Source organism: Elaeis guineensis, chromosome 2 (genome assembly GCF_000442705.2).
Source record: "Elaeis guineensis isolate ETL-2024a chromosome 2, EG11, whole genome shotgun sequence".
Lineage (NCBI taxonomy): Eukaryota > Viridiplantae > Streptophyta > Magnoliopsida > Arecales > Arecaceae > Elaeis > Elaeis guineensis.
This window is the reverse complement of record NC_025994.2, coordinates 44,209,726-44,353,904: the sequence shown is the minus strand read 5'-3', so window position 1 is coordinate 44,353,904 and position 144,179 is coordinate 44,209,726. Positions and strand designations below refer to the sequence as shown.

The 144,179-nt window shown below is 39.3% G+C and overlaps 3 protein-coding genes across 9 annotated transcripts; 2 read left to right on the top strand and 1 right to left on the bottom strand.

Annotated features, from left to right (window-relative positions):
- Positions 1 to 37,715: 37,715 nt before the first annotated feature.
- On the top strand, positions 37,716 to 62,267 carry LOC105034995 (glutamyl-tRNA(Gln) amidotransferase subunit C, chloroplastic/mitochondrial). The gene is made up of 5 exons (XM_010910368.4): positions 37,716 to 37,998; positions 38,150 to 38,190; positions 59,190 to 59,245; positions 61,777 to 61,831; positions 61,948 to 62,267. The coding sequence occupies exons 1-5, from the start codon at positions 37,786 to 37,788 to the stop codon at positions 62,021 to 62,023; spliced, it is 441 nt and encodes a 146-aa protein (XP_010908670.3). The 5' UTR covers positions 37,716 to 37,785; the 3' UTR covers positions 62,024 to 62,267.
- Positions 42,976 to 59,182, top strand: LOC140855616 (uncharacterized). Its single transcript, XM_073251753.1, has 2 exons — positions 42,976 to 44,025; positions 44,133 to 59,182. The coding sequence occupies exon 2, from the start codon at positions 47,594 to 47,596 to the stop codon at positions 48,587 to 48,589; it is 996 nt and encodes a 331-aa protein (XP_073107854.1). The 5' UTR covers positions 42,976 to 44,025; positions 44,133 to 47,593; the 3' UTR covers positions 48,590 to 59,182.
- Positions 62,268 to 63,435: 1,168 nt separating the features above from the next.
- LOC105034994 (ubiquitin C-terminal hydrolase 12-like) lies at positions 63,436 to 129,566 on the bottom strand. 7 transcript variants are annotated; one of them, XM_073251749.1, is made up of 33 exons: positions 129,304 to 129,566; positions 128,930 to 128,990; positions 128,592 to 128,739; positions 128,317 to 128,474; positions 127,221 to 127,486; positions 126,931 to 127,149; positions 126,740 to 126,848; positions 126,529 to 126,644; positions 118,911 to 119,009; positions 88,453 to 88,562; positions 82,633 to 82,707; positions 79,789 to 79,867; positions 79,530 to 79,676; positions 79,372 to 79,452; positions 79,150 to 79,269; positions 77,521 to 77,643; positions 75,920 to 75,997; positions 75,680 to 75,768; positions 75,472 to 75,580; positions 75,305 to 75,373; positions 75,106 to 75,216; positions 69,182 to 69,237; positions 68,892 to 69,069; positions 68,691 to 68,795; positions 68,533 to 68,604; positions 68,260 to 68,325; positions 67,672 to 67,737; positions 67,352 to 67,438; positions 66,730 to 66,849; positions 65,148 to 65,222; positions 64,973 to 65,059; positions 64,377 to 64,750; positions 63,436 to 64,289 (listed from the first exon to the last, which is right to left on the bottom strand). In XM_073251749.1, exons 1-32 carry the CDS (start codon positions 129,331 to 129,333, stop codon positions 64,709 to 64,711), a joined length of 3,351 nt encoding a protein of 1,116 aa, XP_073107850.1. In that variant the 5' UTR covers positions 129,334 to 129,566; the 3' UTR covers positions 63,436 to 64,289; positions 64,377 to 64,708. The 7 variants fall into 7 exon arrangements, with proteins under 7 accessions (XP_073107850.1, XP_073107847.1, XP_073107849.1 ...); XM_073251746.1 differs by having other exon boundaries at positions 128,930 to 128,993; positions 129,304 to 129,489; XM_073251748.1 differs by having other exon boundaries at positions 68,691 to 68,792; positions 128,930 to 128,993; positions 129,304 to 129,489.
- Positions 129,567 to 144,179: the final 14,613 nt, after the last annotated feature.

Genomic DNA, 144,179 nt, shown 5'->3' with positions numbered 1-144,179 from the left:
CCGGACTCCTACGGGAGCCGGGCTCCGCCCCCGACATCAGCTGCTGAACAGCTCCGCCCGGACTCCTACGAAAGCCGGGCTCCGCCTCCGACATCAGCTGCAGAACAACTTCGCCCGGACTCTGACGGGAGCTAGGCTCCGCCCCCGACATCAACTGCAGAACAGCTCCACCCAGACTCCTACGGGAGCCGGGCTCCGCCTCCGACATCGACTGCAGCACAGCTCCGCCCGGACTCCTACGGGAGCCAGGCTCCGCTCTCAGTATCAACTGCTGGTAAGCTCCATCCGGACTCCTACGGGAGCCGGACTTCACCTCTAACTTTGATTGCAGAGGACTCCGCCCGGACTCCTACGGGAGCCGGGTTCCGCCCGTAACTTCAGCTACAGAGCAGCTCCGCCCGGACTCCTACGGGAGCCGGGCTCCGCCCCCGACATCAGCTGCAGAACAGCTCCGCCCAGACTCCTACGGGAGCCGGGCTCCACCCCCGACATCAACTGCAGAACAGCTCCGCTCGGACTCCTACGGGAGCCGGGCTCCGCCTCCGACATCGACTGCAGCACAGCTCCGTCCGGACTCCTACGGGAGCCGGGCTCCGCCTCCGACATCAGCTGCAGAACAGCTCCGCCCGGACTCCTACGGGAGCCGGGCTCCGCCCCCGACATCAACTGCAGAACAGCTCCGCCCGGACTCCTATGGGAGTCGGGCTCCGCCTCCGACATCGACTGCAGCACAGCTCCGCCCGGACTCCTACGGGAGCCAGGCTCCGCTCTCAGTATCAACTACTGGTAAGCTCCGTCCGGACTCCTACGGGAGCTGGACTTCACCTCTAACTTTGACTGCTGGTAAGCTCCATCCGGACTCCTACGGGAGCCGGACTTCACCTCTAACTTTGATTGCAGAGGACTCCGCCCGGACTCCTACGAGAGTCGGGTTCCGCTCGCAACTTCAGCTACAGAGCAGCTCCGCCCGGACTCCTACGGGGGCCGGGCTCCGCCTCCGACATCAGCTGCAGCACAGCTCCGCCCGAGCTCCTACGGGAGCCGGGCTCCACCTCCGACATCCCCTGCAGCACGGCTCCGCCCGAGCTCCCACGGAGGTCAGACTCCGCCCGCGACCCCAGCCGCCAGGAGGACCTCTCCCGGACCTCTACAGAGGCCGGGCTCCGACCGTCGCCGAGCTTCAATCAACAGATCCGCACCCCCTGGCAGGCCACTGAAACGGCCACGACCCTGCTCCACTTCCTGTGACGGATTCCGCGCAGCTCCATCATTCCCTGACAAGCCACAGTAACCGTCGCCGCCCTGCCCCACTTCCTGTGGCAGATTTCGCACAGCTCCACTACCCCCTGGCAGGCCACGATAATAGCCACGAACCTGCTCCACCTCCTGCGACGGATACCGGGCGATTCTCCCATCCGCTGGCAAGTCACGACAGCGAGCGCTGCTCCACTCCCTGCAACTGATTCCACGTGGCGAGCTGCGGTGATGGCCACGATTCCGCTCCACTACCTCTCGCAATAAATTCCCCTGACCACGGGCGGCCCACTACCAGACGGTTATTGGTGTCACCATCAATCCGTTGCCCCCTTCGCCTATAAAAGGGGGACTCAGATACGTTATTCTCTAAGCTCATTTCTTATCTCAAAACTCTGCTAAATTCTCTGTTCGAGCACTCCATTCTTGTTGAGGCAGAGAACTGACTTGAGCATCGGAGGGTCTTGCCGGAGCAACCCCACCTCCGGTTTAGACTTCCCTTGCAGGTCCCGACGGCGACCGCGGCTTCCCCGACTCCAGCTTCTCTGGCGCAAGCAGATTTTTGCACCAATAGGATTGGTGCTAGAGGAAGGGGTGTGTCTTCGCAGCACCCTTGTTCTTAAAGGAGTGTTCAACGGAGCCGCCTCCGACCGTTTCTCCGTCACCCACTCCTAATCTTTCCCCACGAGATCGACACTCGATGCCTCCGCATAAGGCATCCACCCGGCGGTCCACGGCCTCCGCGGCCAGATCTCAGGCTCTGGCCTCCCCTCCCGTTTCTCAGCCTCCTCCTCCTCCCCCTCCGGCGGCGGCGGTCGGCGCGGAGCAGTTTGACCTGCTGGCGCAGCAGGTCAAAGGCCTCGTCGAAGCCGTACAAGCAATGCAGCAGTAGCAACCGCAGGCGTCGGCGCATCCGGAGGGGGTGTCTCCGGAATGCCAGAACCCGATGGTGGGGCGGGCCACCTGGGCCAGCCGCCCCGTCCTTCCCGGGAAGGCGAATCCGAGGGTAGAGAGCCCTCAATCAGATCACGACTCCACCCCTGGAAGATCCCTACCCCCATTCTGCCAAAGGACCCTCGAGACTCGAAGTCGAGAGGATTTCCTGGACCGGAGGCTCCAGGAGATGAACCGGCGGATCGAAGAACTCCGCCACGCGCCTCCCGCTTATGGTGAGGATATTTGCACTGACCCTCCCTTCTCCCAAATGATTATGCAGGAACCGATCCCGCCAAACTTCAAGCTTCCCCAGTTCGAAAGCTACGACGGGACGTCGGACCCGGTTGATCATCTGGAGGCCTTCCGAACGATGATGCTGCTTCACGGCACTCCTGACGCCATCTTGTACCGAGCTTTCCCGTCTACTTTGAAGGGAGCAGCGAGGAACTGGTACTCGACTCTGAAGCCGGGTACCATATTTTCCTTCGATCAAATGAGCCACCAATTCGTGGCCCATTTTGTCAGCAGTCGGCATCCCCGGAAGGGTTCGGAGTCCCTCATCAACATCAAGCAGAGGGAAGGGGAGTCCATACGGGCCTACGTCAACCGCTTCAACATCGCGGCGTTGGAGGTCCGGAACTTGAACCAGTCAGTTGCCATGGCCGCCCTGAAAGGTGGCCTTCAGAAGAATGATCTTTTGTACTCCCTGGAGAAGAAGTACCCCAGGGATTTTGCTGATTTACTGGCTCGGGCTGAAGGATACGCCCGAGCGGAAGAAGCCTTCAAAATGAAGGACGAAGAGACAGCAAGGGAGCGTCAGGCGGGAGATTCTAGTAAGCCCGCAGTTGAGAAGAGGCCAAAGGAAGCCCGGCCTCGCTCTCGATCCCCTCCTGGACATAAGCGCGCCCATACTCCACCCCGGGCACGCAGGCAAAGAAGCCCGGACAGCAGGTTTCGGCGGGGTTCCCCACCAGGGAAATTCCGCAACTACGCCCCCCTCAACGCCTCAAAGGCCCAGGTACTGATGGAGGTCAGGGAGCAGCTCCCTAGGCCGGAGAGGATGCGCACACACCCCGGAAAGCGCAACCCCAACAAGTTCTGCCTCTACCACCGCGACCACGGCCACGACACGGAGGAATGCATCCAGCTCCAGGACGAGATCGAGGAGCTCATTCGGCGAGGTCGACTCGACAGATTCATCCACCGCAGGCCTGAGGGTAGAGGAGACCGGCCAAGAGCCCTCCCACCGCCTGAACCACAGAAAAGGGAGGAGCAACCAGGGGACCAACCTCCCATCAGGACCATCGACTCCATCACCGGAGGGCCTCAAGGAGGAGCGGGAAAACTGTAAATGTATCACTTACTATTTCGCCTTGAATCTACTTTTCTTTCTGCCTAACGTGCCCCTCCCACCTAGCGTGGATGTATTATGACTGGATCTTATCCCTCCAAAAATGCAGCCATGCCAGGAACAGGAGGAGAACCTCGTCCTGGCATGAGCAAAGTCAAAGGCCCGGTTCTTTTAGATCGGATGGGGGGAGAGGCCTTACAACGCCCTAATGTGCCCCCACAGCCTTGTTAGGGACAGGAGGAAAATCTCACCCTAATTTGAGCAAAGTCAAAGGCCCGGGTCTTTTAGACCGGATGGGGAGGAGGCCTTACAACGCCCTAATGTGCCCCCACAGCCCTGTTAGGGACAGGAAAAAAACCTCGCCCTAACTTGAGCAAAGTCAAAGGCCCGGTTCTTTTAGACCGGATGAGGGGAGAGGCCTTGCAACGCCCTAATGTGCCCCCACAGCCATGTCAGGAACAGGAGGAGAACCTCGTCCTGACATGAGCAAAGTTGAAGGCCCGGTTCTTTTAGACCGGAGGGGGAGAGGCCTTACAGCGTCCTAACGCGCCCCCACAAGCCAGGCTGGTAACGGGAGGAGAACCTCACGCCGGCTCGAGCAAAATGGAAGGTCCGGACTCCTACGGGAGCCGGGTTCTGCCGCCAAGGAAGACTTCACCCGGACTCCTACGGGAGCCGGGTTCCGCCGCCAAGGAAGACTTCACCCGGACTCCTACGGGAGCCGGGTTCCACCGCCAAAGAAGACTTCACCCGGGCTCCTACGGGAGCCGGGTTCTGCCGCCAAGGAAGACTTCACCCGGACTCCTACGGGAGCCAGGTTCTGCCACCAGGAAAGACTTCACCCGGACTCCTACGGGAGCCGGGTTCCGCCGCCAAGGAAGACTTCGCCCGGACTCCTACGGGAGCCGGGTTCCACCGCCAAGAAAGACTTCACCCGAGCTCCTACGGGAGCCGGGTTCCGCCGCCAAGGAAGACTTCACCGGGACTCCTACGGGAGCCGAGTTCCGCCGCCAGGAAAGACTTCACCCGGACTCCTACGGGAGCCGGGTTTTGCCGCCAAGGAAGACTTCACCCGGACTCCTACGGGAGCCGGGTTCCGCCGCCAAGGAAGACTTCACCCGGACTCCTACGGGAGCCGGGTTCCACCGCCAGGAAAGACTTCACCCGGACTCCTACGGGAGCCGGGTTCCGCCGCCAAGGAAGACTTCGCCCGGACTCCTACGGGAGCCGGGTTCCTACGCCAAGGAAGACTTCGTCCGGACTCCTACGGAAGTCGGGCTCCATCCGCCACTTCTGCGGCAAGGGTCAATAATGGTGGCGAAACTCAGCCGCGTAACAAGGTCGGATGAAAGGAAAGAGCCCCCCCTGCGACGACATCTACGTCAAACAAGCCGAACGACAAGAAAGGTTCAACAGACGACAATATCAGTGCTACGCGTGGACAAGGTAACACAAAGCGCTCTTTTTTCCATTTCCGATATACGTACTACAAGGCCAGGACGGCCAGGGAAAGAAGGACAAAACGACAAAAAAAAAGTAACTACATGATAAGACATAAAGACAAAAGAGCTCTAAGGAGGCCCTGCTCCCTCCAACCTAGGGTTATCACCCCCATCCCTCAACCAGGACTGCCTCAGGTTCTCCATTGCTTCTTCTAGTTCTTCCCTCTTCCGCAGCGTATCCTGGAGCGCCTGACGAAGTTGCCGGCTCTCAGCCTCCGCTTCTCGATGCCACTTCCGCAAAACTTCGGACTCCGCCTCTGTGTCCGCGACGGCCTTCCGCTCAAGCGCCAGTTGGATTTTCACTTGTTGCAGCTCGGCTGTCTTCTCCCCAAGGGAGACAGAAATCCCTTCGACAGTGCCTCTCAGGGCTTGGAGCTCTTCGGTATCTTGGGCGGAAGTAAGCTACGCCCTGGTAACCAGCTGCCTCTGGAGACGAACGACCTCATCCGCCACCTTCTGGAATCTCCCTTTGTACTCTTCCACTTGCCGGCGCCAGCTGGCCCGCTGCACATCGTGGCTCATCTCGACGTTTTGAAGCTGCTTCTGAAGGTCGGAGACCTTCTGCGACCACTTCTGTTCATCATCAACCCGTGCCAGGAGCCGGGATGAGTTTCCTTCCAGCTGGCCGATCTTCCTCTTCGCAGCTGATAGCTCCACCTTAAGGGCGCTGATCCTGGCTTCTTGAGCCCAAGTTCGATCGCTGGCGCTCTTCTTGCATTCCTCGAGCTCCTTTGTGAAGTTCGCCTTCCTCCGGCTGTAATCCATGATTGCCTTCACTTGGAGACTCCTAAAGTGGGCGGCCTCAGCGACGGCTTCGGAATGGCATTCTCTCGACTTGCGGAGCTCGCCTTCCGACTTCTTCAACTTCTTCGTCAGGTGGAGGACCTCCTTTTTCAGCTGCTGGATAGTTAATTTCAGCAGGACCCCCAGGGGCAAGGGGAGTGCTTCAGCAGGGCACTGCCATCGAAAGGTGCAAGCGTCAAAGATCGACTCATTACAAGAAGAAAGGCAAAAAGGAGGAGGAGGGGGAAGGAGAGGCCATCCACAACAAGAAATTCGGCTTTATTGATTGAATAATTTTGAAGACAAACAGAAAGGAAATATGGCGACAAAATAAGGGCACAGGATCAGAGGTCTCAGACCTCAGGGGCAGGAGGTGGAGAACTCGGTGTGGGGGGTGCGACTGTGGTGGCGGCGGATGAGGAGCCGGCCTCATCTTCAGACTCCTCGAGAAAGCCGAGATCGAGGTCGGGGTATCTGCTGGCCACCTTCTCTTGGCAGAGCTCGAACCCCTTAGTGAACGCCTCCTGGCCGAACTGGACGTTCAGTTCCCTCATCTCCGCGGAGGCCTTGAACTCCTCCACCGTAAGGGCCCTGGCCTCCGAGACCAGAACCGGAGTTTGCTCGACCAAATGGACGACCTCGGCCTCCGTCTTCCTCGCCGACTCCTCCAAGATTCGTCTCTCCTCTTCCCGGGCTTGTCTCTCCTCTTCTCGGGCTTGCCTCTCTCTCTCCAGGGCCTCTTGGAGGGCGGCTACTTCGGCCGTCTTCGCTTGGAGGCGAGCAACCTCGGCCTGGCAGCGTTCCTCCGCCTGAAGGAGGTCCCTTCTCATGCGGCTCGTCGCCTCGACATAGGCGAAGAGCTGGTGCCCAATCTGCAAGGACGGATAGAGAATTACAACAAAGGCCGAGTGACCGTACAAATAAACATCCGCTTACCTCGAGGAAGGACCCCAAAGAGTCCCAAGCCCGCTGCTCGAGATCGGCGCGGTCGATCCTCTCCACGACGTCGGACAGGATGCAGCCATCGAGCAGCCACCTGATCAGGTCCTTGTTGTTGAAGGGGTTCTCCGATCCCCCCTCAGAGCAGACGGACTCGTCTGCAGCAGCTCGGTGGCTACTCGCCCTGCGAGCCACCGATTTCCTCCTCCCCACGGCAGATGCCTCCGTGGGGCGAACCCCCGGAACGGGGGCCCCAGTCAGCGGGCTCCTCGAGGAAGCCCGGGGGGCCACTGGCTCAGCATCTGAAGGAATGTCGATGGCCGGGGCTGCCTGGACGGGCACAGCCAAGCTCGTCTCCTCTGCCCTGGGCCTCTTCGCCGATCCGGAGGCCATCGCGCCCTTCCTCTTCTGAGCTCTCATGCCCTTGGCGAGCATCCGCGTTGCTTCGGCGTCCATTGCTAAAAAAAAAAAATAAAAAAAAAAATAAAAAAAGGAAAGAAGAAGCGACACCGATCAGTCCAGAGTCAAAAAAAAAAAAAAAAGAAGAAGAAGAAAAAAGAAGAGAGAAAGAAAGAGAAAGAAAAGAGCGGGAAGGAAAAAGTAAAGAGAAGAAGAAGAGGAAGGCAAGAAAAGAAAAGATAAGTACTTACTGGATCCTGAGGGCTCAGGCCGATGTTGAAAAGAAGCTGCTCCCTCAAAAGATTAGGAAGGGAAGGAGCGGGATAAGTTAGGAGCTTCTGGGCGGCCTGAGGGTCGTCCTCCCCTAGGCTGGGAGCCCGACGGACGGAATCCCTCAGAGACCCCCAAGGGGGCAGGCCCAGTTCCAGGGTCGGGCAGTAGACAAAGAGAAATTTTCCCTTCCAATTGTGAATCGAAGAAGGGGCGCCCTTCAGCAACCCCTTCTTGCCAAACTGGGGGGAGAAGTACCACCAGTCCTTCGCCGAAGGATGACGTTTGAAGGTATAAAAATGCCTGAACAAGGAGAGGGATGGCTGGACCTCGGCTATGTGGCAGAGAAAGAGAAACCCTATCAAAAACCTAAAGGAATTCGGGGCCACGGAGGCAAGAGAAATGTCCAAGAAGCGGAAGAAGGCAGCAACAAAGACAGGAAGCGGAAGCCGGAGTCCGGCACGGAATGCTTCCTGATACAAACAGAAGCGACCGGGAGGAGGAGCGCTGGCCCGATCAGAGGGGCCAGGTAGCTCCAGGTCGTACTCCGGAGGAACCCCATACCGAACCCTTATCAGAAGGAGTTCATCCGAAGTCGACGAGCATAGAATTGCGCCCGGTGCGAAAACCGGGCGAGGCCCAGCCCCGGACGCGGGTTCGTCCGCAGAGACAGGGACCTGGGGGTTTGAAGCAGAAGAACTCTCGGAACTGCCGGGAGCAGAAGAGTCAGAGGACATTTTGAGCAGTTTCGGAGGGAGAGCCTAAAGGACCCTAAAAAGACAGACCGAAAGGGGAGCGAGACGCCGAAGGCTAACTCGGAGGGAGGCACAAAAGTAATGAAGAGAGGAGAAGCCCCTAGGCGGTGAGAAGAAGGTTGGCACTAACCTATGCTGCTCTGAGGGACCTGGGGAACGAGAAACGGGAGGCGCCTACGGCTCGAGAAGACGTTCACTAGAGCAGGCTCTCGAAGAGAAGACAGACACCAGCGAAAACTCAGGAATGGAGTAGGATGCCTGAAGGGGGGAGGATGGGTTTAAATAGACCCTGGGATCCGGTGCCATAATGATCGCAAATCCCCCTGGCCAGTCCGCATCCGACACGTGTCCCACTCCCTCTGGCAGACGGCTAAAAGCGGCTGACGGTTGGCAGGATCATAATTGCATCATACCTAGGCCAGTGTACCTGTGAGATTTTTGAAGCGTCCCCTCGTACCGCTCCAATTCGAAAAGACTCTGGCACGCGCTCATTTAATGCCAAAATATCTGGAGGCGACAGTGCGCAGGATTCGAAGGGACGGTTCCAACTGTACCCATCTCTCTCTGTGTACTTCCTTCGCTTGAAATTCAAACTCGGAAGTAGGGGGACTGGTGTTGGGTATAAAATACCCACAACCAAAACCCTCGATAGAATCGGCAATGGAACAGCTCCGCCCGGACTCCTACGGGAGCCAGGCTCCGCCGCGACATCGGAACAGCTCCGCCCGGACTCCTACGGGAGCCGGGCTCTGCCGCGACATCAGAACAGCTCCGCCCGGACTCCTACGGGAGCCGGGCTCCACCGCCGACATCAGAACAGCTCCGCCCAGACTCCTACGGGAGCCAGGCTCCACCGCCGACTTCAGAACAGCTCCGCCCGGACTCCTACAAGAGCCGGGCTCCGCCGCGACAACAGAACAGCTCCGCCCGGACTCCTACGGGAGCCGGGCTCCGCCCCCGACATCAGCTGCAGAACAGCTCCGCCCGGACTCCTACAGGAGTCGGGCTCCGCCCCCGACATCAGCTGCTGAACAGCTCCGCCCGGACTCCTACGGGAGCCGGGCTCCGCCCCCGACATCAGCTGCAGAACAGCTTCGCCCGGACTCCCACGGGAGCCGGGCTCCCCCCCCGACATCAACTGCAGAACAGCTCCGCCCGGACTCCTACGGGAGCCGGGCTCCGCCTCCAACATCGACTGCAGCACAGCTCCGCCCGGACTCCTACGGGAGCCAGGCTCCGCTCTCAGTATCAACTGCTGGTAAGCTCCGTCCGGACTCCTACGGGAGCCGGACTTCACCTCTAACTTTGATTGCAGAGGACTCCGCCTGGACTCCTACGGGAGCCGGGTTCCGCCCGCAACTTCAGCTACAGAGCAGCTCCGCCCGGACTCCTACGGGAGCCGGGCTCCGCCCCCGACATCAGCTACAGAACAGCTCCGCCCAGACTCCTACGGGAGCCGGGCTCCGCCCCCGACATCAACTGCAGAACAGCTACACCCGGACTCCTACGGGAGCCGGGCTCCGCCTCCGACATCGACTGCAGCACAGCTCCGCCCGGACTTCTACGGGAGCCGGGCTCCGCCCCCGACATCAGCTGCAGAACAGCTCCGCCCGGACTCCTACGGGAGCCAGGCTCTGCCCCCGACATCAACTGCAGAACAGCTCCGCCCGGACTCCTATGGGAGCCGGGCTCTGCCTCCGACATCGACTGCAGCACAGCTCCGCCCGGACTCCTACGGGAGCCAGGCTCCGCTCTCAGTATCAACTGCTGGTAAGCTCCGTCTGGACTCCTACGGGAGCTGGACTTCACCTCTAACTTTGACTGCTGGTAAGCTCCGTCCGAACTCCTACGGGAGCCGGACTTCACCTCTAACTTTGATTGCAGAGGACTCCGCCCGGACTCCTACGAGAGCCGGGTTCCGCCCGCAACTTCAGCTACAGAGCAGCTCCGCCCGGACTCCTACGGGGGCCGGGCTCCGCCTCCGACATCAGCTGCAGCACAGCTCCGCCCGGGCTCCTACGGGAGTCGGGCTCCGCCTCCGACATCCCCTGCAGCACGGCTCCGCCCGAGCTCCCACGGAGGTCAGACTCCGCCCGCGACCCCAGCCGCCAGGAGGACCTCTCCCGGACCTCTAAAGAGGCCGGGCTCCGACCATCGCCGAGCTTCAATCAACAGATCCGCACCCCCTGGCAGGCCACCGAAACGGCCACGACCCTGCTCCACTTCCTGTGACGGATTCCGCGCAGCTCCATCATTCCCTGACAAGCCGCAGTAACCGTCGCCGTCCTGCCCCACTTCCTGTGGCGGATTCCGCACAGCTCCACTACCCCCTGGTAGGCCACGATAACGGCCACGAACCTGCTCCACCTCCTGCGATGGATACCGGGCGATTCTCCCATCCGCTGGCAAGTCACGACAGCGGGCGCTGCTCCACTCCCTGCAACTGATTCCACGTGGCGAGCTGCGGTGATGGCCACGATTCCGCTCCACTACCTCTCGCAATAAATTCTCCTGACCATGGATGGCCCACTACCAAACGGTTACAGGTGTCACCATCAATCCGTTGCCCCCTCCGCCTATAAAAGGGGGACTCAGATACGTTATTCTCTAAGCTTATTTCTTATCTCAAAACTCTGCTAAATTCTCCGTTCGAGCACTCCATTCTTGTTGAGGCAGAGAACTGACTTGAGCGTCGGAGAGTCTTGCCGGAGCAACCCCACCTCCGGTTTAGACTTCCCTTGCAGGTCCCGGCGGCGACCGCGGCTTCCCCGACTCCAGCTTCTCCGGCGCAAGCAGATTTTTGCACCAACAACATGCTTTAAGCTACTCATTTTTTCTTCACCGAGATGATCGAAGAAAAAGATCAAATCAGATCCGCCATCAGAAGCCGACTACATGTGTGAGCACTTCCACAAAGGGCTAATCGGTTCGAGGGCTTTGTCTAGATTATCCATAGAGGTTGAATGCTTGTGCGGCTACGAGCAACCAATGAGGACTTCCATATCTATATTCTCGATCATGGAGTTTGACTATCCACTCTCAGGTATTAGATTTAAAATCCTAATAGTGGTAGATTAAATCTATTATAGTGTGCTAATTTTTGTTCACATGCTTGTTATTTTAAATTCAGATTTTTATGTATGTAAATTCATATCATAGATCCATTTGTAGGAGTTTTAAGATTAGATCTGATGCATGCATTTATAAATTAAATAGTTTAATTTAATATTCTTTCATTGTAAAATTTTTGAAATGCATGCATAAAATTTTTGTGCATCCTAGCAGCAGCAATCTTTTTTGCTCATTGAAATTAGGCCTCTATCGCTTGGGTCACCTCTTCTCTAGCTTGATGCACATCCCTTTTAGTCCTCACCGGCTAGACCCACAACATGCAGTCTCAACCTCACTCTCTTGGAGTTGTGCAACCCTTATCTTAAGTGAGTTCTCAGCTTCCTATAGGAAGATCTTGGCTTCTTCCACAGCAACCTCTATAGTATTGGCTCAAGACTTCTTTGCAGCGAGTTGCTCATCAGACCGCACTAGGATAGAATGCAATCCCTTCTCAGCTTTGTCTCACTCCTCCTCAACCACCTAGAGATAGTGGCAGGACTGTCGAGCTTTTTCTTCTAGATGTTGGGCCTACTGAAGTAGGCCCCATGTCATGAAGGCTCCCTAAAGATCACCATCAAGTCAGAATAAAGATACACAAAAGAGAGTTAAAAAGTCAAGATTTTACCTTGATAGCATTTCAAGGATAGTCTCTGAAGGACCACACTATCAGCTCTCCTTATCAGCTGAAGGCACCAATTCTACTGGTAGGCCCCATGTCATGAAGGCTCCCTAAACATCACCATCAAGTCAGAATAAAGATACACAAAAGAGAGTTAAAAAGTCAAGATTTGCCTCAATGGCATTTCAGGGATAGTCTCTAAAGGACCACACTAGCAGCTCTCCTTATCAGCTGAAGGCACCAATTCTCTCAGTAGCTTTGCATAAGCCTCGACAACTAGCACCAAGCTACTGGCAAGAGGCTGACGAGCATCTGGAAGAGCAAGAGCACCCTCTCCTACTCCTTGAAAGACCACCCCCAATAGGAACTGCATCGACCGTGATGAACTCTATGACCTCAAATAGAAGAGCAGCATGATTCTTCTTCAATCATTTCTCCCTTTACTGTTTTATAGCCTCAGCAATGACGGCCTCAATCATGACAACCTCGAAAAGGGGGATAGAATGATTCTCTTTCTCTTGTTCTTCTTCTTCTTCTCTCTAGGAGGATCGGCATCGGCTAGCTCTTCACAAGAGAATACCAGACCTGCATGAGCATAGAAAAGCCAGCATGTTTCACCCCACTGCTTAGAGGTTAAACAAATAAATGCCAGCACTCGCCTCTGGGAGTTGGACCTCTAGAATACAGCCTCCAAAGAAGATCTTCATAAAGAAGCTCAGAATATTGTGGCATCTTGAGTCACTTCAGCTCCTCCACCTAAAGGAAATACAGGGTAGTGCTATGCGTGCGATTTTAAAATTTTTATGCAGCAAAAATGAAAGATTAAATAATTTAATCCTAATCACAAGTATAAGATCTAATCTTAGACTACCACATCATGATCTATGATATGAAAAATATGTACTTTAGATCTGAAAATAAAAATCATATCGATATTGAAATCCTAGATCTAACTATTAAACCTATCAGTATGATCAAGACAAGTTAAGGATTGTTACCAAACAAATTAGATCTTGATCTCTTCTGATCCAATGCTTGGAGAGGATGTTTCTTAGGTCATTCACAGCCATACAAAGTTGTCTGGCCTCTACAAAAAATCTATGTGAAGACTGATGCAGATCGGGGGCTTAGAGATGCTAGTCTGTAAGCAACTTCGACAGCTGATCTCTTTCTTCTTCTTCATGCAACTTGGACACTCCAAAGTAAGAGGAGATCTAGAGGAGGAAGAGGGGAGGAGGAGAAGAGGCTCTGGAAACAAAATCACCAGCAAGGGAAAAGGATGCATCATGCCAAAGAAGAGAAGCCACCCTTATGTAGACTAGGAATTAGGGTTTCACCAAGGGAAGGGCGCCAAGAGTCCACACCAAAACCACTTTTGGCATTCCAAAAAATTTTAAAAAAATCATTATGGTGTGGAGAAAAATTTTGGAGTCTCACATGCCAAAGGGCTCTCCAAGAAAAATAGCAAAGAAATCATAAAGGTGCCAACAATCTTTCGTATATAAAAAATCTCTTTCCTAGTTTACATCTTATCTCAAATTCGGATCGCATTCAAATTAGTCAGGAGATAAGATTATGACTCATCAATCATTATCACCCACCCTTATTGGGTCTACTACTTTGACACCAAAAAGGTCAAGCCAAATCCAATTTGGCATGGAGATGTGGGCATGAGTCCAAGTGTGGCGCAAGGAGATAAGGATAGAGTCCAAGTTGATAAGGACTCTTCATTTCTAATCTGATTTTAATTCAAATCAAATTTAGATTGAATCCACTGACAAAAATAAATCTAATCCAATTAAAAATCTAAATATCTTATCAAATTCTTAATCTAATTAGGAATTAGCCAAGTTAAAATCCTGATCGAATCAGGATCAAATTTTTCTTATATTGGGATTGATTATATCAAACCCAATCTGAGTCAAACTGAATCTAATTCAATTAGACTTAATCCAAAGCTCTTTATTCAATCAAATTGAGTCAATTAATAATCTAATTACTAATTAATTTTTCATAAATAATAGAGTTCTAGTCTCAGTAGGACTCTTCTCCAGAGTCTCAGTCTTAATAGGACTCATCACCAGAGTCACAATCCAATTGGACTCTTCCGCCATCAAATCTGATCAAATCTTCTAATGCGTGTAACCCCATAGGTTGGAACCTAAACCAGTAGCATAGGAATAACTTCTATACCAATCAATATAACTATCTAGCAATGGTGACCCGACGACTAGATAGATCGAAATATTGCAAAGCAACATTCTAGAACCTACTAGTGTATGGTTACCGTATAATTCATCCCTTTGAACCTAATGCTCAAGATGACCTAGGGTTTAACTGTCAACCTTAATTTAGTTGACCATATAGTATTTTAACCTTTCAAATCTATCTCATGAATTATCTTGGTCAAGATTTTACTAAATTGAAATACACTGATGCATATCTTCTACTAATTTAGAGGGGTCAATTCCATCTTGACTCACACACCGACTTGATAAGTACTTGACTACACCCAGTATTTTTCTATCACTGAGTTAGAAACTCAGATAGTCTAATATTAAAGTACAGTGAGTTACTTACAAGTCACCGTAGTGGTCTCAGGTCTGAGGGATACTTATACCCATATTCTTCATGAGATATTTTTGACAGCAGAGTGCTCAACACATGATCACGTTCGATGTGAATGTACTCCTATATTTTATCTGCATGTCATAATAGTGTCTCCACACACCTTGGTTAAGAGGATAACTAACTCATGTGGCACATAACGACCTATATTTGATATTGCTATCATCCTAATAATAGCATATCATTTAGTCGCAAACATTTTTAAGGACTTAACGATAAATCCTCCTTTGTCGATTAATTATAGTCCTAAGGACTTCATTATTGTTGGAAAATATGTCCGAAAGCCAATCATCTAGGTTGTAGATGATTATGCTTCATATAAGTATATGAATTATAGAATGATAAATGTTATCTGGCAGATTCATCATAAGGAATATATCTTCTAAAGTAAAACTCATATGTTATGATGAAGTCCTTAGAACTACTTTCAAAATGATAAAGGAGGATTTATCTTGTGGTTCTTAAATCCTGCTCATGACTAAATGATATAATTATTATAAGAACAATAATTGTATTGAGTGTAGGTTGTTGTATGCCATATTAGTTGGTTGTCCTCTTAACCAAGACATGTGGCAACACAGGTATGGCATACAGGTGATATGTAGGAGTATATTTCACTAAGTGTGACCACTTTCAGAGTATTTTGCTATGAAAGATTGCTCTGATGGGATATGAATATATGTGTCCCTCAGATCGGAGGCTGTCTCGGTGACTTGCAAGCAACTCACTATGCTTTGGTGCCGGACTATCTGAATTTCTAATTCGATGACGGAAGATTTTTTGATACAGTCAAGTACTGGTGAAGTCTAAGTGAGAGTCAAGATAGGATTGACCACTCCAAGTAAAATTGAAGATGATGCATCATTGTGTTTCAATTCAGCAAAACTTTGGCCAAAGTAATCTTAGTGAAGAGTCACAGGATTTTTGAGGTTGAGACACAATGTGGACCACTCTTTCTGGGTTGATAGTTTACCCTTAGTCATCCTTGAGCATCAAGTGTCAAAGAGATGAATTATACAGTAACTATATCTACATAGATTTTAGAGTGTTGCTAGGCATACATTCGGCCTATCCGGATATTGGGTCCCATTGCTAGATGGTTACATCGATTAATACAAGAATTCTTCTTATGCTATCGACTTAGGTTCAAACCTATGGGAGTCACACATATAAAAGTACTTGTCTGATCAAATGGCTGATCAACAATTATGAATTGTTGAAAAGTTTAATTGTCAATTTGATTGATGATTAATCTTATGCAAAGATTATAATAAATTATTTACTAATAGTTAGTAAATTAGAAGAATAATTAATTAACAATATGATTGTTAATTAACTTAATTTGATTAAGCAATAGAGATTGGATTAGATCTAACTGGATTGGATTCAATTAGATTGGATTTGGATTAATTAGATGCAGCCCTATTGTATAATAGGGCTTATTCCAATTGATCTCAAAGATGCATGAATTTGAAATTATTCTAAATTGAATATAATTTAATTAGTTTTATATAGGCTTGGATTGGATCTAACTTTATTGAATAACAGGCTTGATTGGATCAAGCTCTAATATCAAATGAAGCACCTGATCTCCATCCCTGGATCAATAGGATTTTAATCTAACTAATTTCTAATTGGGTTGGGGCCTAATTAGGCTAGGATCCAATTAGTTAGTTTGTTATAACTAATTTCTAAATTGATTAGGATTAGATCCAAGGATTAATTAGAGTTAGAACAAGATCTTAAATCCTATTGGGGAATAGGACTAAACCCAAACCCCATGTGATATTTATCTATGCACCCCATCTCTTTTCACGCGGAGAAAAATCCCAACGCCCCATATGAGGTGCCCCTTTGATTCTTCTATGTATTATTGGCGCACCTCTCCTCTCTTCCTCCCATGAGAAAGGAGGGTCCCTCCTTGGTTGCCACCCCAAAGAAAAAGAAAGGAGGGGGCGTCCAAGAGTTGGACGCCCCAACATCCCACATGCATACCCCTCTTCCTCCTCTTCTTTTGGTATATTTTCTAATCTTTTTCTTACTAATTTTTAGATAACAAAGAGAGATATTTCTGCTGGTTATACAGTAGAAAATTAGAAAAGAAAAGTTCTTCCCAAGGAGAGAAAGATCAAGAAAGAAGAAAGGTTTTCTTTCTTGCGTGCAGCCTTGAAGAAGAAGAAATTCTTCTTTCAAATTTTTTTTTTTTTTATATAAAAATTAGATTAGATTTGATTTTTAATATATAGATTTAGAGAAAAAATATCAAAAAAAAATTGGTTTGGGTTTGAGGCTTGTTGAAGTTTTAGATCAAGAAAGAATATGGATCTTCTTTCTTGCGCACGACCTTGAAAAAGAAAGAGTTCTTCTTCTAGATTTTTTTTTTATTTTTTTTAAATAAAAATTAGATTAAATTTGATTTTTAACATGAGAATTTAGAGAAAAAATATCAAAAAAATTTAGTCGGACGTTTGGGACTTTCTTGAGTTCTTGATCAAGAAGAAAAAGAGAGAAGAAGAAAGAAGAACGGTTCTTCTCTTGGATTCTTCTTTTAGATTTTTTTGAATCTCAAGATTTTATATGATTTTTAATATAAAAAATTAGATTAAATTTAATTTTTATTATAAAAAATTAGAGAAAAAAAGTTCTTCTCAAGGGCGTGAAAGAAAGAGAAAAAGGTTCTCTCTTATACATCAAAAATTGAGAGGAAAGGATTCTTCTCTTAATCTCTATTGTAGAGATCAGATGCATGGATCCAGAAAGAAAAAGAGAGGGTCTCCTTATTCTTCAACTCCATCATATTCTTCTCTAATCATTCAATGGATGGTGTCTTCGTGAGCTTTCTCAGAGAGATCGATCAGCACGAGGACTTCTGTGGATACCCGTAGAGGCTGGACGCATGTGCGACTGTCAAGCATCATGAAAAATCATCTACCATAGATTTTGGATGTGGTGATCTACTATCTGCACTCAAGTATGAGATTTTGATCTCAAATAATTTTTAGATGTAATCTAAATATGTATTAGATATGATCTAATTACACTTAGATATATTCAGTGTATGCTGATTTTAGATTTCAGATGTACATACATGCATATTAGTTCATGTCATAGATCTTATATGGTGATTTAGATTTGATCTAAGTATATATTATAGATTAAATTATTTAATCTACATATGCTCCACTGTAAAATTTTAAAAATACATGCACATCACCCACCATGCTTCCCTTCAAATGGTATCAGAGTCAGGTTCATTATGACATGAACATATATGCATGTAGAATTGAAATCTAGATTTAGCAATATATGAGATATATTATGATCTGATTTTAGATACGATCTAATGTAAAATCAGATCTAATACAATTTAGATTTGATCTAAATTTTTGCATATATGATATGTGAATAAGATTAGATGTTCTGAGTAGCAAAGTACTTGGATTGGATAATCACCAGGCCGTCCGGTCATAGAAGCAAGTAGAGTTACATGACTCTCTCTTCCTATTCAATGAGGTACTCTTTATGGCATGTAGGGATGCCACTATAAGGTCCCATGAAGAAGAAAGCGAAAAGAGAAAACTTACTTTCTTGCAAAACCCTAGATCTTGAAACCTTAGGTGTTGTTGTATGTGATACAAGTTGCGAAAAAACTAGTTACATCTAAACTTGATAAATCAAAATTACTTTGATTAAAAATCATAAAAATTTAGATTTAATCTAAAAGATTTTGTGATTTAATGTAAAAGGTTTACATAAGAAATTATTTCATAACCTTAACCCATATTGATGCTATACTTAATTGAGAATTAAGAAATATATTTTAGATCTAAAATTATGATTAAAGATCTAATGACATTGCATAAAATATGAGGCATGGGATAGCTCAAATCAAGTTTTTTAATTGGGTTAGACCTAAGGTTAAAATCAAAGACTTAATGGACTAAAAAGAGTAGTTGATCCAATCTAACCAATAGTTGATTTAGATAGATCAAGGATACTCTAGATCAAAAATAATAGTTGTAGTTGATCGAGTCCATATCTTTGATCAAACCAAATAGACCTTGATTCAGGCTCAAAGGTTGAGCCTAAGTCATTAGGCTGATTAGATTGCTAGATGACTTGAGTTAACCTATTTGTTAAGGTTAATCAGTATGATTGATTTAGGTACCCTAGACTAACTTGTCTCTAATCTTTCTCGTGACTTGATAAAGTCAGTGGGAGAATCTACGACATATCGGTTGGACCCACTAGTCACTAATCCTTTTCATGACTTGGTAAAGTCAGTGGGAGGATTATGACTTGTAGATTGACTGATGTCCTCTAAGATATATTAACCAGATCCTCTAAATTATTAGATTCATAAAATAAGCTAGTTATGAGAATAACTAGATCATAGCCTCCCATTAAAGTGCGTGATAATGAGTCTAATATCCCAAATAGGTATTGAAGGCACCACACGCCTGGTGTCTATTACGTATTGAAATTATCATTCATTATATGATCATCTTATTGTATCTTCAGACCAACGCTCAGGTTGAATGAGCCACACTCAGGTCTGGACATCTATTTTGTTGGATGCACTTGATGTTGTCATATTAATGATTGGATCTAATTAGAATTTTTAGTAGAGGCACCACATGCCTGCTGAAGGGATGCCTGGAGTAAAATCTAATTACTAAAAATTGTTTAAAGAAATAATTGATTGTGAACCTACCCATGGATGCACTAGGGTTGGCCGAGCCATACTCGGGCCTGGATGCAGTCTATGTGGATTCTAGTACCTGCTAAAGAATTAAAGTAATTCTTCAGATTGGAGGTAGAGGCTATCAATTCGTATAAAATAGTGAGAGAACCTTTAGACTAAAGTCTAAGTCTTTAGGCTTAAAATAATTCATATACTAAAGGTCAATTATTCTCTTTTCAGAAATGGCTAGAAAATTATCGCTCTGTTCATTGTTAGACAGTGACAACATTATCAAACCTAACTTCGATAGCCAGTATCGAAAGTTGAATATAGTTTTTTTTTTTAGCAAATTAATCAAGAAGTCTCAGGCTAACCCAAACAGGCTTAAAAGAGAAATCAGCAAATAGTTGTTGGATAAGATATTATGTGATAACTTCTTGAAGTTTCTCGATTGGTAATACTATTATCTGGGTATAGGATATTGATAGTGCAAGTCGTGTTTGTAAATAGTTACAAAAATACTTCAGGATAGTAGAATGTCTGAAAAAATGGCAAGAGACTCCTAAATATAAGACATAGAAGTCTGTTCTATTCTTAACATTAGGAATCATCGAACTTATTTTCAACCCTGAAGATGTCATTTTTAGTGATTGCCACTATTATCCAATCTTATTGATGGTGTCAATAAGTATGATTATTATAATATCATTGTGAATGATACTACAATAATGAGTAGATAATTGAAAATGACATAAACTCATTACCATAGTCTGTTAGTGTAAAGTACACATCTGACTAGCATCCTAGATTAGACAATGTCATCGAAGTCTATTTTTGGTATAGTTGACTTATTCATCTTTTATTGAAAAAGATAAATAAGCCAGCAATATTCTAAGTTATGGTACATATTGTTATATTTATACTCACAAACATTAATACCAGAAGAGGGCTTACTACATTAAAATCTCTGATGACCTATCTTTGTATGGGTGTGTCTTGCTTATGAAGCATAAATTTAAATCAATTGAAATATTCAAATGATTCTATAATGAGGTTGGAAAATGAATTACAAAAAGTATTAGAATTCATCAGTTTGACTGATGAAGTGAATACTTTTACAGTAAGTTTTGATATGTCTTAAAAAAAAAATTAGATTCTCTCTTAATAGACCTCTCCTGAGACATCATTATTTAAAAAGATGTCCGAAAAGAAAAATTGAATCTTGTTAGACATAGTTTGGTCTATTATGAGATTTGCTGGTCTGACTGAGGTCATGTTTTAAAAACTACTTGATATGTACTCGAGAACGTTCCAAGCAAATCGATCCCAAAACTCCATATGAGATATGGACTTGGATAATTTGATACTCTCTTACCTTAGGATTTGCAGTGTTGAATTTGTGTGAAATGTTCACTAATCGATTAGCTTGGATCTTGGTTTGATAAATTTCATTTAAGAATATTTTTTTTACCTCCTAATGGATATGAGATATTCATGAATCTTAAGGTAATTCTTTTGGAAAGAAAGTTTCTTGGTGAAAGAACTGATGCCTTCAAGAGCAAGCTTAATAAAGCTTGATAAGTAGGAGAACTAACTCTGACACAAACCAACAGAATCGAAATTGATTAGATCAAATTCGAAACCCGATGTAAAGGCATCCTGGAATAGATACAGTAGAGTGCCGTATCAGTCGAACAGATACTTCAATTTCTAGATTTGAGATGGAGATTGATCTCCCATACGGATGCAATACAAGGATCTAACATTAAGAAGTGGCTTCGAACCATTAAATCTGAAATAAAGTCCATAAACATCAACAATGTATGGACATTCATTGGTTCACCTGAAGGGGTAAGACCCATAAGGTGTAGTGGATTTTAGATGGATAAGAGGCGCAGATGGAAAGGTGGAGACCTATTAATTCTATCTGATTGCCAAATGATTTCATCAAAGTTATAGTGTTGACTATGACGAGATGATTTTCTTATGACAATCCTTATGTCCATTCAGATTGAATCAAGCTTATCAGAGTTAGAATATATATTTTGAATATATGGCTTCGTTAAGAATGAAGCAGAATCTTGTATGTACAAATGGGCTAATAGTTCTGTAAAACCATTCTTTGTGCTGTTTGGATGAAATTCTCTTAATCAAAAATGACATTTCTACATTATAGAGAATAAAAGCTTGGTTGTCATTTCTGTTCTCCATAAAGATTTGGAAGGTTATGAGAACCATCCTTAAATATTTATGAAATACTAAAGACCAATGGCTCATTTATGGAGAATTTGATTTAAAATCTGTAGAATATCGATTCTAATTTTTAATCAGATGGGAATGATAAAGTTGTGTCAAATTATATTTTTATCCTAAAAAGATGAGCGACATGCTGGAAATGTTCCATGCAATAGTTAGTAGCCAATTTTATTTACGATATGGAGTTCTTTGCAGCATTTGATACTGGTAAAGAAGTTGTTTGTTATGAAAATTTATCAGCAAGCATGGAATGGCACCCTCTATTGATGGTCCAATCTTTCTATATTGACAGTAGCACTGAAGCCATAGCTCAAGCTGAAGAATTGATATTCAATCTGTGAACCAAACACTTTCTGTATTACAATCAACTTATTCAATAAGATCAAAATAAAATCGACCTTAGGAAGATCGACTAAAAGAAAAACTTGATCGATCCATTAACTAGAGCAATCGGATCTAATAAGTTCGATGATCTAAAATAGAAGATAGGTATTTGATACCGATCTGATTGGCTTTAGTCCAAGTGGGAGTTGTTGGAAAATATATTCTAAAACCAATCATCTAGGTTGTAGATGATTGTGCTCCATATAAGTATATGAATTATAGAATGATAAATATTATCTGACAGATTCATCATAAGGAATATATCTTCTAAAGTAGAACTCATATGTTATGATGAAGCTCTTAGAACTACTTTCAAAATGATAAATGAGGATTTATCATATAGTTTGTTAAATTCTGCTCACGACCAAATAATACAATTGTTACAAGGATAATAATTGTATCGAGTATAGGTTGTTGTATGTCATATTAGTTGGTTGTCCTCTTAACCAAGATGTGTGGTGATTCGGGTATGGCTTGCAAGCAACTCACTGTGCTTTGGTGTTGGACTATCCAAATTTTTAATTCAGTGACGGAAGATTTTTGGGTACAGTCAAGTACTTGTGAAGTCTGAGTGTGAGTCAAGATGGGATTGACCGCTCCAAGTAAAATTGGAGATGATGCATCATTGTGTTTCAATTCAGTAAAACTTTAGCAAAGTAGTCCTAGTGAAGAGTTACAGAATTTTTGAGGTTGAGATACAATGTGGACCACTCTTTCTGGGTTGACAGTTTATCCTTAGTTGTTCTTGAGCATCAAGTGTCAAAGGGATGAATTATACAGTAACTATATTCACATGGATTTTAGAGTGTTGCTAGGCATACATTCGATCTATCCGAATGTCAGATCCCATTGCTAGATGGTTACATCGATTAGTATAAAAATTATTCTTGTACTATCGATTTAGGTTCGAACCTATGGGATCACACACATAGAAGTACTTGTCTGATCAAATGGCTGATCAACAATTATGAATTGTTAAAAGGTTTAATTATCAATTTGATTAATGATTAATCTTATGCAAAGGTTGTAATAAATTATTTACTAATAATTAGTAAATTAGAAGAATAATTAATTAATAATATAATTATTAATTAGCTTAATTTAATTGAGCAATGAAGATTGGATTGGATCTAATTGGATTGGATTCAATTAGATTGGATTTGGATTAATTGGATGCAGCCCTATTATATAACAGGGCTTATTTCAATTGATCTCAGAGATGCATGAATTTAAAATTATTCTAAATTGAATATAATTTAATTAGTTTTATATAGGTTTGGATTAGATCTAATCCTATTAAATAATAGACTTGATTGGATCAAGCCCTAATATCAAATGAAGCACCTGATCTCCATCTCTGGATCAATAGGATTTTAATCTAACTAATTTTAAATTGGGTTGGGGCCTAATTAGGTTAGGATCTAATTAGTTAGTTTGTTATAACTAATTTTTAAATTGGTTAGGATTCGATTCAAGAATTAGTTAGAGTTAGAATAAGATCTAGAATCCTATTGGGGAATAGGACTAAACCCAAACCCCATGTGATATTTATCTATGCGCCCCATCTCTTTTCACACGGAGAAAATCCCAAAGCCCCATATAAGGTGCCCCCTTTGATTCTTCCATGTATTATTGGCACACCTCTTCTCTCTTCCTCCTGTGAGAAAGGAGGGTCCCTCCTTGGTTGCTGCCCCAAAGAAAAAGAAAGGATGGGGCATCCAAGAGTTGGACGCCCCAACATCCCACATGCATACCCTTCTTCCTCCTCTTCTTTTGGTATGTTTTCTAATCCTTTTCTTACTAATTTTTAGACATCAAAGAGAGATATTTCTGCTGGTTATATAGCAGAAAATTAGAGAAGAAAAGTTCTTTCCAAGGAGAGAAAGATCAAGAAAGAAGAAGGATCTTCTTTCTTGTATGTAGCCTTGAAGAAGAAGGAGTTCTTCTTCCAAATTTTTTTTTTTAGATAAAAATTAGATTAGATCTAATTTTTAATATATGGATTTAGAAGAAAAATATCAAAAAAAAACCTGGTTTGGGTTTGAGGCTTTTTAAAGTTTTAGATCAAGAAAGAAGATGGGTCTTCTTTCTTGCCGCAGTCTTGAAGAAGAAGTTCTTTTTCTAAATTTTTTTTATTTTTTTTCTAAAATAAAAATTAGATTAGATCTAATTTTTAATATAAAAATTTAGAGAAGAAATACTAAAAAAATTTGGTTGGATATTTGGGGCTTTCTTGAGTTCTTGATCAAGAAGAAAAAGGGAGAAGAAGAGACAAGAACGGTTCTTCTCTTGGATTCTTCTTTTGAATTTTTCTGGATCTTAAGATTTTATGTGATTTTTAATATGAGAACTCAGATTGGATCTAATTTTTATCATAGAAAATTAGAGAAGAAAAGTTCTTCTCAAGGATGTGAAAGAATGAGAAAAAGGTTCTCTCTTATACATGAGAAATTGAGAAGAAAGGATTCTTCTCTTAATCTCTATTATAGAAATCAGATGCATGGATCTAAAAAAAAAAAGAGAGGGTCTCTTTATTCTTCAATTCCATCATGTTCCTCTCAAATTAGCCAATGGATGGTGTCTTCACGAGCTAGCACTCCCGAAGAGATCGATCAGCATAAGGACTTCGTGTGGATACCCATAGAAGCTAGACACATGTGTGGCTGTCAAGCATCATGAAGAATCATCTACCATAGATTTTGGATGTGGTGATCTGCTACCCACACTCAGGTATGAGATTTTGATCTCAATTAATTTTTAGATGTAATCTAAATATGAATTAGATATTATCTAATTACACTTAGATATGTTCAGTATATGCTGATTTTAGATTTCAGATGTACATACATGCATATTAGTTCATATCATAGATCCTATATGGTGATTTAGATTTGATCTAAGCATGCATTATAGATTAAATTGTTTAATCTACATATGCTCCGCTGTAAAATTTTAAAAATGCATGCACATCACCTACCACGCTTCCCTTCAATAACATAGGACTTCAAAGATGGATAATTTATAATGAAAAATGCCAAATAACTTTTATTAATGAGAATTCATATACAATTTACAAGATGAGCACAATCATCAACAGGCTGACGATTGACTTTGAAATATATTTTTCAACACCACCATCATCTCTTCCACCTTAGATAACTCTGAAAAATCCAGTAATGTAGACTTCATCGATGATCTCTACTCAATTGGGAATCCCCATAGGGTTGAGAAGAATGTAAAGAAGAACTAGCTCTTCTACTCATAAATGGAGGAAGGGTTGGAGAAGTTGTTGATACCTTTCTGAGGGGATGTCTACCACCAACCTCTGTTCCGAGGATGCACCTTCATCTGGAAGAATGCTCGAAACATCTTTGCTTGGAGAGATACTTCCTAGCGTATAAGAAAATAAAAGAACCCAACCATCATCCACTAAGCATTAGAGATAAGTTGGGCAAGACAAAGTCAATACCACCCCAGTAGTTCAATAAAAACCTTGAGAATCGAGAACCTAAAGCCGGCCTTTAAGGCCTCCTCATACAAGGCTATGCTATTCTCTGGAAAGAAAGTGGCCCTACCAAAGAGATTGGATACCTCAAGGACTCTACTTTCCAGGATTCCAAACTCTTTTAGGATCCGTTGAAGATCATCATCCTTTAGGATAGACTTAACGATGTTCGGAGTTTGATGAATCTCGAGCACATCCATGGGGAATCTTTAAAAGCCTGAGCAAGAGACCCTGAATCAATGGTTCCTTGCACTACTAGTTTTTCTAGGGGAGAAGCCATGGAGATGAATACAAAACAAAAAGGAGGACCAACGATAAGAAAACAACAAAGAAGACAAATCCACTGGAAATTCTAGGCGAAGCGAAGGAGAAGACAATAAGGGCTACCATGGTGTCTCTCTATATCTCTACAAGCAAAGGACAAGGTGAGAGTGTGAGAAAATGACTATGGTTTCGTATGTGTAGTTCAAAATTTTTTTAGACATCTACGTAGTGAAAATAAATAAATTAAAATAATTTTAATTTATTCACATATCAGATCAAATCTGAAAACCATAATAAAGATCTTGATATGAATATGTACCCACGATCTGATATCTAAAATAGAAAAATAAACTGTTAGAAAAATAAAACGGAGATCGAATCTCCATAACTCGGATCTTGCGAATGTCCTAAGTTTTGATCGTAGCCACGCATGCATCCGACCTCTGCTGGTATCCATATGGAGCTACCTGATTAGAACATCGAGATCACCAGTATGCTAGCACTTTGCATATCTCGCTCCTCATCCATGGATCTTGATCTCTTCTTCCAGATCTTGAAGAAGCAGATCGCTGCACGAACTCTTTTACGCAGATCCGATGGGATCTGAACTAGATCACCATGAAAAGAAGAAGAATTCTTCTTCTTCACTTCTTCTCTCTCTTTTCTCTTTTTCTCTTCTTAGATCTGATCTCTATCAGATCTGGACATGGACATGAAGTGGAGAAGGAAGGAAGAGGTATTGGGGAGGAGAGAAAGATGTAAGAAGGAAGCCGCACATCTTTTTTTTTAATGTCACAAACTCTTCATGCCCCTTTTTTTTTTAATTTTTTGTTGCACTCCTCATCTTATCCCATGCACACCCTCTCTATCACACCCAAGAGATCTCATCTAAGGCATTGAAATTAAATCAAGAATTGAAAAGATGTGGAGATAAGGTTGCATTGTAAGAAAGAAATCTCTTCTCACCATAAGCGCACATCCCACCTTTCCTCAATTTTTTTGTCACACAAAAAAAAGTTTTAATGCCCCAATCTAAGATATTTCTATCTTATTTTGAATTAAATTCTAATAAAAAATAATTTGAATGAAAAAGACTTCCAGATAAGGTGAGTTGGCGCCCCCTCTCCTTTCACACGCGTGAAGAAAGAAAGATGAAAAAAATAATATCCCACTTCTCTTTTTAGTATAATTTTTGGAGAAAAAGTCTTAAAAAACTTGAGCTCTCTGAGTCATGATTCATTTGGTTCAAGTAGAGCCTCAATCGGGTTCAAATTGAGTCCAAAATGAGCCGAATTCGAAAAGGCTGTCAAGCCTAATCCAATCAGACCTAAAATCTAAATCTGATTTGGATAATTGAATCCAATTAATATTAAATTAAATTAAATTAAATCTAATTTAAATTAATTAAAACTTAATTTATAATTTAATCAGTCTCAAAAAAATTATAATATTTATAATTAAGTCACTGCGCTAATAATTAACAGCTGCCAAAACTGTAACGCTTACAAATTAGCAGTTTCTAATATTTAAACTATCAATCTAATTGATAATTTAAATATGATCCAAACTATTGATCAGATCATGCTCCTTTTGTATGTGACCCCTTAGGTTCTATTCTATCTAGTAATAAGATATATTATGATCTCCATCACAGTATCATCGAAACTCTTTTTGATAGACTGAAATAATTCCAACTCACCTCAACAAAGATCGTTGATCTGAAAATGATCTTAGTGAGTTCTCATAATCCACCAGTGATGTCTAACAACATGTAGTGGCAACTCAATAGAATAAAAAAATAAATCTCTAGGTGCAGTTATCATGTGATACAACTCCTCTATCTAGAGTCCCGACTTAACGGAGGTCATGGAGAACTCGTCAAACCCCATCGTCAGTCATATGTTAGATTGGCTCGACTCAAGTTCATTTGTGAATCTCATAAAAATTCTTTTCTAGTATTCACACTTACTCTGACCAGAGATTTTTCTAAACTCAGTCTTACGAATCACATAAGACTTCTCCTTTTCTACTAAGATCGATAGATTTCATCTAGGTGTATCCTACTCCAAATAGCGAACCTGAACCTACATAGCCAACATACACAGCAAGGACCCATATGGCTAGGGACCAAGAAAATATGCAGTCAAACTATATAGCCTCATTGTAAATAGTCAATACACCGTAGGTCAAAGGATCAGTCACACCACTACAGCATCGAGAAAGACCACTAACGAGTGAGTAGACATCCAAGTGGTTTCTCATGTTGGTCATGCTCAATGCAAGTTATTCTCTAACAACCACCTACACTCTCACCTCAGTGTCTCTACACCATAAACTCAAGACTCATCTGTCCTAAAGGGAGGTAATTCGTGCACCGATCTTGAATGGATTGATCACTATCCTTCGTGATGATCCTTCGATCGGGAGTATTTAAAAATTAATCACTAATGATATATGTCTCAAATTTTCAACACCTTAAGAATATACAAAATTATCTTTATTAATTTTTAGGATAAATCATGGATACATAAACATGATTGATTATTAAGACTACCCAAAAGTATAAAATATGCCCTAAAAAAAGATATGTGTCAGCCAAAATTGGCTTCTAGGACACACATCCAACAAACTTTCACTTGCACTAAAGCCAATCTACCATATACCTGAGCCCCATCTTCTGAAGATAGGGTTCAGTTTTTAGCTGGCTAAGTGACTTGGGCCTACCACTATCATGTGGAGTCTATTCTCTTCACCTCCATGTATTTCTACTTGAGGTATTCACGTATATCTGTTCTATGTACATGGACTTCTGATGAGATCTTGGCTCCTTAGCAAGGGCCATGGACCATTATTTTTACAGTACAATATCATAGCATCCTGTGGTATGACATCTAAGTCTGCAACTATCATAAGAACCAGAATGCATCTTGCACATCTATAGCATATTCAGCTTCCACTGGTCGATTATTTGGAACCCTTCCAATAAATCAAATCAATATAACTCAAGAATACATGCTGATGTAGATATTCTACCATTAGCATCAGTGTATCCTCCCACTCTTAGCTCTAACCCTTCTTCAAAGATGAGAAATAAACTCTTAGTGCTTCTCAAGTACTTAGAGATATTTTTACAGCAATCCAATACTCTCAGTCTGGATTCAACTAATATCTGCTAGTAACTTTCATAGTAAGATATACCAAGTCAAGTATATGGCATAGCATACACCTATGCCCAAGTGGATAATGGATCCTTATTGAAGATTTCAATACTGAACCCCTTCAGCACCTCTTTTATGTACTTATCTATGAAAACTAAATATCTTTTTAGGATCTATCTTTATAGACCTTTTATTTTCAGAATGTTTGACCTAGATCTTTGAAAAAAAAAATTTATATATAACCACATCACAACTGATGTCAGTATGGGACCCTCCCACTGATCTTCATGTAACTACATGATTCCTCATGTCACATCGTTGTAGGTTTTAGGATCATCCCTATGTTCCCAATCTCCCTGGAGAAATACTTTCTCTGAATCTTTTTGTAAGAATACCAAGTACCTTTCTAAAAGATAGGAGATCCTACTAGATCAACGAGGTGGAGAAAGTACTACATATACTGACTCATCTTAAATAGATTGTATAGGTCTTATGACTCGTTATTCTTTAGAGACTTTCTCTTTGAGTTCATCCTCTCACTGTTTTCAAAAAAATAGTATAATTGCTCACAATCACATTGTGAACCACTGAGAAGAGAAAGTAATATCTCAAACACCTTTTGGGATACCTAACAAATGAGTTCTCTCAGATCTATCCTCTAACTTGTCCATTATATCATATCTCATATGGTGTAGTGAAACCAACTTTAAAGGAAACTTCATTTAAATTTTAAAAATTAAATCTTGTTCCTAAAGAACAATAGTTAAATTAATGACGTTCATGATGGATTGGACCATATCTGATATAGTGCCATCGCTCCTCATAGATACACTATTGAGCTGAGGTGTACAAGAAGAATTCCATCGTGAATCTATGCCATCCTCTTTAGATAATCGATAAATTTTTTATTTGGTATTGCATTTTCGATCTAATCGAAGTATCTTTAGAATTTTTTGATTTATCTTTTCTACTTCATATCTGAATTCTTTGAACCTTTCAAAGTCTTTCAGATTTGTATCTCACATACATACCTATACCATGACTACTCATCGGTAAAGGTAATGAAGTAGTGACAACCTCCTAGTCTTGCTCATCAACTAGGCCATACACATCATATGTGTACTAGGACAAGTATCTCAGTGGTCCTAGTCCTTTAACCCATAAAGGACAGCTTGGTCATTAATCTTCAAAGAGATGATTCACAGACTAGATATGACTTAACAGTCAATAAGCCCAAAGGTCTATTTTTTTCAGTTAGCAAATTATTTCTTTTCATACATGATCTAGCCAAAAGAACCATCTATATACTTCAGGTTATCTAGTTTTAAATCTCTCAGACCTAATGGCGTTCATTATTTTACTCAAATAATTTTTTATAAATGCATCACACCATGCAAATGACAAAAATTAAATCTAAAAGGTAATCACTGAGATTACATGCTCGCAGCCTCAGTGCAACTTTTGCATAATTATTGACTCAAAAGAATCACTTCACCTTACCTCGATACTCTTTCTTCCTTAGACCTTATGTTAAAGTGCGTAATATGCACTAGAGTCTAATGAAAAAGAGAAAATCGTAAGATTAATTTTGAGCAATTTGACATACTTTTCAAAAATATGTAAATATTTCTTTAGGTTCTCCAGGTATATACCTCTGAACTTTTTAAGATCCCTTAATTACCAGCATATTGGTCAATTCAGTTAAGGTGCTATAATATTTATTCATATAATAGTTTCATCAACTATCCGTATGAATCAGAAATTACAAGATCAAATCTATTAGCAATTTTTTTTTCATGCATAGTCATGTCGAGCTTTTCAAGCTCTTCAATTTTCTCGATCATCGATCATGGATAAACTATCTATCATGCATCTCATGCACTATGCGACTCTAATCATCTCATAACTATTGCAGATAAATCAGCATATTATTGACAGTCTACATGTCCTTATGCATATATTGGATCTCATCGACTATGAAATCCAATTTATAGCATCTAACCTAATTGTCAATGTCAACTATTTGTCAAGTATAGCTCGTTGACTATGGATTGGACAAGCTGATGGCATTAGATTAATCTGGTCAAGAACATGGCTTAATTTCTAAAAGTTAAAAACTATTCTTAGATTTTTAAGATAGAATATGTAATCAATTTCGGTTAAGTGGTAGATATCTAGGATTCAAGCTAGTGTTGGAAGCTGAAAGAATTGATCACAGAGAGTAAAGATTTAATTAGATGATTGTACTTATAATAATTTATTCTAAAAATTTTAAAAATAAACAAAAAGCTCTCACTAATTTTTTGAGTCTCTCACACTCTTCGGGTGGAGAAACGAAAATCCTAATGCGATAAATGGTTCTAGTGGGTCTATGGTCCCATCGATATACGATACCTCACCTAATAGTTATTGGTGATACGTATATCAATGCATGGATAATTTTTTGTTCAGAAACTTCTCCAAGCATGTTGCAGTGATTTGGTCTCTAAGTTCTGTGGCCTCACCTAATAGTTATTGGCACATTCCTTAGTTAAGTCCAATCCACCGTTCACCAGCGAGTGCAAAGCCGTTATTGGATCCCTCACCTAACAGTTATTGGGCCCAACCCCATCTTTACCTCAAGACATCTGATGCTAATAAAATGGTTATGCTTTTCCGATGCAATTGAACCACTGTAACCAGCTGAGAATGATAAAAGGCACCTTCAACTCTACAATGGTGGAAGATCAGTAGATTTAATATTCAGTAAGAAGATTTGAATTCAGATCTCTTCTAATTAGTCACATACATCTGATGTAATGATTAATCTGGTTTAGATCAGCACATTTCATATCTGACCAACCTAGTCGGTATGGATGAACTCGGGTCAATAAGTAACCTAATACAAAACATAATCTCCCAAGATGGTCAGATAAGACAAGATGAGTGGAGGTCCCCCCGTTGCTTTCCTTAGATACCAACGAATTGGCCATATCAGACAATGCAATCAATTAAATAACCACCATCTAATGCTTGCCTTAGACACCAAATTAGTTGATTAGAATTAATTAGGTTAACCTATAGACCCAGACTCGAACTACTGAGTCAAATTCAATCTTGACTTAATCAATTCACATCACATGTGAATCAATTTGACCAACTATAACTAAATTCAATTTTGAACCCCTTTGACCTAATCCCAATCAACTCTTGATTAGGTTCGATCAACTACTCAAAATCGAAAAGAATTCTAATCTGATCTAATCAATAATCCTAGTTGTAGTTTAGTCTCTAAACCTAATTTATTCAACCCATACCCGAAGCCCATATTTTATGTATTAAAATTTAGATCTTAAATTCATAATTTTAGATCTTATAATTTCATATCTTAATTCTTAATTAAGTGTATTATATACATGGATTTGGGTTTAGAACTCAAAATATTTTTTAATCTAAACCATTTATATTGTATCTCATACAATATCACTGTTTGCAGAATCAAGTCGATTCATCTTGGTACATGAATCAACTTGTCACAGTGAGTCAGCACATACTGAGACAAACATAAACCTGTAGACCTAACCTACACAATTGAGTTGGCTCATCAGCAAATGAGCTGACCTATCAGGATCTTGAGTCGACTCCAACAAAATGAGTCAACTCACTAAGCACTCAAGTCGACCCAATTGAAAATCGAGTCAACTTCACAGGTATACCAGTCACAGTTTCATGCTCTCATGCAAACAAGCCTAGGGTTTTGGATTTAGGGTTTTGGATCTAGAGTTTTGCAAAAATTTAAGTTTTAGATCGTGTGTCCAACAATATATCAAATATAATATTTTAACGATCTAAAATACAAAAAATACATGCATAATCTGATTTAAATTAAAAAATATAATAATTATAATTTTTTGTTCGCTGTTTATCTATATAAGAAATATTACAGTCGGCATCCTTATACATCATAAGAGAGAACCCATCGAATGGGCAAGAGAGGGACTTTGATCTCTTCATCATCTTATGATCGGACGGCCATAGTGACTATCCTAATTCGATTACTAAGCTACTAAGAATTTAATCTAACATATCACATATGTAATCAATTAAAAAATTTGATCTAATTATCTTTCACATATCAAACATATGACAATAATATTGAATCTATGTATGTAGAAAGAATTTTAACAAATATATTAGATCCAAATTACATCCTAATTAAAATATTTAGATCTAAATCAATTTCAGATCTGAATAATTCATGATTTATTTTAGATCTAAAATAATTTTAGATCTAAAATAATTCTGTAATCATATTTAAGCATGCATAAAAATTAGATCTAATTTAAATCAATATTCTACATCGTTCTAGGACAACCGTTCAGTATAACAGGGATTATGCCAGGGCAACCTTATTTCAGAATGATGTGATCATCTTATTAAACTTCATATCTGATTTCTATAAATCAGATATCAGATCTGAGCGGGTTTCATGTTCATATCAGAATCTATGCTCTGATACCACTGTTAGAAAATAGCTACGATTTCGTACGTGTAGTTCAAAATTTTTTCTACATATATATACAGTAGAAATAAATAAATTAAAATAATTTTAATTTATTCATGTATCAGATCAGATCTAAAAATCATAGTAAAGATCTTGATATAAATATGTACCCATGATTTGATATCTGAAATAAAAAAATAAACTATTAAAAAAATAAAATAGGGATCGAATCTCCATACCTCGGATCCTACGGATGTCTCGGGTTCTGATCGTAGCTACGTACGCGCTCGACCTCTATTGATATCCATATAAAATTATCTGATCAGAGCATCGAGATCATCGGTGTGCTAGCATCTTGCAGATGTCGCTCCTCATCCATGGATCTTGATCTCTTCTTCCAGATCTTGAAGAAGCAGATCACTGTGCGAACTCTTTCACACAGATCGGACAGGATCTGAACCAGATCATCATGAAGAGAAAAAGAACCATTCTTCTTCTCTTCTTCTCTCTCTTTTCTCTTCTTAGATCTGATCTCTATCAGATCTGGGCATGGACATGAAGTGGAGAAGGAAAAAAGAGACGTTGGGGAGGAGAGAAAGATGTAAGAAGGAAGCCTCACATCTTTTTTTTTTTAACGTCACAAACTCTTCACGCCCCTTTTTTTTAATTTTTTATTGCACTCTTCATCTTATCCCATGCACACCCTCTCCATCACACCCAAGAGATCTCATCTAAGGCATTGAAATTAAATCAAGAATTGAAAAGGTGTGGAGATAAGGTTGCATTACAAGAAAAAAATCTCTTCTCACCATAAGCACACATCCCACCTTTCTCCAATTTTTTTGTCACACAAAAAAAAGCTTCCATACCCCAATATAAGAGATTTCTATCTTATTTTGAATTAAATTTAAATAAAAAAAAATTGAATGAAAAAGACTTCCAGATAAGGCGAGGTGCCAACTATTGGTGCCCTCTCTCCTTTCACGCGCATGAAGAAAGAAGGATGAGAAAAATAATGCTCCACTTCTCCTTTTGATATAATTTCTAAATAGAGAGTCTCAAAAAACTTGAGCTCTCTGAGTCATGGTTCATCTGGTTTAAGTAGAGCCTCAATCAGATTCAAATTGAGTCCAAAATGAGTCAAATTTGAAAAGACTGTCAAGCCTGATCCAATCAGGCCTGAAATCTAAATTTGATTTGGATAATTGAACCTAATTAATATTAAATTTAATTAAATTTAATTAAATTTAATTTAAATTAATTAAAACTTAATTCATAATTTAATCAGCCTCAAAAAAATTATAACATTTGCATTTAAGTCCCTTACTAACAATTAGCAGCTGCCAAAACTGTAACGCTTACAAATTAGTAGTTTTTAATATTCAAACTATCAATCCAATTGATAATTCAAATATGATCCAAGCTATTGATCAGGTCATGCTTCTTTTGTGTGTAACCTCTCAGATTATATTCTGTCTGGTAGTGAGACATACCGTGATCTCCATCACAGTATCATCGAAACTCTTTTCGATGGGCTGAAACGATTCTAACTCACTTCAACAAAGATCGTTGATCCAAAAATGATCTTAGTGAGTTCTCACGATCCACCAGTAATATCTAGCAACATATAGTGAGAATCCAGTAGAACAAAAAAATAAATCCCTAGGTGCAGTTATCATGTGATACAATCCCTCTATTGAGAGTCCCAACTTGACGGAGGTCATGAAGAACTTGTCAAACTCTATCATCAGTCATATGCTAGATTGACTCAACTCGAGTTCATTTGTGAATCCTGTGGAAACTCTTTTTCAGTATTCACACTTACTCTGGCCAGAGATTTTCTGAACTCAGTCTTATGAATCGCATAGGACTTCTCCTTTTCTATCAAGATCGATAGATTCTATCTAGGTGTATCCTACTTCAAACAGCGAACCTGAACCTACATAGCCAACATACACAGTAAAGACCCATATGGCTAGAGACCAAGGGAATGTGCAGTCAAATTATATAGCCTCGCTACGAATAGCTAATACACCGCATGTTAAAGGATCAGTCATACCACTACAGCATCGAGAAAGATCACTGACGAGTGAGTAGACATCCAAGTAGTTTCTCGTGTTAATCACGCTCAGTGCAAGTTATTCTCTAACAACCATCTGCACTCTTATCCCAGTATCTCTACACCGCAGACTCAAGACTCATCTGTCCTAAAGGGAGGTAATCCGTACACCTATCTTGAATGCATTGATCACTATCCTCCGTGATGATCCTTCGATCGAGAGCATTTAGAAATTAACCACTAATGATATATATCTCAAATTCTCAACACCTTAAAAATATGTAAAATCATTTTTATTAATTTCTAGGATAAATCATAGACACATAAATATGATTGGTTATTAAGACTATCCAACAAGTACAAAATATGTCCTAGAGAAAAGTATGTGTCAGTCAAGATTGGCTTCTAGGACACACATCCAACAGAGAGGTACCCACCTCTCCTGTGCCACTTATAGCACAGCTTGATGATAATGGCAATTTGAATGAACAGTCTGATCAGCTTACACATGTTGGCACTCCACTGGACATCAAAATGCTGTCCAGATCGATAGCATTGAAACGTCCAATCATCATGCTGGAAAGCCCACAAGCCATGTTAACCATCCAAAAGAAGGAGGCGAGTGAATTTCTCCCATAAATACATGCATCCAATAATCTGCCTAAGTTGTAGCCTCTCAAGGAACAATAATGGCAGCATATGACATTTGCACGCCTTACTTCATTCGACATTTTAGTCAAGGCATGCCTTGGCATAGCCACATTCTGAAGACTCTTATCAGCATTAGCCTCAAAGAATCAAAACCCAAAGCTTTAGTATCCATCCTAACCATTACGCCACAGCAAATGTAAGAACACTCTCTACTTCCTTCCCTCGAGCCAAAAGAAAGCCTCAAAATAGGGGACAACTGATACATCCTATGCTAGAACCATTCACCATGATCCTGGCAACCTAATGGCAGTCCAACATGTGCCCTTAATAGAAGATGATGGAGAGACTGTGCAACCTCTACCACCTAGTATTTTTACGACTGTGTGGGAGAAGCTCTGGAGTCTTCTATCTACAAGACAAACAGTTCACCCACTCGCTGCTCCACTTCCTCCTCCACTTAGTGAGATCAGTAATTTCAACAACTCTGAAATGCGTGAGCTTTTATTCCCTAACAATCAAAGCATGTCCCCACAACCACTACTTTCTGGCGAACGGCACATGCTTCCGAAGATGATAGATACCCATCTTTATCTATAAAACTCTACACTTCAAGATCCTTCAAGGAGGTGAATACTTACTTCACATGCTTTCTTCTAAAGGCTATTTCTATACGAATTAGAATCTATCTCCTCTACAGAATTTTAAGTTCTTCTAACTCCATCTTTGATCTCCATTCCCACAATATTTTCTGAGCTTCCACTCTCCATTTCCTTAATCCAGTCTATGACACTTCACACTCGACTCTACTACAAAGATCTCTCTAAAAGCTCAGACCTCTTCTACTTACTTCTGCGGGAGATGAACTTAGGCATTGAAGGGTCCACCGTCGGGGAACCCTCAATGTGAGGACTTTCCTATCTTTGGATTTTGCAGGATCCGACTTAAGGGATCGGTCGAGGATTCGGCACCAACATTTGACCCGAAGGTTCTTACTAGCTGTCTTGTGATCATGTCTCTCTCCTGACTCCAGCTCAGCGACCTGAGCCAGCTTGACTCTCCGGTGGCAATAATAAGTGTAGATAAAATGATCCCGCTACCATTGATAAAATTATCCAAATGCTTCTTATTAAATAAAAAATAATCATAATGATAATTTTATTTTTTTCAATCAAACGATTTATCGTTGCTATAATGCAAACTAGCGGTCATGAAAATAAAATTTATTTATTCAAACCAAAAAAGAGACACCTCTTATCTCATCTTATCGAACCTTATCCTAGAATCGAACCTTATCTTAGAATCTAATGCAAACTAATGTTTGGTAGCCCTTTTGATATTTCTGGAATAAGAATATGAATTTTTGGAGAATAACTATTCACTACATCTATTTTAGCTTTCTGTTTAGTTGGAAATCTGCTATTTCACTAGAAATAAAATGTAATTAATGCAGTATTATTTTCTAATCTAGAATAAAGTATAATTAATTTTTATTAAAGATCTAAAATAGGTTATTTCATAGTCTAATATGGAATAGCTTATTCAAGATAGATGGAAATAAAGTATAATTAATGCATAATTAATATGGATTGATCGAAATCGATATTATCACTTTAGAAGATGTTTGGGGGAATTAAGATGAAATAAATTCTTATTCTACCTAAAATAATGACCACCAAACACTATCATTGGGGATAACCTTTACTTATCCTCGTCATGCCTATCCTCCCTTTGAGATGGAATGGGATGGTATCGATCCAAGGGGACGCGAAAACGGGATAAGGAAAAGCGCGGCTGATGTTGTTTTCTGTGGCGGCCGGAAGCGGCGCCATCGCCCTCTGCAGGTTGGTCTTGTGGGGATCGCCACTAAGATCGTGGCCAAACTGTGCCGCGCATCGCTCTCGCTCTCGCTTGTCGTCGTCAACCGTCCATCGCTGCTCGGCGGCCCTCCAACCCCCAGATGTGCCTCGCCTTGCCGATACCGCCCGCATCTCCCTCTCCTCGCAAGAGGTACTCTCTACTTCCCCGCCATTAACTGTCCTCAACTCTCTCTCTCTCTCTCTCTCGATCCTCCATGCAAATTTCTCAACTTGCTTGCCTATTTTGCTTCAATGCTCAGATATTTTTCTCACCCTCCTCTGTTGCCTTTTCCTGATTGTAGGTAAAAGAGTTTGAGCCCAAGATTAGCCAAGTAATAGACTGGTATGTATGAGGAACTCTCTCTCTCTCACCCCCTTTTGAAATCTTAATATGCATACATATAATTGTGAAAACGCACATGCAAGTGCAAATATGTTTAAGTTTTGATGATTAATAATGTCAGATCATATGCTTCCACATAAACATAAATGGGTTGATACATTTTTGGGCTTGCTAATTGACCATCTGCTCATCATATAGGGGGGTTCATTTAGGCTAAATTACAGCTGTTGCCCTAGCCCCTAGAATTAACATTAAGTTGAACTTAAGACTGTAGGATCAAAATTGGGTTGATTTTGTTTCTCACGTTTCAATTGTTCATTTTTTTTTCTAAATTTTCGTTGCAAGAAGGTAAGAGGACCGAGTTCTTAATCAATTTATATAAATTTAGCTATTTGACTTTTAGGAACATTATTTGTCGGTATACATGTATGTTGTTATTTTAAAATATCAAAAAATACTTTTGAAACTTAAGATTATAATATGCAACGTGCAATCTAGATACTTATGATTGCTATACAAGGAGATCACAACATGTAACATATGGATGCAGTACCGTTCATTGCAGAGATGTCTAGAATTTTAATCAAAACCATTGACATTGTTGGGGGTCCTTTATGGCATGTTGATGCTACTCTAACCCATTAATTCATCTAACCTTGTCACCATTCCTAGGCTTCACTGTAGTGTGCTCAAATTGTGGCCTTCAATTCTTGTATATTGCTTGATATCACAATGTCATCTTTGGAAGTTCTGCTATCTAAGTGTGGTTTGGGGGTGTAACGAAGTGTTAAAGAGTGGCATGGTCTGGTATATAGATGTGCAGGGAGAAGTGGAAAAGAGCTCGGGGGGGGGGGGGGGGGGCGGGGGGGCGCAGGAAGCTTGTTGGAAACTATTTGTTTCTTTATGCGTTTGCATCCCAGAAAAAAGGAGAGGGGCTTATTGGAGCATGGGATTAAGTTTATGAGTCCAAAAATCTTGATTCTACCACGTCCTTTAGTTCTATATAACATCAGTGATACATTTCAATTTTACTAATGCTTTACAAGCATCTCTTTCGTTGTATTGCTTGTGGATCAATTTGTTAGAGGTACATATCACTTGATTCTTGTATTGTATTATTTTCTTTATATAATAAATCCTCATGGGCTTTTCCTTTATGCTTTTTGAGGCTGCACTTGAGGGCAAAGATGAGAGAGAAAAAAGGAGGGGGGCATTACTTTTGTACTAGAATATACCATGACTACCTAATATCTAGAACAATGTCTTCACCCTGAGGATGGAAACTTAACCCAAGGTGTTTCTTGCAATATATCTTGAATATTTTCTAGATTGGTTTATAAATGGCAATAAGATTAGGTGTTATATGTAATTTCAATAAAATGTTGGGGCCATATGCAAAAGCCTCTAAATCAATACTATTTTAAGAGAAAAGTTTCTGTATCATTTGATGTATATTATACCCAATTTTAGTTTTTAGGATTATAGCAGTTCTAGACAATCCTTTTGTGCTATTTTGTGTAGGGTCAACATGGCAGGCTGTTAAGTCTTTAGGCTAGATGATCAGTGACATGAAAGTAAAAAATAACTTTCATATTAATTCATTCTTGAAAGATCTTCATGTTTGAATTTCATAACCAACACAATTCTGAGCACGAGTTGGATTACATGAATAATCCAGGTTTTGAAACTACATGCTCATCTCCTTTTCTTTATTATAAGATACATCTTTAGGAAAAGATGACTCCTCATAAAGGTGCTACATCTAACATTAGAAAAGTGCATATGCATTGCACATGCTAGATATGAAATCAGATATCATGAAATAATGTTTGATTAAGAAATGGGCCATGGATTCATTATGTAAATGCTTAAATTAGGTTGGTTTTTTTTTGAGAAAAAGTAAACTGTTCACACTATAATTCATCATAAATCAACAATTTGTTAAAATAATGCTCCCTTGATTTTGGCATGCTAAGTATATCTATGTGCCATCTTAGCAAAACCACCATAACAGACATGAATCAAATACACAGTGCAATTACTTTGTGATAACTATTGCACAGGCAGGTATCTAGAAGGTAGTTCATGCATAAATGGATGGTGCAAAGGAAAGAACTCTGAATGGAAGGGAACATGAGGTTATTAGGGCTGATGGAAACAATTTAAATCACTACATGAGGTATGGTACCCGGTACTGGGTCAGTGGACAATGATTTCCCTTAAATAGATCATGGTTTTCCACCATTTGCTCAGAACTGAAACTTCTTCTTTCTATATTCAAACAATGGAAAGAAGGGGAAACGGGAAGGAGATGGCAAGTGTATTGGAATCTAGTGTGGAAACATAAGTGGAAGAAGACCAGGAAACTTCGGAAGGTTGTTGCGAGATAGAGAGGTGAGGCAAAGTGCAGAACCCGATGAGTGTTGGGATAGAGAAGTCTAAGAATCCCTTCCAAGGGCCTATGAAAGAGAGATTTTATGAAAGAAGAGGATTAATAATTTATACATCTTTCGGATTGTGTGCTTGAGGATCCTGGATAGGAAATGTATATTGATGGATGTTATTTAGAAAGGATTATTCTGATAGGATTGGGATTAGGGGATTAACTATTTGCCATCAGGCAGGTTGGGGTATGGCTCTAATCCTGTTTCATTACAACCACCAGAACATGACTTGGAGCATGAGACTTAAATGTTGGTGTGGCTGCAAAGTTGATTTTCTTTATTTTTTGTGAATATTGCTGATCTTTTTGGCCTAGACTTCTAAAGCTAAAAAATTTTAAGGGTAGTGATTGTTAGATGTATGTCCTAGAAGCCAATATAGCTGACACATTGTAATAACTCTAAGACACAAGTTTGTACTTAACACATTGATTTGATCAATAAAAAGGCAAATTTATTCTTCATTCAAGTATGATGTGTCCTTGAATCGTCCATGAAATTAGTTTTGATACATATTCTCAAGGTGTTGAGAATTAGAGACATGTATTTAATTCCTAAATGCTTTCGGTCATATGATCATCATGAGGACGATGATCGATCCGGATAGACTGACGCATAGATCGCTTCATTTGGGATAGATGAGTCTCTGGTCTACAGTGTAGAAACACTGAACGATGAGTGCGGGTAGTTGTTAGAGAATAACTAGTACTAAGCGTGACCATACAAGAGATCACTTGGATTTCTACTCGATCGTCAGTGATCATCTCGATACTGTAGTTATGTGAATGATCTTTTGACCTGAGATTATACTACTGCCTGCAGTGAGGCTGCTGGAGTTTGACTGACACATAAATATAGGTCTCAATGAGCCCTTGTAGTAGATGTTGGCGATAGTTGGTCCACTGTAGGGGTAAGATGCACATTAAGATGGGATCTATCAATCTTGATAGAAAAGAGTAGTCCTATAGGATTTGAGAAGCTAAGTTCGAGAATCTATGGCCACAGTAGTATGATTGATGAAAAAAATTTTCATAGAAGTTACAATTGGACTTGAGCTAATCAAATCTATCATATGACTGTGTTGGGGTTTGACGATTTATCCATAATCTGCTATCTAGTCGGGACTCACGATAGAGGGACTGAATCACACGTTAACTACACCTAGAGATTCATTTCAGTTCTACTGGATTGTCACTACATACTGTTAGGTGTCACTGATGGATTGTGAGATCTCACTAGGATTGTTCTGGATCGACAATCCTTGATGAGTTAGAGTAGAATTATTCCGATCTATTGAAAAGAGTTTCAATGATACTTTGATAGAGATCATTGTATATCTCACTACCAGATAGAATTGAACTCATAGGATCACACAACAAAGGAATAAGGTCTGGAATTAGCAATTGAGTTTATGAAGTGTCAATTAGGTTTAGAAAAATCTGATTGGGTTCAAGGTAACCTTGCTAGCACATGGTTAGATCCAATTCCTCTTTCCGTTAGGATTTCTTATTTGATAAGATAATTCAAACTTAATTATTTACTAATAATCTACATGAATTAGATTCATGAGACTCCAATTGTTGGATGTCTAAGGTTATGGATCAATTAAATTAGGGTGCAAGTTCCTAATTAATTTTTCTTGATAGTTATTATGGGGCTCCATCTTGATTTGATCAAGTTGGGCGTGTCCTATGATTAGAGGGCTTATTAATCTGATATGAGGCATCCCTTGGGTGCAAAAGAGGGTGTGTTTAATTGGATACAAGGGCTCCAAGAGTTAGCGTCTAATAGGATTCTTAATGTAAGTTAAATAACTTAAGTTATTAGAAAATCCAATGCAAGTAAGACTTGTATTATGAGATTGAACAGGATTCAATCCTCATGCCTATTTAAAGGGATCTCCCCAAAGATCCCGAGAGCATCCAAACCAGCAGTCCCTTATACCTAAAAAATCTCCCCACGCCCTCTCTTCCTCTCCCTTTCTATTCTCCCTTTGGGGTCCCACACGCCCCAACCTTTGGGACATCCCAAGTCTCCCACGTCCAAGGTCCTGGTTTCAAGGTTGTAGCAGCAGCATATGGCAAGGGAGAAAGATTAGAAAAGAGGAGAAGAAGAAGATCAAGGAAAGAGATCAAGTGTTGATCGCGATCCAGGCTTCGTTCAGATTCAGCAGGCTGAATTTTCTTAGAGAAGAAAATTCAATTTGAAGAGGGTTGTTCCAGGCTGATCTTGAGTGGATATCCGTAGAGGTCGGACATTTGTGCGGCTAGAAGAAAATTTCTTCTCTTTCAGATTCAGATTTGAAGAAAGGGACTGCGAAACAGGTATGCGATTTGATCACAATCTGAATTTCAGCATATGTCAATTTCAGCACATGAACTAGATCCTTGTGGTTTTATATTTTTATGCATGCATAATTCAGATTAAAAGTGTTTTAATCTTGTATTCCGTTGCGGTGTTTAAAAAAAAAAAATTTAAAACACATATGCATGTCCCAAACCTCGAATTCCAACGGTGATTATCTAAATTCATAGAACAAGGAAGAAAATCAACCATGAAGCTGCCTAAGGTAAAGATTCCTAGTGCTCCTTGCTGGCCCCAACACGCTCGCCTCACCTTTAAACTATCTCACAAAGGTCTTCCACAATTCCCCACCTCTCTACTGCCAATGTTTCCCAACTAGGTTTCAATAACTCCTACTTATCCACAATTCTCCGTGGTCCCATTCCATGATCAAAATGTATATTGTGCATCACACAAGTCTTAAATTTGTATTATGACTTTCAAAAACTTGCACCCTTGATTTACCCAAAGTTAAGCTTGCTGAAATTAATTTAGTTTCCCTTAAAAGCTTCCTAATCATGGGAATATCCCATAGATATCTTGCTCCATTCGTAAGAGTGAATCAAGGTTCATAGGGGCCGTGTGTAGTGTACTATCCTATACTAGGCGTACCATGCCATATTGATACTTGGTATGGAAGGTGTACCAAGTGTCAATATGCTAAACCAACTAGGCGTGCACAGCTATTGTAGCAACATAATACCAATATAGTGTCTGACATTGGGATTGCGAACCTCTGAAGGAAATTCCCTACCTACACTATATTGATACCTATTTCTGATGAAGATGTCCAAAATAAGTTTACATATGCATTCCATATACATGGGTGTCTTTTCACGAAATTCAATAATGTATTATATTAGAAACTATTATTATTTTAGATTTCTTTTACTTGCATAGAGGAGCTTGTCTTTTGCAACGTTAAATAGTATCTAGTACCTTGGTTTCTTCAAGGTTGGGAAGAGCCAATGACATGGTTACAGTCCCCAGGTGGAGAGGTTGATGAAGATCAGCAAGATGGGTGTACTAGTTTTTATTGCATATTAATCCGGTTGGTGATCATCAATATTTCATTGTATTACCTATCCACTTTTTAAGCTGTGGGATTAATGCTGAGAAAGCTTATGACTCATTGAAAATGATTTTTGTGGATGGTAGGTTGAAGAATGAACTATATAAAGTCCAGAGTGGGAGCAAAAGCAAGGATGGGAAAAATTTGTAAACTATAATCTTGTCGGTGTTAAAACTTACGTAGGAAGTAGAACCATAAAAATTGAATAAAAGAACTATTCCAGAATTGGTTTGATGCTATAATTAGCAAATTCTATATTGTCAAGGGATCTTAGAAAAGCTGTCTCATCAGATGATATAGATTTCATAACTCCAAATGGCATTAGAGAGCTTAGATATCTCTAGGCAGCTTGTATAGATCAGTAGATCATCAGAATTAAGTTTCGGATAGAGAGTATGTGAATAACATGGCTATAGATAGGTATTATAGAAGAAAATAGTAATGCAGAGCAAAGGTTATTAGATGATGTGGTAATCTGAATGTGAATCCGATAGTCAAGTTTAGATTGCCCATAAATTGCAATTACTTTCTCAATCATAGATTTTAGCTCATCTAGAAATTTAATTATAATTTATAAAATATTTAAAAGCAACGTTGAAAAAGTTGGTTCAATAGCATAGGGTTTACATACAAAATGACATGCTGACATTTGAACACGATATCTATATTTTGCCATTCATAACAAGACTGCAAGAAGAAAGGAATATATGCTCCATGATCTTACCGTGGTTGCTTTTGGAAATTAGTTTGACAACCATTTCTGCCATGTATAATTGCTCCAAAGAAAGATATATGGTTCTTCGATTGAGTTCTCCAACAAAGAATATAAAAACTTGAACTTTTACTAATTTCTGCTTGTGTTACCTACATTGAGAACTATGATCATTGCTTTAATAATCTGTTTTTCTGTTCCTATTCCTTATCCAAGTTAAAGATATTCTTATAATGAAGGTAGTTAAATATTTTCTGAAATAACAAATTTTGAATTTTTTTAGAGCTCGATGTGGACAGATAGCAAGCTATTATGTAAGATAATCCTAATGACTAAAATTTGTTTTAGCTTAATGATTAACTAAAGTATGATTAACACATGAAAAAGTTAAAGTGTGATTTTAATTACCGATGTTCCTTTAGTGAATCCAGTATGGCTCTCTGGATTGGTGTTATTCTTCTTAGTCTTTTGTGCTGTTACTCTTTCCTAAAAGTTTGTCTAATCATAATTCCACAACAGTGCAATTATGTATCATTTTTGTAGGTTTAAGATTATTTGACATTTTCATGATTTTCTATATCACAAATCATCTTAAACAAATTTCTGTAATAATTTCTTAATCTTAATTGATATTTTAGCAAGACTAGTGCCTTACCCTTCTCAATTTCGAACTAAATGAAGACATATCCCACAACTACCTTATGGTTGCTCTTTTAAATCTCTTTAAAATAACTTCTTAATGAAGTCCCTGTTCAGTTGCATCTGAAATTAACTTCTTTGTCTTACTCATCTTTAACATATAGATAATCATGACCATTGTTGGGTACAAAATACCCACAGCCGGAACCCACGGCGGAACCGCCATCAGCAAGTGCAGCTCCGCCCGGACTCCTATGGGAGCCGGGCTCCACCGCCATCAGCAAGTGCAGCTCCGCCCGGGCTCCTACGGGAGCCGGGCTCCACCGCCATCAGCAAGTGCAGCTCCGCCCGGGCTCCTACGGGAGCCGGGCTCCACCGCCATCAGCAAGTGCAGCTCCGCCCGGGCTCCTACGGGAGCCGGGCTCCACCGACGACATCAGCGCAGCTCCCTCCGGACTCCTACGGGAGCCGGACTTCGCCGCCAACATCAGAACAGCTCTGCCCGGACTCCCACGGGAGCCGGGCTCCGCTCTCAGTATCAACTGCTGGTAAGCTCAATCCGGACTCCTATCGGAGCCGGGTTTCGCCCTTAACTTTGTTTGCAGCGCAGCTCCGCCCGGACTCTTACGAGAGCCGGGCTCCACCGCCGACAGCAGCTGCAGCTCCGCCCGGACTCCTACGGGAGCCGGACTCCGCCATCGACATCAGAGCAGCTCCGCCCGGACTCCTACGAGAGCCGGGCTCGGCCCACGACCCCTACCGCCAGGAGGACCTCACCCGCACCTCAACAGAAACTGAGCTCCGGTCGTTACCGAGCTTCAATCGACAGATCCACGACCCCTGACAGGCCCTCAAAGCGGCCACGACCCTGCTCCACCTCCTGTGGCGGACTCCGCGCAGTATCATCATTCCCTGACAAGCCGCAGCAGCCATAGCCGCCCTGCTCCACTTCCTGTGGCGGATTCCGCACAGCTCCACTATCCCCTGGCAAGCCACAGTGACGGCCACAAACCTGCTCCACCTCCTGCGACGGATACCATGCGATTCTCCTGACGACGGACGCTGCTCCACCCCTCATAACAGATTCCACGTGGCAAGTCGAGGTGATGCCCACGTGTCTGCTCCATTATCTTTCGCAATCATTTCCCCTGACCGTGGGCGGCCCACTACCAGGCGGTTACAAACGTCGCCATCAGTCCGTTGCCTCCCGCCTATAAAAGGAGGGACTCAGATACGTTATTCCTTAAGCCCTTTCGCCTTATCTCAAAACTCTGCTAAACTCTCCGTTCGAGCACTCCATTCTTGTTGAGGCAGAGAACTGACTTGAGCGTCGGAGGGTCTTGCCGGAGCAACCCCACCTCCGGTTTAGACTTCCCTTGCAGGTCCCGGCGGCGACCGCGGCTTCCTCAACTCCAGCTTCTCCGGCGCAGGCGGATTTCTGCACCAACAGGATTGGCGCTAGAGGAAGGGCCTGTGTCTTCGCAGCACCCTTGTTCTTGAAGGAGCGCTCGACGGAGCCGTCTCCGGCCATCTCTCCGTCATCTACTCCTAATCCTCCCCCGCGAGATCGACACCCGATGCCTCCGCGCAGGGCGTCCACCCGACGGTCCACGGCCTCCGCGGCCAGGTCTCAGGCTCCGGCCTCCCCTCCCGTCTCTCAGCCAGCTCCTCCTCCCCCTCCGGCGACGGCGGTCGGCGCGGAGCAGTTTGACTTGCTGGCGCAGCAGGTCAAGGGCCTCGTCGAGGCCGTACAGGCAATGCAGCAGCAGCCGCCGCAGGCGTCAGCGCATCCGGAAGGGGCATCTCCGGAATGCCAGAACCCGGTGGTGGGGCGGGCCACCTGGGCCAGCCGCCCCGTCCTTCCCGGGAAGGCGAATCCAAGGGTGGAGAGCCCTCAATCGGACCACGACTCCACCCCTGGGAGATCCCTGCCCCCGTTCTGCCAAAGGACCCTCGAGACTCGGAGTCGAGAGGACTTCCTGGACCGGAGGCTCCAGGAGATGAACCGGCGGATCGAAGAACTCCGCCATGCGCCTCCCGCTTACGGTGAGGATATCTGCACTGACCCTCCCTTCTCCCAAATGATTATGCAGGAACCGATCCCGCCGAATTTCAAGCTCCCCCAGTTTGAAAGCTACGACGGGACGTCGGATCCGGTGGACCATCTGGAGGCCTTCCGAACGATGATGCTGCTTCATGGTGCTCCCGACGCTGATGCTGCTTCATGGTGCTCCCGACGCCATCTTGTGCCGGGCTTTCCCGTCTACTTTGAAGGGAGCGGCAAGGAACTGGTACTCGGCCCTGAAGCCGGGCACCATATTCTCCTTCGACCAAATGAGCCACCAATTCGTGGCCCATTTTGTCAGCAGCCGACGTCCCCGGAAAGGTTCGGAGTCCCTCATCAACATCAAGCAGAGGGAAGGGGAGTCCATACGGGCCTACATCAACCGCTTCAACATCGCGGCGTTGGAGGTCCGGAACTTGGACCAGTCGGTTGCCATGGCCGCCCTGAAAGGTGGCCTTCAGAAGAATGATCTCTTGTACTCCCTGGAGAAAAAGTACCCCAGGGATTTTGCTGATCTACTGGCTCGGGCTGAAGGATACGCCCGAGCGGAAGAGGCCTTCAAGATGAAGGATGAAGAGACGGCGAGGGAGCGCCAGGCGGGAGATTCTAGTAAGCCCGCAGTTGAGAAGAGGCTAAAGGAAGCCCGGCCTCGCTCTCGGTCCCCTCCTGGACATAAGCGCGCCCATACTCCCCCCCGGGCACGCAGGCAGAGGAGCCCGGACAACAGGTTTCGGCGGGGTTCCCCGCCAGGAAAGTTCCGCAGCTACGCCCCCCTCAACGCCTCAAAGGCCCAGGTACTGATGGAGGTCAGGGAGCTGCTCCCAAGGCCGGAGAGGATGCGCACGCACCCCGGGAAGCGCAACCCCAACAAGTTCTGCCTCTACCACCGCGATCACGGCCACGACACCGAAGAGTGCATCCAGCTCCAGGACGAGATCGAGGAGCTCATCCGGCGAGGTCGGCTCGACAGATTCATCCGCCGCCGGCCTGAGGGTAGAGGAGACCGGCCAAGAGCCCTCCCACCGCCCGAACTGCAGAAAAGGGAGGAGCAGCCCGGGGACCGGCCTCCTATCGGGACCATCGACTCCGTCGCCGGAGGGCCTCAAGAAGGAGCGGGAATACTGTAAATGTATCGCTTACTATTTCGCTTTGAATCTACCTTTCTTTTTAGCTAACATGCTCCTCCCACCTAGCATGGATGTATTATGACCGGATATGATTTCTCCAAAAGCACGGCCATGTCAGGAACAGGAGGAGAACCTCGTCCTGACATGCGCAAGGTCAAAGGCCCGGTTCTTTTAGACCGGATGGGGGGAGAGGCCTTAAAACGCCCTAATGTGCCCCCACAGCCCTGTTAGGGACAGGAGGAAAACCTCGCCCTAACTTGAGCAAAGTCAAAGGCCCGGTTCTTTTAGACCGGATGGGGGGAGAGGCCTTACAACGCCCTAATGTGCCCCCACAGCCCTGTTAGGGACAGGAGGAAAACCTCGCCCTAACTTGAGCAAAGTCAAAGGCCCGGTTCTTTTAGACCGGATGGGGGGAGAGGCCTTGCAACGCCCTAATGTGCCCCCATGGCCATGTCAGGAACAGAAGGAGGACCTCGTCCTGACATGAGCAAAGTTGAAGGCCCGGTTCTTTTAGACCGGATGGGGGGAGAGGCCTTGCAACGCCCTAATGTGCCCCCACGGCCATGTCAGGAACAGGAGGAGGACCTCGTCCTGACATGAGCAAAGTTGAAGGCCCGGTTCTTTTAGACCGGAGGGGGGAGAGGCCTTGCAGCGCCCTAACGCGCCCCCACAAGCCAGGCTGATAACGAGAACCTCGCGCCGGCTCAAGCAAAATGGAAGACCCGGACTCCTACGGGAGCCGGGTTTCGCCGCCAAGGTAAACTTCACCCGGACTCCTACGGGAGCCGGGTTTCACCGCCCAGGTAAACTTCACTCGGACTCCCACGGGAGCCGGGTTCCGCCGCCAAGGTAAACTTCACCCGGACTCCTACGGGAGCCGGGTTTCACCGCCCAGGTAAACTTCACCCGGACTCCCACGGGAGCCGGGTTCCGCCGCCAAGGTAAACTTCACCCGGACTCCTACGGGAGCCGGGTTTCACCGCCCAGGTAAACTTCACCCGGACTCCCACGGGAGCCGGGTTCCGCCGCCCAGGTAAACTTCACCCGGACTCCTACGGGAGCCGGGTCTCACCGCCCAGGGAAGCTTCGCCCGGACTCCTACGGGAGCCGGGTTCCGCCGCCAAGGGAAGCTTCGCCCGGACTCCTACGGGAGCCGGGTTCCGCCGCCAAGGGAAGCTCCACCCGAACTCCTACGGGAGCCGGGTTCCGCCGCCAAGGGAAGCTTCGCCCGGACTCCTACGGGAGCCGGGTTCCGCCGCCAAGGTAAACTTCACCCGGACTCCTACGGGAGCCGGGTTTCACCGCCCAGGTAAACTTCACCCGGACTCCTACGGGAGCCGGGTTTCACCGCCCAGGGAAGCTTCGCCCGGACTCCTACGGGAGCCGGGTTCCGCCGCCAAGGGAAGCTTCGCCCGGACTCCTACGGGAGCCGGGTTTCGCCGCCAGGAAAGCTTCGCCCGGGCTCCTACGGGAGCCGGGCTCCGCCGCCAAGAAAGCCGGGCTCCATCCGCTACTTCGCCAGCAAGGGTTAAGAATGGTGGCGAGGCTTGGCCACATGATGAGATCGGATGGAAGGGAAGAGTCCCTTCCCACGACGACCTCTAAGCCAAACAGGCCAAACGACGAGAAAGGGTCAACGAACGACAATTTGGCGCTACGCGCGGACAAGGTAACACAAAATGCTTTTTCCTCATTTCCGATATATGTACTACAGGGCCAGGACGGCCAGAGAAAGAGGGACAAAACGACAAGAAAAGAAAAGGAGGCAGCTACAAAAAGGGGGTGACTACAAAAGAACTCTAAGGAGGTCCTGCTCCCTCTAACCTAGGGTGATCACCTCCATCCCTCGACCAGGACTGCCTCAGGCTCTCCACTGTTTCCTCTAGTTCTTCCTTCTTTTGCAGCATATCCTGGAGCGCCTGACGAAGTCGCCGGCTCTCAGCCTCCGCTTCCCGATGCCACTTCCGCAAAACTTCGGACTCCGCCTCTGCGTCCGCGACGGCCTTCCGCTCGAGTCCCAGTTGGATTTTTACTTGTTGAAGTTCGGCTGTCTTCTCCCCAAGGGAGACAGAAATCCCTTCGACAGTGCCTCTCAGGGCTTGGAGCTCTTCGTTATCTTGGGCGTTAGCAAGCCGCGCCCTAGTAACCAACTGCCTCTGGAGACGAATCACCTCGTCCGCCGATCGACGGAATCTCCCCTTGTACTCTTCTACCTGCCGGCGCCAGCTGGCCCGCTGCACGTCGTGGCTCACCTCAGCATCTTGAAGCTGCCTCTGGAGGTCGGAAACTTTTTGTGACCATATCTGCTCATCCCGCGCTGTGAGCCGGGATGAGTTCCCCTCCAGTTGGCCGATCCTCCTCTTTGCAGCTGACAGCTCCACCTTAAGGGCGCTGATCCTGGCTTCTTGAGCCCAAGTTCGGTCGCTGGCGCTCTTCGTGCATTCTTCGAGCTCCTTCGCGAAGTTCGCCTTCCTCCGGCTGTAGTCGATGATTGCCTTCACTTGGAGACTCCTGAAGTAGGCGGCCTCAGCGGCAGCCTCGGAATAGCATTTTTTCGCCTGGCGGAGCTCGCCCTCCGACTTTTTTAACTTCTTCGTCAGGTGGAGGACCTCCTTTTTTAGCCGTTGGATAGTTGACTTCAGCGGGACCCCAGGGGCAAGGGAAGTGCTTCGGTGGGACACTGCCATCGGAAGATGCAAACGTCAGAGACCAACTCGTTACAAGAAGGCAGAAAAGAAGAAGCAGGGGGAAGGAAAGGCCATCCACAATAAGAAGTTCGACTTTATTGATTAATTTTGAAGACAAGCGGAAAGGAAATATGGCGACAAAAGAAAGATACAAGGTCGGAGGTCTCAGACCTCGGGGGCAGGGGGTGGAGAGCCCGGCGCGGGGGGTGCGATTGCGGCAGCGGCGGACGAAGGGGCGGCCTCGTCGTCAGACTCCTCCAGAAAGCCGAGTTCAAGGTCGGGGTATCTGCTGGCCACCCTCTCTCGGCAGAGCTCGAACCCCTTGGTGAACGCCTCCAGGCCGAACTGGACGTTCAGCTCCCTCATCTCCGCGGAAGTCTTGAACTCCACCGCAAGGGTCCTGGCCTCCGAAACCAGAACCGGAGTTTGCTCGGCCAGATGGGCGACCTCGGCCTCCGCCTTCCTTGCCGACTCCTCCAGGCTTCGCCTCTCCTCCTCCCGGACTCGTCTTTCCTCTTCCCGGTCTTGTCTCTCTCTCTCCAGGGCCTCCCGGAGGACGGCCACCTCGGCCGTCTTCGCTTGAAGACGAGCAACCTCGTCTTGGCAGCGCTTCTCCGCCCGAAGAAGATCCCTTCCGTGCGGCCCGACGCCTCGACATAGGCGAAGAGCTGGTGCCCGATCTGCAAGGACAGATGGAGAATTACAACAAAGACCGAGCAACTGAGCAAATAAAAATCCGCTTACCTCAAGAAAGGACCCCAAGGTGTCCCAGGCCCGCTGCTCGGGATCAGCACGGTCGATCCTCTCCACGACATCGGGCAGAATACAACCATCGAGCAGCCGACGGATCAGAGCCTTGTCGTTGAAGGGGTTCTCCGATCCCCCCTCGGAGCAGACGGACTCGTCTGCGGCGGCTCGGTGGCTGCTCGGCCTACGGGCCACCGATTTTCTCCTCCTCCCCGCGGCGGGCGCCTCCGCGGGGCGGACCTCCGGAATGGGGACCTCGGTCGGCGGGCTCCTTGGGGGAGCCCGGGGGGCCGCTGGCTCGGCATCCGAAGGAATGTCGATTGCCGGAGTAGCCTGGACGGGCACGGCCAAGCTCGTCTCCTCCACCCTGGCCCTCTTCGCCGAGCCAGAAGTCGCCGCGCCCTTCTTTTTCTGGGCTCTCATGGCCTTGGCGAGCATCCGTGTGGCTTCGGCGTCCATTGCTAAAAAAAAAAAAAAAAAAAAAAAAATAGGGAGAAGAAAAGAAGAAGGAAAAAGCGGCACCAATCAGTCCAAAAAAAAAAAAAAAAAAAAAAAAGAAGAAGAAGAAGAAAAGAAGAAGAAAGAAAAAAGAGGAAAAAGGAGAGAGAAAGAAAGAGAGGGAAGAAGAAGACAAGAAAAGGAAAGACGTGTACTTGCTGGATCCTGAGGGCTCAGGCCGATGTTGAAGAGAAGCTGCTCCCTCAGTAGGTTTGGAAGGGAAGGAGCGGGGTAACTCAGGAGCTTCTGGGCGGCCTGAAGGTCGTCCTCTCCCAGGCTGGGAGCCCGGCGGACGGAATCCCTCAGAGACCCCCAAGGGGGCAGGCCCAGTTCTAGGGTCGGACAGTAAATGAAGAGAAATTTCCCCTTCCAGTTGTGAATCGAAGAAGGGGCGCCCTTCAGCAACCCCTTCTTACCGAACTGGGGGGAAAAGTACCACCAGTCCTTCGCTGAAGGATGGCGCTTGAAGGTGTAGAAATGTCTGAACAGGGAGAGAGAAGGCTGGACCTCGGCTATATGACAGAGGGAGAGAAACCCTATCAAAAACCTAAAGGAATTCGGGGCGACAGAGGCGAGAGAAATGTCTAAGAAACGAAAGAAGACGGCAACAAAAGCAGGAAGCGGAAGCCGGAGTCCGGCACGGAATGCCTCCTGGTACAAACAAAAGCGACCAGGAGGGGGAGCGCTGGCCCGGTCAGAGGGGCCAGGAAGCTCCAGGTCGTACTCTGAAGGGATCCCGTACCGAGCCCTTATCAGAAGAAGTTCGTCCGGAGTCGACGAACAAGGAATGGCGCCCGGTGCGAAAACCGGGCGAGACCCTGCCCCGAACGCGGGTTCGTCCGCAGAGACAGGGGCCTGGGGGTTGGAAGCAGAAGAACTCCCAGAACTTACGGGGGCAGAAGAATCGGAAGACATTTTTCTTTGGGGGAGAACCAAAAGGACCCTAGAAAAGCAAGCCGAGAAGGGAGGGAGACGCCGGAGGTCAACTCAGGAGAAGACACAAAAGAAATGGAAGGAGGAGAGGACCCTAGGCGGTAAGAAGAGGAAGGTGGGCACTAACCTATCTTGCTCTGGGGGCCTGGGGAGCGAGAAACGGAAGGCGCCTACGGCTCGAGAGGGCGTTCGCTAGGGCAGACTCTCGGGGAGATGACAGACGCCAGCAAGAAATCAGGAGCGGAGTGGGGCACCTGAAGGGGGGAGGACGGGTTTAAATAGACCCTGGGATCCGGCGCCATAATGATCTCGAATCCCTCCGGGCCAGTCCGCATCCGACACGTGTCCCACTCCCCGTGGCAGACGGCTGAAGGCGGCTGGCAGTTGGCAGGGTCATAATTGCGCCGTACCTAGGCCAGCGTACCTGCGGGGTATTCGAAGCGTCCTCTCGTACCGCCCCAACTCGAAAAGACTCCGGCACGCGCTCATTTAATACCAAAATATCTGGGAGCGGCGGGGCGCGGGATTCGAAGGGACGGTTCCGGCTGTACTTCTGTGTACTTCCTTCATTTGAAATTCAAAACTCGGATGTAGGGGGACTGGTGTTGGGTATAAAATACCCACAGCCGGAACCCACGGCGGAACCGCCATCAGCAAGTGCAGCTCCGCCCGGACTCCTATGGGAGCCGGGCTCCACCGCCATCAGCAAGTGCAGCTCCGCCTGGACTCCTATGGGGGCCGGGCTCCACCGCCATCAGCAAGTGCAGCTCCGCCTGGACTCCTATGGGGGCCGGGCTCCACCGCCATCAGCAAGTGCAGCTCCGCCCGGACTCCTACGGGAGCCGGGCTCCACCGACGACATCAGCGCAGCTCCCTCCGGACTCCTACGGGAGCCGGACTTCGCCGCCAACATCAGAACAGCTCCGCCCGGACTCCCACGGGAGCCGGGCTCCGCTCTCAGTATCAACTGCTGGTAAGCTCAATCCGGACTCCTATCGGAGCCGGGTTTCGCCCTTAACTTTGTTTGCAGCGCAGCTCCGCCCGGACTCTTACGAGAGCCGGGCTCCACCGCCGACAGCAGCTGTAGCTCCGCCCGGACTCCTACGGGAGCCGGACTCCGCCATCGACATCAGAGCAGCTCCGCCCGGACTCCTACGGGAGCCGGGCTCGGCCCACGACCCCTACCGCCAGGAGGACCTCACCCGCACCTCAACAGAAACTGAGCTCCGGCCGTTACCGAGCTTCAATCGACAGATCCACGACCCCTGACAGGCCCTCAAAGCGGCCACGATCCTGCTCCACCTCCTGTGGCGGACTCCGCGCAGTATCATCATTCCCTGACAAGCCGCAGCAGCCATAGCCGCCCTGCTCCACTTCCTGTGGCGGATTCCGCACAGCTCCACTATCCCCTGGCAAGCCACAGTGACGGCCACAAACCTGCTCCACCTCCTGCGACGGATACCATGCGATTCTCCTGACGACGGACGCTGCTCCACCCCTCATAACAGATTCCACGTGGCAAGTCGAGGTGATGCCCACGTGTCTGCTCCATTATCTTTCGCAATCATTTCCCCTGACCGTGGGCGGCCCACTACCAGACGGTTACAAACGTCGCCATCAGTCCGTTGCCTCCCCCGCCTATAAAAGGGGGGACTCAGATACGTTATTCCTTAAGCCCTTTCGCCTTATCTCAAAACTCTGCTAAACTCTCCGTTCGAGCACTCCATTCTTATTGAGGCAGAGAACTGACTTGAGCGTCGGAGGGTCTTGCCGGAGCAACCCCACCTCCGGTTTAGACTTCCCTTGCAGGTCCCGGCGGCGACCGCGGCTTCCTCAACTCCAGCTTCTCCGGCGCAGGCGGATTTCTACACCAACAACCATCAAGCCTTGTCCCAACTAAAATATTGTTTCTAGGCTTGTCTTATTTTCATTCATAATACAATTATGCAATGATAATATTGTAAAATTACTGAAGTTATATATCTCCTTGTTAATAATGAAGAAAGTGTCCATAATATATTACCAGAAAGGGTTTATCTGATTCTTCTCAGATTCTGATTGCTATGCAAGATCTTGTAAAGTAACAGGATTTTTCTCAGAAGACAGATTAGTTGTTATGATTTTTGTAACCAAATTCCTTAAATTTTTCCTCCTTTCTGTTTGGTCTCTTATAAGAATATAAACTTGATTCTCCATGTCATCATTGTATCGACAAATTTTCTGCTCTTTGTAATAAATATTGCACTCTTTTAAGTAAAGTGGGTCTTCACCCAGTTCTTGCTCGTGATGCACAATAGTTGTGTTATGTGATGTTATCTTCCTTACAGGTGACACCTTAGTTAATTCTCATCTATTTATCTTCTCAACTAGTTGCTCCATTGATGGGCAGCACTGATGATTGATGAATACTGTTTATTAATTCCTTTCAATAATTTGAGCCTCTATTTATGTTGGCTAGCAGTCTAACTTAAATTTTCCACCTGTTTCATTAGGTCTGGACCAGCATTGGCACCTTTTTTTAAAAACAAAAATTCATTACTAGACATATTATTGTTAGCATAGTCAATAAATGAAGTGGTATTTTTGCATTAACAATGGTTTTGATAATTTAATTAGCAACAGTCAAGATCTGCATGTTTTGCATTAATAATTTTGGAAGTTCATCAATGTAGTTTTCTCTTTGTTTATTTAATTCCATCGTTGTCTATATATAATACTAATGGTCATTTATGTCCACTTTGTCGGTTTCCATTTGAGTTTTTTTTCTTCCTTAATTCATCATTCTAAAGCTTCAACTAGAATCAATTGTTTTACTTTTTCTTATATAAATTACAGTGACACTCTTTCAACTTTTCACGATTTGCACACTAAAAGTTCTATTTTTTTTTTTAATTAGACCCCAAAACTTAGATTTCTGTTGCAATGTACCTCTACCATCCATCTGCATTCGGATCCGTGAACATGTGACTATCATGTGATATGACTTCAAGCACTATATTCCATAAATACCCTTCCTCGATTAGAAGACAGGTTAGCTTTTTTAGCGGGAAAGGAGGAGATCATGTGGCCATCATATGACTCCTCCCCATTCCTTTTTCTTTCTGCTGGCAGGGAGTTATCCAATGGGAGGTGAGGGATCCGGTGCTCTATTGGATGGTTCTTCTTCATCTTGAGTATAGATCCTCGTTGTTCTCTGTCTTAATCTTTTTTTTATTTATTTAATGATAAAGTGGTTCAATAAATTAGGAGGTTTTATTGTTATGTTATTTACGATTCTCTTTTTCCTCTCACCCTCTTTATACTTCTACTGAAGTCATGGGGAAGGATTTCTAGATGAAGAGTTGAGATCTATCTCCTTTTTTTATTTTCTTTTGCCTTGAGTTTTGCTTTGCAGTTGCTGTGGCTTAATTAGAAAAGAAGAGTTGAGATCCATCCCCCTTTATTGTTAAAATTTTCAACCTTTTTGATCTTTTGTTTTTTGTCCTTTTGTGTTGTGGAGCTCCTTCTGATGACAGGCTCCACGGGCAGCCCTTTGGTAAAAAAAGCTAACTATAGACTTAGCTTGTCTTCTGATTTTGGTAAGATTAGCAAGAAATTTCTCCTATTTTTAGGTTGACTAGATAAGAGATTTTGTGAGTTTTGTTAAGCTATATGCTGCTGCATGATTATATGCAAATGATGATCCTTGGACCCTCACTTTCTCCAGTTCATAATGATATTTGAAACCCCTTGTGTCTTATTTTTTTAAGTTTGATCTAAAACCATCGATATCTGCTAGTGGAGCTAAGTTCCCCATGGGAAGCATAGAGGAGGAAGAGTGGGGAACCCCTGGACCAATGAAGCTTCAGTTCTCTTTGTTTGAATGAAGGAGAAGCCAAAAACCACCTATTTATTAAATCATAATAGAATCAAGATTTGTACAAAGCAGGAACTACGAAATCAAAGAAGAAAAAATAAGAAATAGAGAAATAAAATCTCTATTACTAAGGTGATGGAGAGTCTGATGGATGAATGCATCTTGATTTTTTGGATTTCGACATCCCAATCATCGACGGTGGAGGAGGTGTCGCTGCCACCTCGGAAAAGAAATCTCAGCCATGCCTTTTTTTCCCAAACTCCATTTTCAAAGGATGTGTATCATTTAACTCCATTTCCCGAACTATATATCCGAAGGATGTGATTGCTCTCTTTTACCTATCCTTATCTTGAAAATTTTTTTTTTTCCAATCAAGATCTCTTGCAAATCTCTTGAATATGGTCACAGGAGGTTTGTTGGCACTGAAATGGAGCACCATAAAGTAGGATGGTCAATATAAAGGATTTCACCCCATAAGTAACTATAGATATTGTAGCCATGGGAGGGACCAAGTGTAACCTTTTGAAGGTTTTAGGGTGTCTATGAAAATCATGATTTTCTGAAGGGATGTCTCTATAATTTTCAGATAGTTTATTTTGATTTTAAAATGAGAGGGTATATTAGTAATTTAACAGTTGTTGTTGAGGATGGCTAGGCCATATTGTAACATAAACCTAAGTTTTGGGATCTAATTGAAAAAAATTAGAACTGTAAGTGTAAATCGCACAAAGTTAAAGGGGTATCACTATAATTTATTTTTTTTTTTTTTGAAAAAAATACATTGTTTTACATGTATAAAACGATTTTGGATTTTGGTATGTTAATCTTTTGGCCACAAATATTCAATTTGGAGTAGAAGTCCATTAATTATTTGCACATTCTTCTAAAGATTTATTTTTAATCAAACATTATCTAACTATCAAGATCCATTTAAGAAATCCTCATTTGCAAATTATTCCTATTAAATGCTACTTTTGGTGTTATTAGGAACTCTTCAAGTTTCTTTTCATATCTACCATCCATCTTACCTGAGGTCTTTCCATCCTCTTTCTGAAGATCCTTTTTTAGTCACAGTTGCTTATATATCTTTTAGTTCATCTTCCTTTTTTTTTAGGTCGGAAGCTATTCTTCTAGTATATCGTTTCCTTAATGTTCTTGTGATAATTGGAAAAATCTTGTGCTTATTGTGAAACCTTTTAGTCAAAAATCTTCAACATTTTTCAGTTAATGATAAATTATGTTTTTCTGTTAATTACTGGCAAAAGTTGTGTATAATTCAAGAGCTATTCTGATTATGTGCTAAAATCACCTCCAGTTGTATGTTCATAATCTTCAACACAAGTAACCTCGTGGACCTTATTAGCTCCATGAATGTCATCCTTACTGGCTTAGTTATTTGCTGTGCTTGAAAGTCTTTTGTCCACCTGGCACAACAGATGTGATGTTAGGCACCATGTCGGTAGGGACTGGTACTGTATGATACTTCAATCCATACTTTGTTTGTTCATGCATGTATGCGAGTAGCATGCATGGGTATGTGAGTACAGGATTTCTTTTGTGCATCAATTTGGATGTCTTGCATATATTTGTGTTCCAGTTGCTTCTTGTCCACTTAATAATATGCAGGCTTTCATGCAGACTGGCCCGATGGTCTTGTTTTGACGATTCCACATTGATCATTTGTATGATCGCCATATGTTGCAGGACTATATGACTCATATATTAATAGACATATTTAAAGCACTAATTTACATGACAAATTAATTTTAAACTTCACTATTCTTTATATCATAGTATCTGGAAATTATTCCTTGCTAATACTTCAACACACTTCATGCAGACTCTAATGGCCCCAATGCATCTCTTTCCTCTTTAACAGGTTTGGACAACTTCAGGCTGTCAATCTTGAAAGCATTGAACCTTCACTTCGAGCTGGTATGTAAAAAATCTTTGATGCATTTATCATTTGCTGCAACAAGTTTGAACTGGTTGGTGTAAACCTTAAAATGAATGATCAGTTATGAAGTTTCCCTCTAGTGAAGCCTAAACACTTTTGCTCAAGTTTTAAGATACTTCAACACATTTAGATTATATGGAGGTACAGAATACTTTGAAGGAAAATGTTCCTTTTGTCTTTAACATTTTCTGGATCACTACAATTCTTCAAAACTCTTATGGAGCCTTCAAATTTTCTCTGGATCAAGGTTTTAAATCTTGTGGGACGGAGGTTTCTTTATGGAATGGGATGCCCTGCTATCTTATCCTATTCTAACAGTGGTCCCAGTCATACATCCCAGTAAATATCCTCCATCTCTCTCTCTTTCTTTTCTATCTTTTCTATCTTTTTCTTCTACTTTCCTTTCTTTCCTTTCCCTTTAGATCCTATTCTTTTGAGGATAAAAAATTTACTCAGGAAACTATATTTTCTTAGGTAGATATTTTTCAAGCAATATTTAGATAGGAAAATAATTTACTCATGTTCTTTTGTGCATTGGAAAATGGCTTGAAAATCTGTTAGCCATGTTATTTTGCATTACTAGTTTTCTAGATAAGTTACTAAGATCTATCCATATTTTCCATGATACCTTTTATTATATAAATATTATTAATATATTATATAATATTATTATATATAATAATATAGTATGATATATCGTATTATATTAATATATATTATTATTATATATATATATTATATTATTATTATAATATAATATATTATATTATGATTATAAGGTTAAGGGTATGTTAGGATAAATTAAAAGGGTTATTTTTTCGATTGATGGAAAATGATTTAGCCACCTTAGGTGGGTAAGTTTTATCTACATATCATGGTAAATGCTATCCATGGTAAAGTAACTTATCTATCTTGATCAGCGTGAGAACATGGGTAAGTTAGTCAATGAAAAAGTTGATCAATTTTTTCATGATATTTATTCACAAAAGAACGGGTTCTTATTCTTTTTCTTATCCCTTTCATTCTTTCTTTTTTTACTTTTCTTCTTCTTTCTCTTTCCTTTCTTCTTTCTTTCCTTCCTTTCTTTTTCTTATCCCTTTATTTCTTTCTTTCATTTTTCTTCTTCCTTTTTTTTCTTTTTCTTTTATCTTTTTTTCTTTCTTTCCTCTTTCTTCATCTTTCTTTCCTTTTTCTTTTTCTCCCTTAACATGAATGGGTTTCGGAGTCCTAACTTTGTTTTCTCATAAAAATGGAATGGGACGATCGAGATGTCCCCCGTCCTGTCAAGATGTAAAACCTTGCTCCAAATGATTGGCACTACCATATTTTTTGGGTAAAGCATGTAAAGACTACAAGACCCTCACGAAGCACAGATGCACACATCCTTAATCTAGGATATGTCACATGTGGTCTCTTTGGTTCACCTATACATCACATTTGGATCCTTTCTTTGTTCTATCCCTATATTTTGTTATTGCTGCTTGGAAAAGTTTTTGCTCCCACCTTGTTTTATGAATAATTATGGTAAATCCCTGCCACCACCACTGTCCTCTCCCTTGAAAAGAAATACATGCATGAGAGAATTTACATCAACTTGCATGCACATCATTTACTTGATCTGACCATAATTTACCAATGATTTGAAGTGATGTGCTTGTGACTTTCCTCACCTAAGATTAAAAGTGAAAATACAGGACATGGATGATGACTAACACCTCTTGCAGTCATAAAAATAGTGTCATATCATTCTGTCAGGTGTAAGCAGTGGTATTTGGTGGCTTTGGCCTCCTTTTTCATCAAAAAAAAGGTGTAAGCAGTAATAAATGATAGGTTATTGTTTATTCTCCTGGGAAAAAAGAACATAGATAATACAGCATCAGCAAAATACACTACATAACTGTATGTAAATTGTAGCATGCTCCCGCTGCAAAATTGCAAAGGCTGGCGATAAATCTGACTGATTTTAACTTAAAAGTGGTGAATGTGTTTCTACAAAGAAAACCAGCAGAGTATATTTACAAATGCTCCTTGAGTATATTCATAACTTGTTACATGTCATCTCAAATTTTCTGTTGGAAGTTGATCAACTGTTAGGATTTGCTATTAAAGACCTCGGGCTGAACAACTGTTCTGATAAAATTATATGCAATCATCGTAGAGCAGGATTCTAAAAATTTATCATATGAAGCAAAAGAACTCCTTAGAGTAGTATCTATCAGAGATATCATGATCAAAGATTAAAAATCTCAGTGAAGGATTATAATTTCAGGAGTTAAACAGTAGCACTTTTCTTGTAATGATGATAGTAAACTACTTGTCCTCTAACTTGATCAGTATTAAAAATTAAATATGGTTGATAAAGGAAATCACAAAAAAGACAAATTATCCCTGCTATATTGTTGTATAGGTTAAACATTAGATGCACTGGCATTCTTCCAATCTTATGCATGAGTTTGCACTGGTAATTATGTGTTTGGTCTTTTCTAATATGCTTTAGTTTGGAACACAGATACTGAAGTCAGTGCCAGTCCAAGAGAAGATTTTCCAGAAACATTTGAGAACAGGTGAGAAAGAACATGCTTTTAGCTGAACATGCTTTTAGTTCTTGTCGTACATTTTCTTATCTTCAGAGGATAATATGCACCTACTGAAACCAGCTTGTTGGTTTTCATGAATATAGGGAAGCAATAATATCTGCTGTTCCAAGCTACAGCGATCCATATATTAAAGTTCCGAAAGTCTTAAACAAGGAATGAAATTTAAAGCTTCAATTCTTTATAACATATATTTGTAAGCTGACCAGAAATTCATGATTATTTTTATCTGCTTATCTGACTTTTTCTATGCAAGCGTTGGTTGCAACTACAGCAAAATTATGTGCATTGGTGTTCCATGTCAATTTGCCCCACTTGGGTGGCATTATTGAATTTTTCTGTTTGATGTGAATATTGTAATTACCTAGTTGCATCTAATGGTTAAGACATCGACATAAGCAGTTTATTTGTGATTTTGCACACTTATTTGTAGGCGTCATAAATGCAGCTTCAGAGCCAGGCTCTAGATTTGAGCAACTTTGTGGAAAACTGGAAATGTGGTGCTAGGACTGATTTAAAAGGTTACATACCTTGTAATCAGGTTGATCTCACAACTCATAACTATTGGAAAATCTGATATTTAAATTAATGTTATATTTACACACGCATCGGTAGGACGACTTGCAAAGTCCCAATTCTTCAGACATTTTAGTACATAGCATTTTAGATTTATTTAGGCCCTTCAGGGAATAAAAGTGCTAACATACCTAGTTGATGACATGGAAAAATAATCTATTTGTAAGTAATAGAAATCAAGTTAGTGCAAACCGCCCATGTCCAAGACATGCATGTCATGCAGCCAAATACACGATAAAAGAACAAATGACCTGTGATTTGTAGATTTTTTTCTGACTTGTTTACTTTCATTTTTGGAGGGATGTGGACTCAAAATTGCAACCGCTAGACAATCATAAAGAGTCGTTAGGTTGCTAGATTCTGCAGGCATTTGTTTAGTAGTTGGCGTTTCATGTAGCAACTATAATGTCAGTCATCTTGAAAGAAACTGTAGTAGGTTAGGGTAATCATATTGGGGCCCTCTCTGCATGCATTGGTTGCACGCTTAAGCTAATCTGTCAGTAGAAATGTTGATCTTGAAAAAGGATATAATTATTGGTAACCAAGGGGATTAAGCCAATAATAGCCTTGGGGTATATTTGAGCATGAAGGATGAAGACTTGAATTTTTCCCATGCAAGCAAAGTGGTAGTTTAACAACATTTATTGGTGGGATATGTTCAATTTGTGGAGGATGCTGTACCATCCTTGTCTCTTTCGAATACCTTGGCATGCCGAGATCCGATAAAATATTAAGGGTCTTTCTCCAATGAAAAAAGATTCAAAAGAATCCAGCGAGGGTCCTTAAAGTAAACAATGTGAACACCCTGTTCATATGAGGTCATCACATCTAGAGAAACAACAGTTGAGAACAAAAGGCACTTCGCAAATTCTGTTGCTTTAGCAACCCTGCCAACCCCGAGAATAGCTACCATTCATCAAAGTTCCCATTATGTAATTCGACTAAACCTGTCAAATATCATCTTTTCCGTGTTCAAGAGCCAAAGCAAACCATTGATGAGGATTTCAAAGATTATCTGCTTTGCACAGGATTAGAAGAGAGGTTAACGTACATCGAGTAACAAAATGTATGAACTTCTTGATGCATCAGCAGTCTTTTCATGCACCACTTGGAAGGTGGAGCTCATGATTTCAAGGCCTGGACATTCCTTTTTTCTTTTCTTTTCTTTTCTTTTTACTTATTTATTTAGTGCACAAACCAAAAACCAAAACTTGTACATCAAAAGTCTGACCGGGCTAGCGCCAGATACTCTGATCACGAACTTCTTGATGCATCCACATGGAAACTGGAGCTCCTAAATTTCAAGACCTGGACCGTCCCTTTTGTTTTTTTCCCTTTTCTTTTTACTTGTTTATTTAATGCACAATCCATCAAAAGACCGACCGGGCTAGAATGGAGGAGATGGCCAGATACTCTGATCAAGACAATGATACACATGCTGACTAGGCTCTTCACTGATCCGCATGGCCACATCCACCTCTCCAGACAACTATGCTCCGCTTGAAAGAGCACCAGGGCAAACCAGATTTGTATGTACTGCACATTCCCTACATCACCTCACAATTTGTTGATACGGTACAAAACAGCACGGCACGGTACAGATCCCAGTTCAAAACAGTACGAACCACAGTTTAGTTTCTTCAAACCTTGATAAGTTGATTGCATAACAATTTTGCCACAACAGCCTTCACTCTTATATTCCGATGGAAATGGAAGAAATTAATTTAGAAAGCTAGGACGCCAACAACAGAGATGACAATAACCCACTAGGGCCAATCTGCAGAGTGAAGTTCCATTTACATGGTTCTGAACCAACGACACCAATCACCCCACTATACATTTCCCATTTTCCCTACATTATAAACTGAAATTAATAGAAAAAGAAAATATAACAAGGCAGGAATAAACATAAAAAGAAGATGAAATCAGAAAACTATACCCTGTATACATCCCTAATCCAAAATGTTGTTAATTACACTGGAACGGAGGTGACCTCTATCTGGCAGCCTTCACAAGAATAAAAGAGAACTAGAAAGATCATACTGTTAAAAGAAAAAAAAAAAAAGAAAGAAAAAGAAGACAGGATTATGCATTCTGTGAGAATTCCCATAAGTGGGGGCGTAATGAACTACAGAGCAACATATTAGGCGGTGAACCCTTGCAACCAAATGTCACAGTCGATTCTCAGGTTAACTCTAATTTTTCATCCTCTTATCTTCCACCAAAGGCATCTGCTACCAGGGTGCCACGGTTGGAGGTGTAAGTTATTTTCTAGTTGTAGATTTTTACAGGCTTCTCAAACGTGTGACGGTTCTGCAGGCATTCAAAAGTCATCACAATTATACCAGAAAGCAAATGTTCAGCAGTGCAAGGTCTAAAAGGAAAATACAGAGAAAACATGCAATCTGTAGGTGCCTGTGGAAGTACTAGAAAACCGTTGAATATCCATGAGTCCAACCCATGAGCCAAGAAATCTACCATGGAACTCTGAAAAGAAATAGGTGAATAGAGAGGCTGAAACATTCATCACTTTACCTGATTAGCAGTATAAGTCCTTCTCGGAGTCGTGTCTGGGTGCTCCAACCCAAGATACTGTTCCCACGCTCCGTAAACATCCCTTCTCTAGAATGTTAGGAATCAAGAAAGCAAGTCATGAACCATAACATTGGCATGAAATGAATTAAAACTAAGAGCGAACAGTATTGCATACCTGAAACCGACTGGATACAACATCTGAATCTTGTAGGTATTCAGGGCGCCCAAGTGACAAAAATGCAAACTTCCACTGATCAAACAACAAATATGAATATTAGAATTGAAGATAAGAAATATTCAGGTGAAGCAAGTAATGCATGTCATTGACTCAGCATATATTGCAGCAAATATAGGGAGGAACAGTTATCCACCAATGTTGATAGAAATTTTTTTGCGGCAAGGCAAAATTTGATTACAAATATGAATTAGAATATGAGTATCCAGAATATAATTATCTTTGATGTTTTGTTTCTTCAGCAAATTCCGGGAACAAGGTCCAATGCGTTCTGCAAGTTGTATCTGAAAACCATATGCAGGCATTTATTTGTATGGCTACAAAATCAACACATGACATTGTCATTTGTATTGTGAGAATTTGATGCATGCCAGAGTAGAGCTAATATGTAGGCACCCACACAACAGCAAAGGATGGTTCTGACTGGATGACTGCAGGCCAGGCACCGATGATCCAAGTTGTTGGACATGATCTACCATAATTAAACTGCTTACCATCTAAAAAATCATATGATTTAGAGATCCCTAGCCCATACATCGCCTATGCATCTAGTGGTCACAAACATGCAGTTTAAACAACATAAACAATGCATTTTTCTTGACCATTGGATGCACAGATTAGGGATCTCCAAATCACATGATTTTTTGACAGTAAGCGGCCTAGAGATGATAGATCATATCCAGTGGCTCGAATCATCAATGCAAGACATTAGTCATCCATCAGAACCAATCTTATTTAGACTATTTCATGGGTGTCCTACATATTATTAGCTGTACTTGCATAAGAAACAGGTTTCCAAAATGTATAATCTTCTGTACAGAAGAAATTTTAAGTCTTCTAGATCATATTCAGTGGCTTATGGCTTCAGTTTTTCAACCACCAACATTAAGTTTCGCAATGGGTATAACATTTTCTCTGTACAAAATGGGGATCATATCCACACCCAAACACATATTTCAAAAGTGCAAATGTAGTACGTAAAACTTGGACCTCAATCTACAGGGACCTATTCCAGCCCAAACTGCCAAGCACACGGGTCACGTTTGAACAATCATAACCAGAGGCTGATTTGGTCCAGATAAGTGTTGAGTTGGACAGAAAAACAAACACTACCCATCTACATCCTAAGACATCCAGATGTGAACTAATTTTGGTCATGTTAAATTAGGTCCAAATTAGTCCAGATCTGCTTGAGTTCAATTCTCACAATTCATATCAAAACGTGTTGAAATCCAATTAAATAATAGGATGCGTAGATAACCCACTAATCTGAAAGTTGGGTGTGCACTATATTCAAAATCAGGACAAATATGGGTCAACCAAATCAAATTGCTCTCTTATGTACAAATAATATAATTTCTGAGGAATAAAAAAGACATCAGTATAAGGAGAATTTTTCCTGTTAACAGCCATAAAGTGCAAGAACTAGGTTCATTCAATTACACTAATTAAGTGAAAAGGAAATGGTGGGAAAAGAAGTATTTTTAAAACAGAATTAGAAATGATTGAAGAAAGAAATAACCTTTGCAAATTCTTCATCTGGAACCTGCAGTTTCTTCTGTATGCGGACTTTGACATCAGCTAAAGTCTCTCCTTCACGAATAATCAAGAAAAAAGGATCCCCAAAGTTTTGAACTTGCTGCTAAAAAGAAAAAGATTAAAAAAAAAAGAAAAAGAAAAAGAAAAAAAGGGGACACACAGACATCATCAATAATATTCAAAGGCAGATTTATTGCAAGTAATTCAAATTAAACGGAAATAAGTAAAAGCTGATAATTTAGAAAAAAGGGGGAACAGATGAAAACCCACAAAGAAAAGAAAGATGGATGAATAAACATACACGAGCAAAAAGATGGGTAACAACTAACAATGTAAAATAAAGCATTTCAAATAATAGCAATTGTAGTGATGCGTGCAATCAAGATTTTCTTTATATGAAATACTAATGCAAACCACCAAGAAAATAGAAGTGCCAAACATGATTATTGTTCATAGAATAATGTTCTTACATATGAAACTCTTTCATTACTTCAAAGCAGCAATAATTATTTTAGTATACATAAGCAAGGGTACAAAAGCATTGGCATGTCTATTTTTTGATGGAAAAAAAGAGCATTAACAAGTCAATAAGTTTCAGCATTTACCATCTGGTTCTGAGTAGGATCTCTAGTAAAGTGATAAACATGAATCAAGCGATCATGGGGACCAAGGTTCTTCTCTTCTTCAGGAATCTGCAATCATGGACAGATAATCACCTACATACAAGCTAACTCTGATCCCCGGTATGCATATATATATATATATATATATAGACCCACATGCCAATATCATCTAGTAACTATGCCTTAAGATGAAAAGACCTGCTACATCATCACCCATCAGAAAATCCTCAATGTGTTAATAAAACCATTTATATAAAAAAAAAACTGCTTTTTACAGTGAATATAGAAAAGTGACAGCTTACCTCTTCTGCACGCAACGTCCAGTATTGATCATTTATATTCTCTATCTTCTCATTAGGAGGGAATATCTGCAAAGATGCAAGCAAATATGAATAAAAAGTTGGAATATACAATAGTAACAAGTTAAATGGTTTTTACTCGGCCATAAGTGCTTGTAACATGTTGTAGATTTCTACTGACAGGTAAATCAGCAAGACTAGTTTTTTAAACAAATATTTCACGCTTCTAACAAAACTGAATTTTGACCATGAAAAACCATCAAAATGCAGCATCTATGCACAGTCTCTATCAGATGCACGTATGCAAGTGATCCACTGAAGCACCACTTATAAAATGAGCTGACTGCCTGAGGCATATGTTCCCCTTCATAGAATTTCAACCCTGGTAGGAGTATCACATGTCATCCTTTATCAGTACCAACGGTTAATCTCAACTCTGTTGAATTCAAATATGCCTCACAGGAAACCTAACAGCATGATGGAAAACTAAAGTGGTAAGTGAAATTGCTTCACGTGTAAATGTGCTTGTCCCTTGTCATACAAGTTCAAATTTGAATAGTGTACGAAAAATTTAAATGATCGAAACAGTACCTTGTAGATCTTGTGATAGAACACCTCAAGCAATCTGAGTTCAGCATTAGGATGAGAAAGCTCAACCTAAAAATAAGAGCATGCAATAAGAAATTTTACCAGATCTAGTCATATAAGAAAATTCTACACAAGCATCTGCAAATCCCAAGGAAATTTTCAGATTCAATTTTTTTTCTTTAATCCTAGAGTCACCAAAAGGTTCCCCAAGATACTTCAAAAGACCTAATTCTAAAAAGTAATAATAATAAGAACGTGCAAGCAATGTAAAATCACCTTTGTTTTCAGCTCACTGATCACATCACCTACAGTGCTATTTTTGGGGAGTCGGATACAATGAATTGCAACCTGATAACGGCCCAATATGTTTCTGATGAATAAGCCTAACCAAGCATGATGATAAGCACAGAAGAAATGATGGCCAGCAAACCAACCTCATCCTTTGTAGCATGATGGAATGCAACTTTTAAAGTTTTTAGACCTTGCAATTCTGGCAAAGGAATGTCCAGCACTTCATAATACAATATGTCAGTAGTCTGCTGCAGACAGTCATTAGAACTCAGCAATTCTTCACAACAACTTGATATAAAAGAGATTCGATTCTAGGTTCAAATATATTATCAAAAGATGAAAACCTGGTTGTAATGAACAAGCATGTCTAAAAGATGCTCTACACCACGGAATTTAATAGGCTGGGGTTTAGGCTGCTGAGAATAGCAGTTGTGAGAAGTAAGCCGAATTTTTGACGGATCATCCACACCAAGTTGACGAGCAACTCTCTCCACAACATCATCATAGGTGAAAAGCTTCGACCTTCAGAAAAATGAAAGAATTAGAATAAAAAATATATTATATGAGACGTAATTATTGATATGGACAATCTATAGTATTAGTTACCAAAAAACAAGGCTTTCAAAACACTTACAGTTCCAAACAAAAATCATCCTCTTTTGGCTTCTCCAATAACCGAAAACGGACAACCTACATCACAAATTCATACAAAAGCTCATACAAAATGCTTCCAGAGTCAAGGTAGATGAGGAGAGCTACAACAGGCAGAGAACAAGACTGAATAGAGAAGATTCCAACATAGAAATGCAGTATCAAGATAAAAAGTCATTTTGAATGGTGTCTGAAAATTAACAATTGTTTCAATTAAATTTCCATTATGAAATAGAAGCACAAGAGCATACTGTGAAAAGCAGAAGATTATAAATCAAAATATTTTCAAGTAATAAGGAAATCCAGCAAGTACAAGCCAAGAATTGCATATTGTGATCAACCTCAGAAGCAATTACACAATATTTGCAACAGTTTTAGCAGATTGCAACAATAAAAAAAATATATATCTGACTTTTTGATTTTCAATTCCATCAATGTCACAAGCAAGTGAACATGCAACAAATCTGTCCACCTATCTTAATCCTTGAGTTGTAGCTGAGAGGTGCCAATTTAGTTTATATTTAAAAAAAAAAAAAACTTTTGATCTGCTAGATAGATACCTAATGGTCACCTTCATAATGCCAAAAAATTGCAGAATTTTAATAATGTTGTCTACCATCAGATAGACTCAGCAGTAGAAAGACAGTTATCAAGCTTCTAAAAAAAATTTGACAAAAAGCATACAGTGTATATTTGTATGCCTGGAACAAGCATCTGGACTTCGAATAACCGGTTAGCAGAATGAATAAGAAAATTGAATCATGTAATGAACAAACAAAGACATCTGATTACATCATGAACTCACCATGCATACTAACACTTGCTTTTATTCAGCCTAGGTATCCTAATGACAATCTCTCAGCACCTCTGCATGCAAATTTGCAGCTAATAAAAGCACAAACAATCTGATTTTCTGAGGGGGTGAGAATAAACAAGCTGCTGAGCCCGCAGCATAAATCTTTTGCATCGACCATATTCAACTACAGGACTAGTCCGGCCATACCATGGACTTTCATATTGGACCATTCCAAATAAATGCCATGATCACACTCGCTATCAGCCTTATAAAAAAGGTGAGCCCTGGAGCAACAGTAACATTGCTCCATTATGACCTGGAGGTCATATTTTTGTAACACAAGAATAGACAGCCTCTTCGCATGCGAGGGTATGACTGCATACATCTGACCCTTTTCAGACCCCACAATGGTGGGAGCCTCATGCATTGGGCTGCTGTATTGACCTTGTAGTCCCTACTTTAGCTTGACACAATTGGCACGGACTCGCACAAAAAGGCATGAAGCATGCTGGATTAGCTAAAGGCTTTAAAGCTTTATTTAGGGTTTTCTTTTAAAAGAATCGAGTATGATAGTTTTGAAGAAAGAAGGTAATCTCACCATGGAATTCCGTACCAGACCGAACCGCCCCGATACACTCTATACCGTGCCATACCCGATATCATACCGATACACTCAAACCGTCACGTACCGACACACTCAAACCGTCACGTACCGACACAGGCGTGTTGCACTATACTGCATACCGACACTACAGTGGAATTTCACCAGTACGGAGTCCGATATTGAAATAGCGAATTTTGATTCTCATTAATGGAAGCCACTGTTTCATACTTGTACCATCTGCATGTCCTACTTATAAGGATAGTTTTACAAAGATATCGACAACATTAAATAAAAAAATAAAGAAACAATCAAGATCTTAAATAAAAGGATAAAGAAACTATCAAGATCTGCAACCTCAATATCAATGATCGTATCGGTCAGGTACTAGAACGATAGGAACTGAGCCAAATGGTGCCAACACTCAATATGTAGATATGTGGATGTTTAGTATCAGTTCATTATTTTTTTGCCCTCTTATGTTTTTTCAATTTTTGGTCCCAAGAGATCAAAAAGTTTAATGGATGCAACTGTAATAATAAAAAATATATATGCAACTCAATACACACACACACACACACATATACACATATATATATACATATATATACATATATACATATATATACATATATATATATACATATATATACATATATATATACATATATATATATACACACACACACACACATATGCCCTACTTTTCATCTTCTACATCCTTCTTTCAACTACATACTAATGCATTAGCTCAGGTGCGTGTCAAGATTTTTGATGATAGATACATTTTATCGCTTCAGAACTTTTGTCCGTGTGTATGCACTAAAACAATACTTACAATCTTTAGAAAGAACTAATATAGTAGCCGGGCGATGCCCGGACCTATTGATTTTACACAGTGCATGGGATCTGAAATTTTTTTTTTATTACTTTGTGATTCGTGCGAAGAGGTCGAGGCTTCAAAAATATTTTTTTTGTTTTTTTCTTTTACTCCTTGCTGCCTCACGTGCACAGCGCGTGTGATCTAAAAATTTTTTTCTGTTGCTTTATGATTCGTGCGAAGAGATCGAAGCTTCAAAAAAAAAATTTTCTTTTACTTTATGATTCGTGCATGAAAAATCAATGGAACCGTACGATGGAAAATCAACGCTCTGCCTCCGCCACACCCACGCCTGCGACCATACCCTTTTCGCCCCCCACACATCCGCTCCGACGCCGCTAGCATCCGGATGCACTCCTTTGAACCTAGCTCGACCGCAAGGTGTAGGGCCGTCCGACCGTCCGCGTCCTCCGCATCGGGATCCCGTTCAATGGACTCATCAGCAAGGAGCGTCCATGGGGCGGCGACATCAGGTTTTCTAGTGGAGGTCCACCAAGGTTCCACCCGCCTCATGTAAAAATATTTTTTTTTCTTTTTCTTCTTTTACTCCTTGCTGCCTCACGTGCACAGCACGTGTGATCTAAAAAATATTTTTTGTTGCTTTATGATTCGTGCCTGTCTCACATGCACAGCGCATGTGATCTAAATTTTTTCTGTTGCTTTATGATTCATGCGAAGAGATCGGAGCTTCAAAAATATTTTTTTTCTTTTACTTTATGATTCGTGCATGAAAAATCAATAGAACTGTACGATGGAAAATCAACACTGCCTCTGCCACACCCGCGCTTGCGACCATACCCTCTTCGTCCGCTCCGACGCCGCTAGCATCCGAATGCACTCCTTTGAACCCAACCCGACCGCAAAGTGTAGGGCCGTCCGACTGTCCGCATCCTCCGCGTCGGGCTCCCGTTCGATGGACTCGTCGGTGAGGGTCCATCGGGCAGCGGCGATGGTCTTCTGGGTGGCAATCCATCAAGGGTCCGTTGGCCCCACGTCTACTCTGGCCGCTTGAAGCCTCCCAATCGATTAGGACTCATGAGGACAGGAAAATAGAGGAAAAACTGAGAAATTAAAGGAATGAGGCGATTCGAGAGGGGTTCAAAGAAAGAAAAGAGAATAATACACTGCGAGAACAAAAAAAAATAAACATAATAGAGACTTCCAAACACGTGGCGTGTTGGGAGATTATTCTATAATATTACGTATGTCATCCCGAACATCCATTTATCGTTTTACTATTATTATATAGATAGATAGATAATAATTAAAAATATTTTTTATTTTTTTTATCATACTATTGATACTTTTAGTTTTTATGTAAAAATATGAAAAATAAAAAATAAAACTTGACATGTGACATTGCAGAAGATTATCCTATAATCTTACGCGTCAACACAGAATGCCACCCCTAGTGCCCATGTATCGCTTTACTATTATTATATAGATAGATTTAAAATATTCTTTATTTTTTATCATACTATTTATACTTTTATTTTTTATTTAAAAAATAAAAAAAATAAAACTTGACACGTGGCATTACGAGAGATTATCTTATAATCTTATGTGTCAACACAGAATGTCACCCCTAATGCCCATGTATCACTTTACTATTATTATATAGATTCTAAAATAGTTTAAATTTAACAAAGAGCCCCTAAGCATATGTACAATCCTACTCCTTGTTCCGGTAAAAAGTGTCTATATACATATGATATGCAGAACATAGAACCAATATGCAAGCAATCAAGGGACCACATAGTGCATACGAGGTATGTAGGCCACATGTAAAAAATGCAACATGGTTGCTAATTTTTAGCTATCTAAAAAATATATTAAGTATGATAAAAACAATCCTGATGATAATAACTATTTACGGATGGTTAATAGCAATATTAATAACAACAACTAACCTAACAGCAATAATTACAACATAATCAACATTTAACTACCATTAATACTCACATCAGGACCACCTCAAACCATATCATACCTAACCATCAACTTGAACATGAATTACCTACATGGGCACACATAAGAGTTGTACATGTAGATTTAGAATGCTAAGTGGGCTCGTATATGCAACTGTACAATACCCAGCATGCTACAAATGTTGTCGTGTAATGCTAAGTTGACAGCCTTTACGGTCCATTGGCAATATGACCATGCATAATATTGCACATAGGCAATGCCATATGGTCAAGGGACAGATACACACATGCCGGTGCCCATGCAGTAATATGCACCGCATTTTAAAATACCAGCAGGACATATTGCAATAACACCAGCAGATCATGAACCATCACCCAATAAGCCCCATCCATGAGATGCTGATAAACATTAATGCACAACTTGAGACGTAATTCAAAATCCTCTTTGTTCAGAGTTTTTTTACTTCACAATTTACAACCCATCTAGATTCAAGAAAGCTAGTATAATTTACGTCACAATACCTCAAAGCATAGTTTGGTTAACACATATCAATTAAGACTGGTTCTCATAATATGTTTATATGTCCAGATCTTCAACACAAATTTTTTCATGTTACACTGAAAAACTGAGAATTCAGTGGAGCACATAAGGAGAATGACTTTTTTTTTTTTTTTTGCAATAAGAAAACTGCAGAAAACGTTACAGATATATCTGCTTTGTATACAGAGGAGTAAACATGATCCATGTGCATGCCTTTTGTTTTCTCACAAGGTCATCAAAAAATGGAATGAAATTATAGGATTCTTCAAGAAAATTTTGATAAGCTCTCTCATAGTCTCATCTTGAATTTTATTGAAAATGGAAAATAATTCCTTCTTAAATCTTTTGTTTCCCTTTATCAGCATTCAACGGCAATTAAGTATCCCATTTATGGATTCAAATGCCAGTCAGCATAGTTGACAAAGGCACAATATGTACAATGCCAGTGTCTCACTGAAAAACCACATTGGCAGAGCAATGGCTGCATGCCTGTCTTCAGCACGCTTCAATGCTTTATACACTCCAAGGTCAAGCATGGACAGATAAGTACTGTAAGAAACAGGGAAGCAGACGACTGGTAAGATGTCTCCAGAGCCATTGGCCATGGGAGAAAGATTGGTAACCATTTTTACTCCAAGAATATGAAAGAGTTCTTTGGTGCGTGCTAAATACGTGTCTTTGCAATGGACGTGAAGCTCAATTTGTCCATTCCTATAGAAAGTGAACAACATTAATAAAAGGAATGGTGGGGAGTAAAATAACACCATTGGACATCATCTGTTGCAAAAAATAACTTCACGTGCAGAGTAAAAAGAACACCATTATTATATTGCAAAAAAAATGATGAGCTACAATTTTAAGCTATTTAACCTTGATGAAAGAAATATAAGCATCCTACAACATATATGCATGCAAGACGCAACAATTCCACAAATACCATATCAACTTATAAGCAAGAAACTGCATGAGCACTTCTTATCATAGCATATAAGGTGCAAGAGCATTATTTGGAAAGATATATAATACTAGAAATAAAAGAGGAAAAAACTAATATAAAGAAAAATGATTACTCATGCAAGAAACAAAAATGAATATTTGAAATTAAGTCTTCGAAAGACAGCAGAATTATAAATAGCATCAAAAATAGCATCCGACAAATACCTGTCGATTATGCACATATTCCAGAAAAGTAGGAATATCTGGATAACGATACTGGTCTTCACTATCTAGCATAGAAGATTTTTGGTAGCAAATGATGTCCCCATCTTCAAGCTGTTAAAAAAAAGGGTAAGTCAACAACCAAATACTATAGAACAAGATATGCCACAGGCACACGAATCAAAAACCATGCATTAGATACCTGGCTAGACCGAAATGGTATCCTCTTATCAATGTGTTCGCACATCACACTTGGTTCAAACTTGATCTCCTAAGCATTATTAAAGAAAATATCAGATCATTTCAATAAAATAAGGATGAATTGCCTGGGCACAAAACAGGAATCCTAGGAAAAAACTCAAAGCCAACCTCATAAAGTTCAATTTCTTCATTTTGGGGGAAACCAGCCATTTCATTCAATTTTGACAGAATTTCAGATGGCTTACCCAAAGCCTTCACAAAGAGCCTTCCCACATATCTACATTCATTTACAAGAAAAATTAAGATATTACGTCAAAGTTGTAAGTGTAACGAAAGATTACAAAAAACATAAGCAATAACAGAAATCAACAAATACCGCAGCTCTTCTTTTTCAGGCTCATAAAATTTGAAAAAAAGCAGTATATCATCCCTGGTCTTATCTGGTGGAGGAAGAGGGCGAAGATCCTAAATTGTCAATAATGACACCCATCATGTTGAGCACATAATTCTATTGTTAGCATGACAACTTAATGACATAGAAAACCAGAAATTCAGAGCTTTGATTTAAGATTAAACCAAGTGCTTAATTGCAGCAAATCTGTGAAATAACTATTACCAATCCAAGCTCTACTTCCAAGAAGAGCTTCAATTCTGCATTATGTGCCTTGTTCGATATCTCCCTTAGCTGTCCGACCTACAAAGTGACAGAGTGTGACATTAAGCCGGTATTTCAAAAGGACAAAAATGCATGATACAAAGTGTAACCACATCAATAGAAATGCAAAATTCACATGGATAGGAAATAAAATGAATCCCAGAAGAACTATTCCAGAAAGTCATGCTTAGCATATAAATAGATTGCCATGTGACATTATGTGATTAAATAATGTTACAATTAGCTTGAAAAATAGTGCCAGGTCCAGTGAATCCAAAATTGAGACATTAAGTTAGCTATAGAACATGACATCATATCAATAGATAAATGAACATGTAATTAGCCAACAAATAAAAACCGGCATCATCAGACACACAACAGAGTATTAGAAAAATAAATTTAATTAAGCAAATAACAGCTACCACATCCTCATGCAAAAGAGCAAGTTATAACCAAAAAGTTAATTAAAACAATATGGCAAGCCTCAAATGAGCATGATTACTTGGGAAATGTGTATGGTAACTTCAGCGAGAAAGGAAGGTGAGAAACTTCAGCAAATTTAAGTAGTTCTTAAACAAGAAATATGCTAACAGCCCATTCTATACAGGATGGAAAAAGTTTGACAAGTATGTCCAGTTCTATTTAACTAGTTTCAATTGCTTGATTCTTTTCACTTAGGTCCAATAATGTCCCAACTTCACTTAGAGGAAGTCAGCAAACCATTTGCTGACTTCAGTTTAAGTAGGTAAAAAATGAAATTGGCAAATGGTTTGCTGACCTCTCTAAGTCGGCAAACCATTTGCCTACTTCAGTTCAAAATTGGGAAAAAAAAAAAAAGAAGCATGGTATGTCCCGAAACATCACAATACAGATCTACACCATCCTATACCACCCGCCAACCAGTAGAGGTCCTAATACTGATTCAGCGAACCTTGATTCCAAGTGAGCGAAAAGAACCATCCTCTCAGCATTGTAAAACAGTTTAAATAGAGTCAAATTATGCAAGGCATGATTTACAAGAAACATGCAATATATGTTGGAAAAGCCTGTCCCCTGATTCAAGCCTGGAATCCAATGAACATGTACAACAATGTGTTCAAGATACCACATTTAATATGACAGTTGTTGTGGTTCTAATAATGTGGAGGGCATCACTAGTCCCATATCGCTTGTGAGTCAAGGAGGACTCGCGTTTATAAGGAGGGGATCATCCTTCCACGTAAGGCGCCTTCTAAAGGGCAAAACCGTGAGGCTTATGGGTCAGAGCGGACGATACCTTATGTGTCGGGCCGAGCCCTTGTCCACAACAACAGTTATGGCCTGGTTTCAAGTGATCAACATAATTGAAGTATATGTGTAGCTACACCATCATAATGGCTAGTAAACATGCATAGAATATATGGATCATACCCCAACAATATCATGTATAATTCATACAGTTTCTTTTTTAATTGGAAGCCATAAAAATGAAAAGCAAAAACTATGGCAAGTCCTAAATTGAAAGCATAAATATCATTATGGAATGACAAACAATTAATTAGTGCTAGAAGAAATTTACTCACAGACTGTATTTCCTCTTGAGGCATCAAAGGCCGGTTGGGACGGTATGTATGGTTTTGCCGCTTAGCCCACAGCCAGAAACGCTGAAATTGAACCGGGATACCAAATTCTTTGGCAACCTCCTCCTGTAGGTAACTTCATTATTCAAAAACTAGCAATACGCCAAGAAAATTTTGAATAATAATCATGCTGCTATATTGAATGAATAGTAATTCTTTAACAAATACATGGGAGGTGTTGGCACCAAAAATTTGCATATCACAGAAGATGAGAGGATCAAGTTACAGCCAACAAAGCCAATAGAGCAGTCCTATAGTAAGAGGTTAGAAGAATGCCTAACATGAGAAGTACTTAAGTTGACCCATGGAGGATATTTTACATATTAAAAAACATTTACCATGGTAGAACGTTTTCATTTCGTTGATAACAAGGCATGTCTCCATATATTGCTTTTCGTTCTAGGAAGCTGAAAATGAAAAGAGAGGTTACCTTCATGGTACAACATTGGTACTAGGCGAACTGTACCATGCTAGTACTGAACCGGTATGCGGTACAAAAGGCTTACCGAGTGTCATTATGCGAAATCAACCCCTGTACTTGGTGTACCAATATTTTACCAGGATAGAGTGATACAGGGTTTGGTACCGAGATAGGTTTGGTACCGAGATAGGAAACCTTACCATTTTCTGAACATTGGAGAAAACAAGACTGATTTAGTCTTTTTTTTTTCTTTTTCTTTTCTTTTGGTAAGGGACTTTGAACATTGTGAGTCTTGGGTCACAATGCAGGATATTACTTTCCATCCAAAATCTTGCATCGCCCATCTTTGTTCCACTGCTGAACCATTTTAGAGCACACTAGATAACACTTTTGACATATCCTATTTCACTAACAGATAACAGTAAAAATTTACAAGCAAAAATAGCTTGCATCTTTCCTATTCTCTCACTATTGTCCAAAATCTAAATTGTTCAGCTTCAAAGCAATTTGGCTAGAACCGGCCAGAAAGAAGGGAGCATCTAAAATACATGGACCCTAAAGTCACTAAATGATTTCACGTGGAAACTTTAGCCTTAAACAGCAGTATATTAATGCAAGATAAACCACTGGTTAGATAATGATCAACAGATAAGTGAAACTAAATAGAACTCTCCACATTTAGCCCATCTTAATCCTTATCTCTTTCAAGTTTAGATTGCTCACCATTATGAATAGAATTTCAAAAGCCCAAGAAGAATGAGTAATCCTCCAGTGTCAAAAAGAAAGTACCTGAGTGTCTTCATGGAAGAAGAAAAACAAAATCCAGAACTTCTGAATAATGAACTTTCCCTAAGTACTTTCCCATATGGCCATGCAGCACGTGGAAAGGCATGGCACTAAACCAAATACACTGACAGATAAAAAATTTCAAAATGGAAAGCAAACTAATTGATAAAGATAAGAAAATTATAGAACTCAGGCATCATACATATACAGCATCTTGAAAGTTCATATATCTTGTACTAAGTTGACAAACATTTTCCAAATGGAGAGCAAACTAATTGATAAAGATGAGAAATGATAGAACTGAAGCATCATACATATACAGCATCTTGAAAGTTCATATCTTGCACTTAGTTGACAAATATTACCTTGAAATGGTTGAAAGGCAACTGTTTCTGGATACGAAAACTGCGAACTTTGTCGTGATCCACTAGATCAAAATATATCTCAGTGCCGATTTGTTCTGCCAAATCCTCATCTCGAGCCACCTGGATGCACCAAAAAAATATATATTAAAATCTCCTGGAGAGGGAAGCAGAGACACCTAAAATTCAGCCTCAACTCAAAAAGGAAAGAAATCATGTAAAGACCTTTATGATAGTATAAAGGTGAGCCTCGGCTTTCTCCTTTTTCTTCTGCTCCTTCTCTTCTTGTTCTTTCTTCAATCTTATCTGGAGAAAGGTACTATTTTCAGTCTTCAACTGATATTCACCATCCAATAACTAAGAATAGTCAACAAATGCCTTACTCTAAGGTGTTCGGCTATGTCTTTCTCATCCACATTGCATATTATTTTCTCCTTGTCACTCTCACGAATATATACAAGCATGTATGCATTTGAATACTTTGTAAATTTAAATGGAGTATTATTGAAGCCAGGATTTGTCTGAGGTAACTGTAGGACACAAGTAGGCAGGAAAATAGAGAAGAAAAGAAGGGTCAAAAGATGTGAAACAAAGAGGAAATGAAGTGAATGCTTGATATTGTTCCCATTGCATTATATAAACCTCTTCTTCACCACCATATTGTTCCTCTAATGCCCTTTTCATGTCTTCTTTTGTTACTCGCTCATCATCAAATTTAAACCTGAAAATAGATTAATTTTAAATTGTTGTATCGACTTAAAACAACTCCCAGCTATTGCAAAATATTTCTATCATTAAACAAATAAGAGGATCCGCGTAAAAGACAGTACTGAGTATATATATAAATGAATAGAAACGGCACCTCATGATCAAACACATCACAAGGCAGACATGGATGTTACACACACAAAAAAAATCCAAGGTAAAAACGTAAGCGCTATTGTCACTAATATATGCTGGCTGGTCCACAAGAACATCTTCATCCATAGACTTCTACTAAAATAATGGGGTTGCAGAACCGGCAAAACACAACAAAGGAAAAAGATCATTCAAGAACAAGGTTTACAATGCCGGTACCAGGCTCCATATGGGTTTGGAACTATGATAGTATAGCATCAGCACATTTGGGTTGGACCAAAACAGATAAGTAAACAAACATAAACAAGGAACCAGTATATATCAACTCCTGGTGTGTCCCAACTGTCAGTGCGCAACCTCTATGGTCAGCAGACCAGCTTCAGCATCCCACACCACGTAACATTGATGGTTCTTCATCAAAATGGTATGGAACTGGAAATGCCATCCTATTTTGATGCTATCTAAAACGACGTTCAAGAACAACCTGGACATGGTTGTTGAAAACCTTACAGTTTAGATAAAATGCTATCCCTAAAAAATTGGAGCCAAGTAGTATGGAACCATCCCAAACCACCCGTTCAAGGCGTACCAAACTGTATTGACAGCAGACCTAGGTGGTTCCAGCATTTGAAATGAGAAACTAGTGAGAAGGGGGAGAGGGAGAAAGAAATAGAGGAAGAGAAAGGGGGGTGGTAGAGGGAAGGAGAGGCAGAGGCTGGGGAGGTCAGGGAGGCCACCGCAGGGCCTCCAATAGGGGTGTACTGCCCCTATTTCGATCCAAAGGAGGGCAGAGCCCCTCATCAGCCCTTTGGCGGCTTTCGACGGCCTCCATGGCCCTCCAACAGCCTCCACCAGCCAAACTGACCTCCCCCCCCCTCTGTTGTGTTGGTTCGGGCCTAGCATAGGGGTGCATCAAATCATGCTGCCAAACAACCGGTCCGAGCCCCGATACCGCCACAGCCATGGTTGATTGGAGCCTTACCTTTTCGAAAGAAGCAAGAATATTCAAAACCTGCACTGAAGACCAAAGTATTGCCATAAAACTTAATTTTTTGGACCAGATACACATACATCAGCTTAAAGTGGGGTAGACTCCAACTACCATGAGAAACATCAATACTCCTAGTCAAAGCCATTCTTCAACATGTGTTGATTGGATAAGAATGATTCTCTACTTAGCATATACATTATATTTATAGAATTACAAAAGTTAATCAAACAGCTGATGTGGCCTATTATCATCCAGCTGATATGGTGGCCTATTAAAAGAAGATCTTTTGCAACTTATAAAGTATTCTAAAAAATTTGAGTATTTGATAATATCATTTGAGAAGTGCTTCTACGAGAAGCAGAAGTCAAATGCACTTTTAGGAGAAGCTAAAAATAACTTCTAGCTTCTTTTTTGTGAAATTGCCCATACCTTTCAAATGTAGTAAGCCCATCCATAAAAGGTATTTGTCTTCTGATTATGAAATATCAAATATATCCAAAAGTGCTTTCTAATTAATTACTTAAATAAAACTATCTTTGAAAATGACTTTTGAAAAAGAAAATCAACACCAAACAAGGACTGAATGTGGCATCTAGTAAGGCAATGCAATGAACTATTTTCCTGCCCCACGACTGTCGGAAGACATGCACATAAGATAAGTGGAATGGACTCCAGCCTCAACCAAATGTGTTTGTCACATGCCATGGGCATGAGTAGGTAATGGGCATGGATAGCTATGATTTCTCCAGTAGGCCACATGAAGCTGGATTCAAGGCCTTCAAATGGCAATGCATAAGGTATGGGAGCTCCATTCCTCCAGGTTTATATTTCTAATAATATGTCACCAATAATAATAATAATATGTTACAGGAGGCATCACAAAACTAATCAATGCACTTGACCTGACCTGACCCTCTCTCTCTCTCTCTCTCTCTCTCACACACACACACACTAATACTAAAGGAATACCGGCCATGTGAGGGTTCTTGTTATTAAAATAAGGTCTTACATCAGAAACTCCAGAGATACTAAAGGAATATGGGGCCTGTTAGGGTTCTTGTTATTAAAATAAGGACTCACACCAAAGACTTCAGAGACAGAAATATGAGGCCTATGAGGGTTTTTGTTATTAAAATACAGTCTCACACCAAAAACTCCAGAGACATGTTGGTAGACCCTCCCTCCCTATCAATGGATGGGTGGATCCATCCATCCATGCATCTCTCTCTTTCTGTCTCTCAGGTGCCTAAGGGGTAGAGGCCCTATGAGGGTTCTTATTGTTGAAATAAGATAAGGCCTCACGTCAAAGAGTTCAGAGGGCACCCTTCCTTGGCCAGACTCTATGGCATTCATATTGCACCCTTCCTTGGCCAGACTCTATGGCATTCATATTATTATAACAAACATAACACATTAACCATGGCAAAACTCTAGATAAAACAAGTCGAATGAGCTGTTACACTGATCAGTGACCCCAACAATTTTAGCATAGGTGATGGAGTTCGAAAATTGTTACTACGTAACATATGGCTCCTTTAGAGACTTTCCAGAAATATGCAGAAAGTTTGAAGACACCTGAAAAAAACTTCTAATATATGGAGAAAAGCAATTGAAAAAAATGAGTGCAAGCTAGATACCAGTGATCAGAGAGAGTTGGTCGGATAAAAGCATAGTAATGTCCCCCGTGAACCCCACCACTATGGACAAGAACACTGCATGCAAAAGTAAACAGAAGAATCATTAATATATATTCAAAAAAATAAGCCATATTATAAAAATTACAGGAAAGCCGCATGAAATTGACCCTCATGACATTGACCTAAGTGGCAGAGGTTAACTCATTGTGATCACAACAGGATATTTCAAACAAGAAGCTGCTCAGCCACCAAATATTGGATATACCGACAGAAAAATGCTTGTAAATTACAATTAATGAAAGAACATGAAAAATCACAAGATTTTTCATAGCGTCGAAATTCACCAGAACTTTCCATAAGAATAGAAGAAGTTATTGCATAATCCTAATACCAGCCATAGGTAGAAAGATTTCAATCCAACATCAGCCCAAACAAAAAAAAAAATTTAAAAAAAATATATCTTTTTAAGAGAAAAGAGTGATGGCCATGCGCTACCATGGTAGTAGAGTTCTTACATAAGTAAAATTAGGAATATTTTGCAAGATTTTTTAGTTAATGTTACCTGGATGCTACTTTCTGTTCAGAGTTGCTAATATGCAGTGTCCAGTGATACTTTTCCACAAAAAAATTAACCACATATTCAAAATGATTTGGCTCTAATGCATCAAAATAATTAAACAACCATTATATTAGGTCTTAGAACATGAACAGCAATAAGCATCCATTAATAGCTTATCCTTTTGTGTCAATGTGTCCCAAGTGCCTAACAACATCACTAACATGTCATTTGCCAACTACTAATAGATATAGACAAGATTTTACGTCCCGACGGGACAAGAGACGTCCAGATCGTCCTATCCCGTTCTTATGAAAAAACGAGACCAGGACGGCGTCGGAAATCCAAAATCCATCCATGTAGGGAAAGAAGAAGAAAGAGGATTGAAAGAACAGAAGATAGAAAAAGGAAAGAGTGAAAGGAAAAAAGAAGAAGAAAAATGAAAAAAAGAAAAGGAGAAGAAAAAGAAAGGATGGAAAGAAGGAAGAAAGAAAAGAGAAGGAAGAAGAAAAAGGAAAAAAAGAAAGGGATGACAAAAAGAAAAGAAAAAAAAAGGAAAGAAAGGAAGGTAGAAGAAAAAGAAAGAAAAGAAAGAAAAGAAAGAAAAGAAAAAAAGAAAGAAAAAAAGAAGAAGAAAAGAAGGGGAGAGAGAGAGAGAGAGAGCATATCTATCGGGATGTAGGATCGGGACGGGATAAGATAGCGGGGCATTCCGTTCCATGGAGATACTAGGACACCTCCATCCCACGGGATTTAAAACCTTGAATATGGGTATGATCATCACAAGAAGTTCACAAATATTCTCCAATCAGTAAAGATTTTTCAGGTGCTGACTTTCAATCACTTGAATGCACGTTTTCCTCCACCAGTAACCATATGAAACTACATATTAATACACGAAATACAAATATTATCTTTTCTATATAGTGCTTTGGAAGGCTCAAGGCAGAGGTAAGGCAATTCAACAAATAAGTTTAGGTGCAAATATCATGTAGTTCAAGGCACAAAAGCCGCTAATTGTAGTTTGATTAGTTGTAGATAGCATGGCTGGTTGGAGGAGTAAGGCTCAAAAAATTCCCCATAGCACCAGTTGTGTCTGCCAAGAGCTTAAGAATAGGAGTCATCCAACTTAGCATAATGGCTGTAAAAAAGTTCAGATTTGAGAGTACAGAAATGGAATGCAAAAGAATCTTTAGAGAGGACATCTTCATCAAACTAAGAATATATATGGTTAGTAGTGAATAACAACAGATATAAGGAGATATTATACAATAATATTAAAAGCACATACCTCCTCTATACTAAGAAAATTAGCATCAATAACACTCATCACTTCAAAAGTCTCAAAAGCAATCAAAAAATATCTTGCCTCACTATCTATGAAGAATGGACATGAATATGACACAATACAGATAGATACACCAATACAGCAACTCTTGAAGAAGATATGATACTGCTCAGATACATCATTACATATATGGATCATATACATGTTACCTGCACGACTACATAGACGTGTGTATTTTGAATATGCATAGATACACAACATACATATATACATAGACGTGTGTATTTTAAATATGCATAGATACACAACATACATATATCTACATATATGTATGGAAAAAAAATATAGAAGTATAGTATGCAATTGCAATAACATAGACTATACTTCATACAATAACATCAACTTTACAAGCTCGCCATTTAGTTATCATTCAAATCCATAAACCCAAACCCATGCTTTATGGCATCCACCATTAGTATGCTTTTTAAACTCATATCCGAGAACCACTCAACGAGTATTGGTATCTGATATGGATCTGACATGTGATTTGAAGTATATGCACTACCTACCTCACCATTAATAAGCTTTTCAAACTTCAAGGTGCCTTACAAAAATGGTGCCACACTGCCATGTATATCCAACATGTAAAATGGTTGCACCACTCACAAGTGAGATGTTTAAGTTAGTATTTACCACACATATCAATTCTGTTTGGCAGTTCTATCAATCATTGTTCTCTTTCCTTAGCACTTTCTTTTATTTGTGGAGATAAGTAAAAGTACCTTTAGTAGATTCAATTTTAAATAAAAAAAGGTGATGTCAAAGAGACAATGGGGGAGGATGGAAACACCTAATGCAATAAGAAGTTATTTATCTTCTGTCCATGCAAGAACTAACATCCACATGCTCCATAACCAAAACCATGCTAAATCGTTAACACCTATTTTATAGTGAATCATGTAAACTCATGCTCCATAGCACAAACAATGCCATAAGAAAAACTGAAAAAACAAGGATGACAGCATTCATTTACTTAAAAGAGAAACATAAAAAGCATTGTCAAAAACAATATGCATCTCTGCAGATGGATTGGGACAGTCTGGGGCCCAGAACTCCCATCAGATCTAAGATTCAGAATGAAAAATTGACTGGTCAGTTGGTGGGTCCAGGTCAGCCCAGGTCTCCCCTTCGGTTGAGTCCATGTCAAGTATAGGTATTTGGTGCAAGATCCATATACTTTTAACTAATTTCCATGAACCAGAATCGGATTCTTTTGGTCCAATTGGGTCAGATCCAACTTTGAGAAATATATACCAAACTCCATTAGAGGTGTTCATTTGAGAATACTGACCAACTCGTGGGTCTTAATTTCACGTATGGACAAAACACCACTTAAACTCCAATCTGCTTATCCCACATCACCTCTAAATTATGTGCGAATGTTTCCCCTAGACAGCATTGTGTGTTCAGAAATTAGAACCACAAAATAAGCACAAGAGTGCATACACAAAGAACTGTGAACACATTGGTGTGTAAACCAATTGTTTAGCCATTTGAACATTTAGCAGTTTTTATAGCTTGTATACTAAGGGCCTACACTTAGCCATCTAAACATTTAGCAGCTTTTAGTAGCTTAATATTATGCCAATGCAGTAGGCTTATGCTGAGGACAACAAGTACATGGATGCAGTATGGTAACACAAATACAGCTGTAGAATTACTTGAAAAAAAAAAAAAAAAAAAACTCAAGATATAGATGCAGCATAAAAGGATGTATAACTGAAAGAAAATGTAAGTTAAAATTATATTTCTGTAATCAAAGTTGGTACATCATCTATAACATCACTAATTAGGTACTCTATGTTTAAACAATCATTTTTGCAGACCTTTTTCAGGGAAAAGGTGAAAAAGAATTACAAGTTATAATTTCATAATACATCATATAATAAATTAATGAATTTAAAGTATTCTGAAATGGGAGCACGATAGCACATGAACATCAATATTGCCAAATATTTCTTCTCAAAAAGATGAACATCATCATCCTCATCAACATAGGATATTACTATTTAAGCACTAGATCATGCAAGGCATCTTTCTAATTTCATGGGAACTCCAATATATGCCTCTTTCGCCACTTGAAAAGGCTGCATGATTCTGTTAGAGGAACTACAAAATAAAACATAAACAATTAGTTTACTAGGCCTTTCTAAGATTTATGATAGGCATGCTTGGATGGACATAAGTTGCAAAAGCAGCAAAATTTTTCAAGTTACATATAAAATAATTCCTGTCACTCATACTGTCAAAGCTGATTTTAGAAAAGAGACCCTATTATCCTTGCCCGTCAATAAAATGCAATGTCCTATCATAAAATCACCAAAATGGTTAGTTCCATCTCATACAATATTTCATTGCCTGTCTTCCAAGCATGGATCTAGCATTTCAATGCACTGCCTACGTTTTTCTCTTTCTTTTTTATTTTTGAAAATGTTACCTATGCTCTTCTTTCATATACAATATCTCCTAGAATCTGAGCATGGATATAGCATTTCCATGCATTGCCTAAGTTTTTCTCTTTATGTCTTATTTTTGAAAAGGTTAACTATGCTCATCTTTAATCTAAAAGATCTCCTATCATATCCTTAGGCCTACAATAGTTTTGAATCTTTTGATTCATTTAGTTCAAAACCAATGATCACAACTGCAACTATAACTTAATTCCCTAGAAGCCAGGTTGAAGATATAACTTCAATAATTGCAGGAACAAAAACTACATTATCAGTGATGACCAGCCAATCCCAAATTGAAAATCTTTATGTTAACTCAATGCAGAATCATCCAATTAATCAGCTTAAAAATATTAAGTGCTTCAGCAGAGGCTTGTACAAATCCTTTCACGTTATTAAAAAAACCAAAAAAAAGTGATAAGCAAAATTTCATGTTAGTGAAATTCAAAAAGAAAAGAGCATTAGGCAGGATTACGCATACAACAGTCCAGAACTAGAGGGAAAGCAGTAATTTGAGGACCAGTTATCAGCAGGGACTTCAGTCCACAAAGAGCTAGTTGGGTCACACGCTTTCACAAGCTCATACCATTAAAGATCACTGTTGTATAAGTTGACAAACATAGAAGTGTGCAAATAAAATTTGTGCACAAATGAATTCACACCATCTAATAGATGCTCAATCCCATAGCAATAAAAAACTAATTCTTAGAAAATAAGTTAAAAATAGTGCATAATTAGGATGATGTACGATAAGTTATGACAATGGAAATAATGCAGTAATATGTTGGAAAATGCTAGATTTCAGCTTGTTTTAGTATAAAAATTGATAAAATATCAAATGTGACTTTAGGCCAGTTACTTTACAACCAAGCCACTAGACCAATGAAGTTAAATATGATGATGAAAAAAGAGAGGAAAAAGATTTACTTCATATGCAAAATACATGACACTACTTAGGATGGTTCGACCAGCTGAACTCATCCCATATGCCCATACTGATCCACAGAGAAACCAACTGGTATAACTTTTTCCTTTTGCACCTTTAAGCCAGCAGATGCCAGGCCTGTGCTAACACTGCACAACAGACAGTTACTGGTATAGGTTCATGACTCAATTTGTAAATCCTTAGTGACAACAACTTTAAATCTCCATCACAACCATGCATGCCAAACATGTGAGAAGATAATAACATGTTCGATGCAATATAGTGTGAACTCTATGAAGCTGAGTTTATGTTTAGTGTAGTTATTTGTTTAGTTGTGTAAATATCAACATGCTAATACACACATACCACATCACCACTTAACTGCACCAGCATGAAGAAATATCATGATCACCAGCATTTAAAGTTCATCAACATATTTCCAACGACTAGGAACCATATAAGATAGCAAACAAGTCTGTCTAAAAAAATGCATAGGTCTAATTTTCAATTTAAACAAATGAAAACTCCTAATGAATATTACCTATGAAGAGTATAAAGGTTGCGAACTCTCCTGTCTGCCTCTGGAGAAAGGTATTTGCCGTTGTCTCTGTCAAGGTCTAGTTGTAGGGGGAACTCATAGCGATCATTTATCTGCATGGTAATGGATCACACACAGAAAGAGGCATATTTTCATTTCCATGAACAAAGTAATCAGCAGCAAGATAGAAGCTCAAAATCATTGCCTGATATATAATAAGCCAGATCTGATTTAAGTCAATGTTTAGCAAATGGGGGAAAAACATTTTATCCACTGAATCACCATGAAGAGCCAATCCCAGATCTCCAAGGTTATCTTATAATCTACAAAGTAGCAGATAGAAAACATATTTTGTAGGGTATATCAGATTCTTGTCATTTATTTAAATCAATCCATCTGACATAGCCCTGAAGAATGAAGATTGCACAAGAATTTAAAAAAAAAAAAAAAACAGTTGATTCAGATTTAAGTTAATTATGAACAAAACCACTATTTCTTGTACTTTTCCACCTTCATAAACAGAAATTAAACCTCATATTAGTATTCAGATCTTATTTCAAAGGGATCTAATGGTCAACAGCAGAAACTCTGTCAAAGTAATTAGGGGAAATTATAAACAGAAGAGCAGATACTTAAGGAAGAAGAAGAATGAGAAGAATGGAAGAAAGAAACAGAGGAAAAGGGCCTGCAACCTTCTTATTTGATTCACTAATAATTCACAAAGTTCAATACCCACAGCAGCAGGGCATGAGTACCTTATATGATTATGTCATTGTTGTTGACATATTAAAATTCATGATCTGGACACTACAATCTGAATTGTAATGGCGCCAAACATCCTGGATCACATCCTTTGACCAGGAGACAGTTTACAACATGAGATTTACATCCATGTTTCCATTACAAGTTCCACCAGTTCACAGGATCCATCTCAATTATGCTATGTACACAATAAATCGTCTAAATCCATTTTTTATAAATTATTTGAACTTGTAACTTTTTATTAATTTTTGCCAATGGATCCCAATGAGTTCATAGCAACGTTCACCGTCTTGATACCGGACCCCATACCAATGCCATCCTATTATAGTGTCAGTATGCGATTCGGTACAGTACAAAACAACATACCCATTGTCAGTACGCTATGGTACAGCATGAGATGAGTACGGTACGGTATGGTATGCCCCATCCCATTCAATATGGGGCGGTATGGTAGATCCTGGTTCATAGAGTTAACAAGAGGAATTGCTTTTTGCATTTTTACAGCTACATGTTTAAGTTTTGTTCCTGCATTTTCTCTAAAACATTCCACCAAAAAGATAATTGAATTGATAAAATATAAATATCTTCACTAACCAAAAAAAAATTGTTTCATTAGACATGCCATATGTACGGGCATATGTTGGTGGAAACTACACTTCTTGTTATATATGGCTTTTTATTCTCCACCCACCAACTTTATAAATTAACAAATATTTCAATATTCACATTTCTTTTATATTTTAAAACATTTTTTTAAAGAAATCGAAAAAACCTTAGGAAATGCAATCCAATCTAGTCTAATCAACTCTACAAAACAAGGAAATAGATCTCAACTTAATTGCCAACTAATATACTACAAAAGATACAGAAGTCAGATGCCAATTTGATTGACAAGGAAGATGTTGGGTTCCGATAGCACAACGGAATAGTGGATTTCAAAATTTTACAATTATGAGACCCATGGCATCCAAAACCCTAGACCCAAGATCCCTTGATTAATTGCAACTAATGAACAATTAACAAGACAATTATGATATAGTTTAGATAAATACCTCTTATGCTAAATTTTCAATTTCCACATACACACAAGCATATGCCCTCCACAGATGATCCACACGAAAATCGCTCCAAGAACAGGACTCCTTGCTCCAAAAACTTGTTGATGAGTTCTAACCTATAGAACTCGGTTTGACCCAATTTGATCAAACCCACTCCTTGACTTGGACTTGGACACCTAAACCCTCTCTTCCTATCTCTAATTTCCTCCTAATTCTCTTCCTAGACTCTTGTCTTAAAGAAGGCAGACTTGTTTAAACTTGAGACAATGTCTTAACAAGAGAAGGAAAGAAATTAATCAGATAGAGATGGATTGCCAAAACTATTCTGCCGCCCCCTATTTATAGCAATAGGAGGGGCGCAAGAGGGTCCAGATATGCCTATCCACGAGTCCCCTAAATCACCATATCAGAAATTAAGAGACTTATTTGAGAAGGACTCTTAAATTTCAGATACGTCAATTCAGCCTTCCCTCACGTCCGCCAGCAATAGGAGATGCCTTATGCACCTCATCACAAATCAGAAAAATTCTGATTTTGCCACCTGAATAACCAACTAAACCAGAGATCTGATGGCACATATTTCAGAGTCTGAATATATCCCAAACAGAAGGAACAACCTCGTGAACTCGCGCCTCTCGACGTTTCTCAATGCCGCGTGTGCTAAGATCTTTGGGGCGTCTCACGCCCCATCAGGCCATGGCACACTTTAATTATTGTGCCATGCTGATAGAGGGCTGAGAAGACTTCTTGATAGGTGTGGAAATCAGATTTATCGGGAGTTTTAAGACTCCTCAACCAATTAAACAATGTCAGCCTTATCCCTTGTGGTGCTAGACCTGATAGAATTCCAATCAACTTGGACTCTATATTTGGTGCCTCAATTGGCTGAAATAAGTCCAATAAAATCCAGATAAATGTGGTTCAAGTCAAATCCTAACCCAATTTAATTAATAACTTAATTAGGTTAGCCAATTCAACAAGGTATTAATCAAATCTCTTTGATTAAAGAGCTAGGGTTTATGCCACATGTACTAGCATGTTTTCTGGCAACCCTAGTTGGTTCCTTTGGTCCAACCAACCAAAACCTATTCTTGATTAATTTCCTAATGTGTGTGACCCTATGGACTCCACATCTAACCAGCAGTAGGCCCAGAAACATGTTGATCTAATTAGATTAGACTCCATCTAATCGATTTAAATCAAACCCATGTCAACCCGAGTTGTCAAATTAGAACTCTTTCTAATTGACTCATGAATTGATCACTTTAATTCATGGAAACCCACAAAACATGATTGACGTCTAGTAACATGTCATGCCTATCTGAAAGATGTGGAATTTGATTGAAATTACCAAAATACCCTTCAGTGACAAGTTACCATGCAATTCAATCTTTCGATCATCCTGCATCCCAAATATGTTCATGAGTATGGATTCATGTCAAACTCAAACACATATTCTTATTGATTCTTCATCAATCAATGATAACTCTAATGAAGCATTAGAAATCCTATCTAATCTTCATACTGCTTTGGTCAAAGACTTTCCGACTTATTTAAAGATGAAAATACATTGAATATCATCTCCTCTTACTCGGAGTGATCCATTCCTTATTGATTTACTCATAACCTCCCTACACAATCCACCATATCCAAAACACCCCGTTTATGACTTAGTCATGATTGAGTATGAACCAAAATATGGATTCATGTGCACAAGATTCCATAGTGAACTCAGGTCTAAGGATCACTTGCACGACTCCCACTTAGAAAACCATCTTTTGATATATAAGTAAGATTTCCATAAGACGTTCTCTTGGCGGATCAAATTAGTGTACTCATACCCTAATAAAAATCCACATCCTTGTATTAGTGTTCCTACATAAGTGGTTGTGAGATCGACCACCCTCTCCTTTGAGCATACATAAGATATGCTAGTCTTTCCAGAATCATTGATCTCCGACTCAATGATCCAACGACTAGGATTGTTTTAAATTAGAATTTTAGGATTTTAGGCCTCATTGACATGAACCCTTCATGTCCATAAAACCATTGTCCTAATCTATGGGATTCATCATAATCTTAAAAATTAATTAAGACAGCAAATGATGAAATACAAAAGTGCCTCTTTATTACTGATTAATAATAAATGTCATACATGAGTTAGGAGTAATTACAGAAAAGATCCTATCACATAACAAATGCTATTGGCTTGCAGGGCACAATTCTTTCAATCTTGCACTTGCACTAAAGCCAATCGCCCTTGTATTTAATACCCATACAATCAAGATGGCGATCAAGTTGCTGTTGAGGAAGAGCTTTAGTGAATGAGTCTGCTATGTTATTCTTTGTATCTACTCGTTCGATGACTACGTCTTGTCTTTCAATAATTTCACGAACGAGTTAGAGCACCTTAGGATGTGTTTGGACTTTTGATGAGACCTCGATTTCTTAGCTTATGCAACGCTCCAATATTATCATAAAATAGTGGTACCGGATGTTGAATCTCAAGAACTACGTCCAATTCGGTCATGAACTTTTTCATCCAGATAGCTTCCTTAACTGCTTCACTAACAGCAATATACTCTGCCTCAGTGACTGAGTCAGCTATAGTTTGCTATTTGATATTTTTCCAACTCACTGCGCCACCATTCAGAGTAAATACATATCCTGATATGGATTACTATCATCTGGATCTGATTGAAAACTAGAGTCAATAAAGTCTTCTAGTTTCAAATTTGATCCATCATAAACTAGAAAAACATCTTTAATTCTTCTAAGATACTTAAGAATGCTTTTCGCAGCTTTCCAATGATCTTCCTCCAAATCAGCCTGAAACCTGCTTACTATGCCTACGGCATAAGCAATATCAAGCCTGATACATAACATGACATACATGATAAATCTTACAGCCGAAGCATAAAGAATTCTACTCATTTTTTATCTCTCTTCAGGTGTCTTAGGAGACATCTTCTTAGAGAGATGTATGCCTTGACTCATAGGCAAGTAATCTCTTTTACTTTCCTCCATGTTAAATCTTTTCAACACTTAGTCAATGTACCTAGATTGGGACAAGCCAAGCATCCTCTTAGATCTATCTTTATAGATCTTTATACCTAGTATATAGGATGCTTCTCCCAAATCTTTCATGAAAATTTTTTTAAATAACCAAGCTTTGATCGATTGTAATATTGGGATATCATTCCCAATGATTAGTATGTCATCAACATACAAAACTAAAAAGACTATAACACTCCCACTTGTCTTCTTATACACACATGGCTCATCAATATTTTTGATAAAACCAAACTCCTTTATGGTTTCATCAAAATGGATATTCCAACTCCTCGAAGCTTGCTTCAGTCCATAAATGAATCTCTTTAGCTTGCATACTTGATTTGATCTCTCACTTGAAACAAATCCTTCTGGCTGTGACATATAAACTTCTTCCTCAAGATTTCCATTAAAAAAGACAGTTTTTACATCCATTTGTCAGATTTCATAATCATAATATATAGCTATAGCTAGTATAATCCGAATAAACTTGAGCATCGCTACCGACGAAAAAACTTCATCATAGTCAATTCCTTATCTTTGGTTAAAACCTTTTGCTACCAGCCTGGTCTTGTAGGTTTCTACTTTGCCATCTGCTCCAATTTTCTTCTTAACCCATTTGCACCCTATTAGCGTTACACCCTCAGGTGCATCAATCAAAGTCCATACTTGATTTTAGTAAATGGAGTCCATTTCAGATTTCATGACTTTACATTATTTATCAGTCTCTACTCTGGATAGCTTCCGTATAGGTCACAGGATCATCATCCTGAATGATATGGGCTCCGTTATCATTCCCAATGACAAAACCATATTTTAGAGGTACATTCCATACTCTTTCTGACCTGCGGAGAAGAAGTGTGTTGTGGATGTTCCTAATCAAGAGATTCATTTGGTTTAGGAATTTCATATTGAAGATCTAGTGAGGTAGATTGTAGGTTTTGAACTTTACTTAGTTCAATCATCTTCCCACTTTCCTTTTTTTGGATAAATTCCTTTTTCAAGAAAATGGCATGCCTACTACTGACAAAAATTTTTTGCTCAGTAGGATGATAAAATAGATATCCAATACCTTATTGAGGATAATCTATAAATCTATACTTGTCAGCAATAGCACTTAATATATGTCCAAAAATATTTTTGACATAAGCAGAACATCCCCAAATCTTAAAATATTTATGATTTGGCTTTTTTTTCCATAACTCATATGGAGTGCTGGTCACTGACTTAAATGGGACCCTATTCAGGATGTAAGCAGCTGTTTCTAAGACGTATCCCCAAAAAAATACAAAAAGATCCGTGAAGTACATCATGGACCGCACCATATCTAATAAAGTATGATTCCTCCTTTCAACTACACCATTTAATTGTGGTGTATAAGGAGAGATCCATTCTGAGAGAATACTAATTTTTTTTAAGATAATCAAAAAATTCAATGGACAAGTACTCCCCTCCTCGATCAGATCTAAAGATTTTGATACTTTTTTAGTTTGTTTCTCAACCATCCTATGATACTCCTTAAACTAATCAAAAATTTCGAATTTATGTTTCATAAGATACACATATCTGTATCTAGATAAGTCATCAGTGAATGTGATGAAATAAGAGTACCCTCTTCTGGCTTGAGTTGCCATAAATCCACAAGCATCTGAATGTATAAGACCTAACAATTCATTTGTCCTTTCTCCATGTCTTATAAATAGAATTTTGGTCATACCCATAAGACAAGATTCACAAGTTCCAAATGATTCAAAATCATTAGGATCAAAAAATTCTTTGTACAACTTGTGTAACCTTGACTCACTAATATGACCTAGTTGGCAATGCTAGAGATATAAGTTATTCTCATCATCTCTTTTTCTTTTCTTATTTTTATTAATAGGAAAAATATTATCAGAAAGCAGAAGAGAAAAGAGACCATTATCCACATATGCATTTCCCAAAAACTCATTAGAATAGAAGATAGAGCAACAATTGTACTTAGCTTTTATTTCATATCCAGATTTCAATAATAAAGATATAGAAATAATATTTCTAATAACATTAGACATATAATAACAATCTTTTAACTCCAATGTCTTGCCGAATGGGCTCTACATTTACGCCATAAAGCTCGAAGTCACCTTTCTTCAAACTTCTAATTTTCTGTAGTCCCTATAATGATTTGCATATATGAGACACACAAGCAGTATCCAATAACCATGAATTAGAAGTTGAAGCACTCAATAATAAACTAGTTTGTATTATATACAAATCTTTCGATGCTCCACTTGCATCGCACTTCAAACTTGCAAAGTAGCTCTTACAATTTTTCTTCCAATGCCCCTGCTTATCGCAGTGAAAACAGGTATCATTTGCGAAGTCCTTTGCTTTCTTCGTCTTCTGGATGCTACCTTTAGGATTCTTCTCTCTTAAAACCCTTTCTTCCTGCCATTGACTTCTTCTTGTCAACTAGAAGAAGAAGAGCCTTTTTTGACTTAAAATAGCTCTCAGCTGTTTTCAACATGTTGAGTAGCTCTGGTAGGATAGTATTCAGTTTATTCATATAATAATTTATGACAAACTGAGAGAAAAAATTAGGGAGTGACTGCAGAATCAAATCCTGACTAAACTCTCCATTCATGACAAACCCCAATTGATCTAATCAAGTGATTAAATCAATAATCTTGAGAACATGGGCCTGCATGAATGTGTCTTCACTCCCCTGGCTTGGAACAACTGCTTCGATATCTCATATCGAGCAATTCTGCTTTGCTCTTCATATAACTCTTTGAGATTGAGTAACATGGACTAAGGTTCCATGTCCTCATGTTGCTTCTGTAAATCATTGCTCATTGAGGCCAACATGATACATTTGACAATTAAATTGTCATTTTACCACATTTTATATGTGGCCCTTTTCTCCTCCGTAGCAACTCCAATCGGCTCAGGACCGCAGAGTCGAGGATGTAAGAGACTTTCTCCTGAGTTAATACAGTCCTCAAATTCCTTAACCAATCCATATAATTGGGATCGGTCAATTTGTTGGCATCTAAAACACCCCACAGTGATAGTGAAAAAGCCATTAAATAAATTTACATTAAATAAAGAACAACGTATAAGCAGACCACTCAAGATGACAAATACAACTAGATGAGGACTTATAAATCTAATTGTGTCTCCTATTATTTTATTACAAATACCATAGCCCTCAACTATGGTAAACGAAAAATCCTACCTTGATTTTTTGTGGGGTTGAGATCCCAATTCCTCATAAATGCCTTGTGTTACACAACAAACATTCATGAGTTCAAGAGCAGAAAATTCTCTTTTCCAATTGCAATCCATGCAATTCTCAACATTTACTTCTGCCTTTAAGAAACTTATAGCCTTGTGTTACACAACAAACTATAATGTCTTAGTTTAGTCAGACCCTTCATTTTTATATAGCCATATTTGAATAATATTACCCTTGTGTTACACAACAAAGCAACATCATCAAACATGCCATAAAGCATTACATGCACCAAGATAATCCCACATCAATTCCTATAATAAGCCTTGTGTTACACAACAAACCTACCATAATTTTTGATGTGATTTTGACTTAGCATGAAGGCATTAGTAGTGTCCTAATCATTAAATATTTTCTATTCAAGATTTGATTGAATCGAATTGACCAGATAGGTGAGAGAGAGGTGGGAGACCCCCTGTTCTTGCCTTAGACACCAAGGTAGCGTTTGGATACCCAAATGTTATTTCTGAAATAGGAATACGAATTCTCAGAGAATAGCTATTCCTCCTTGTTATTCCAGATTTCTGTTTGATTGGAAATCTAGTATTCTACTTTATTCCAATGCAATTAATACAGTATTATTCCAAGCCCTATTTGGTTGACATGGGAATAAGCCTCTATTCCATAAGGAATAGAGGATGAATTTTTCAAAAAAGATGAATGCCCTTGGCCAAGTTTAGGGTATGAGTTGGTTTTTTTTGACTAAGTATGAGCACGATGTAGTATTGTAAGATAGCAAATAAGAATATGAACTTACAATTGAATCCAAAATAACTTGCATACGATAAGAGCCTATACAATTAGTAAGAGTAAAGAACGAAAAGCAGAGTTCCACGGTGGCAGATGCAGGCTTCGCCAGGGCCGGGCGAGGGGGTGGCGGAAGCAGTGCGGGCTTCGCAGCTCCGCCTCCTTTTTCGAAACAGGCGAACCCTATTTCGATTTTTTTTGGATTTAAAGACATGTAGTCGGCGTTGCCAACTTCACATTTTTTTAAAAAAAATTGCCGACTTCTATTTTTAAAAAAAAAAAAATAGTGAAGCCGGTTCGGGTACCTTAAGCAATTCTGATTTCTGATACTTTTCTGGTTTATACTGATACTTCTTTAAAGTTATGTGATACATTTATAGCGCTATATGATACTTTCCTATCTGATAGTTTTGTTCTTATCTAATACTTCTCTATTATAGACTGATACTTTTTTAAAGTTATTGGATACTTTTATTCTTATACCGATATTTCTCTACTAGTATATTGATACTGATATTTTCGATGGAGGACGGACATGCTTCCAAAAAACTGTCAGTGGGTAGTGTTGAAGCACAGGTAGTCATAATCAGACTATTAGAGGGTACATCGGACATACTTTGTTCAAAAGAAGAGCCAGATGCTCGGCCACTAGGTTGTGAGGGTTGCCCATCCATAGCACTCGAGAACTCTAGGTCCATCCGATCTACCTCATCCTTGGAGATATCATTGTCAGAAACCTCCTCAGGAAGAGCAGATGTGTCCCCATGTCTACCAGTGGCTGTGTTCTTGAAGAAAAGGATGTCAATATCATCATAGGCAGAAAAGGGCTTACCCTTAATGCAAGCATACTCCTTGTTTACCTATTATGAATACAAATAAACAAATATGGTCATGTGCCGACAAGCTTGCTAACTATGATATTAACAAATATCCAACACTCACCGAGATAAACTCCTCCCACATTTGTTCATCCCCAGGGGTAGGAACTTTGAGCACACGATCCCATGCCCATCCCGATCGATTAGCTAAGTTATAATACATGTTGAAGTTCTTCTTCAGCACCTTCAACCTATTCTTGAGGTTTCTATAGGTGAAGTTCTTCTTCGTTCGCTCGTTAAATATATTTGTTATCTTCTTCCAGGTTTTTGAGGAGAAGGTACTAGATTGACAATTGCCTTGATCATTTTTTTGCCTCATCAAGGCAAGCATGAGAAGACTAAAGGCATCAATCCAATTAAGAGCCCTCCTTCGTGATGATCCAACCCTCCCACGTTCAAAATTGCCTGACGTATAGGCTTTCGACATGTTAACTACACATGAACCCAAACTTTGCAAATATAAAAATAGGGCACAATTGATTACAATTTAGGACTGCAATAAAACGGCATAAACATTTACAAGCAAAAAAACATAACTCATAAGAATAAAAGGGCATAAAAAAATAAAATATAACTCATTATTCAAAAAAGAAGAAGACATATACAAAAATACCAAAAAACATGCCTCAATAAATTCACAAACTAAGACAAATAATAAACATTTACAAGCAAAAGAAAAATATTAGAAGGTGGCTCAGGACATGCGAAGTTAAATGTCATTGGAGCATCGCGGCTACAAGATATAATAAGTAATGACATAGTTAAACCTTGTCTTCCAGCAATACTCCCATCATCATTGCCAAAACCAAAAAAAAAAAAAAGAAAAGAAGGATTCTTCAAAAACATGAGACAATCAATTGCTAGCATAAAATGGGCTGCACTACTTAGCATTTGCAATTTGATTGTATAAAACAAATTATAAACATTTATAAGCATAAGAAAAATATTAGAAGGTGGCTCGGGACATGTGAAGTTAAAGTCATTGGAGCATCGCGGCTACAAGATATAATAAGAAATGACATAATTAAACCTTGTCTCCTAACATTGCTCAATCTTAAGGCAGCCCATCATCATTGCCAAAACCACAAGAAAAAAGAAAGATTCTTCAAAAACATGAGAATCAATTGCTAGCATAAAATGGGCCGCACTACTTAACGTTTGCAATTTAATTGTATAAAACAAATAATAAACATTTATATGCATAAGAAAAATATTAGGTGGTGGCTCCGGACATGCGAATTCCATCGTCATTGGAGCATCGCGGCTTCAAGATACAAAAAGTAATGACATAGTTAATGTGAACTATGCATGTCCAAGATTTTATACCATATACCCCTATGGACAAGGAATTTCAAAGCTTAAGGCATCAAATTACAAGCTCAATAATAGGAATATGCATCTCAACGTAGGATCAAAGGAGACAAAAGTACTCATTAATACACAGAAAGATGGTCAAAGAAGCAAAGTGAATAGATATAGCCAGTTGATTATCAAGATGTAGATGTATCAAATACTAAATGACCAGATGGCTTGCTAACCCCCAACAATAATAATTGCTAGACACTGTCAAGCAGCAATCCTAACATCAATAACATTACTAACTTAATCTGCTTGACTTATCCAAATTACATTAAATTTAGATCACTAAATCTAAAGTTTAAGATCGTAATTTGATAGTAGTGGAATGAAACTTGACAAAACCACATGCGGACACTTGAAACATGAATGCATAAAAATTGACTAAACAAATGAATTAGGGATTTTTAACTAAGCAATACTATTACTACTATTGCATAATCTGCATTAATTAAAAATGATATAACTTAAAAATACATGAAAATACTTGTCCTTATCCGTTATCTAGCTCCAAACTTAAGGGACAACCTACCAAACCATGCAAGAAGAGGATCACCCAAAAAAGAAAAAAAAAATAGAAGGGTCGTCGGAGTGGAGCAGAACGAGAGAAGAATAGAGACAGCAAGGGACGCACCGAGGAGCGGCAGAGGAGATGGAGAGGAGAAGGTCTGCGGATAATTACGACCCACCAAAAAGGCGAAAGGATTCGAGCAGAGGCCGCTGCGTGAAGACGAAGGAGCGATAGATAAAGTTTCACCCCCCACCTTCCTCTTCTTTATTTTTTCACAAATGACACCACTACCCCGAGAACAAGCGAATCGAGAATACGCAATTCCATCCACTACCATAGAATTCGCATTCTGGGGTTAGAGAGCGCCGATCGGAATACGTAAACCCGGGGGGCCCACCATCATATTTTTGGACATTTGGGGGAATAAGACGGAATAAAGCCTTATTCCATCGAGAATTCGGTAACCAAACACTACCCAAAAGATTTGACCAAGAAACGGATCCAATAAAAAACCATGATCTCTTTACCTTCCCAGAACCACTTTCCTAGACACCGTTGATCACTCATTTCCTGAATGGATTTGCTTTTGATTTTCAACACTATGACTAAATATAATTTTTAAGAGGGCTTTAGAGGCCTCTAATACACATCCAAATTCTATGCATAATATGCTAAACTATTAGCATATAAGCAAAACCAACATATCATGATGTGCCATATGTGTAGCAGTTATATCATCATTTTAGGACATCCTTATGTCAAAATGATGACTAACTAACTCTAAACATATCTCTAATATTGATTAGGATTTGGGTGAGAACACCTAATCAGTGACAATCAATAATACATTATGTACAACAACTATCATGCTACTTATATAAACATGACTTGCATATCACATATCATAACATCAAATTGACCATTAATTGAATCAATCAAGGTCGCTTTGATACCACTGTTGGGTTCCGACAGCACAACGGAATAGTGAATTTCAAAATTTTACAATTATGAGACCCATAACATCCGAAACCCTAGACCCAAGATCCCTTGATTAATTGCAACTAATGAACAATTAACAAAACAATTATGATATAGTTTAGATAAATACCTCTTACGCTAAATTTTCAATTTCCACGGACACACAAGCGTATGCCCTCCACAGGTGATCCACACAGAAATCGCTCCAAGAACAAGACTCCTTGCTCCAAAAACTTGTTGATGAGTTCTAATCTATAGAACTCGGTTTGACCCAATTTGATCAAACCCACTCTTTGACTTGGACTTGGCCTCTCCTTGACTTGGACTTGGACTCCTAAACCCTCTCTTCCTATCTTTAATTCCCTCCTAATTCTCTTCTTAGGCTTTTGTCTTAAAGAAGGTAGACTTGTCTTAAACTTGAGACAATGTCTTAACAAAAGAAAGAAGGGAATTGATCGGATAGAGATGGATTGCCAAAACTATTCTGCCGCCCCCCATTTATAGTAATAGGAGGGGCACAAGAGGCTCCAGGTATGCCTATCCACAAGTCCCTTAAATCATCGTATCAGAAATTAAGAGACTTATTTGAGAAGGACTCTTAAATTTCAGATACATCGATTCAGCCTTCCCTCACGTCCGCTAGGAGACGCCTTATGCGCCTCATCACAAATCAGAAAAATTCTGATTTTGCCACCTAGATAACCAACTGAACTAGGGATCTGAAGGCACATATTTCAAAGTCTGAATATATCCCAAATAGAAGGAACACCCTCGTGAACTCGCGCCTCTCGACGTTTCTCAATGCCACGTACGCTGAGATCTTTAGGGCATCTCACGCCCCATCAGACCATGGCACACTTTAATTATTGTGCCATGCTAATAGAGGACTGAGAGGGCTTTTTGATAGGCATGGAAATCAGATTTATCAAGAGTTTTAAGACTCCTCAACCAATTAAACAATTTCAGCCTTATCTCTTGTAGCGCTAGACTTGATAAAATTCCAATCAACTTGGACTCTATATTTGGCGCCACAATTAGCTGAAATAAGTCTAGTAAAATCCAGATAAATATGATAAAAGTCAGATCCTATCCCAATTTAATTAATAACTTAATTGGGTTAGCCAATTCAACAAGGTTTTAATCAAATCTCTTTAATTAAAGAGCTAGGGTTTATGCCATATGTGCTAGCATGTTTCCTGACAATCCTAGTTAGTTCCTTTGGTCCAACCAACTAACCAAAACTTGTTTTTGGTTAATTTTCTAATGTATGTGACCTTATGGGCTCCACATCTAGCCAACAGTAAGTCCGGATACATATTGCCCTAATTAGATCAGACTTCATCTAATCGATTTAGGTCAAACCCATGTCAACCGAGTTCTCAAATTAGATCTCTTTCTAATTGACTTATGAATTAATCACTTTAATTCATGAAAACCTACAAGACATGATTAACGTCTAGCAATGTGTCATGCCTACCCGAAAAACGTGAAATTTGATTAAAATTACCAAAATGCTCTTCAGTGAGAAGTTATCGTGCAATTCAATCTTTCGATCATCCTGTATCCCGAATATGTTCATGAGTATAGATTCATATCAAACTCAAACATATATTCCTATTGATTCTTCATCAATCAATGATAACTCTAATGAAACATTAGAAACCCTATCTAATCTTTATACTGCTTTGGCCAAAGACTTCCTGAATTATCTAGAGTGAGAATACATGGGATGTCATCTCCTCTTACTCGAAGTGATCAATTCCTTGTTGATCTACTCATAACCTCCATACACAATCTACCATATCCAGAACACCCCGTTCATGACTTAGTCATAATTGAGCATGAACCAAAACATGGATTCATGTGCATAAAATTTCATGATGATCTCAGGTCTAAGAATCACTTGTACAACTCCAACTTAAAGAACCATCTTTTGACATGCAAGTAAGATTTTCATAAGATGTTCTCTCGATGGATCAAATCAGTGTACTCATATCCTAATGAGCACCCACATCTTTGTATTAGTGTCCCTACACAAGTGGTTGTGAGATCAACCACCCTCTCCTTTGAGCATACATAGAATGTGCTAATCTTTCCGAAATCATTGATCCCCGACTCAATGATCCAACAACTATGATTGTTTTAGATTAGGGTTTTAGAATTTTAGGTCTCATTAACATGAACCCTTTATATCCATAAAACCATTGCCCTAATCTATGGGGTTCATCATAATCTTAAAAATTAATTAAGACACAGCAAATGATGAAACATAAAAATACCTCTTTATTACTGATTAATAATAAATGTCATACATGAGTTGGGAGTAATTACAGAAAAGATCCTATCACATAACAAATGTGATTGGCTTGCAGGACAATTCTTTCAGAAGACACAAAAAAACTATCCACAAAAACTAGCCAAACCACCCCAAGCTACCTATTTTGAGGTATACTAAGCCGAATAGTGTGGAACTAAGGCTTATTCGCCCCCTGGTTTTAGAAAATAAACTGAGCCACTACAAACTAGGAAATTTAGAGCAGAACCTGTGCAAGCTTCACACCAATGTAGGCAAGTTCGACATCCCCACACCCCACCCATCACCGTCTAATAGTTGAGAGAGGCCTGAGAAGGCCTCTCATGCCTTCACACCTTTTCTCCCATTTTTCCTAATATCCTTCAAAAATTGCAAAAAGAGAGGGGATTTCGATGATTTCAAGCCAAATCTAAACGAAGAAAGGTAATGTGCCTCTCCCCCTCTTCCTTTCTTTCTTTTTTTTTTTTGGTTTTTATGCCAAAAAATCAACAAGATATTGGAAAAATATGATGGGTCATACCCAATTTTTCGACTTTGGCATGATTTCATAAGATATTGTAAATCTAGTGATGATAATCATCCAGATCATCACGAGATTTATAATATATCACTAGATTTACAAAATATCGATCTGGGTATAGATTCGCCAAAACCGCAGCACGCATATGATGAGCTCCTAGATAACAACAAAGATGAATTATAGAAGTAGATTGCCTCTGACCAAAGCAAACAGGACACTTATGGATTAGCCATGATATGTGATGGTTGGGCTGGCCCCACCAAGCAAAGCATCATCAACTTTCTTACCTACTAAAGATATTTTACCACAAGTCTATTGATACTTTCGATCAAGTGCATGACACTTACTGCATCCTCAGATTGATGGAGATCATAGATCAGGTAGGAGAAGAATGCTGTGTAAGCAATCACTGGTAATGGACCACACAGTACAAGGCTACCAAGGAGATCTTGATGGAGCGACGACCACACATTTCCGAACCCCATATGCTTGCACGCTACATTGACCTCATGTTGATACACATTGGGGAGATTCAAAGGGTGAAGCAAGTCATCGAGCCAGCAAGGTCCATCACTAGGTTCATATACAACCACACAAAGGTCTTAGCACTAACGAGGAAGCTAATAGAATGTAAGATTTTAAGACCAATAGTGACATGTTTCACTATGAATTGCATTGCACTGGATAGCCTCCATAAAAAGAAAGCAAGACATTTGTCAATGTTGAGTGATCGGAGAGTAGACATGTGAGGGTCAGCACTAAATGAAAATGGAGCCATGTGGAAAGGTTGGTGACAAGCCAGCAGCTCTGGCAACAAGTTAAGAGGATTGTGAGGGCTATCAAGCCATCACATTGAGCGCTTCAAGCTGAGTGTGGACAATGAGAAATACCCCCAAATGGCTTATGGTGGTGAAGGATCAGAATAGTTAGACAAATCTGAAGTATGCCCAGGAAAACATGGACATTATTAAGCAAAGGTGAGATTGACAGATGGGTTGGGATTTATGCCTAGTAGGAAAGAATATTCGTTAACATACTTATTCATTGACTGCTCTTGTAGTTCTAAATATTTTGCTAAAACAATCGCAAACCATATTAGCAACATGCTACCTAAACGAAGGTTTTACGTCCTGATGGAATTGGGGGCATCCCGACCATCCCATCCCATCCAATTCCTATAAGAAAACGGGACCGAGATGGGCTCGAGACTCCAAAACCCATCCATAAAAAGAGGAAAAAAAATAAAAAAATAAGGAAAGAAAAAAATAAGGAAAAAAATGAAAAGAAAGAAGAAGAAAAATGAAAAAGAAAAAGGAAGAAGAAAAAGAATGAAAAAAAAAGGAAAAAAAGGAAGATAGAAGAAAAGAAAGAAAAGAATGAATAAAGAAAAAAGAAGAAAAGAAAGAAAAGAAAGAAAAGAAAGGAAAGAAGGGGAGAAGGATGGAGGATATCCACTAGAATACATGATCGAAACTACTGTTGAGATGGAACAAGATAGCCGGACATCTCGTTCTATGAAAAAGTCAGGACAACTTTGTCCCATGGTATTTAAAACCTTGACCTAAACTCGAAGTTCTAGCACAGCATCCCTAAAATCAATGTAGATGAGGAACTTCTAACCGTCCTATGCAATGTAATCTATAAGATAGAGACTAACTCAAAAGTCATGGCCCAGTGTCTTCAAAGGTAAGTTAACCTAAGTGGCATTCAGGTAATCAACTTTTATCTTTAACGGTTAACATATTATAACATCTCTTTTCCACAAAGAAAATGTTTAGGGTGGGCTCCAATAGCTTAGACTATGAACTCGCTATGGCAAGCAAAAACACTATAAATCCAAATATATTAGATATCAACTATAACTATTAGTTAACATTTTACAAATAACTACCCTCTTTTATATATCTCCTTTAATGCTTTGCAGTTGAGTAGGGGTTTCATTTTGGAGGATTAGAGAGAAGCCTTAAGTAGGTAACGATCTGGATCCTCTCTTAGACCGTCTCTTCCAGTGGTTATGAGCATAATTGGTCCACGTTCACCCTCATCCACAACAAACAAAGGAACCGTCTCATGCAAAAGCACCTCAGTGATCTTGTATATGCCTACCATAATCTGTGTTGATGCTGAAATGCACTGAAGAGGAAGTAGAGCTGAAGTACAATAATCTGCTCTAAAATGACTTTGTGCGAGATGAAAAGAATGCTATGGTTGGTTGGCTTGACAGCCAGCAATAGTAACCAAAGTTCAACGAGCCAAGATCGCCTCCACAACCGCCCAATTTCATAGCCAATAAGGCTAGAGTGGAAGAGGAGCAATGGGCAAAACATAGCATTCCATGCTCACATCCAACCGATCAGCCACAACATTCAATGGGGAGTGATCATCATAAAGCTTCATGTCCGAGACATCCTTCCAAAGATTTGATCAAGAGTTGCTTAGATGAAGCCACCGTGCTACCCAAACTACTTAATCGGGAGAGTACAGCCCATCCTCCCAATATAGCCACACAAAAAATGGCATGAAGGGAAGGAAGGCAGCTGCTCAGCCTAGATTAAAAAGAAAAATAACACAATTACAACCCCATTAAAAATAATAGAATCTGTTTACTCAAATTCAAAGACCTGAAAGAACAGTGATGACAATTCCAATGATAATGAGCCAAGGGCTAGGGTGGGAGTGGACAACATGAGACCACCATTTATAACTCACAACCATAGGGTGGTCTTTTATTCATCAAAGAGTCCCAATTCCCTTACACCACACAAGATATGGACCAGGATACACGAGCTAGAACCAGCAAGGATACCATTGCGTGTAAAAGATAGGCTCCTCAAGGTCATTCAAGATAGAATGTTGCTGCAGATGAGATCGCACATAGAGTAGGATCCCTGGACATATCAAATTCCGAATCGTACTACATTGGATCCTATTACCCACATGCAACCTACAAACTATATGGATATAGTGCGTCTGACTGAGGCATCATCTTCTAATGCCTACTATTCTACATAGCTTGGGGCATCTTATGGGTCAAATTTTGCTACCGGCATGTTCAAATAGGTCACCCCACAGCCATAGTATCCAACAGATGACATAAACATGTCACCATAATCTCCTAAAATCTTGAAAGCAAAAGGCCATTAAACTGAAACCCAATGGAATCTAATTTAAGCCTCATAGAACAAAATGAACCTGATCTTCTGATTGCACCACCATCTATCCTTGATCATTTCATGCCAGCCCACAATCCCACTACCTACATTTCTGGTTGTTTATTTCTTAATAAAGGGCATTTGCATATAAGCGTTCGTATCTTTTCCATCCCATGTTAGACCTACTGTGTTTACTCGTTATATTTGAATTTTTCAAAGCATTGTATTACTTTTGAGAACATCAATGTTTGGAATTACTGGTGTGCTCTAGCTGAACATATGATATGATAATTTCATAGTGAGTGTTTTTCTCTGACCTCAGAGATTCTTCTGTCCTCAGGTTTATCACATATCTGATCATTGTTAGCTTGTTGTTAGGAAATGCTAGTGACTAATTATGCCTTCCTCACACATTATGGGGCATTATGATGGGGATTAGCAGATGATCTGATCTAATTCAAATTGAAATAGGAGGTACTACATGAACATCCTGATGGTAAGAAGCAGATGAGTTGATCATCAGAAATGGTAATTTAATATAGTACACAATAAATACAAAAGAGTACCCTTTAGAGAGGGACATTTATTTTTACCCACATGAGGGTATAATTTATGCTAGCCTCTAGTCCACAGAATTAATAGGTCTCTGTTTGCCTCCCTATTCTGTTAGTCAAAGCTCTAATCATAATAGGACGGTGCAATCAGATTTCATATTTTTGTAAAACATCAAAGCTGGCCAGCATGCTGATTTATCACACTGTTTATTTTATCGCATCTTTCCAATTGACTGCAACTTTTTCACTCAGCTCAAGAACTTGAGCGAGAAGCAACAAAAATTTATAAAACCAATGTCAAGACTATTCAGTTTCCATTAATTGAAGCTTCTGATTAACTAAAATTTCATGGAACTTGAGTAACAGAAGCTTCAGCTATTGTTAGTGCAGCCACAACTAAGCATAGGGAACATGCCCAATCATCCTCAAAAAACAACTGAGGTACGTTGTCCAAAAAGTGTTATAGAGTCTTAGCTACCTCTTTGAAGCTGCACGTACGTCGTAATTGCACTTACAGCAGAATAAACACTCGAAGAAAATGCGATTTCATAACTAGATTTGCAGATGCTACAATTAATATGGCAAAAATCCACTAAGAGAAAAGTACAACAGATAGGCATCTCAACATGAAGAAAGAACACTAACGAACAATGAGATGAAAAACAGAGAAAACAGGAACCCAGAAAAACACAAGAACAAGAAGCTACTCTATCCTCACTACAGATGCACGAGCACGCAACACAAAAATTCCATGCATCCCCCAACTTTGATCTCTGCGGACTAAATGACAATCACCAGAAATCTTTGTCAACAGGTTCCACTAAATTAAGATGAAAGAGAAGATCTCCGGAATCATCCACAACATAACAAAGGGAACATTTGTACCAGCTCTATTTTTTCAGACTGACCATAATGCAGATCTTCTTTAATAAGCTAAAATAGTTAACTCTTGAATTGTAGACCTCATTCTTCCAACTACAAATGGAAACAGAATAGATTAGATAGTTATAAAACTAGATGTAGCAACGGACAAGTTTGGATCAGGTCAAAATTGGGTCAAGTCAGAAACCTTCAACCAATACCAAACCCAACCATAATCGGGTTGAAAAGAATAAGTTCACGCACAACCTTATTATATTATATGTAACTATGCTTAACAACCAACCCAATTAGTGCTTCTCTTGTTAGTTATGTACATTCGGTCAAATAAAAAGGATCCACGGTTGGACATCCAAATAAAGTGAGGGAGTGAGTGAATGTGAGAGAGAGAGATAGAGGAGGAAATGTTACTCAAAGAGCAAAAAAAAAAGGTGATAAATCATGAATACATTTTGTACTTCTGTTTCTTTTTTTGTCGCTCTTTTATACATGAATTACAAGGCCTTCCTAGCCATCCAAACCAAGGTTTTACATCCCAGCAAGATTGGGGGTGTTCCGACCATCCTGTCCCATTCACGTGAGAAATGGGATCGCGATGGGGTCAGGACCCAAAATCCATCCACATAAAGAGATAAGAAGAAAAAAGAAAGGAAGGAAGGAAAGATGAAAGAAAGGAAAATCTAAAAGGAAAGAAGAAGAAAAATGAAAGAAAGGAAAGCAGAAGAAAAAAAAAGGAAAGGAAGAAAGGAAAGAGAAAGAATAAGAAAATGGAAAAAAGAAAGAAAGAAAGAGATAAGAAAAGAAAGAAAAAGGAAAGGAAAGAAAGGTAAAAGAAAAAAGAAAAGAAGGAAAGAAAGAAATCAAGATGAGGAGAAAGATTGAGGATATCTACTAGGTCGGACGACCAAGATCACTACCAGGATAGAATCGGACAACATGGCATGCCATTCCATGAAAAAATGAGGACATCTTTATCCCATGGGATTTAACACCTTGATCCAAACCAAGTCTTGACTAGGTTCTTGTGCTGAGCTTTAAGGGTTTTCTCAACCCATGATGGTCTTTCAAGTATGGGCCCAAGCCTGAAGTAGGCTCATTTATAATCACATTAGTATTGCATAACCCAAATGGGACCTGGATCCGGGCTAGTTCAATGTCCCAGCAAGTCTCAAGCCCAAGCCTATAGTAGGGGCATTTATAACCACGTAGGTATTGCATAACCCAAACCCAACCACATTTTTGGCTGGTGATCGCACCAAGTGGGGGTTGGGCCCCATGGTGAGCCATCAGGAAGGTACATAGGTCCAAATCACTTGCATATGTGAACTTGAAGCATATGAATTGTAATGATAATGGCTGCCTGCAAGGAAGGCAAAACTGAAACTGAGACCCGTGCCAGCCAACTGACGATACGAGTCAAGACGAGTTTGTACCAAATCGAACCAACGCAGACTGACACAAAGAAAGGAACCGAGGAGGAGGTAAAGAGAGAAAGAGGGGAGGGGGAGGGAGAGGTTGGCTGAAGGAGACGCCAACTGTGGCCACAGACAGGCCATGGGTGCTCTCGAAGGGCCACCAAGGCCTCCAATTCCTCTGCCAAGTCTTGACCAAGAGAAAAAGAAGGGAGGGAGGAAAAGAAAAGGAGGGAGGGGAAGCCGCTAGAACGACCACCGAAGAGGCCACCAGAAGGCCTTCGATTGGCCATCGTGACCACTGGACAGCGCAATCATGACCGACAGTGCAATCCCAAGCACGAAACAAAGGCGATCACCCCTGTTTCATAAGTTTTTTTTCAAAAACTCCGACCGCAATGAAGCCGGCAAATTCATTGCCGACTTCACTTGGCTTCACTGTTTCTAAAGTTTTTTTAAAAAAATTCTCAAACAATGAAACCGGCAAATCCATTGCCAACTTCACTATTCATCATCATTTTTAAAAAAGTATGATGACTAAACAGGGGTGCTCGCCTCTATTCCACAACCATGACTTCATCTGCATATTTTCCGCCATTCGATGGCCATGATGGCCATCCGGCACCCTCTAACTGCCTTTCTGCCAGCTGCGCCTCCCTTCTGTACCGTTGCTCCCTCTCTTTTTCTCTCGATTAAACGTCCTATCGAACAACACCAAGCCGCAAAGGCCTCCGCGACCCTCTGACACGTCGCATAATCCCCTTTTCCCTCCACTCCTCTCTCTCTCTTCCTCTCTTTCCCTCTCTCCCCCTCCCTCCTCCGATGTTCCAATTCATCTAACCAAACCATCCCGGTTTGCCGTCGTACGGCTCTGAACGCCCTGAACCATCCAGTTCGGGACGGTACAGTGAACGCCGGTTGCACGTTTGATAATTCATTCCCTAAGGAACCAAAAAAAGAAAGGATGAAACAAAAAAAGGAAGAAGGGAAAGAAAGAAGACAGAAAAGAAACAATTATAAGGAAGAACAAAAAGAAAAGGAAGGAAAGAATGAAGAAAGGAAGAAAGAAAACGAGAAAACAGAGAAAGATAAAGGGTAATGGGATGCTCAACTAAAACAGTGGTACAATGGATCGTCCTACTATGTGGAAAACCTAAGATGCCCCCATCCCTCAGAATTTAAAACCTTGTAATTTTGGATAGCTACATAAAATCTAGCATGCATGCATCACTACTACTTTCTTTTATTTGTCATTGTTTAATGGCTCACTAGATTTATCATTGCATTAGGATATCTGATATTTGAGCATGTTAATAAAAATATTTTCAAATTTTGAAGGTTAACATGTCATGACATATCAAGATCGAATATCAAATATAGTGCACTTGTATTCTTAAATTTTCTTTATTTTTCTGAATTTATTTGTTTTCAATTTTTTGTTTATTTTTACCCATTTTTAGGAATTTTATCGCCTTTCAAATATTCTTAATATAGTCACCCCCATGTGCCCCTGCAAACTGCAAATGCAATTTGCACTGCCTCAACAACTCACACACCACAAATGTTTTGAAAATCTCACAGCTCCCAATGCGAGATGCGACAAGGTTGCATAGTGCTAGGGCCAGCTCCTTAATGGATATAAAATGTGTGTGTGTGTAAGCAAAAAATGCAAAAAATGAAAAACAAATCCAATAAACAGAAAATGAATGGAAAAAGCAGTGTATTTATTTACGAATATGTTTCAGTGTAATGTAAGCAGTTTGCTACAAAGAGGACATTTTTTAAAGCAAGTTACATGATAATATTAATTGATCATCTAACTCAAGTTAAAACAATAACTGACTCAGCTGAATGTACACTCAACTAAAAGATGGAGGAAAACAAGATAAAGGTTTGCAAATGGCCAGCATAACCCACCTAATAATTGCCCTATACAAAAAGATGAGCCAAGCCTGACCTGCCTTAGGAAGCCCAAAAGGAAGTTGCTTCGAGGTCTGCTAAGCGACAACTTGCAAACAAGGGCTGCTTTGCTGGCTAAACTTAAAAAAATGATAGCCGAAAGCTCGAATAAGCCAAGGTGGCTGTGTAAGTACCCTAGCTTACAAGGTTCCAAAAGTTGGGAGAAAAACTTCCCTTACATATCCAAATTTTAAAAACCACTCTCTACAACGATAACCATCCGGCCTTATCCAGCTATCTGAGGAAAAAGCACGAACTAGATTTCAAAATTACATTCAATAACCATAACCATCAAACCTTATTCCAACCATTTGAGGAACACGCATGCACTAGTCTAGTGAATATCCACTTCCTTATTTACAAGATTTCTCCCAGAACTCAGAAATCAGTAACCACCAACATATCACTTCACCAAACATCGCCCTCAACCATGCTCTTTGCTCACTTGATTATAACTAGTGTTTGCCAAACCCCCCCATACTGCTTGATATGGGCCATATCATACCATATCGATACACCCTACCGCACCATGCCGATAATGTCGCACCAATCTTACTGCATACCGACACTGCAAAAGGATGGTATCAATACAGGGTCCAATATCAAGACAGCAAACCTAGATTGCAAGTGAAAAAAAAAAATAATTTTATTTTCTTAAATCAAATATTGGGTAATAGACCCGTACATAAGTACATAGAGGGTGACCTTATTTAGAGGATCAAATCCCAAAAAATAATGAATCAATCAAAGAATCAGAAAATGTAACAGAAAAGGAAAAGTAGGAATTACACGCAAGATTTTCTATTGATAGTATATTCTAGAAAAGTAAGTTGAGAGATTTCGGAGATTCTAACACTCCCCCTCAAGCTGGTGAATAGATATCTTCCATTCGCAGCTTGCTTGTAATTTTCTGAAATCTTGTCATAGGTAGCCCCTTAGTTAAAACATCAACCAGCTGACTATCTGATGGCATATAAGGAGTACTAATCAAGCCACTCTCCAACTTCTATTTTATAAAATGTTTGTCTATTTCAATGTGCTTATTTCTGTCATGTGGAACAGGATTATGTGCAATATTGTTAGCAGATTTGTTATCACAATACAATCTCATGGTTCCTTGTCTCTTAATCCTGAGATCATCCAAAATTATCTTTAGCCACAAGAGTTCATAAATTCCATGAGCAATAGCTCTAAATTCGGCTTCAACACTGGACCTTGCAACTATATTCTGCTTTTCACTTCTCCATGTCACCAAATTACCTCCCAAAAAAGTGCAATAGCCGGACGTCGATCTTCTATTCACCTGAGATCTTATATAGTCCGCATCCATGCAGGCTTCTAGAGCCAGTTCTTTTCCTTTCTAGAACAAAATCCCCTTTTCTAGTGTGGCTTTGAGATAGTGAAGAATTTTATAAATTGCTTGCAAAGTGTTCCTCCTTCGGATCATGCATGAATTGACTCACCATACTCACTGTGTAAGCTATATCCGGCCTTATATAGAAGAGAGAAATTAATCTTCCAACAAGTCTTTGATATCTCCCTTTTTCAATCGCACTGCTTCCTTCTGTCCTACCTATTCTATGGTTCGAATCAATAAGAGTGCTTGCTACCTTGCTATCGAGATTCTCTATTTCTTTAAGAAGGTCTAGCACATATTTTCTTCGAGATATGAAAATACTCTTTTTAGAGTATGCCACTTCAATGCCTAGAAAGTACTCCAGCTTTCCAAATTCTTTGATTTCAAACTCTTGAGCCAGGTGTTTTCGAAGAAATCCTTTTTTCAATTGCATCATTTTCAATCACAATGATATCATCTACATAGACCAGTAGAACTGTAACTTCATCTTTAATTGAATGTTTGATAAACAACGTATGCTCTCCTTGGCTTTGTTCGCATCCCATTCTCAATATAGTCTTTGTAAATCTTCCAAACCATGCTCTAGGAGACTATTTCAAGCCATGTAGTGCTTTTTTCAACTGACATACCTTATCTGCTCCAAAATTTTCATTAAATCAAGATAGTAACTCCATGAAAACCTCCTCCAAGTCTCCATGTAGAAACGCATTCTTAACATCAAATTGTTGTAGACACCAACCAAACATAGCAGCAAAAGATGATAATATCCGTTCATCTTTGCCCAAGGGACAAAGGTTTCTTGATAATCCACTCCGTAGGTTTTAGTATATCCTTTTGCCACTAATCTAGCATTGTACCTTACAAGAGACCCATCGACTTTATATTTCAATGAGTAAATCCATTTGCATCCTACTGTTTGTTTTTCTTTAAGTAGAGTAACAACCTCCCACGTCTTATTCTTCTCTAATACATTCATTTCTTCTTTCATAGCTTGTACCCAATTCCGATCTTTTAATGCCTCTTGTACGGTCTTAGGGATGTCAATCAAATTTAGGATGGTGAGGAAGCTTCTGTGTTGTGAGAATAGTCTATGGAAAGATACAAACTGTGAAATTGGATGTTGGGTGCATTTTCTGATGGCTTTTCTTAAAGCAATTAGTAGATCCAAATCTTACGGGATAGATTCCTTAGGATTAGACTCGTTGATAAAGGAAGAAGGGGGAATAGTTTCTTTAGCTGATTCTGATTTAGACTCATGTACTTGTATCAATTCTGGAATGGGCTCCTTCTTTCTTGAATACTGTAGTAGTTCAGATAGTTTCGGGTTTGGCTGCTACTAATGCCCTTTCTAGACAGTGATGTCAAATTTTGATGTAAGTTGGCAAGAAACAAAGGATGGCTAAGATGAAGTCTAAGGCGAAAAAGAAGAAGGCAATAGAGTACCACCACTGAAATCACCAAGGAGAAATCCTCCCCATTCCATATCTTCTTTTGAACTCTCCCCCTGAAGATACGAATGTGGAGGTTGAAAGAATGATTCAGTTTCACTAAAGACAACATGCATAGAGATAAACACCTTTCGGATTGAAGGATGATAACATTTGTAGCCCTTTTTGATAGTTGAGTACCCCGTAAACATACACTTTAAAGCTCTAAGATCGAGTTTGCCCCTATTTTGTTGGTGAACATGGACATAGGAGACACATCCGAACATCTAAGCGGTAGATTATTGGAAAAATGAAACTCAAGATGAAGTTCTAATAATACCTGAATAGAACTTAGATTGCGTAGGAGGGCGAGAGGGTACCCTATTTATCAAGTAAGCTATAGTTAGGATTGCCTCTCCCCAAAACCTTTTTGGAACATTGGACTGAAACAGAAATGTTTGTGTAACATTGAGTGTCTATTTTTCCGCTCAACCACCCCATTTTATTGAGATGTATCAACACAAGAAGACTCATGGATAATCCCTCTTTCTAAAAGAAAGTAAAGAGAGTGTGATTAAAATAATCCCTTGCATTATTAGATCTAACTTATTTTATATAGACCCCGATCTGAGTTTTTGTCATTTCATAAAAAATGAGAAAGATATTGCTTACTTCAAACTTCTCCTTCGTTAGATATAGCCATGTAGTTCTAGTGCAATCATCAATAAAAGACACAAACCACTTAGCTCCAGTGAAGTTAAGAAGTTTAGATAAGCCTCAAACATCAGTATGCACTAAGGAAAAAAGTTGAAAGGACTTTATATTATTCAAAAGAAATGACATACGATGGTGTTTAGCAATTTCACAAGTGTCACAATGAAAACTTTCAACAGCAACATTTTTGAAAGTAAAAGAAACATGGTCTTGAGCACCTAAAAAGATGGATGACCAAGACAAAAGTGGTGAAACCAAATTTCAAATTTGTTTGAGCCAAAATTAACGAAAGAAGCACTTTGCGAAGAGCAGGAGAGGGTTAACCAAGTCCCTTTATCCATAGAACCACTGACTACTTTAAGATAGTAGAGCACATTCCATTCTTTAGCAAATCCAATCATCCCCCCCATAACCTAGTCTTAGAGGACACAATGAGTGAGAAAAAAGGTTATCCGACAGTTTATATCTTTGATAAGTTGATGAATGAAAATAAGATTGGTGGATAGTTTAGGAACATATAACATATTTTGTAGAGAGGGAAGGAGTCAAATTTACGATGCCCTGGCCTACAATGGTTATAGGAGAACCATCAGCAACAGTAATTTTTTATTTCTTGGACATGGTTTAGAAGTTTCAAATTTAGTGGAGTTATGTGTCATATGATCGATGGCTCTAGAGTCTATGACCCAAGAGTCAAAGTGAGTGGAGTTGTCAGTATTAAAAATTTTGAAAACAAGGCACTCACCAGATTGAGCCAATAAACACAAGCTAAATGAATTAGAGAGGATTTAGGAAAACCTCGTAGTTTTTCAATCTCTTCCTTGTTGAATTCTTTGAATTCATCACCATCAAGGATTGATTTTTCTTGAGGTACCTTCCTTGCTCGTGAAGTTGGCTTGACTTCTCTGCTGTCCTTTAAATCCTCCATTCCGACTAAAGACTTATGCATTCCCATGAAACTTGAAATAGTTTTCTTTTGTATGACGGGGCTTTCTACAATAGGTGCACCAGAGTCCATCTCGGTTGGATTTTTTAGAGGAATGATTATCAGTGGTTCTATCATCCTGCCCTTGCCCAAAGTTATTAGACTTACTTCCTCCATCAGTAGCCTTCGTAAAGACCATAGCTAAGCCTTTGAAAGTCTATGATTCCAGCATGACAGTCCGCCGACTTCCCTCAGCACGTATGATGGAGAATACTTCATTCAGTGATAGCAGCCGTTCTTTCCCAAGAATCTGAACCCTAACTTGATCAAACTCCACATTAAGTCCTGCAAAAAATTCAAAAAATTCAAAAATCCAATCCCGTTCCACCAAACTCAAAATGGCTTTGATTTCCTCACTACATAGCATCTTAATATCTTGATAATAATCCACTTAAAGCCAAAAACCATTCATCAGGTTATAATATTCCATAATCGAAAGAGCACCTTGCTTGGTGATTGAAATCTGTCTTGATCTCATAGATTACAGCGGCATCCTACATTTTGGAGTACGTTTGACGAACCGTTTCCCATATATCTCAAGCAATAGGAAGAAACATACAAGTTCTTACTGATATCGGGTTGCATTGAATTTCATAGCAAGGACATGATCATCAAGTCTTCCTCATCCTATGTAGGAAACTTTGGATCATCTACACTATGCCAGCCTCGTTCAAGTGATGAAATTTTCCTCTCCCCTTGAGGAATGTCTCAACAATCTACGACCACTGGAGATAATTCTTTCCATCAAGTCAATAGGAAGGATTCATGTTTTGGAGCTCTCCATTTGGTCCATTTGGTAATGATCCAAAACTTGGTCCAATAGAATTACTGGTCACAGTTTCAGAGGTTTCTGACATTTTCAAAAGATCGAAGAAAAAAATCAAGAGAAGAAACAACCAGATATGAATGGCAAAGGGAGAGGTGACTAAGGAAGATCTGATCGGCAATAAAGGCACGACTAGGAACAATCGGCGATGAGGACCAATAACTCGGCAATGAAGGCTGATGAAAAAAAGGCCCAAGGACGAAAGCTCTGATACCATGAAGAAAAATATAATCTTATTTCCTTAAATCAAATATTAGGTAACAGACTCGTATATAAGTACATAGAGGGTGACCTTATTTAGAGGATCAAATCCCAAAAAATAAAGAATTAGTCAAAGAATTAGGAAATGTAACAAAAAAAGAAAAATAAGGATTACACGCAAGATTTCCTATTAACAATATATTCTAAAAAAGTAAGTTGAGAGATTTCAGGGATTCTAATAGTAAGCAATTGAGAAACAACAACTTTCACTTCTTTGATTAGAATTTCACAATGTTATGTCCTCTATGATCTACACACCTTGAAGCTGGCAAACTTTAAACAGCTTCTCACCAAATCTCAAACATCAAGTTATCAGTCTTTCTCCACCATCTTCCACAAAACATATTCTTTGTTGTCTGATCTCCAAGCCATTTGCTGACAACTGCTCTATCCATTTCCTTCAAATCTAAACAACATATCCATACCCTATTCATTACCTTCAAACCTATAAATGCAAGCCTTAATGCTCTCAAAACGTGGAATACACAATCATTGATCTACTAACAAATGTCTTCGTCATGCTTGAGAACACTTTCCTCTCGTGCGACTTAGGCTGATATCAGGTTGGATGCGAGCATTGATATGGTAGTAGAAAGTGAAAACAAACAAGTCATAAACAGGTCAGTCACAAATTGACAACATAGAGAATACCACGCACAAAATAGCAATCTTACTACCAAGGATTCATGTCCCAATGGGACATCACACAGGACATCAGGACGGATTACCATCCCATGTGTCGAGACAGGATCATCCCGCTAACGTCCCAACATCCCGATCGGGACGTTTTGGGACATCCTCTATCCCAACTATCAGGATGGGGTGGGACAGTAGCATGTCCTGTTCCATGAAAAAATCGGGAGAGCCCCATCTCACGGGATTGAAAACCTTACTACTTGAAAAATCAACTAATGCTTCCAATACACTAAATTTTATCTGCTCTCCATAATCAAGGTTCCAAATTTTGTATACTATGTTGTAGTTGATCATAAAATCAAATATTAAAATGGCATCTTCCTAACTTGGAACTCTAATAGACCTGCTCGCCCATAGATGATATATCCATTTGCTTGCTAGCTGCACGTCCAGACCCAAATAACACCCTCAACCAAGATCAGTTATAATGCCATAAACCATTCAAAGTAGATGAGAAAAGAATGGCAGCTGAAATAAGCCGACCTCACCAAACAGAAGACTAACGTGAGAGCAAATTCAAAGATTACATTACAGATGCACTATATAAAGCGTGAGTAGAAGTGCTACCTTGAAAAGGTTGCCTTCTATGATGTTCGAAAGGAAAACAAGCATGCAGGACAATTAGCAAAATCTAAAGTAACATAGGGAACAACTATTTGCTCTCAATTCAAATCACAGTTATAATGAACAGTTCTGTAAAACTAAAAGAAACAAGGGCACTGGACAAATATGAACTAAGAGGCAACTAACCACACATAAAGATGATAAAGTGCTTTCCAGCAATACCAACCTTTACCATTGTATCCCTCATGAAGTCATATTCAAAGCGCTTTAGCTGAAGTTGCAAAACAGGGGGGAAATCAATAAACAAAACCCCCTTCTTCGCATCCTAAAAATAATCACAAAAAGTAGATTGCTCATTAAGCAGACTGTCCTGCTCAACTACACTTGAAAAAACACAAGGACAGATTTTTTTCATGGAGGCAAGCAACATATTTTTATTTTCTATTATGCCAAAATTTTACAATGCTTGCAAAATCAATGTACTTTATAATAAAATGATTGCCATTTTTGGAGCACGGGTAATCATAAATGATGTCTCGTTCAACATGTTCATCGGATGAGTTTAAAGTTTGATGAAAAGTGATGCCTAACAAAATAAATCTCAAATTAGTTAAGTCCATTGAAGACCAACAAAATAAAAATTTATACATGAAAGCATATGAACACTTGAATTTCTGTACATGTATATGCATGTTTGTGGGGCAGGGTGTATACATTTATATAGAGACATAGATATATACACATATACATACTTGATAACAATTATGTGCACATATATTATATATATGGGTGGGTGTGGCCATGTGGGTGTACACACAAACACACATACATACATATAGCATAAACTTACACTCATGTGTACACATCCATCCACCCATCCATCCATCCATCATACATTGATACATACATACATACGTACATGTGTCCACCCCTGTGCATATGTATCTGTGCATTAGGGCTGCATAGGTCGGATTAACCCATGACCCGACCTAGTTCCAACCCAATTAGACCCAGACCAAGTCCATATTTGAAGACCTGTTGGTTGGGTCAGGTTTAAAAATTGGAAACAAATTGATTCCGGATCAGATCTGGGTCTCGTATTTTTCAACCCGACGTGACCCAAACCAGCCCACATATCATCCAGGTCAAACATAGGTCAACATAAAATGAGCTTGACCTGACCCGATCCCAATTCCATTGACCCAAAATCCTGACTCATATAAATCTCCTTTTCCTTCACTCTAAATATCTTTTCCAATTCAATAAATGAACACTCATTTAAACTATTACCATATTTTCATCTCAACAACTACATCTCATTTAAACATTCATATTTCATTATTTGCTTTGGTGGATTCTTATTTGTAATGCTTTCATGGATTCTTATTTGTAATGCTTTCAAGGATACATACATGCATCCATCCATCCATGCAACATCCATCCATCCATCCATCCATACAGTTTGTAAATTTATGAATGATTAATTGCTTGGATGAAATCAAATTGTTTTGAATTGAAACTCAAGTTTAAGTTGGCTCTTTTTAGTTTTATTTTTTAGCGATTTTGTATTTACTGATAAATTATCATATTTTAACTATAAAAGAATAGTCAAATGCTTGACTTGCACAGCAAATTTGAGATGTAAACCTGAGCCCCTACATTGCTGGTTGAGTCCAAGTCATAATCGACCCTGACCCAACCCAAATGACCCGGTAGTCAGTAGGTCAACAATCCTTTCCATGAACACAACCCGACCCAACCTGATAAACTAATGGGTTGGTTTGAGTCCAAAATCATGACCTGAATATGAAATTAGGTCAGGTTGAGATCAAGCATGTCCTAATGTCCATGCATGTACACACATACATATACATAATACATTAAGACACGCATGTGCGTCCACACACAAACACACACACAAACCTATATTATATATTTACATTCGTATGGATAGACAGATTATATATGCAAACAGTGTCTATTTGTACTTTTGTCTTTATGTATGTTGATAAGTCGAAAGATTTAGTGGGTGTATACATGTATTTGTGTGCATCAATGTTTCAAGTTTCACATGAAACCTATCAATTCAGGCTGAAAGTAAACAATTTTAGCCAAGACTGAACCAAAACTGAACCCTAGTTTCAGGTTTCTATTAGTTTGAGAGGTTCCAGTCACTTACAGCTATTAACTCGCCAAAACCATACATAAACACTTTTCTTCAATTTTGTTTTGTTGTTCGTTACCATGTCGTAATCACTTATCTATTTATTCATTCACGTATGCTATATAATACCAATTTTTAGTGGCTTTTTTCTTTTTTTTCCTTGAGTTAAATTAAAGGTTAAATGATAAAAATAAACCTTGGTGGCCAAGACCTACAAAATGGCACTTATTATAATACTATACACAAAATAGTACTTATTATGATACTATACCAAGATTATTGTAAAAAACTAAATACAAAATATTTAACAAAAATATAGTTTTCAGGATAAAAGGTTAACAACTACTAAATATAATAAAGTTTTGAATAACTGAGGTTTCAACTTTTAAGTAAACAGCATACATATTGCTAGTTACCAAGTATCAGTAAACATGATGATTTCACTTATATGTAGCATCAAGTTCAGCCTATGATTACCAAAACTAACACAATTAAAGAATCTATAAACGTAAAACACTCTAGAATGTCATGTAAATACCTTTTGCCATTTTTATTTTCTTTTTTTATTTTTTAATATTTTGTTATTTTTGACCAAAATACTAAAACATGGTGCACAACCTCCAAAAGCACCTAAACTGCCAAAGCTGAAACTTCATAAAACCAGTAAAAACCAATTTCACAAACCTAGTCATGTATATACACACACAAGAATCTTCATAAATGCATATGCAAATGTACGTGTATTCATGTATGTGTACAAATGTACATATATATGTACATAAGCACATATATGCATATCTAATGTATCTATCCTATATAAAAAGAGATTTGAAATTGCAGAGCATTCCTTTCCTTTCCTTATTTTGCTCCAAAAAATATGATCAAGATTTTGTTGTGACCTTTATAATCTCTATATTATTCTCCACGATCCAAGAGATCCACCTTCCACACACTATCTTCCTCATGCATGCTCCATGCCCCTCCCCCTCCCCCACATGCACCCTCTTTAGAAATCTCTCCCTCTTTTTTTTCCATCAAACCTATTCTTGAACCTCTTGCATAAAGCCTATACATGTTATTTTATTTTTCTAATAATTTTAATTTATTTCAGCATATTCATACATGTTGTATTAATTTTGATATTAATTTAATTTTATATCTTGTATGTTGAGTAATTTTGTTTGTCCTTTCTTCTTTTCACTTTCTACTTTTTATTTTGTAATTTGAATTTTCTTGTTCAATTTATCTTGTCTTGTGTCTTTTATTTTTATTATTTGGTCTTGTATTTCGTTCTTTTATTTATTCAGTTCCTTGTTTTTTTACTTCAATTAATCTTATATTTTTATTTTACTTAATTTCTTTAGTTCATAATTTGATTTTGTTAATATAATTTAAATTTTTGTTTCGTCTGTTATTTAATTTTGCTTTTCTAGATTTTATTTTTCATTTTTAGTTTTATTTTTCAGCTCCTTTTTACTTTTTATTTCCATTTATTATTGCTTTAATTTTGTATTTTCAGTTTTATTGGCTTCTTATGTTTTCTTTTTTAATTACTCAATATATTTCATCATTCCTAATCTGTTATTAATATTTTGTTCTCTATTTTTATATTCTACTTTCTAATGTTGTGTTATAATGTTTATTTTACTTTTAGATTTATCTAATTGTTTTTTGTTTGATTATTTAGTTTAAATTTTTTAATCTGTTAACTCTAGTTTTTGACATCATTGTTTTTTCTAAAAATGTGCATTGAACATGCCCACTTGATAGTGCGCATCCGTACTTGTGCATTTGTGTGTACATGCATCCATGCATAGTCAGCTCACAAGCTAGCTAGACAACTGTCAACATCTACTAGGTGCCCAACTCAAATCAGAGGGCACATATGTTACATACATACATAAGTATTTATGTAGATACACATATAACCACACACATTTGCATAGGATATTTGTGCATAGATAGGCAAGTGTTTCTGTATGCACAGAGGTAGGTAGGTGGGCAAATAGAGTGGGAGGAAGTTATATACTTAGTTTTGTAAATGTTCTTTGTGCTGAGGTAGGCATGTATCTAAGTAAGGCTCCAAATGGGTCGGGTTGACCCGTGACTTGATCCGATCCGATCTGACGTGCATAGATCCGACCCGAACCATTTTAAAGGACCTATGGATCCGGATCGGGTACCAAAATTGGACCCATTTCATTTTTTGAGTTGGGTCTGGATTTATTGAATTTTGATCCAATCCGACCCCATTCGATCCATGGAGACTTTTGGATTGACTTGGGTCTTGAGATAAATGATCCGATCCAATCCGACCCGATCCGAACCCAATATGAGGTGTAAATGGCTAAACCCAAATCCATCCCGGGTCTCTCTCTAAGCCTCTTAGACACTCTTAAAATAAAATAGCACTCTCTTTCCATCCCTAATCACTCTTCTCTCCATCTCCCAGGCTTCTTCCCATTCTCGATCAATCTCTCTTCTCGAAAGGCAAATTTATGTATGAACAACATTTATTGTTGTTCTATTAAAGTCATAATATTGGAAAGTAGGAATTCTTAACATCTAGATACAAAAATAATAAGATAAAGGCACTTTGGCATATTACCTAGCTCTAGGTTTAATTGCATCATATCTTTTAGATTTATTCTTCTTATCTATTAATAGATTTCTTTGATCTTAATTTAGATGTTATTGTCTTGTGGTTTCAACCTATGTTCTTTTTGTTTTATTTATTATAGCTCTTTTTTTGTCAAGTACTTACAGGTTCAACCATTTTTGTTAGCATTTGCCAATTTTTGTTGACATTCTTGAATTTTTTTTCACATATATAAACAAAATTGGACTTGCCCTCTCATAGTTATAGGTATATCTTAAACATTCATGGTCAATTCCCTGGTCATAGGATCTAATGAACTTTTCTGAAGCTAGATTTTTTGGGATGATATGTCACAAGCTATAAGAAGGCAACCTTCATGGTGCTGCCTGAAAGTTTACATATAGCCTCCTGAAAAGAAGTTTGGATGGGTGAGTGAACCCCATGCCATTACTTACACAATTTTTTTAATTATTCTTTGTTATAATTTCTGATGTTTAGTTGCAACTTGTGCACACATTCTTCTCCTCCAAACTGGCATCATTTGTAATTGAATACAGCAATCTTTTCAACCACTTGTTTCCTATAAATGAAGGGAAGAACTAATTCATTAACAAAAGAAGTTGGTTAAGTACGATAGTAGTGCAAATAAGATTACTTATAGATCTTCTACTTACTGATTTTGTTATTTATAATCCAGACCCGAACCAACCCAAACCCGTATTTTATGGATCGGGGCCAGATTATACATAGATCCAATCCAACCGAATGACCCGTTGGGTCAAGAAATTTGATCATGAACCCGATCCGACCCAACCCGATCTTCTATTGGGTTCGGTTTCAATCCAATATTCAGACCCATTCAAGGAATTGGGTCAGATTGGGTTCACTCATGACCTAGTCCAACCCGATCCATTTGCACCCCTACATCTAGGCAAAGAAAGTTGGAAAAATGTATCTAAAGTACACACATTATGTGTCCACATGTTTGAAGGTGTTAGTGATGTTCACGTCAAGATATAGGTAGGTTGTAGGAAGGTGAGTAGGAGAGATGAAGAGATACATGTAATATAGAGAGTAACTGAATATATAGCACCAAAGTCTGAAATAGGAACTAGCACTACATTTATGGAGGTCAAAACTTATAAAAGCAAGAAGAGAAAGAATGAGATGCATCAAATAAAACAAAATTATGAATCATTGATGATGTTTTGCCACCATTAAAATATAAAATTATAGTATAGCATTTGTTCAACAAGAATGATTAATGAATTCTCACCAATCCAAGGGATCTTAAAATCCACTATTGGTACTTTCATTTTTACATGACATGCTAAAAATGGTTATTAAATTCTATAAAACATGAAGCCAATGGCTAGGATCACAAGGCATGATTTTTATTCTAATTATTCAAGCCATCATTTAATTACTTGGGGTGTTGATGGAGCATACCTAAACATGAAAATTTTCATATGGTCCAAATTTGTTTATGTATTAGGTCTATAACTGTTAATATTTTATTAGAGTTAGGGTTCTTGGGTTGCTTAGCCCTGAAGTAACTTAGGCCTTAAATTCATTGACCATCAAGTTACCTGGGCCCTAGCTCACCTTTTCATAATATATTTAGTTATTTGGTTTTCGAGTTAGGGCAGGCTATATATATGTGCAGCAAAGGAAAGCAAAGGATAAAATTGAACCATTTAGTGGCATTGTATGAGATGAGTTATTAAGAAAGTGTTCTCTCTCTCTCTCTCTCTCTCTCTCTCTCTCTCTCTCTTTATATATGTATACATACATATATCTATATCTATATCTATATCTATATATACATATACATACATATACATACATATACATATACATACATATATATATATATATATATATATATATATTGTCTACTCTAATGACTTCTGATCTTTCTAGAGGCATATTTGGCACTGCTTCTTTGATTACAACAACAATAACGTCACCAATATGAGCATATCGGTGATTACCAGCTCCTATGATTCAAATACACATCAATTCTCGAGCTCCGCTGTTATCCGCTACATTCAAAAGGGTCTGAGGTTGAATCATATGTATGTATACATACATATGTGTAATATATATATATATAGATATGTGTATGTATACATACATGTATGTACAGATACGTATATATATATATATTTACATACAAACATACATGTATGTATACATACATACATACATACATATATATATATATATATATATATATATATATATATATATATATATATATATATATACATACGTATATATATTGTCTTTCTCTACTCTCTTCCCAATCAATTTAATTTATTCTCTCTCTTTTTTCTTTATCAGATCCCTATTTATACTGCAAAATCTGTAGAGTGGCTTGAAGTTTGATCTTAAGTCAATATTGAACCCACAACTTTAACCTAAAACCATAAGAATCATCTTCCTAACATCCAAGCCTATTCTCTAATCCCTAGGAAGAACCTAGAAAGCCTACCTCTTACCTTCAATCAACTAAAATGTTCACTTTGTCACGTTTTCTACAGTAGGACAGCAAGGCAGCAAATTACTCATTCCCTAATTCTCTGACCACTTAGGCCCATTCATGCATAAGAATGTATCCCTAAGGTGTCCTGAATCAGTGAACCTTCTCCCGTAACAAGGACTACTGTTCATCATAATTAAAAGGTAAAATCTAAAGCCAGGAAGCCCAGAAAGACAGATTGAATACCCCTGCCCATCCATGCCCGTGTTAAAGCCTAAATGTGAGATGTGTAGCATTGCAAATTTTAATTAAAAGGAAACTCTAAAAGCTATGCAGCTAACCTACACCATAACGTTCTGTAGGATACATGTAATCACTTCAAGCCACTTGACTATAGAAAACTTATCTTACAAAGCATAGGCAGCCAATCTGTATATATGATGCATATATACATATAAATATCATGCAACTTTTCAAGTTCATCGCCCCCCAAAAACAGAATGATTATAACCGCATGTTAAAATATATATCCATGAGATGCATAGCCTTTTGATTTTACATAAGTGGTGGCTTTAAAAGCCACAAATTCAACGAACCTGTAGACCATATTGTTCTGCATGATACTTGTTATCACCTTCAAGGCGCTCGACTTCAACATACTTATCAAATGAAGCATAAACATCACGACAGCCCTTAACATCAAGCTGAAGGTCTGCAAAGAAAGCAATCAAGATAATGCATCGTAGAACAAAAGAATGGCAAGGTCCAAAATTTGCAGATGCCAGGAGCTGCCCTGCAGTTACATACCATAGAATGACTCTTTTCTTGTGGATTTATAGTCAACATTAATACACTCAATATAATTCATGTGGTGCCCCTCAAATAACTGTTGTATTGTGCCTTCTACTACAGTTCCCTGAGATAATGTCAAGAGAATATGATTCCATAAGCAGGACAGACCATTGTAAATGAAAAACAGAGTAGTATGAAAGTCATACCTTCATCTTATCTTCTAATTTTTCAGAAAGAACCCGATTAAGTTCTTGCACATCATGCTGCATAAAAGAATCGTATGTGTCCCATCCAAAAGACTTGGTCAGCTCTTTCGTAGCAACACTACAGTCACTATACTGGAGCTTATAAAATAAGCTCTGCAGAGCCAAAGGAATACTTCCAGATGGCATATCATTCTCTGTTGTAGGCATGTGGTACACAGCCTGAAATTTACAATCCATGATAATCAGCATTTTCAGCATCTTGTGAAATAGGCATATGTTGTGGGTTATACCTTTCTGAAGTAAGGAATATGGTACAGAGTCTGAAGAAGAGAATTCATATAGCAAGTAGCTCCTTGATTCTTAAGACCAACATAACCTGTCTCTTTTTTTGAGTCATAACTCCAGTAATCAACCACCCGGCGAACAGCAACCTCGGCTTCGACTATGCATGTATCATTCACAAGATATCCTCTACTTGGGTCATAGAGTTCACTTAAAGGCATAAACGAGGTGAAACCCCAATCACTTTCCCGTGCATTAAATTGGTGGTGTGTGTCTGCAGAGGAAAAGAATAGAGGTCAAGTGCATCCCCAAATAAACCATTTTCTTCAACACAGAGGTAACAAAAATTAAAAAAAAAAAATGCCTCCTTCCATATGTTTTCTGAACATGTAACCCATGTCAAACATTAGATCATGAATTGTAAACAGCAAGAAACGCTAATAAATGCCACCAAAAAGCATTCATGCAATGTGCAGTCACGTTCAGCAAACTGTTGCTTCTGCCATTGACATCAAAAAAAGCAAATCCCTGTTTCTTCTCCTATAGAAAAGAGTGTGTGCAAACCCATAGTAACCTCTACTTACAGTAAAGTCCCACAGAAACTTGCAGCACATACAGTTTTAGAAAGTATTGGACCAAGTTTTCCCTTTTATGTTGACAGCAACAACTCAATGCAGCCTCAAAGTTTAAAGTTCCTATCACATTGCAAACACAATGTTTTATGAATTAATCAAAATGATCATTTTGTTCCATGTAGCAGTCACGGTTTGATCTCCTGTTCTGGTTGCTTCCTTAAAGTTACATCTTAAATAATTTATAAGCAATCAACAGGAAGGAAAAACATTTTATTTCAAGAACCCAACAGAGAACTTTTCTCTTGTTAATTCCTTATCATGTTGTCCAAGTAAATAGAAATGTAGGCTTAAAAGGGATCAGTATAATTAGATGAGCAATACACTGGAAAAACATGGGAAGTCTCTATTATGATAAGACAGCAATCGCAAAGTCCAATATTGCATTAACCAGTTTAACATACGTATGAAAAATGTCACCATAATATAAACAATTCAACAATAGAAATATCAGGGAAAAACCAAGGCATACCTTTTCTTATTGAGTATTTGCTGTGGATTTGATTAATAACAGCAAGACTGAACTGTGCATATCTGCTCCACCCATATGGCAGGGTGGCAGAATCAGCAACATCCAGGTACATAGACAAGTGGTCTACATTATTTCCCTTGGGAAAAATCAGCACCCGCCTATAACCAATGCAAACATTAGAACTTGCCTTTTCAGTCAATGTCCTAACTAGGTTACTCTACATCATGTGCGGAGAACAAGATAAACGACAGGCAGGAAAGAGTTCTGCTTCTTACCACTTGTATCCCCCGACGAAGAAAATTTCGGAGTAGTGCTTTTTGGTGTTCAACCTAGAGAAATTCTCGATCCTCCAAGTGAATCTATATGCAGGAGGATCCTCCACTTGCTGATTCTCAGCCGGAGTAGCAGTTTCCGTTTGCAGTGCTAAGGGAAAAACACGATCAGAGGCACCAAAAAAAAATAAATAAATAAATCATCCCTCCTAAAAAACAAAAACAGGAAGCAATTTTTTCATCAGAACCACACAGAAAACTAAAAAATTCCGGTGCAACAGGAAGTCGATTCAACCACCAAACCCGAACCACGAGCAAATCAAAGAGAAGAGTTTCATTACCTTCCATGGGCTGGGGTCCTTCAGTCAGTGCCGGATTGGGAACCAGCATCTCCTCGTCCTCCTGCTGCCAAACCGAAGCACAAATCAACGCTCAGATCCAGGAAACCCACACTCATTCGCTGACAACAAAAAAAAAAAAAAGAAATCGAACGCACACGAAATGGATGGATATCCCCGTTCAACCGAATCCCGTGCCCCGAAACCCACCCCAAACCCTAGAAAACCAGGAAGAATCGCAACGAAACGCAGAAGAAACACAGTGTATAAAGAAAGACCAAAGGATCTAGAGGCCATAGGAAATGGGTTTCCTTAGGTTAACATATACAGACGAAAGGGAGAGGGAAGGGATGGAATAGGGATTCGGGAACGGATACCTCGAGAGGGGGAGGGGTCACCATAGTCATAGATGGGTGCGCCGAGGTGGCGGGTGAGAAGCCGATCCGGGAGGAGGATCGCCGGCGGAGGACGGGAACCGGGGGTAGAGAAAAGGCAACGGCGGGGACGAGGAGGAGGAGGAATTCTCCGAGAGAGAGAGAGAGCGACGACACGGGGGAGTGTTCGGGGAAAGGCCGCGGGGTTTTATACGGGGGAGGGCATTCAGGGAATTCCTGGCGGGGCCCGCCTCCACAGTAGTAGTCCAAAGTCCAGACGGTAAGATGGAGAAAAATTACAACCATGGTGCCTATCTAGAGGATTTTTCGGAGAAGACAAACGAGAATATTTTTTTTGGTAGGAATGGCCTTTTATTTACTGCGTTCTGAATTCTGTTATTTACTTTTGTAACAAGTTTTTTTAAAAAATTTTTCCGAAGCCGTCCTTGGTGCAAGGAAGCTAAGATGACCGGGGATCTCGGTTATCGGCCAGAATGGAAGGTGGAGATATTTTGCAGTGCCAAATTTTTCTAAGATCTCAATCATTGTGGAAAACAAGATAATGAAATCATGCCCTATATGGTAAGATCAAGACTGGTAATCACTTTAAGAATTAGATTTTAAATTAATCCATATATTTATTTAAAAAAAATAAAAAATATAATAAAAAAATATTTATAGTTTCTTCAATATGCTCCAATATGTAGAGATTAGTTCATATTTAAGAGAGATAGTGGTCGTGATTTTTTTTATTACTATTTTGATGATATAAATCAAGACCTAGGCCCTAATGAAATCTTCCTTTGGATATAGTTGTGCAAAAAAAAGAAAAAAAAAAAAAAGGTTAAGAGTGACTACAAATTCATTAAGTTTGTATTGAGTAAGTATGCGTTTACATGAGGTTAGGCATATAATGGTAGGATAAACAGCACAATAAATTATTTTTACATAAAAAATAAATAAATATATCTATTTTATAAATATAATAAAATAAATTTTATAAAAAAATATTTAATATTCAATGAAATGATGTTTCATAAGAGAATGTTGTTCAGCCAAATAATTCTACTTGCATCCTTTGGTACAAATTTTTTTCAAAATAGTTTGAGAATTTTTGGCAATAAAATACCAAGCATTTTACTAATTCTTGTCACAAACTACTTATTAATTTGGATGGTTTTGTTGGAATTGTTTCGAATATATATTTATCAATATAAAATTAAAAATTATCTTTTTTACATGATGAACTAATTTTGTTGCTAATATTTTTTTAATATTTGATCACAAAATTATCTTTCATCATGAATAGATATTCTTTAGTGAGTATAATATTTCGTTACTAAATATTTATATATCGGTAACATTTACAATTTTACCACAAAAATATAGACTATTAAATGATGAAACAGTGCTTCATTATTCAATTCTTCACTGTATAAATTTATAGTGAAATAGTTCATGTAATTAATTATCTATATCATTTCAGTGATAACAATATTTTATTATTAAATATATTTTTATTGGCAACGTATATTATTTTGTTATAGGATTGATGACAAACTGGATTTTATCATCTTTATATCGTTGTACAATTTTTATGATTGAATTTTTTTTATTACTAATATTTATATAATTTTCAACAATGACAGTACGTAATCATTAAATATAGCTTTATTAGCTACATATATAACATTTGTCACATAATATTGACTATTTTATGATCAACTAAATTCTGTCGTCTATACAATGGTATTTAATTTTATGATAGAATAATTGTTAGTTCTATAATTGATTTTGATCATATCAAAAGTATTGAGCACAAACCATCATTACTAATAAATGGTTTTAAGAGTGATTGTAGGATTTCTAAAAATACTCAAATGATTTATACAAGAAGAATTCCTCTTAAGTGAATTCATATTTCCAAATCAAAGACTCGTATTTGAAAGCAAAGAAATTGAATTTATTTGGATAAATAGAAAGTTTGATCCAAAAGGACCTCTTAACAAACTGAGAAGATGCTGATGATTTGCCTTTTAGATATTTGAATTTCTCTTTTTTGAAGCTTGAAAGGATATGGAAGTTGATGGAGATGATCTCTCTTGATCGCTTATTTGATTTCTGTGCATAAGTTTCCTCTCTTTTCTTTTTTCAAGGATATCCAATCAAACTCTCACAAGTTTAAATGTTTCACACTTTAATTCCCCTTAATCTTACTTTCTAAATGATTCTTTTGCTTTTAATAAGCTTGGGAGTTACTGGAGAATCAGTTTTGGCCGTTAAGAAGTTTGGACTAGCTGTTGGAGCCAAAAACTAATCATTGAAAAGTGTAGAAAATTAGCCATTAGTGCTGTCCAGTGCTAGGGGCCAATCCAAGTTCCTCAGGGGTCGACCCGAGCTGTTCTGAGGTCAATTCGAGTTCTTCTGGGGTCGACTCGAGCGGAGATCATGAAAATACAATCTTCTGCTCTCTCTAAGAGAGATTCGTCCTTTATAGGAGTCGACTCACTAGTATGCCAGTCCTGTTCCAACATGCTAGAGTCAACTCCTCTTCTCCTAGGATCGACTCCTAAACATCTTGAAACTTAAAATTTTTCTATTTTCAGTTCGTTTCAGTAAAAAAAATTGGCTCCTAGCCTTCTGAGGTCGACTCTACTAAGTCTGAAACTTAAAATTCAACCTTGAATTTTTTAACTTAGCTTCTTTTGAGGGAATCTTTTCCATTGATTCATTCTTTAGTTTAAGCATCTGAAAAATCTTAAATCATCCTTGAAATAAATAATTAGTATCATTTATACTCAATATTTTGAAATTATTAAAATCAATCATAAGATCAATAATCTCTTCCTTTTTTATGATGATAAAATTTTAAATATATGTGCAAATAATAAATATAATATATTTCACTTAAATTGCCAACTTGAGTCATAAGCTTAGACACCCATAAAATCTTGTTAACATCACTAAAAATGGGTTTATGGCCATTGATACTTGAGAAATAGCTATTTTAGAGCTTCTAAATAATTTTGCAACTTTTTGAAAAACTAACCATTGGAATTGTTAGCTGAGAGGAGTTGACTCGAGTAGGTCGAGAGTCGACTCAAGATTTTCGAAAGTCAACTCGAGCAGTGTACATAGATAATAATCTCTCTACCTTTTCTGAGAGAGCTGACTTAAGGTGTGTGAGAGTTGACTCGAGGTCTATGCTGGTGTCGCTCTGTATGCGAGAGTGGACTAAAGATATGCTCGAGTCGACTTAAGGCCTATATCAAATGCTAAAACTCTGTCAGAGCTGATTCTACTTCTCCATAAATCGACTCCAAGTCTTTTTTCACTTGAAAATTGCATGGCTTGACCTCTTAACTATTGCTTCTTTGAATCTTCAAGATAGAAGTCTTAAGCATGTTTGAAATAAAGTTCTAGTTTCACAAAATTTCTCATCAAACACTTAAATATTTCATTAGTACTAATGATATACTCAAATATTTTGTTATTTATCCAAATTAAACCTATGTTCAATACTAAGACTAATCAAATATTTAATTATTTATTAAAGGATAAACAAATCAAGCTGATGGAAGGTCATAAAATACCATTGGCAGAGGAGTTAAAAGGAAAGAAATATTGTAAATGGCATGATCGATGGAGCCATAATACAAACAATTGCTTGGTATATAGAAATATTATACAAAAATTCATTATGAAAGGTAGATTAAAGTTTCTTGACAAAGATAAGGAAGCTATATTGATTGATGGAGATCCTTTCTCAGAAGTAACGGTCAACACAGTAAGTGCAAATCTGACTAATATGATGGGCAATTATGGTGAAATGGAATGCAACAAATTGAAGACATGGAAAAGTGAATAATGCAAGAGCCGCAACAATGGAAAACAGAGTTTGTGGACTTGTAACATAAAGATTGGTTGCATCTAGAAGTTTCATGCTAATTTTACAATCAAGTATCCTAGTTTAGTGTCACACCAGAAAGGATAGTGCATCACCAAAAGTGACACCAAAAGAATCAGCCTAAACATCTTCCAGTTAACAGGTGGGGAAGAAGAGATCTATGGTACAAACCAATGGATGGAAGATCGATGTGGGAAAAGATACAAGCTGAAAGTCTAATTAATGTAAAAGACAAAGAAAAAGAATTGATGAAGCCCAAATGGGGTGATGATAATGAGCTAAGGATAGCCAGATGAAAATATGTTGGTATAAGAAAGCTAAGAGGGGAGCAAACTTTCAGTCAATTGAATAAGCAAATGCTTCGAGAGCCATTCTAGTTGGATCAATAGTGATACGATGAAAGAAGGAAGTTTAAGTAAAACTGATAGTAATTGAAGGAGACTGAAGTCATTCATGAAGGAAAAGATCCTATCTGAATCTAAATTTATCGGATTGCTAGAAAAAATAAATAGGTTCTAGATTAAAATTTTTTTAACTAAGGTATCAGTATACCTTCATTTGTAGCAGAAGAAACTGATCTGGGTTATAGGAAGCTACTTTGTAAGAGCTGGTGGTGCTCCTTTAGTTTGCATACATGCCACGCTTCAAAAAAAGGGAGGATGAAGACCTCAGGGTGTCACTAATTTAGAAAGGAAGCAAGGGGGCATGGAGTTTAGGACACATGGAAAGAAGACTTTCCAAAACCCATGCACCGAAAAGATCCTCAATGCCAAACCTCACGCCCCCTTTTTATTTTTTTCGCACAAATTCAGTTCCAATGCCCCAAGCTGATAAGAATGCAATTCAAAATAATTCTAAATCAAATTTGAATTTAATTTTGAATTAATTCTAATTCAAAATTTGAAGCCCAAGGAGATAAGGGGAGGCGCCTTCTCATCCATTCACGCACACGAAGGAAAGGGGGCACGATTTTCAGCACCCCTCCTCCCTCTTGGTCAGCCAACATGGAGAGAGAAACCTACGGATTTAGGCTTAGGTGATCAAATCTAATTTGATTTCAATTTGGATTCAATTTGAATCCAATTCGAACTTGATTCGAATCAAATTCGAACTTGATTCGAATAAAATTCGAAAAGGCTATCAAGCCTAATAAAATTAGGATTGAGATTCATATCCAACTTAGATAATTAAATCTAATTAGTCATAAATCAAATCAAATCTAATTAAATTAAATCTGATTTAAATTAATTAAGACTCGAATCTTTTTCCTTTATAGATCAAATACTGATCATAAGTTCGGGTCCTAACCAAATTAGGACTCGAACTCAATCCCTTCATATCCTTAGATTCAAATTCATTTAAGTTCATCCCCAAAATTAATCCTGCAGCTAATGCCCAGTGCTAGCTGGATATAGCCAATATTTAATCCCGTATGATCCAAAACTTAATTTTCAATTAAGTAAATCTATTTGTTCAATCAAGTCATATACTTTCAAATTGAACATAGAGATCTTAAGTCAAGTCCTTTTCTGTTGGGAATAGTATTCCAAAATCAATCATCAGTCTGTTGACGGTTATGCTCCTTTTGTATTAGTACATGAATTATAAATAAATAAAAGTTATTTTGATATTTTTTTCATCACAAATGTTTCATCTTCTAATGAACTCCTGTGTTGTGGTGAAGTCCTTAGGACTATTTAGACTCGACAAAGGAGGATTTATCGCTTAGTCCTTAAATCTGTTCGCAACCAAATGATACGTTGTTACCAAGGACGACAACTTTTATCGAGCATAGGTCGTTGTGTACCATATGGGTTGGTTGTCCTCATAACTAAGGAGTGTGGAGATACTGGTATGGCATACAAGTGAGATGTAATGGTACATCTGCACTGAACGTGATCGACTCTAGAGCTATTTCTGCTGTCAAGATTTGCTCCGATGGGATATGGGTATAAATGTCTCTTCGATCTGAGACCACCACGGTGACTTGCAAGCAACTCACTGCACTTAGGCACTGGACTACCTGAATTTCTAATTCAGTGACGGAAGGCTGCTGGGTGTAGTCAAGTACTTGACTTGTCGGTGCGTGTGTCAAGATGGGATTGACCACTCCAGTTTAGGAGCTGTATACAGTCATGTTTCAATTTAGCAAAATCTTGGCCAGGGTAGTCCTAGTGAGGAGTCACAGGACTAATTGAATTGAGCACGATTCGGATGATCTCATCAGGGTTGACAGTTTAACCCTGAGTCGTCCTAAACACAGGGGTCAAAAGGGATGAATTATACCGTAACCATATTCACGTAGGTTCTGAATGTTGCGATTGCGACTATTCGACCTATCCGGTCGTCGGGTACTATTACTAGATGGTCACTTCGATTAGTACAGGAATTGGTTCCTATGCTACCGGCTTAGGTTCGAACCTGCGGGGTCACACACATTAGAGGTTCCTTTCTGATCTGATGGCTGATTATAAGTCTTATGTGTCTGGGACTCTATGATTGAGAATTAGGATTCTCTGATAATGAGTTCCACACATTTTGGGTACCGGGGTCAAAATTTTGAATTTCAATTTTTGAATTTGAAATTTGAACTCTTTGATCAGGGTTTCATATCGATGGTTTCTTATGCCTAATTGCCCATCAGATTTGGACTCAATATTTATGAGAGATTTAATTAGTGATTTGATCGCTAATTAACTCAATTTGATTGAGTAATTATTTTTAGATCAAGTCCAATTGAATTGGATTCAGTTTGGATTGACCCGATTAGGTTAAGTGTTGATCTAATCGCTAAGGTGGCTTAGTCCCTGATTTGATCAGGAGTTAGATTTAGTTAATTCCTGATTTGATTAAGATTTTATTGAGCCTATTTAAACCTAATTGTGTTGGGTTTAATCTGGTCTAATTGTGCTTAACCTATTTTAATTAGGTTGGCTCAATTTGAATCAAACCACCTTGTTTTAAATTTCCTGCGCCACCCAACTTCCTTGCGCCCATTTGAATTCACGAGAAGAAATTTTCTCGTAAATTTTCTCTCACGTAAAGCTCTCTCACGCCCATATTTCTGTGCGCCAATTATTTCGATTAACTTGATTTGTTACCCATCCAAATTCAAAAGAGTTTTGAATTTGAATGGATAACCAAATAACCATGCGCCAGCTTATCCTCTTTTGTGCGTCCCATATTCCACACGAGAAATGGTTTCTCGTGAAAGTCTCCATGCACAAAAAAAAAAGGCCACGCCATCTCTTCTTTCTCGCACAAATGGATGAGGATAAGATTGGTTGACACTTGAATTCAAATTTGATTTGAATTTAAGTGAGCAACCACCTCTTCTTATACACTCACACGCTTTCAACATCTCTTGCGATGTTTTATTAAATGAGAAAGGGAGGGGGCGTGGGCAATGAAAGAAAGAAGAGATAAGGGGTGTGGGGAGGTTCTGAAAAAATTTTGAAGTGTTCAAAATTTATCGAGAGGAGAGAAAAAGGAGAGAGAAGTGGGTGCAGGGTTTTTGGTGCGTACCCTAGGGTTTCTACCTAGGGTTCGGGAAGTGAGATTGGTGTGCCACGAGTGTCATGAGTCTACCAAATTTTAGGAGAGATCCATCAGCCTCTCAACCAATCGTGCAGATGATCCGAAGCATCCGAAGAGTCGGCACACATCGATCGAAGGAGTTCGATCAACATCAGCCATCAAAAGGATAAAATCACGAACTAGCATTCATGAGAAACCGATCAGATGGGAGCTTCGTGTGGATGATCCGCAGAGGTCAGACACTAGTGTGGCTGTGACGTGATGATCAGAGCCCCCCAACGATGATCAACTTGCGGTGATCGACTACCCGCAAAAGGTGATGTGTTCTGAACACAGTACAGTAAAAAGTTTACTATTTCAAATTTGAATTTCAAATTTAAATGCATGCTGTTGTATCATATTTAGATCCTAGTATAGAGTTAATTAGTATTAATTAATGAGATTAATTAATAATTCCGCTGTAAAATAGTAATTTTGAAAAAATTTTAAAATTATTATTTTGTCCCTGCACTGAATTTTCGCTTCATTTTTCACGTCGCTTGGCAATGTGCATGACTCCATAGATTCGAATACTAAGTCAGTAATATAGGAACTAATTTTTGTACTAATCGAAGTGATCATTTAGTAATGATACCCAATGTTCAGATAGATCGAATTATTGCAAAGCAATATTCAAGAATCTTGGCATATGATAACCGTAAAATTCATCCATTTGACCCTCAATACTTAAGATGACTTAAGATTAAATTGTCAAGTTCTTAATTAGTCATCCATATTATATTTCAATCTTACAAATCCTGTGACTGATCATATGAATTATTCTGATCAAAATTTTACTAAATTGAAATACAGTGAAGCATTATCTCTTAAAACCTGGAGCGGTCAATTCTATCTTGACTCACACACAGACTTCACAAGTACTTGACTGTGTCTAGAAAATTTTCGTCATTATATTATAAATACAAATAGTCCAGCACCAAAATATAGTAAGTTGCTTATAAATCACCATGGTAATCTCAGATCGAAGGGATACTTATACCTATATTCTTTGGGAGTAGCCCTTGATAGCAGAGCGCTTCGCAGCTGAATCATGTCCAGTGAAGATGTACTACATTCTCTTTCTTATGAAGTTGTCAGACAATCCTTCTTAAAGAGAATTATTCTTTGCCCTATCAGTAGATAGCTGTTAGATGTGTGCCCTAGAAGCCAATTATTGGCTGATATATTTTATAATTCTAGGATATATATTTGTACATGTAAAATATTTGTTATTGATAAAGGATAATTTTTATTTTCAATTATGTTTTATGTACCTATGATTGGTCCTAAAGATTAACAAATGATTTTGTATATTCTCAAGATATTGAAAATTTGAGATATACATTATTGGTTAATTTCTAAATACTCCTGATCAGAGGATCATCAGGGAGAATAGTGATTGATCCAGTCAGATCAGTGTATGGATTACCTCCCTTCTAGATAGATAAGTCTTGAGTCTCCAATATAGAAACATTGAGGTGAGAGTGCTGGTAGTTGTTAGAGAACAACTTACACTAAGCGTGACCAATACAAGAAATCACTTGAATGTCAATATTGGAATTTCGTATAGGATGCATGCATGTGTGTTTCAAATTTTTTTTTTTAAACAACACAGCAAAATAGAAGATTAAAATATCTTTTAATCTAATCATGTATGCATAAAATAAAGAACATATGGATATACTTCATATGCTAAAGTTGAATACATGCTGAATTTTATGCTGAAATTAAAATGTGATCAAATCACATACCTGTTTTACAATTTCTTTCTTCAAATCTGGATCTGAAAGAAGATAAGTTTTTTCTTAGCCATGTAAGTACCCGATCTCTATGGATATCCACTCGAGATCAGTCTGGAACAGCCCTTTATGGTGTTGATCTTTCTTCTCTAAGAATGATCACCCTGTGAATCTGAACGAAGCCTGGATTATGATCAACTCTTTGATCCTTTCCTTGATCTTTTTCTTCTCTTCTTTTTTTGTTCTCCTTTCCTTGGTTATGCAGCAACCAAGCTCAAGAAATCAGCAACCAAGAGTGACACCTAAACACTTTTTGGGTATGGAGATGGAGGGATGCCCAACAAGCTTGGGTGTTGGAACTAGAAGGGAGGAGAGAGGGAGGCATGGGGAGGCTTGGAGTTTGCTGGAATTCTGATGCAAAGACCCTTAGAGAAAGATCCTTTAAATAAGCAAAAGGTTTGAATCCCGTTCAAAACCAAACAGCCCCTTAATATAAGTGCTACTTGCATTAGGAATTCTTGTAGCTCTCAATCTTTGACCACCCTTAGGAGATCCATGAGATGCCAACACTTGGTGCCCTTTAGCCCGCTCTCTCACATACCACATAGGGGTTATAGGATGCCCCTTGCTAGTTCTACACACCATCTATCAATTGGGCACGCCCAACTTGATCAAATCAAGTGGTGTCCCATGCAAAACAATCAAGGAAATATTTAAGGGTTTGAACTCCTAATGCATTTGATCCAAAACCCTAGGCAATCAATAATTGGAGATCAATGAATCTAATTTATTTAGGTTATTAGAAGGTAATTAACTTAAATTAATCTTATCAAATAAGTAATTCAAGTGTAAAAAGAAAATTGAGTTCAACCTTATGCTAGCAAGGTTATCCTGAACCCAATAAAGGTTCTCTAAATTCAATTATGACTTTATAAGCACAATTGCTTACTCCAGATCTAATCTCTTTGTTGTGTGATCCCATAGATTTTATTTTATCTGATAGTGAGATATACCATGATCTCTATCATAGTATCATTGAAACTCTTTTCAGTGGATCAGAATAATTTCACTCTGATTCATTAAGGATTGTCAATCCTGAACAACCCTAGTGAGCTCTCACAATCCAAAAGTAACACCTAGTAGTATGTAGTGAAAATCCAGCAAAACTGAAAAAGAACCTCAAAGTATAGTTCACATGTGATTCAGTCCCTCTATGATGAGTCTCGACTAGATTGTAGATTATATATAAATTGTCAAACATCATCATCAGTTATATGATAGATTCGATTAGCTCAAATTCAATTATGATCTTCATGAAAATTCTTTTTCATCAATCACATTGCTATGCACACAGACTTATGGACTTAGCCTCTCAAATCTCATAGGACTATTCTTTTCTATCGAGATCGATAGATTCCATCTAGATGCACACCCTACTCCTACAGTGGATCAACTATCGCCGACAACTACTACAAGAACTTAATGAGATCATATTTTATATGTCAGTCCAACTTCAATAACCATACTATGAGCAATCATGCCATTACAGGTGAAAAGACCATTCACACAACTACAGCAACAAGACGATCATTGATGATTAAGTAGAAATCTAAGTGATCTCTCATATGGTCACGCTCAGTACTAGTTGTTCTCTAACAACTATCCATACTTATCGCTCAGTATCTCTACATGGTAAATCAGAGACTCATCTATCCCAAAAAAGCGATCTGTGCATTGGTCTATCTAGATCGATGATCGTTCTTATAATGATACTATGATCAGAAGTAATTTAAAAATTTTATACATGCCTTTAATTCCCAACTCTTTGAGAATATGTATCAAAATATTAATTCCATGGATGATTCAAGAACACATCACATTTGAATGAAAATAAAATTTGCCCTTTTATTGATCAAATCAATATTTTAAGTATAAAATTATGTCCTAAAGTTATTATAATGTATCAACCATATTGACTTTTAGGACATACATGAAATAATCTCTCACTTGGACCAAAATCAATTGGCCACTAATCTAAGTCATATCTTCTCAAGGTGGACTTCTATCTTTGATTGGCTCAATTACTTTGTCAGTAGGTTTACCACGTTGTCTGCAGAGTCTACTCTTCTTACCTCGATGTATTTCGTTTCGAGATAGTCACGTATGATATGAAACCACCACTCGATATATTTTGATTTTTGATGAGACATCGACTCTTTAGCAAGTGCTATGACTCTATTGTTGTCGCAGTAGAGTGGTATGGCATCTGATGTCATTACCCTAAGTTTCACGACGAACTTCTTGAACCAGAAGTCTTCCTTTGCAGCATCTGAAGCAGCAACATATTCAGCTTCTGTGGTCAAATTCGTTATGATGGATTGCTTAGAACTCTTCCAGCTGACCGTGCCACCATTATATACGAATACATATCCTTATGTAGACTTTCTATCATCAGAATCAGATATGAAGTCTGAATCAGTATACCCCTTGACTCGCAATTCAGAACCTCCTCTAAAGATCAATAACAAATCTTTAGTTCTTCTCAAGTACTTAAAGATATTCTTCATAGCTATCCAGCGTTTCTTGTTGGGATTCGACTGATACCTGCTCATGACACTCACAGTAAAAGCAATATCAGGTCGAGTACACAGTATGGCATACATGAGGCCCCCTATGATCGAGGTATAAAGAATCCTACTCATTCGTTGAACTTTCTCAGATATGGTCGGACACATTATTTTGGAAAGATGAATACCATGCCTAAAAGGTAAAAATTCTTTTTTAGATTTTTTCATACTGAACCTCTTCAGTACTTTTCTATGTATAATTTTTATAACAGGCCTAACATCATTTTAGATCTATCCCTATAGACCTTTATTCCAAGAATATAGGATGCTTCTCCTAGATCTTTCATGAAAATTTTTTTGGACAACCATCTTTTGACTGAGATCAGTATGGAAATATCATTCTCAATGAACAGAATATCATCCATGTACAATATGAGAAATATTATGGTGCTTCCATCAACCCTTTTGTATACATAAGATTCCTCTTTATTTTTGACGAAATCAAAATGAAGATTCAAACTCTGAGAAGCTTGCTTTAATTCTTATATGGATTTTTGCAGCTTGCAGACTCACTGATCACCATCACTTGATGTGAAATCCAAAGACTGCTTCATATAGATATCTTCCTCAAGATATCTATTTAGAAAAGTAATTTTCATATCCATCTGTCAGATTTCATAATCATAATAAGTACAACAGCAAACAGAGTATGAATGGATTTCAACATGGCTACAGACGAGAACATTTCTTGATAGTCAATGCCTTCGTGCTGACTATAATCTTTTGCCACGAGTTTAGCTTTATAGGTCTCAACCTTACTATTTGCACCTATTCCTTTGTAAATCCATTTACATCCAATGGGTACTATACCCTCGGATGAATCCATTAAGGTTCATACTTGGTTCGAGTGTATTGAGTCAATTTCTGACTTCATTATATCTAATCATTTCTCGAAATCGATATCAGACATCATCTCATCAAAGATATTAGGATCATCACCGTGACCCTTATCTCCCATGAGGAACGTTTCCTCTACTTCCTCCATAAGCATACCCATGTACCTTTCAAGAGAATGGAGATCCTGCTAGATCTACGTGGTGGTGGAGCGTCAACTACTTGCTCATGAATAATGAGTTTTTGAGGATTCATAGCTCTTTGCTCATCAAAAATCTCTCTTCAAGCTCAACTAACCTGTTGGAAAAGGTGCAGGGTTTCATGCATGAATTTCAAAACAATTTTAAAATATAACGCAGCAGAACATGTAAATTAAACAATTTAATCTACAAATGCATGTAATCAAATTACTAAACTCTACAATTAGGATCTATAACATGTCATATTACATTTATAAATTAGAAAATAAAGCTTTGGTATTGATCAAATCAATATTCTAGATCTAAAATAGTTTTAGATCTAAAACCTAGATCACATCTAGATAAGAGAAGAGATTAGATCTCTTATCTTCACGCGGGTTGAGAACTTCATGATTGATTTTTTTTATTACCTTTGAAGCTACACATGCGTTCGACCTCTACAGGTGATCCACACGAGGCTGCAACAAAATCGAAGATTCGTCGAATAAAGATCCGCTCGAAGTGCTAGCTTCTTGCGGATCCCTCTAGATAGTTAATCTAAAAAATATTCTTTAGATTTTTGGATATTCCAAGAGATGAAGAATATGAGGAGGAACAAGAGAGAAGTCAAACCTTTTGATCTTTCTAAAATCAGAAATAATATGTAAAAGAAAAGGGTCCTAAGAGAAGACAGATCTTCTCTTTCAATACATCAACGATTGATGTCCTGAGAACATCTCTATGCTAGGACATGAGAAGATCTTCTTCTCTAGATATTTTTCAATTTTCAGATCTTATGATATCTAATTTTTCTTATAGAAAAATTTCATAATTTATGGAGAAGAAGGGTTCTAAAAGAAACCTTAAGAGAAGACCTTCTTTCTTCTTCTTCTCTCATCAAACATGATCAGATCATGTCTAAAATTAGATCACCATGCCCCAACTCATTGGAGCATGAATCCACCATGCCATCCTTCTTTCTCTCTCAAATTTTATCATATAAAAATATAAAATAAAGAGAGAATAATCTGAAAGAAAAATAATAAGAGAAACAATCTTCTCTCTTACCTTTCTTTCTCAACAAGACATCAACTTTGATCTCTTGATAGAAGACTCTCCTCTATGGATATTGGCACCTCAAACCACCCATGCCATCCTCTTTCTCCTTTGGTTTTTCTATCAATAATCCAATGATTTTTGACTCCTTATATTTATCATATGGGGCGGCAACTTTTTATAAGGTAAACTAGGTCATAAAACCTAGTCTAACAAGGAGTCCATGGGGCATCCAACTCTTGGACGTCCCTTCCCTTATCTAATTCATGGAAGCATGAAATCAAGCATAAAAGGAGCAACAAAATGAAAGGATAGGCTTAAAGAAAGTTGGTGCAAGAGAGGAGAGAAGAGTTCTTGTGAAGAGGGACTCTTTTAAAAAGGAAATAAACCTAAACCACTTTCCATAATAAACCAAATCACTTTCCATATTGAACCAAATTAAATCTGATTCATATCTCTAGAATAAGTGGTGTGAGATCACTTTTCTTAGATGTAGATATCATATAAAAAATATCTAAAAATTAATTAGTGGGCGTGGGCTTTCTTAGTTGGCGCAAGTGAAGAGATGGAATCCTAGTCTAACTAGGATTCTTATGTAAACTAGGTCAAGTTCTTGAACCCAATCGAAATTAATTGTAACCTAATTAATGATGATCTTAGTCCAACTAAGAGTCCAATTAAATCAGATTAAATCATATTTAATTCTGATTTAAATCCTAACTTAATTAGGAATTAGGTGCATATAAGTCTTAGTCAAACAGGGACTTATTCTCCCTTGCAACTGGCTTATCCAATAAATCAATTAGACTTAATCCAATTAAATTCAAACTAATTCTAATTGAATCAAATTTAATTATACTTGATCTCAGCTCAATTGTTCAATTAGATTGTGCCAATTAGTAATTCAATTGCTAATGGATCCTCTTGCAATACTTGTAGTAGGTCAAACATCAATCACATT

Excerpts from the sequence above, each read along its gene's own strand:
- LOC105034995 (XM_010910368.4), top strand. The coding sequence starts at position 37,786 with ATGTTGTTTTCTGTGGCGGCCGGAAGCGGCGCCATCGCCCTCTGCAGG. Across the intron at positions 38,191-59,189 it reads ATTAGCCAAGTAATAGACTG|GTTTGGACAACTTCAGGCTG; the intron begins GTATGTATGAGG and ends CCTCTTTAACAG. Across the intron at positions 59,246-61,776 it reads TGAACCTTCACTTCGAGCTG|ATACTGAAGTCAGTGCCAGT; the intron begins GTATGTAAAAAA and ends TTTGGAACACAG.
- LOC140855616 (XM_073251753.1), top strand. The coding sequence starts at position 47,594 with ATGGTGCTCCCGACGCTGATGCTGCTTCATGGTGCTCCCGACGCCATC.
- LOC105034994 (XM_073251746.1), bottom strand. The coding sequence starts at position 129,333 with ATGACTATGGTGACCCCTCCCCCTCTCGAG. Across the intron at positions 127,487-128,316 it reads CAAATACTCAATAAGAAAAG|ACACACACCACCAATTTAAT; the intron begins GTATGCCTTGGT and ends TTTCCTCTGCAG. Across the intron at positions 66,850-67,351 it reads ATCCTACTCAGAACCAGATG|CAGCAAGTTCAAAACTTTGG; the intron begins GTAAATGCTGAA and ends TTTTCTTTTTAG.